This window comes from Manihot esculenta, chromosome 10, assembly GCF_001659605.2.
Source record: "Manihot esculenta cultivar AM560-2 chromosome 10, M.esculenta_v8, whole genome shotgun sequence".
In the NCBI taxonomy this organism is placed as follows: Eukaryota; Viridiplantae; Streptophyta; class Magnoliopsida; order Malpighiales; family Euphorbiaceae; genus Manihot; species Manihot esculenta.
In genome coordinates this window covers 30,907,649-31,051,827 of record NC_035170.2, presented here as the reverse complement: position 1 = coordinate 31,051,827, position 144,179 = coordinate 30,907,649, and the positions used below count along the sequence as shown (strand labels likewise).

The 144,179-nt window shown below is 41.1% G+C and overlaps 3 protein-coding genes across 6 annotated transcripts; all 3 read right to left on the bottom strand.

Annotated features, from left to right (window-relative positions):
• Positions 1 to 102,296: 102,296 nt before the first annotated feature.
• Positions 102,297 to 125,647, bottom strand: LOC110624742. Its single transcript, XM_043960748.1, has 15 exons — positions 122,242 to 125,647; positions 121,761 to 121,874; positions 121,505 to 121,612; positions 121,029 to 121,202; positions 118,144 to 118,824; positions 116,322 to 118,053; positions 116,055 to 116,139; positions 115,580 to 115,963; positions 115,325 to 115,401; positions 114,922 to 114,998; positions 114,112 to 114,797; positions 103,491 to 103,618; positions 103,263 to 103,335; positions 103,004 to 103,104; positions 102,297 to 102,923 (listed from the first exon to the last, which is right to left on the bottom strand). Exons 1-10 carry the CDS (start codon positions 125,518 to 125,520, stop codon positions 114,982 to 114,984), a joined length of 6,651 nt encoding a protein of 2,216 aa, XP_043816683.1. The 5' UTR covers positions 125,521 to 125,647; the 3' UTR covers positions 102,297 to 102,923; positions 103,004 to 103,104; positions 103,263 to 103,335; positions 103,491 to 103,618; positions 114,112 to 114,797; positions 114,922 to 114,981.
• A 3,830-nt stretch (positions 125,648 to 129,477) lies between these two features.
• LOC122721206 (putative disease resistance protein RGA3) lies at positions 129,478 to 141,649 on the bottom strand. 4 transcript variants are annotated; one of them, XM_043960589.1, is made up of 5 exons: positions 138,252 to 141,649; positions 137,988 to 138,061; positions 137,614 to 137,937; positions 129,797 to 129,990; positions 129,478 to 129,696 (listed from the first exon to the last, which is right to left on the bottom strand). In XM_043960589.1, the coding sequence occupies exon 1, from the start codon at positions 141,556 to 141,558 to the stop codon at positions 138,277 to 138,279; it is 3,282 nt and encodes a 1,093-aa protein (XP_043816524.1). In that variant the 5' UTR covers positions 141,559 to 141,649; the 3' UTR covers positions 129,478 to 129,696; positions 129,797 to 129,990; positions 137,614 to 137,937; positions 137,988 to 138,061; positions 138,252 to 138,276. The 4 variants fall into 4 exon arrangements, with proteins under 4 accessions (XP_043816524.1, XP_043816525.1, XP_043816526.1 ...); XM_043960590.1 differs by having other exon boundaries at positions 129,478 to 129,990; XM_043960592.1 differs by lacking the exons at positions 129,478 to 129,696; positions 129,797 to 129,990 and having other exon boundaries at positions 137,560 to 137,645; positions 137,727 to 137,937.
• Positions 129,958 to 133,909, bottom strand: LOC110624358 (putative disease resistance protein RGA4). Its single transcript, XM_043960747.1, has 4 exons — positions 133,462 to 133,909; positions 131,909 to 133,315; positions 130,649 to 131,807; positions 129,958 to 130,042 (listed from the first exon to the last, which is right to left on the bottom strand). The coding sequence occupies exons 1-4, from the start codon at positions 133,907 to 133,909 to the stop codon at positions 129,958 to 129,960; spliced, it is 3,099 nt and encodes a 1,032-aa protein (XP_043816682.1).
• Positions 141,650 to 144,179: the final 2,530 nt, after the last annotated feature.

The window sequence follows — 144,179 nt, the reverse complement described above, 5'->3', positions numbered from 1 at the left end:
AGGCTTGCTACGGGTTCCGGCGGCCTTAAGCCGACCTGAATCCTAGCGCCGGTAGCGGTCCGGATTTCCGGGGCGTTACAGAGTGGTATCAGAGCCCTAGGTTCATATGGTCGGACCTAGAGTGTCGGGCTCATAGATGTTATAGAAGGTCAAGCACAATAGGCAAAAATCATGTCCACTAGGATAGGATGTAGAGTCCTGTCTTGCTATGATTGTATGATATGCCATGATGATATGCTATGTGTGTAATGTAGCTGATAGGTTCATGTTTGCCGACATGAACCATTTAATGCTGATGTTTATGTGATGTTTACTGTTTCTCAGAAAACAGGATGAGAGGAACCCGTCGATCTGCACGATTGACTGGAATACCACCTCAGGACGAGGGCACTGATGCCCGTCCTTCAACATTGCCTAGGGCAATGTCAAGTAGGTCCAACAGGGACCGAGCAGTGAGAGACCCTAGAAGGTCTTTAGATCTGGGAAGAAGCAGATCAGTCAGAGGAACAGTGCAGGGAGGTATGTCAGAAGATATGGGGGATCAGATGGATGTTGATCAAAGGAGGGATGGCAGTTTGGGCGTCAGTATGTCAGAAGAGGGTATGGGGGAATCCCAAGGAGGCACTCAGGCCTCGGGATTTGTTCAGCCACCTCACTATCCGCCCTACACCCAAAATCCCGGGTATTCGATGGGAGGTACATCGGATTACCCTAGTTTTAACTCCTACCCCACACAGATGCCATACCCACCATACTACCCACCATATCCACAGTACCCAGTGTACCCACCTCCACCATACTATCCAAATCCAGCAAACCCCACTCCGGGGGATGCTGTACCTCCACCACCACCAGCACCTACATGCCCAGATACCCAGATACCTCAGCCTAGCTCATCTGGGGGAAGTAAGGCTAAAATGACAGATTACATGAAGTTGGGTGCTCCCCAGTTTGAGTCAGGTGATGACCCGTTTGTATATTTGGAGAAGGTCAAGATGATCACAGAGGAGATCGGAGCTGATGATAGTAGAGCCATTCAGATGGCTGGTTTCACCTTGAAATGCAAAAAGGCCCGTGAGTGGTTCAAAAACTATGTGAAGCCGAGGGTGGATAGCCTATCGTGGGAGGAGTTCGCTAATGAATTTGCAGGATGGGCTTTCCCTGATAGTTCAAGGGAATTGAAGATGATAGAATTCGAGCAGTTGAGGCAAACCGATGACATGAGTGTAGACGAGTATACTGACAGGTTTATGGAGTTGCTGCCTTTTGCTGGGCAAGACCTTAGCACAGACCAGAAGAAGTCGAGGAGGTATATCATGAAGCTCCATCCCAGGTATTCCTCCTTGGTACAGTCAGCAGATAGAGAGAGTTTTCACGCCATAGTAGACATGGCTAGGAGAATGGAGGCTAGTGCCATCGTTCAGGGGACAGTCAAACAGACAGTGGCACAAGCTTCTGGTTCTAAAACTCCGGGTGGGGGAAGGTTAGATCCCTCTACCTTGAGTGCAGCAGCTTCAGGCAGTAAGAGATGGGGTAAGCCCAAGGGTAAGAAGAATAAGTTCTGGAACAAGGTCAAGTCTAGTCTGGGATTTGGCAGAGGTTCTAGTTCTGGGGCAGATAATGCAGCTTGTGCGAAGTGTGGTAGGCCACACAGGGGTTTATGCCGGTATGGGACGACGACCTGCTACAGATGCGGGCAAGAGGGGCATATGTCATGGCAATGCCCTAAAGCAGTTCCTATGGCACAGACACAGCAGACAGCTTCAGGAAGTGTGGCACAGCCAGTAGCTCCAGCTGCTACACAGGCCAGTGGCAGAGGCAGAGGGAGAGGGTCAGCCTCTTCTTCAGCAGGGTTCAGAGGTGAAGGTCCATCAGCTCCAGCCAGGATCTTCACCATGACGCAGCAGGAGGCTAACACATCCAACACCGTGGTGTCAGGTAATCTCATCATTGGGTGTTCTGATGTGTATGCATTAATGGACCCGGGTGCATCTCACTCTTTTATTGCACCGAGAGCCGTTCAGAGGTTAGGATTGATGGTCTCTGAGTTAGAGTGTCCCCTATGGGTCAGTGGACCCAAGTGTGACTCGTCAGTTGCAGAGTCAGTCTGCCAGTGTAGTCCAGTTTTTATAGAGGGAAGATGCTTGTCCGCCGACCTTGTGGTTCTAGATTTGACAGACTTTGACGTCATTCTAGGGATGGATTGGCTATCTACCCATGGTGCTACCTTGGACTGCAGGGACAAAGTAGTTAAGTTCAGATGTCAGGATGGGTCAGAGGTCGTCTTCAGAGGAGACAAGAGGGGTACACCTAGAGGTCTAATTTCAGCTCTTCAGGCTCGTAGGTTGCTTAGGAGGGGATGTCAGGGGTTTCTAGCTCATGTGAGGGAGTTGGATAGTCATGTTAGAGAGCCCGCCTCAGTGCCTGTGGTGAGTGAGTTCTTAGATGTTTTCCCAGACGAGCTTCCAGGACTACCACCTGCAAGGGAGATAGAGTTTGAAATAGAGCTGATGCCTGGAACTAGGCCTATCTCTATCCCTCCCTACAGGATGGCACCAGCTGAGATGAAAGAGTTGAAGGAACAGTTGCAAGAACTGGTGGACAAGGGTTTCATCCGACCGAGTACCTCACCTTGGGGTGCTCCAGTACTCTTTGTGAAGAAAAAGGATGGATCCCTCAGGCTTTGTATCGACTACAGGCAGTTGAACAAAGTCACCATCAAGAATAAGTACCCATTGCCAAGGATCGACGATCTATTCGACCAGCTAGCAGGAGCGGGTTGTTTCTCCAAAATAGATCTGAGATCCGGGTACCATCAGTTGAGAATCAGAGAGGAGGACGTGCCAAAGACGGCCTTCAGGACCAGATATGGGCACTATGAGTTCCTTGTAATGCCGTTTGGGTTAACCAACGCCCCTGCAGCATTCATGGACCTCATGAACAGAATATTCAGACCATACCTGGATCACTTCGTTATTGTCTTCATAGATGATATCCTAGTGTATTCCAGGAATGCAGAGGAGCATGCCCATCATCTGAGGATAGTTTTGCAGACCTTGAGGGAACATGGCTTGTATGCCAAGTTCTCCAAGTGTGAGTTCTGGTTAAGGAGCATATCATTCTTGGGGCATATAGTGTCAGAGAATGGAATAGAGGTAGACCCCAAGAAAGTAGAGGCTGTGACTAACTGGCCCAGACCCACCTCAGTGACAGAGATCAGAAGTTTCTTGGGTTTGGCTGGTTATTACAGGAGGTTCGTACAGGACTTCTCCAAAATTGCAGCTCCTTTAACCAGATTGACCAGAAAGAATCAGAGGTTCGAGTGGACCGATCGATGTGAAGAAAGCTTTGAGGAGCTCAAGAAGAGGTTGACTTCAGCACCAGTGTTAGCTCTGCCAACCAGCAATGAGGACTTCACAGTATTCTGTGATGCATCCAGAGTAGGCCTGGGTTGTGTGTTGATGCAGAATGGTAGGGTGATCGCTTATGCTTCTAGACAGCTAAAGAGGCATGAGATGAATTACCCCACACACGATCTGGAGATGGCAGCGGTTATCTTTGCCCTCAAGATGTGGAGGCATTACCTCTATGGGGTAAAATGTGAGATCTTCACAGATCATAAGAGCCTGCAGCACATCTTGAGTCAGAGAGATTTGAACTTGAGGCAGAGGAGATGGGTAGAACTGCTCAGTGACTATGATTGTAAGATACAGTACCATCCGGGTAAGGCTAATGTAGTAGCTGATGCCTTAAGCCGGAAATCACTTGGCAGTCTATCCCACATCACGGCAGAGAGGAGACCGGTGGTGAAGGAATTTTATAAGCTCATTGAGGAGGGTCTACAGATGGAGTTGTCTGGTACAGGTGCTTTGATTGCACAGATGAAAGTAACCCCCGTGTTTCTGGAGCAGGTGGCTCAGAAACAGCACGAGGACCCAGAGTTAGTGAAAATTGCCAAGACTGTTCAGTCAGGCAAAGATAGTGAGTTCAGATTCGATGATAAGGGGATCCTCCGCTATGGGAACAGACTATGTGTACCAGATGACATCGGGCTTAAAAGGAGACATTATGAGAGAGGCTCATAATGCAAGATACAGCATTTACCCTGGAGCCACCAAGATGTATCAAGATCTGAAGAGAGTGTATTGGTGGCCAGCTATGAAGAGGGAAGTGGCACAATTCGTGTCAGCCTGCGAAATATGTCAGAGGGTGAAGCTGGAACATCAGAAGCCGGCTGGAATGCTTAACCCGCTACCTATTCCAGAATGGAAATGGGAGAACATAGCTATGGACTTTGTAGTGGGGTTACCGGCAACATCCAACAGACTAGACTCCATATGGGTGATTGTGGACAGACTCACCAAATCTGCTCACTTCATTCCAGTTAGGAGCAACTACTCTGTGGATAAGTTAGCGCAGGTTTATGTGGATGAAGTCGTCAGACTACATGGGGTCCCGGTATCTATAGTGTCCGATAGAGGGCCCCAGTTCACTTCCAGGTTTTGGCGGAGTCTGCAGAGTGCTATGGGTACCAGGTTAGATTTCAGTACTGCCTTCCACCCCCAGACTGATGGACAGTCAGAGAGGACCATCCAGACCATAGAAGATATGCTCAGAATGTGTGTGCTAGATTTTGGCGGTTCTTGGAAGCAACATCTACCTTTGGTGGAGTTTGCCTACAATAACAGCTATCATGCTAGCATAGGGATGGCTCCGTATGAAGCTTTGTATGGGAGGAAGTGCAGGTCACCCGTTTGCTGGGAAGAGGTTGGAGAGAGGTCCTTAGCAGGGCCTGAGCTTGTTGAGATCACCAGCAGGGTGGTGCCCATTATCAGAGAAAGGATAAAGACTGCCACCAGCAGGCAGAAAAGTTATGCAGACATCCGCAGGAAACAGGTAGAGTTTCAGGAGGGGGATCTAGTATTGCTCAAGGTGTCTCCGATGAAAGGGGTGGTTCGATTTGGTAAGAAGGGTAAGCTAGCTCCGCGGTACATTGGACCCTTTGAAGTCCTGCAAAGGATTGGGAATGTATCGTACAAGCTGGACTTGCCTGCTTCTATGGAGAGAATCCATCCGGTTTTCCATGTTTCCATGTTGAGGAAGTTCGTGTCAGATCCGGGCAAGGTTCTTAGCGAGCCTGATGTGGAGATCCAAGAGGATCTCACTTATGTTGAACAGCCAGTGCGGATTCTTGACACTCAGATCAGAAAGTTGAGGAACAAGGAAATCCCGATGGTGAAAGTCCTTTGGAACCACCACAATTTGGAAGAATGCACTTGGGAGACCCGGGAGTCCATGCTCCAGCAGTACCCCCACCTCTTCTAAGGTTAGTTGAGATGTGCTCCATGTGCTATATGTGTGTATGTTATGTTTGTTTCGCTATGCATGTACTAGTCGAGGAACATTCGGGGACGAATGTTCTTAAGGGGGGGAGAATGTAATACCCGGCTAGACTCCGGTATCGGAATTCCTACCGTCCGGTGGAATTTGGGTGTCGGAAACCTCTAGAAGGGTAAAAGCATGTTTTTATAAAATGTTTTCATGTATTTTAATGTTTTAAAGTATGATTTTAAATAAGTTTTTGCATGAAAATTCTTTAAGGAAAAACCCAGGTTCGGCCGCCGAAACTCACTTTCGGCCGCCGAACATGCATGGACTTTGGGAGGCACGTTAGGCCCCCGAAAGTCTAAGTGAGGGAAGTGCAGGTTCGGCCACCGAACCTTATGTTCGGCCGCCGAACATTGCATGGATGCGGAGGCACATTCGGCCCCCGAACGTGGCCTGGCCAGCCACTATAAAAGGGTCCCCTTGGTCCGCATGGGCGAGCTTTTTCTCTCCCATTGTCGGCCAAGGTGAGTCTCCACCGCTCCTCCCTCGATCTTGAGTGTTTCCTCTAGATCTTTCATGGTTTTAACAAGTTTATAACTTTGTTTTGAAGATTTGTGAGCTTTGAGCAAGTTTTGAGTGCTTGGAGGTTCAAAGAGCTTAATCTCTCCATCTCCAAGCTAGGATCGCTTTCCTCTCGTTTCTTCAAGAGGTAAGGGTCGATCTTGAACCCTTTTTATGTTTTAAACAAGTTTTAAGTAAGATCTATGGGTAGAAATGCATGTTAGGACATATGTTGAGTTTATGGGTTTTGATGATGTTTGAGCAATGTAGCTTGATTGTGTGTGAATGAAGTGTTGTAGATGGGGTATATGCATGTTTGAGACCCCTAGGAACTTGTATGTGTGTTTTGGTTGAGAAATATGCATGATCTATGGTTTTGGGAGGCAGGAGGTTCATTTGAACCAAGTTTCTGCCGTTTGGCAGAAACCAGGTTCGGCAGCCGAAGGGAGTTTCGGCCGCCGAACCCCTCTTGTGAAGGCAGCTTTCGGCTGCCGAAGGTGCCCCCGAAAAGAGACTTTCGTCTCTGTCTGGCACTTTCGGCCGCCGAAGGTGCCGCCGAACCTAGCTGAGTTTCGTCTCTGTCCAGGACTTTCGGCCGCCGAAGGTGCCGCCGAAGGTGCCCTGTTCAGCCGTTTCATGCATATTTTCTGTGATGTTTTCATGATGTTTTAGGGGGTTTTTGGGGGATATATTAGAGTTGTGTTTATATATGTTTGGTCCCTCATTGGAGTCCACCTGTGTAGGTTCGGACCCAAGGAACCGAGGACCCCAGCAGTGAGTGAGCTGCTTCAGTGTCTGGTCGGAGCTAGCCAGAGGTGAGTGGAAACAAGCTTAATGTTTTAAATCAAGCAATTAAATGTTTTGAGCATGTTTCATGCATCATGATGACATGTAATAGGCTGATTGCATTAGTTCACGAATATGTCGCATTGCATTTTATTTTGTGGTTGTGGGTGAATGCTGTATGATCCAATTAGTCCACGAGACTTAATATATGATATAACAGGAAGACCAGGACCCCATGCTACGGCCTGGCACGAGACTTTATGTATGTATGACAGGAAGACCAGGACCCCATGCTACGGCCTGGCACGAGGCTTTATATATGTTATGACAGGAAGACCAGGACCCCATGCTACGGCCTGGCACGAGGCTTTATATATGTTATGACAGGAAGACCAGGACCCCATGCTACGGCCTGGCACGAGACTTTATGTATGTTATGACAGGAAGACCAGGACCCCATGCTACGGCCTGGCACGAGACTATGTTGGGACTAATTGGTGACAGGTTCACCCTTGATGTGAATTGTTTGTGATATGATGCATTTCATGAAAGCATGAATTTTAATATAATGTTTTTAGTTTCTGCTCACTGGGCTTTTAGCTCACCCCTCTCCCCTAACCCCCAGGTTTGCAGGTACGGGAGTGATAGAGAAGAAAAGAAGAGAAAAGTCATATGTATGTAATAGCTAGAGTATGTGGACATGACAAATGATAAGAATGTAATGTAAAGTTTTGAACAGTTATGTTTATGTAACTATGTTATTGAGGATAGAGTTGTGCTTGACCCTAGTATTTGTTAATCCCTTGGTATGTACATGATCTTATTTTATGATGAATATGTGAACCAACTCAACACTGAATGTATATTGCCATAGAGGCTTTGATGAAATCCCACAGAGGGATTAATGTTTATGTATATGATGAATGTAGTGCATGCACAGGTTGAGTTTGGTGAATGAAGAAAAAGAAAAGTTTTTAATTCTTATGTATGTTTGTTGATCATGTATGGGATTAAACAGGTAAACAGGATGTATGTAGGCTTGCTACGGGTTCCGGCGGCCTTAAGCCGACCTGAATCCTAGCGCCGGTAGCGGTCCGGATTTCCGGGGCGTTACACACCCTACCCCAAGGGATGCTGCACCTCCTCCACCACCACCTGCACCTACTGTCCCAGAAACCCAAGCACCTAGACCTACCTCATCTGGAGGGAGCAAGGTCAAGATGACCGACTACATGAAGTTGGGTGCCCCACAGTTTGAAAGCGGTGATGACCCGTTTGTATACCTTGAGAGAGTCAAGGTGATAACAGATGAGATAGGGGCGGATGACAATAGAGCCATTCAGATGGCTGGGTTCACACTAAAATGCAAAAAGGCACGTGAATGGTTCAAGAACTATGTGCACCCGAGGGTGGACAGTATGTCTTGGGAGGAGTTTGCAAGCGAGTTTGCAGGATGGGCTTTCCCTGAAAGCTCCAGAGAGCTGAAGATGATTGAATTTGAATAGTTGAGGCAAACAGATGAAATGAGTGTAGATGAATACATTGACAGGTTCATGGAGTTGTTGCCATTTGCTGGGCAGAACCTTGACACAGACCAGAAGAAGTCAAGGAGGTATATCATGAGGCTCCATTCCAGGTATTCCTCCTTGATACAGTCAGCAGATAGAGAGAGTTTCCACGCCATAGTGGATATGGGCAGAAAGATGGAGGCTAGTGCTATCATTGAGGGAAAAGTCAAGCAGTCAGTGGCACAGCCTTCTGGTTCCAAGACCCCAGGTGGGGGAAGAGTGGACCCTTCATCCTTGAGTTCAAGCAGCAAGAAGTGGAGTAACACCACCAGGAAATCAAAGAAGAATAAGTTCTGGAGCAAGATCAAATCAGGTCTGGGATTAGGAAGTGGTTCGAGCTCTGGTGCAGATAACGCTGTTTGTGCAAAGTGTGGTAGGCAACACTGGGGAGTGTGCCAGTTTGGGACAACAGCCTGCTACAGATGTGGGCAAAAGGGACATATGTCACGGGAGTGTCCTAAGGCAGTTCATACGGCACAGCCCCAGCAGACAGCTTCAGGCAGTGTGGCACAGCCAGTAGCTCCAGCTGCTACACAGGCCAGTGGCAGAGGTAGAGGGAGAGGGTCAGCCTCTTCTTCAGCAGGGTTCAGAGGTGAGGGTCCGTCAGCTCCAGCAAGTGTGATAAGCGGTTGTCGAAGCCGTCAAAAATAAACCTATTATCGATCAACAAATAAATTTGTAGATAATGGCAATAGGGTCGAATCCACAGGGAATTGATACTTACTTATTTTCCTTGTCAAGACCAGGTAAAGAAACAAACAATAAAAGTAAAATGGGGGTTTTGAGGTTTGATAAACTAAACTAATATTGAAAGCAATAGAGAAAAGCAAATAATTAAAGTAGAGAAATTCAATAATGAGAAAGGCCTAGTTGAAGAGTTGGATCCACTTTAGTTGTTGGGATTGATCATTGAAACTTATATTCTCTTATTTAACTCAATAAATTAGTTATGGAGGTGGAAGACACTTCTCACCAACCATATCCCTCCTTAAGCATAGATTAATTAGGGAACGTCCTCTAATTAATCACTAATCAACAAGTTGCCAAGGAACGTCCTTGGGCCTTTGGCATCTAACAACTGTTAATTGCATTAAGAAATAGAGAGACCTAATTCTAGCTACCCAAACGTATGGTGATATTGCTAGATTATGCAATTTCCTAGGTTTTTACACCAAGGGTTACTTGTGTTTGAATAATTCTAGCAATTACGGACTAAAAATTATCCAAACTAACAAAGAATTACTTTGCAATCAAGAATCAAGTGGCCAATTTGATCAAAACAACAAAGCAACAATGAATTAAGCACAAAATTGCATAAATACTGATTAATAAAAGAATAACATAAAGGTTCAGATCTCCCAATCCATAAACAACCAAAGTTTCACCTTATTCTTCAACTAGAAAAAGGGTTTCAGCCACTCATGGCTGAAACTAACACAAAAATAAAAGAAAGAAAACAAGAAAAAGGAAGAAGAAGGGCTGGCACAAGGGCGCAGCTGCTGTGGTGCTTCTGTCGCAGGTATTCTTGATCCCAGGATGATCCAAAGATAATTGATCTGCTGGTTTGCATGCCCTTTTATAGCTGAAGAGGCTGCCCTAGGGTTTCCTTGTTGAGTTGGGACTCTTTTTTCCCAATTGGAGTTGAATTCTTGGAAGGTAATTGTATTTTGATGAGATTTGCCTTCCTAAATATGTGGGATTGAGTGCTGAAGTGTCTCTAGGGTTTGCTGAGCTGTCCACACGTGTTTGGGAGGGAAAACACTTCTTGAGCATTTGAATTTTGATTTTCTCGCAATTTACTGTCTGCTGGTTGCTGGTGCTGTTTGCCCGGGTTGTTTGGGCAAACAGCTCGGGCAAACAGTCTGTTTTCCCTATTACCTGCGCACTGCTTCTGCCCTGCTGTCTTGTTTGCCCAGTCTGTTTGGGCAAACAATCTGGTCAAACAGCAGATTATTCCTCTTCCATTTCAGCTTCAACTTTGGTTTGGGCAAACCATGCTTGTGTAGTTTTGCTCTATTTTGGGCAGATTTAAGGCCATTTTTGCCAAATTACCATTTTACTCCATTTTCTGCAAAATAAGGTTAAAACCACAAAATTAGGTAGAAAATGTGTAAATTAACATAAATATCAATATGGAAAATGGGTCTAAATTTGGCTCTATCAAAGTGTAACAGCCCGGAAACCGAACTGTCACCGGCACTAGGATCCAGGTTGGCTTAAGGCCGCCGGGACCCGTAGTAAGCCTGCTATACTGTCTGTGTACCTGTATAAACTCATACATGATCATACATTTTCTGCAAAAACTTAAAATTTCTTTTTCTTTCCCAAGGCTCTGCCTGTGCATGCACTATCTCTGAACTGAAACCCCTGCTAGAGCTCTAATCTTTGCTCTAGGCGGGCTAAACTAATCTGTGGCAAGCCTGGTTTTCAAACATATAAACATAATGTTTGTATAAAAAGATCATGTATAAACTAAAGGTGTACAACTCTGATATTAGTCAAGCACACTTCTATACATTGTATTACATAGCTATCTCTTTACATTTACATGTCCACTCTATGCTATTACATATGTCCTTTGCTTCTATGTACTCTGTGACTTCCCTTTTCTGGACTCTGAGAACTAATCCTGCAAAACTTAGATGAGGGGAGAGGGGTGAGCTACTAAAGCCCAGTGAGTAGAATAAAACATGCTCACATGAAATGCTTCATATCACAAGTAATCATCACATGGAAAAGACAGGATTGAAAAACCCATTCTACTCGGCCCGGCCCGAAGGCTCGCGGGACTTCAGTACATACATAAGCTGTAGGGTTATCAAATCCGTGCAATGTCCATCCCTTAACTCACATCTCAAATAAATGCATCATATTCGTGAACTAGTGCAATCACCCTACTACATAGGATCATGATGCATGAACGTGCTTTATAAGTTTAATAAAAGTTTAATGCATTTCTACTCACCTCTGAAAGACTGGGGGCAAACTCTGAACAACTATCTCTGCTGATCTCCTGGGTTCCTCTGGTCCAAACCTACACAGGTGGACTCACAATGAGGGACCATACTTACTCTAAAACATCTCTTATAAACTCCCCATAACCCCTCTAAAAGACCTTAAAACTATCACATAAAACATGCATAAGAAGGCTGGACAGGGCACTTTCGGCGGCAGGTTCGGCGGCCGAAAGTCCTGTCCAGAGACGAAACTCGCCTACTTTCGGCGGCCGAACCCTCTATCTTCGGCGGCCGAAAGTCCTTTTTCTATCCTTCGGGGGCACCTTTGGCAGCCGAAAGTCTCGTCCAGAGACGAAACTCAATCTTCGGCGGCACTTTCGGCGGCCGAACCTTGCCTCCAGAGACGAAAGTCCAAATTTTCGAAAGCAAGCTTTGGCAGCCGAAACTGCCTCCACAAGGGGTTCGGCGGCCGAACCTCTACTTCGGCGGCCGAACCTGGCTTAGCCACCAGGGCAGAGACTTGCTCTGCTTCATGCAAACTTCCCCCAAACTTATCTCAACATGCATATCAACTACTCACAACTAGCATATATACATATATATGCACAAAGGGGTTTAAAACTAACTTAAAACCCCAAACAAGCTTAACACATAACACTTAAACATGCTGAACATCTCAAGATCACCAAAACCCCCTCAAAACCTAAACATGCATACTACCCATTCAAACTTCATAAAACCTTTAAAAATCATCATAGAAGCTTAGGATCTTCACTTACCTCTTAAAGAACTCAAGGTTGGAGAATCCTAACGTGGAGATGTGGAGAAATCCTCTTCCAAAACTCCAAGCTTCAAAACTTAGCTCTTTTTGCTAAAAACCTTCAAAACATATATAAACTCTTAAAACCTTGGAAGTTTTGGTGAAAATCATCAAAAACAGGAAAGTCAACTTGGAGAGGGTTGGGACTCACCTTTGGCTGCGGGTGAAGGAGAAAATATCTCCTCTCACCGACCTGTGGCCCTCTTATAGGTGGCTGGCCAGACCACCTTCGGCAGCCGAACGTGCTCCCTAAACCATGCAAGGTTCGGCGGCCGAAAGTGACCTTCGGCGGCCGAACTTTTGCATTTCTCCCTTATGCTTTTCTTTCCAAAAACTCACTTCTTTAAACCATTTAAAAACATAAAAACATCTTAGAAAACTCATATATTACCCTTCTAGATGCTTCCGACACCGGAGATTCCACCGGACTACAGGAATTCCTATGCCGGGCTCTAGCCGGGTATTACATTCTCCCCCCCTTAAGAACATTCGTCCCCGAATGTTCCTCAAACGTATAAACACATAAAAGGGGAAACTAACCTCAAAACAGATATGGGTATTGCTGGAGCATAGACTCCCGTGTCTCCCAGGTGCACTCTTCTAAGTTATGGTGGTTCCATAGGACTTTCACCATTGGTATCTCCTTGTTTCTCAGCTTTCTGATCTGGGTGTCTAGGATCCGCACTGGCTGCTCTACATAGGTGAGATCTCCTAGGATCTCTACATCAGGCTCACTGAGAACCTTACCCGGATCTGACACAAACTTTCTCAGCATAGAAACATGGAACACCGGATGAATCCTCTCCATAGATGCAGGTAAATCCAGCTTATACGATACAGTCCCGATCTTCTGTAGAATCTCAAAGGGGCCTATGTACCGTGGAGCTAGCTTACCCTTCTTTCCAAAGCGAACCACTCCTTTCATTGGAGACACTTTTAGCAATACCATATCTCCCTCCTGGAACTCTATCTGTTTTCTACGGATGTCTGCATAGCTCTTCTGTCGGCTGACAGCTGTTCTGATCCTCTCTCTGATGATAGGCACTAACCTGCTGGTAATCTCCACTATCTCTGGCCCTGCAAGAGCCTTCTCTCCTACCTCTTCCCAGCAAACAGGTGTTCGGCACTTCCTTCCATACAGAGCTTCATAAGGAGCCATCCCTATACTAGCATGATGACTGTTATTGTAGGCAAACTCCACTAGAGGTAGATGCTGCCTCCAAGAACCGCCCAAGTCTAACACACACATCCTTAGCATATCTTCAATGGTCTGGATGGTCCTCTCTGACTGACCGTCTGTCTGTGGGTGGAAAGCAGTGCTGAAATCCAATCTGGTGCCCATCTCAGCTTGCAGACTCCGCCAAAACCGGGAGGTAAACTGAGGTCCTCTGTCTGATACTATTGAGACTGGGATTCCATGTAACCTTACTATCTCTTCTACATATATCTGTGCTAACTTGTCCACAGAGTAGTTACTCCTGACTGGAATGAAGTGAGCAGATTTAGTCAGTCTATCCACAATCACCCAGATGGAATCTACTCTGTTGGACGTCGCCGGTAACCCCACTACAAAATCCATAGCTATGTTCTCCCATTTCCATTCTGGAATCGGCAGTGGGTTAAGCATTCCAGCCGGCTTCTGGTGCTCTAGCTTCACCCTTTGGCAAACTTCACAGGCTGACACAAATTGTGCCACTTCTCTCTTCATAGCTGGCCACCAATACACTCTCTTCAGATCTTGGTACATTTTGGTGGCTCCAGGGTGAATACTATACCTCGTATTATGAGCTTCTCTCATAATATCTTCCTTCAGACTGCTATCATCTGGTACACATAATCTCTTTCCGTGCCGAAGGATCCCCTCACTATCAAATCTGAACTCTGTACTGTTGCCAGACTGAACAGTCCTGGCAATCTTCACTAACTCAGGATCCTCGTGCTGTTTCAGAGCCACTTGCTCTAGAAACACGGGTATAACTCTCATCTGTGCTATCAAAGCACCTGTACCAGATAATTCTAACTGCAATCCTTCATCTATAAGCCTGTAAAAGTCCTTCACCACCGGTCTTCTCATCGCTGTAATGTGGGATAAACTGCCTAATGACTTCCAGCTTAAGGCGTCAGCTACTACATTAGCCTTACCCGGATGATACTGAATCTTGCAATCATAGTCACTGAGCAATTCAACCCACCGTCTCTGCCTCAAGTTTAGCTCTCTCTGGCTCAAGATGTGCTGCAGGCTCTTATGATCCGTGAAGATCTCACACTTTACCCCATAGAGGTAATGCCTCCACATCTTAAGTGCAAAGATAACAGCTGCCATCTCTAGATCGTGTGTCGGGTAGTTCAGCTCGTGCTTCTTCAGCTGTCTAGAAGCATAAGCTATCACTCTGTCTTTCTGCATCAACACACAACCTAACCCCACTCGGGATGCATCACAGTACACTATGAAATCTTCATCACTAGTCGGCAGAGCTAACACCGGTGCTGAAGTTAGCCGTCTCTTTAGCTCTTCAAAACTCTCATCACATGCTTCTGACCATTCAAACTTCTGGTTCTTCCTGGTCAGTCTGGTCATAGGAGCAGCTATCTTCGAGAAGTCCTGAACGAACCTCCTATAGTAGCCTGCCAAACCCAGAAAACTCTTGATCTCTGTCACTGTAGTGGGTGTAGGCCAGTTGGCTACTGCCTCTACCTTCTTGGGGTCTACTGCTATACCTTCATATGATACTACATGCCCCAAAAAGGAAATGCTCCTCAGCCAGAACTCACACTTGGAGAACTTGGCATACAAGCCATGCTCTCTCAAGGTCTGCAAGACTATTCTCAGATGCTGGGCATGCTCATCTGCATCTTTGGAGTACACTAGGATATCATCTATGAAGACGATCACAAAGTGATCTAAGTACTCCCTAAAAACTCTGTTCATGAGATCCATGAATGCGGCAGGGGCATTAGTCAACCCAAACGGCATCACTAGGAACTCATAATGCCCATATCTGGTTCTAAAGGCTGTCTTGGGTACATCCTCTTCTCTGATCTTCAACTGGTGGTATCCGGATCTCAGATCTATCTTTGAAAAACAACCTGCTTCTGCTAGCTGGTCGAATAGATCATCAATCCTGGGTAAAGGATACTTATTCTTGGTAGTGACTTTGTTCAACTGTCTGTAGTCAATACAAAGTCTAAGAGATCCATCCTTCTTTCTGACAAATAGTACTGGAGCACCCCAAGGTGAGGTACTCGGGCGGATGAAACCCTTATCTACCAACTCCTGTAACTGCTCTTTTAACTCTCTTAGCTCTGCTGGTGCCATCCTGTAGGGAGGAATAGAGATCGGTCTGGTACCAGGTACTAACTCAATCTCAAACTCTATTTCCCTGTCAGGTGGTAAACCTGGAAGTTCTTCTGGAAACACATCTGGGAACTCCCTAACAACTGGTACTGTGGATGGTTCCCTAACCTGCTGATCTAGCTCTCTCACATGAGCTATGAACCCCTGACATCCTCTCCTCAACAACCTACGAGCCTGAAGGGCTGATATCAAACCCTTTGGTGTCCCCCTCCTATCACCTCTGAAAACATACTCTGACCCATCCTGGTCTCTAAAACTGACTACCTTGTCTCTACAGTTCAAGGTAGCATCATATGTAGATAACCAATCCATCCCTAGAATGACATCAAAATCAGTCAACTCTAGAACCACAAGGTCAGCTGGAAGGTATCTACTCTCTATGCATACTGGACTGAACCGACAGACTGACTCTGCCAATGATGGGTCACATCTGGGTCCACTAACCCAAAGAGGACACTCTAACTCTGAGACTATCAAACCCAATCTCTCTGCGGCTCTAGAAGAAATAAAAGAGTGAGAAGCACCGGGGTCCATTAAGACATACACCTCAGAACACCCAATGATGAGATTACCTGCCACCACGGTGTTCGACGTGTCTGCCTCCTGTTGAGTCATGGTGAAAATCCGTGCTGGGGCTGACGGACCTGCACCTCGGGAACCCATCCCTGCTGAAGAGGCTAACCCTCTTCCTCTTCCTCTACCACTGCTCTGGGGTATAACTGGAGCGACTGGCTGTGCCACACTCCCAGAAGTCATCTGCTGTGATGATGCCATAGAGGTCGTGTTAGGACACTGCCTTGCCATATGCCCTTCCTGCCCACATCTGTAGCAGGCTGTTGACCCTTTCAAACAAACTCCTCCATGCTGTCTTCCACAGTTTGGACATACTGGTCTCTCAGTGCCAGAACCTGAACCTCTACTCATTCCTAAACTGGATCTCATTCTGCCCCAAAATCTGCTCTTTTTCCCTTTGCCCTTCTCTCCTTTCCTGTCTCCCGAAGAAACTGCTCCAGGAGCTTTAGAACCTGAGGACTGTGCCACTTGCCTCTTAGCTGTCTCTTGAAAATTGGCACTAGCCTCCATCATCCTTGCTGCATCAACTATCGAGTGAAAACTCTCTTTATCAGCCGCCAGGATCAAAGAAGAATACCTGGGGTGTAGTCTCATAGCATATCTTCTAGCTTTCTTTTTGTCAGAGTCATATGCTTGGCCCGCATATTGGAACAAGTCCAAAAACTTATCAGTGTACTCATCTACACTCATTCCCTCTGACTGTCTCAACTGTTCAAATTCCACCATCTTCATCTCTCTGAAACTATCAGGAAAAGCCCACCCAGCAAATTCATTGGCGAACTCTTCCCATGTCATACTGTCTATCTTGGGGTCCACATAGTTTTTAAACCATTCTCTAGCTTTCTTACACTTCATTGTGAACCCTGCCATTTCAATGGCCCTATGATCATCAGCTCCTAACTCACTGGCTATCATTCTTACTGCGCTAAGATACTCAAAGGGATCATCTCCTGGGTTAAACTTCGGAGCATCCAACTTTAAGTACTCTGTCATTTTCACCTTACTTCCCCCTGAAGAACTGGGCTGCTGTGCTTCAGCAACAGGGGCTACTGGTTCAGGTGGTGGTGGTACTGTTGCTCTGGTTTCAGGGTGTGCTGGACTAGGATGAGAGGGTGGAGGTGGATACATATGATATGGTGGATAAAAGGAAGGATAGGGCATATAAGGCATGTAGGGTGGATATGGGGTAAAACTGGAGTAATCCGACGTACCTCCCATCGGATACCCGGGGCCCTGTGAGAAGGGTGCATAGCCATACCCTGAGGCCTGTGTGCCTCCCTGAGACTCCCTCATACCTTCTTCAGACCTTCCCATATTCATACTTTCCTCTCTATGCTGGTCAGCATCCACAGCCTCTCTTACTTCCTCTGTTCTTCTTCCTCTTTCTACTCTTCTTCTGCTCTCGCCAGAAGACCTTCTAGGGTCTTGTGACGTTCCCTCCCTGCTTGACCTATGCGTCCCTGCCCTTGGCAGTGCAGGAGGACGAGCAGCTGTACTCTCACTTACTGGTGGGACTCTAGCCAATCTCGCGGATCGACGAGTTCCTCGCATCTTATCTCTCTTAACTTTTTGAAAAACAACATATAACACATCAGCATACATATTGTCCATGTGGAAACACATGAACCTCAAACATACATCACATGTCATATAATGCTCATGCATGAATCATGGCATTTCACATCATCACCATATAGACAGGACTAACATCCTATCCTAGTGGACATGTTTCCTATTGTGCTTGACCAACTTAGACTCCTATGAGCCCATCTTACTCTATAGGTCCGATCATGTGAACCTAACTGCTCTGATACCACTCTGTAACAGCCCGGAAACCGAACTGTCACCGGCACTAGGATCCAGGTTGGCTTAAGGCCGCCGGGACCCGTAGTAAGCCTGCTATACTGTCTGTGTACCTGTATAAACTCATACATGATCATACATTTTCTGCAAAAACTTAAAATTTCTTTTTCTTTCCCAAGGCTCTGCCTGTGCATGCACTATCTCTGAACTGAAACCCCTGCTAGAGCTCTAATCTTTGCTCTAGGCGGGCTAAACTAATCTGTGGCAAGCCTGGTTTTCAAACATATAAACATAATGTTTGTATAAAAAGATCATGTATAAACTAAAGGTGTACAACTCTGATATTAGTCAAGCACACTTCTATACATTGTATTACATAGCTATCTCTTTACATTTACATGTCCACTCTATGCTATTACATATGTCCTTTGCTTCTATGTACTCTGTGACTTCCCTTTTCTGGACTCTGAGAACTAATCCTGCAAAACTTAGATGAGGGGAGAGGGGTGAGCTACTAAAGCCCAGTGAGTAGAATAAAACATGCTCACATGAAATGCTTCATATCACAAGTAATCATCACATGGAAAAGACAGGATTGAAAAACCCATTCTACTCGGCCCGGCCCGAAGGCTCGCGGGACTTCAGTTCATACATAAGGTATGCCCGGCCCGAAGGCTCGCGGGACTTCAGTACATACATAAGCTGTAGGGTTATCAAATCCGTGCAATGTCCATCCCTTAACTCACATCTCAAATAAATGCATCATATTCGTGAACTAGTGCAATCACCCTACTACATAGGATCATGATGCATGAACGTGCTTTATAAGTTTAATAAAAGTTTAATGCATTTCTACTCACCTCTGAAAGACTGGGGGCAAACTCTGAACAACTATCTCTGCTGATCTCCTGGGTTCCTCTGGTCCAAACCTACACAGGTGGACTCACAATGAGGGACCATACTTACTCTAAAACATCTCTTATAAACTCCCCATAACCCCTCTAAAAGACCTTAAAACTATCACATAAAACATGCATAAGAAGGCTGGACAGGGCACTTTCGGCGGCAGGTTCGGCGGCCGAAAGTCCTGTCCAGAGACGAAACTCGCCTACTTTCGGCGGCCGAACCCTCTATCTTCGGCGGCCGAAAGTCCTTTTTCTATCCTTCGGGGGCACCTTTGGCAGCTGAAAGTCTCGTCCAGAGACGAAACTCAATCTTCAGCGGCACTTTCGGCGGCCGAACCTTGCCTCCAGAGACGAAAGTCCAAATTTTCGGAAGCAAGCTTTGGCAGCCGAAACTGCCTCCACAAGGGGTTCGGCGGCTGAACCTCTACTTCGGCGGCCGAACCTGGCTTAGCCACCAGGGCAGAGACTTGCTCTGCTTCATGCAAACTTCCCCCAAACTTATCTCAACATGCATATCAACTACTCACAACTAGCATATATACATATATATGCACAAAGGGGTCTAAAACTAACTTAAAACCCCAAACAAGCTTAACACATAACACTTAAACATGCTGAACATCTCAAGATCACCAAAACCCCCTCAAAATCTAAACATGCATACTACCCATTCAAACTTCATAAAACCTTTAAAAATCATCATAGAAGCTTAGGATCTTCACTTACCTCTTAAAGAACTCAAGGTTGGAGAATCCTAACGTGGAGATGTGGAGAAATCCTCTTCCAAAACTCCAAGCTTCAAAACTTAGCTCTTTTTGCTAAAAACCTTCAAAACATATATAAACTCTTAAAACCTTGGAAGTTTTGGTGAAAATCATCAAAAACAGGAAAGTCAACTTGGAGAGGGTTGGGACTCACCTTTGGCTGCGGGTGAAGGAGAAAATATCTCCTCTCACCGACCTGTGGCCCTCTTATAGGTGGCTGGCCAGATCACCTTCGGCAGCCGAACGTGCTCCCTAAACCATGCAAGGTTCGGCGGCCGAAAGTGACCTTCGGCGGCCGAACTTTTGCATTTCTCCCTTATGCTTTTCTTTCCAAAAACTCACTTCTTTAAACCATTTAAAAACATAAAAACATCTTAGAAAACTCATATATTACCCTTCTAGATGCTTCCGACACCGGAGATTCCACCGGACTACAGGAATTCCTATGCCGGGCTCTAGCCGGGTATTACAGCAAGGATCTTCACCATGACACAGCAGGAGGCTAACACATCTAACACCGTGGTGTCATGTAATCTCATCATTGGATGTTCTGATGTGTATGCATTAATGGACCCGGGTGCATCTCATTCTTTTATTGCACCGAGAGCTGTTCAGAGGTTAGGGTTGATGGTCTCTGAGTTAGAGTGTCCCCTATGGGTCAGTGGACCCAAGTGTGACCCGTCAGTTGCAGAGTCAGTCTGCCAGTGTAGTCCAGTTTTTGTAGACAGAAGATGCTTGTCCGCCGACCTTGTGGTTCTAGATTTGACAGACTTTGACGTCATTCTAGGGATGGATTGGCTATCTACCCATGGTGCTACCTTGGACTGCAGGGACAAGGTAGTTAAGTTCAGATGTTAAGACAGGTCAGAGATCGTCTTCAGAGGAGACAAAAGGGGTACACCTAGAGGTCTGATATCAGCTCTTCAGGCTCGTAGGTTGCTTAGGAGGGGATGTCAGGGGTTTTTGGCTCATGTGAGAGAGCTAGACAGTCAGGTTAGAGAGCCCGCCTCAGTGCCAGTGGTCAGAGAGTTCTTAGATGTTTTCCCAGACGAGCTGCCAGGTTTACCACCTGCTAGGGAGATAGAGTTCGAGATAGAATTGATGCCTGGAACCAGACCGATCTCTATCCCTCCCTACAGGATGGCACCAGCTGAGTTGAAAGAGTTGAAAGAACAGTTGCAAGATCTGGTAGATAAGGGCTTCATCCGACCGAGTACCTCACCCTGGGGTGCTCCAGTGCTTTTTGTGAAAAAGAAGGATGGATCCCTCAGACTTTGTATCGACTACAGGCAGTTGAACAAGGTCACTACCAAGAACAAGTACCCATTGCCAAGGATCGACGATCTATTCGACCAGCTAGCAGGAGCGGGTTGTTTCTCCAAAATAGATCTGAGATCTGGGTACCATCAGCTGAGAATCAGAGAAGAGGATGTACCAAAGACAGCTTTCAGGACCAGATATGGGCACTATGAGTTCCTGGTAATGCCGTTCGGGTTAACCAACGCCCCTGCAGCATTCATGGACCTCATGAACAGAGTGTTTAGATAGTACCTGGATCACTTTGTTATTGTCTTCATAGATGATATCTTAGTGTATTCCAGGAATGCAGAGGAGCATGCCCATCATCTGAGGATAGTTCTGCAGACCTTGAGGGAACATGGCTTGTATGCCAAGTTCTCCAAGTGTGAGTTCTGGTTGAGGAGCATCTCATTCTTGGGGCATGTAGTGTCAGAGAACGGAATTGAAGTAGACCCCAAGAAGATAGAGGCTGTAACTAACTGGCCGAGACCCACCTCAGTGACAGAGATCAGAAGTTTCTTGGGTTTAGCTGGTTATTACAGGAGGTTCGTTCAGGACTTCTCAAAGATTGCAGCTCCTCTAACCAGATTGACCAGAAAGAATCAGAGGTTCGAGTGGACCGATCAGTGTGAAGAAAGCTTTGAGAAGCTCAAGAAGAGGTTGACTTCAGCACCAGTGTTAGCTCTGCCGACTAGCAATGAGGATTTCACAGTGTTCTGTGATGCATCCAGAGTAGGCTTGGGTTGTGTGTTGATGCAGAATGGAAGGGTGATCGCTTATGCTTCTAGACAGCTGAAGAGGCATGAGTTGAATTACCCCACACACGATCTTGAGATGGCAGCGGTTATCTTTGCACTCAAGATGTGGAGGCACTACCTCTATGGGGTAAAATGTGAGATCTTTACAGATCATAAGAACCTGCAGCACATCTTGAGCCAGAGAGAGCTGAATTTGAGACAGAGGAGATGGGTAGAACTGTTAAGTGACTATGATTGCAAGATTCAGTACCATCCGGGTAAGGCTAATGTAGTGGCTGACGCCTTAAGCCGGAAATCACTTGGCAGTCTATCCCACATCACGGCAGAGAGGAGACCGGTAGTGAAGGAGTTTTACAAGCTTATGAATGAAGGTCTACAGTTGGAGTTGTCTGGCACAGGTGCTTTGATTGCACAGATGAGAGTGGCACCCGTGTTTCTGGAGCAGGTGGCTCAGAAATAGCATGAGAACCCAGAGTTAGTGAAGATTGCCAGGACTGTTCAGTCAGGCAAAGATAGTGAGTTCAGATTCGACAGTAAGGGGATCCTCCGCTATGGGAGCAGACTATGTGTACCAGATGACATAGGGCTAAAGGGAGACATTATGAGAGAGGCTCATAATGCCAAGTACAGTGTTCACCCAGGAGCCACCAAGATGTATCAGGATCTAAAGAGAGTGTATTGGTGGCCAGCTATGAAGAGGGAAGTGGCACAGTTCGTGTCAGCCTGCGAAGTGTGTCAGAGGGTGAAGCTGGAACATCAGAAGCTGGCTGGAATGTTGAACCCACTGCCGATTCCAGAGTGAAAATGGGAGAATATAGCTATGGACTTCGTGGTGGGGTTACCAGCAGCGTCCAACAGACTAGACTCTATATGGGTGATTGTGGACAGACTCACTAAATCTGCTCACTTCATCCCTGTTAGGAGCAACTACTCTGTGGATAAGTTAGCGCAGGTTTATGTGGATGAAGTTGTCAGACTGCATGGGGTCCCGGTATCTATAGTGTCAGATAGAGGGCCCCAGTTCACCTCCAGGTTTTGGCGGAGTTTGCAGAACGCTATGGGTACCAGGTTGGATTTTAGCACGGCTTTCCATCCACAGACGGACGGACAGTCGGAGAGGACCATCCAGACAATAGAGGACATGCTCAGAATGTGTGTGCTGGATTTTGGCGGTTCTTGGAGGCAACATCTACCCTTGGTGGAGTTCGCCTACAATAACAGCTATCATGCTAGCATCAGGATGGCTCCATACGAAGCTTTATATGGGAGAAAGTGCAGGTCACCCATCTGTTGGGAAGAGGTTGGAGAAAAGGCCTTGGCAGGGCCTGAGCTAGTAGAGATCACCAGCAGGGTGGTACCCATCATTAGAGAAAGAATCAAGACTGCTACAAGCAGGCAGAAGAGTTATGCAGACATCCGCAGGAAACAGGTAGAGTTTCAGGAGGGGGATCTAGTATTGCTCAAAGTGTCTCCAATGAAAGGGGTGGTTCGGTTCGGGAAGAAAGGTAAGCTAGCTCCACGATACATCAGACCCTTCGAGATCTTGCAAAGGGTTGGGAATGTGTCGTACAAGCTGGATTTACCTGCTTCAATGCAAAGAATCCATCCGGTTTTCCATGTTTCCATGTTGAGGAAGTTTGTGTCAGATCCGAGCAAGGTTCTTAGTGAGCCTGAAGTAGAGATCCAAGAGGATCTCACATATGTAGAGCAGCCAGTGCGGATTCTTGACACTCAGATCAGAAAGTTGAGGAACAAGGAAATCCCGATGGTGAAAGTCCTTTGGAATCACCACAACATTGAGGAGTGCACTTGGGAGACACGGGAGTCCATGCTCCAGCAATATCCCCATCTCTTTTAAGGTTAGATCTTTACATGTTTATGTATGTATGTTATGTTGTTTTGCTATGCATGTACTAGTTGAGGAACATTCGGGGACGAATGTTCTTAAGGGGGGAGAATGTAATACCCGGCTAGACTCCGGTACCGGAATTCCTACCGTCCGGTGGAATTTGGGATGTCGGAAACCTCTAGAAGGGTAAATGCATGTTTTATGAAATGTTTTCATGTATTTTAATGGTTTTAAGTATGAAATTAAATGAGTTTTTGCATGAAAAGTCTTTGGAGGAAAACCCAGGTTCGGCCGCCGAAAGTCAAGTTCGGCCGCCGAACATGCATGCGTTTTGGAGGCACGTTAGGCCCTCGAAAGCATGAGTGAGGGAAGTCCAGGTTCGGCTGCCGAAACTCAAGTTCGGCCGCCGAACATGGCATGCATGCGGAGGCACTTTCGGCCCCCGAACGTGGCCTGGCCACCCACCTATAAAAGGGGCACTTAGCCGAAATGGGCGAGCTTTCTCCCATTTTCGGCCACAGCTAGCTTCCGACCTCCCTCTCCCCAAATCTTGTGTTCTTTCTCCAAATCTCCTCCATTTTTCTTGAGTTTTAACCTCACATTGCAAGTTTTGAGCATTTAAGACAAGTTTTGGAGCTTTGGAAACTCAGGAGCTCATTTGCTTGGATCTCCGAGTTTTGGTCGTCTCTCTCTCTCGATCTTCAAGAGGTAAGAGCCGATCTTAAGCTCAATGTATGCTTTAAATAAGTTTTAAGTTGTTTTATGGGGTAAAAATGCATGTTTTCGTTAGTTGAGCTATGTTAGGTTTTATGTGATTTATGGACAATGTATGTTGTTTATGTGTGTTTGAAGTGTTGTAGTTAGGGTATATGATAGTTTGAGACCCCTAGGTGTGATGTATGATATGTATGCATGTTTTAGAACAAGTTTATGCATGATTTGAGGTTTTGGGAGGCAAGAGGTTCGTTTGAGCCAAGTTTCTGCCCATTTGGGAGAAACCAGGTTCGGCAGCCGAAGGAACTTTCGGCCGCCGAACCCCCTTGTGGAGGCAGCATTCGGCTGCCGAAGCTTGCCCCCGAAAGAGGACTTTCGGATCTGTCTGGGACTTTCAGCCGCCGAAGGTGCCGCCGAAAGTGCCTGACTTTCGGATCTGTCTGGGACTTTCGGCCGTCGAAGGTGCCGCCGAAAGTGCCGCCGAAAGTGCCCTGTTCAGCCATTTCTTGCATGTTTTTATGTGCTTGTTTCATGATGTTTTAGGGGGCTTTTGGGGAGTAGTTTAGAGTTATGTTCATGTATGTTAGGTCCCTCATTTGAGTCCACCTGTATAGGTTCAGACCCGAGGAACCGAGTACCCCAGCAGTGAGTCAGCTGCTACAGAGTATTGTCAGAGCTAGCCAGAGGTGAGTGGAATAAACCTTAAGTTTTAAAATTAATGAAATATGAATTTTTGAGCATGATCCATGCATCATGAATGTCATGAGATATAATAGGTTGTTTGCATTAGTATTCACGAATATGTTGCATTGCATATTTGATGATGTTGTGGATGGATATTGAATGATCCTTTAGTCCTTGATATGTTATGATGAGACATGTTATGGTATGATTGCCGGTTGTACCCATTCTACGTCCCGGCCAGAGTAAGAGAAAGACCAGGTTGTACCCATTCTACGTCCCTGGCATATTGGAATGTTATGTATGTTATGTAAGAGAAAGTCCGGTTGTACGCATTCTACGTCCCGGCACTTTGGAATGTAGAGGACTAGAGGTGACAATACCATCCTTATGTGATTTGTTTGTGATGTGTTGCATTTCATGAAAGCATGAAATTTTAATATATGTTTTCTCTATTCTGCTCACTGGGCTTTGTAGCTCACCCCTCTCCCCTAACCCCAGATGTGCAGGTACAGGGTAGACCAGGAGGTTAGCTAGAGTTTGAAGTATATGATTATGTAATAGCTAGATTGTGGACATGACAATTGTACTATGATGTAATGTAAGAGATTACAGTATGTTATGTAATGAGGTATATTGAGGTTATAGTTGTGCTTGACCCTATGAGTATTGTTATCCCTTTTGATACATGATTTATAGATACGTTTATGATGTCCATGATAGTCCAAGCTCAATGTATGATGAGTTACCCCATTGGAGCATTTGATGAGGGCTCCAGTGGTGGTTTATGTTTATGATTATGTAATGAACAGGTTGAGCTTGGTTGATATATGAGTATGTTTACAGATTCTTTTGAGTTTGTTTGATCATGTGTGGGATTTACAGGTTTACATGTTACATGTCAGGCGTGCTACGGGTCCCGGCGGCCTTACGCCGACCTGGATTCTAGCGCCGATAGCGGTCCGGATTTTCGGGCTGTTACAGAGCGGATCTGCCAGGCTGTCTGGCGAGTATCATTCTGAATCGTGGGCTGGGCCGAAAGTTGGGCCGGACGCTAAGCCTGAGAGGGAAGCTTGGTCGAGCCCAGCCTTGAAGGTTGAATGAGCCAGGCTTGTTGTAATACCCGGCTAGACTCTGGTATCGAAATTCCTACCGTCCGGTGGAATCTCGGATGTCGGAAATCTCTAGAAGGGTAACAACATGTTTTTATAAAATGTTTTCATGTTTTTAATTGTTTTAAGTATGAAATAAAAATGAGTTTTTGCATGAAAAGTTTTTAGAGGAAAACTCAGGTTCGGCCGCCGAAAGCCAAGTTCGGCCACCGAACATGCATGTGATTAGGAGGCACGTTAGGCCCCTGAAAGCATGAGTGAGGGAAGTCCAGTTTCGGCCGCCGAAGCTCAAGTTCGGCCGCCGAACATTGCATGCATGCGGAGGCATTTTCGGCCCCCGAACGTGGCCTGGCCAGCCACTATAAAAGGGTCCCTTAGGTCCGCACGGGCGAGCTTTTTTTCTTTCCCGTTGTCGGCCAAGGTGAGTCTCCGCCGCTCCTCCCTCGATCTAGAGTGTTTTCCCTTAGATCTTTCAAGGTTTTCACTTATTTTAACTTTATTTTGAAGATTTGAGCTTTTGAGCAAAGTTTTTGGAGCTTTGGGGTTCAAGAACTCAATCTCCCCCATTTCCGAGCTAAGGTTGTTTTCCTCTCGATCTTCAAGAGGTAAGAGCCGATCTTGAGCTCATTATGTATTTTAAGTAAGTTTTATGCAAGAACTATGGGGTAGAATGCATGAGTAAGCTTAGGTTGAGTTTATGGGTTTTTGATGAACTTTGAGCAATGTATGTTGGTTTTTGTGTGTTTGGAATGTTGTAGTTGGGGTAAATGCTAGTTTGAGACCCCTAGGTATAATGAATGTGAAGTATGCATGTTGTAAAACTAGTTTATGCATGATTTGAGGCTTTGGGAGGCAAGAGGTTCGTTTGAACCAAGTTTCTGCCCATTTGGGAGAAACCAGGTTCGGCAGCCGAAGGGAGTTTCGGCCGCCGAACCCCCTTTGTGGAGGCAGCTTTCGGCTGCCGAAGTTGCCCCCGAAAAGAGACTTTCGTCTCTGTCTGGGACTTTCGGCCGCCGAAGGTGCCGCCGAAAGTGCCTGACTTTCGGTTCTGTCCAGGACTTTCGGCCGCCGAAGGTGCCGCCGAAAGTGCCCTGTTCAGCCATTTCATGCATATTTTTATGTGATGTTTTCATAATGTTGTAGGGGGTTTTTGGGGATATATATTAGAGTTATGTATATGGATGTTTGGTCCCTCATTTGAGTCCACCTGTGTAGGTTCGGACCTGAGGAACCGAGGACCTCAGCAGTGAGATAGCTGCTTCAGAGTCTTTAGAGCTTCAGCCAGAGGTGAGTAGGATAAACTCCTAAGTTTTAAATTAAAGAAATATAAGTTTTTGAGCATGTCCATGCATCATAAATACTATGTGATATTCTAGGTTGTATGCATTAGAAATCACGAATATGTTGCATTGCATAAATTGTTGATGATGCGGGTGGATGTTGGGTGATCCTTAGTCCCCGATATGATATGATGAGATATGATACAGTATGATATGGTATGGTGTTGAAGTCCAGGTTGTACCCATTCTACGTCCCTGGCACGATGTAAGAGAAAGTCCAGGTTGTACCCATTCTACGTCCCTGGCACAGTTGGACCATGTTATGATATGTTATGATCAAGGGAAAGTCCGGTTGACCCATTCTACGTCCCGGCACAGTTGGACCTTGTAGAGGACTAATGGTGACAACACCATCCTTGATGTGACTTGTTTGTGTTGTGTTGCATTCCATGATAGCATGAAATTATAATATATGTTTTTATTATTCTGCTCACTGGGCTCTTGTAGCTCACCCCTTTCCCCTAATTCCCCAGGGTTGCAGGTACGGGCTAGACAGAGGAGTCAAGAAGAGTAAAGTCATATGTTGTAATAGATAGATTGTGGACATGATAAAATTGTAATATGATGTAAGGTTATGTATAGTCATGTAATGTGTAATGATATTGAGGATTAGAGGTTGTGCTTGACTCTATGGGTATTGTTATCCCTTTTTAATACATGATCTCAAGATTTTTACGATGTTTAGGTAAACCAACTCAACACAGGTTATTTTACCCTTTGAGGAAATGATGAGATCCCACGGAGGGGTCAATGTTATGTTCATGTTTATGCACAGGTTGAGTTTGGTTGATGTATTGGAAAAGAAAAGTTTTTTTTTTTAAATTTTATGTATGTTGTTGATCATGTGCGGGATTTGACAGGTACAAGATGTATGTCAGGCTTGCTACGGGTCCCGGCGGCCTTATGTCGACCTGGATCCTAGCGCCGGTAACGGTCAAGATTTTCGGGCTGTTACAGAGTGGTATCAGAGCGCCTAGGTTCATATGGTCGGACCTAGAGTGTCGGGCTCATAGAGGTCATAAGAAGGTCAAGCACAATAGGAAAAGATCATGTCCACTAGGATAGGATGTAGAGTCCTGTCTTTTAATGATAATGTGAGATGCCATGACATTGTGCATGTGCATAAATGATATGCTTTGTTTGCCATGTATGCTATGAGGGTTCATGTGCTTCCACATGAACCATATGATGCTGATGTTTATATGTTGTGTGCTGTGTTTCAGAAACAGGATGAGAGGAACTCGTCGATCTGCACGATTGACTGGAGTACCACCAGAGGATGAGGGCATGAGCGCTCGTCCCCCAGCATTGCCTAGGGCAATGTCTAGCAGGTCTAGCAGGGAAAGGACAGTAAGAGACCCTAGAAGGTCTTTGGATCTGGGAAGAAGCAGATCAGTAAGGGGGACGGTTCAGGGAGGTATGTCAGAGGATGTGGGAGATGACATGGATGTTGATCAGAGGAGGGATGGCAGTCTGGGTGTTAGTATGTCAGAAGAGGGTATGGGAGAGTCCCAAGGAGGCACTCAGGCCTCGGGATTTGTTCAGCCACCTCACTACCCACCATACACCCAAAATCCCGGGTATTCGATGGGAGGTACATCGGATTTCCCTAGCTTCACCCCCTATCCCACACACATGCCATACCCACCATACTACCCACCGTACCCACAGTACCCAATGTACCCACCCCCACCATACTATCCAAATCCAGCAAATCCTACCCCAGGGGATGCTGCACCTCCTCCACCACCAGCAGCACCTACTGTCCAAACAAACACAGACCCCAAACCTAGCTCATCTGGAGGGAGCAAGGTGAAGATGACTGACTATATGAAGTTGGGTGCTCCCCAGTTTGAGTCAGGTGATGACCCGTTTGTATATTTGGAGAGGGTCAAGATGATAACCGATGAAATTGGAGCTGATGACAGTAGAGCCATACAGATGGCTGGTTTCACTTTGAAATGCAAGAAGGCCCGTGAGTGGTTCAAGAGTTATGTGAAACCGAGGGTAGATAGCCTATCATGGGAGGAGTTTGCTAACGAATTTGCAGGATGGGCTTTCCCTGATAGCTCAAGGGAACAGAAGATGATAGAATTCGAACAGTTGAGGCAGACCGAGGAGATGAGCATAGACGAGTACACAGACAGATTTTTGGAACTGTTGCCATTTGCTGGACAGAATCTGGATACAGATCAGAAGAAGTCAAGGAGGTATATCATGAAGCTTCATTCCAGGTATTCCTCCTTGATACAGTCAGCAGATAGAGAGAGTTTCCATGCCATAGTGGATATGGCTCGGAGAATGGAGGCTAGTGCAATCATCGAAGGGAAGGTGAAGCAGTCAGTGGCACAGTCTTCTGGTTCCAAGACCCCAGGAGGGGGAAGGTTAGATCCCTCATCCTTGAGTGCATCAGCTTCAGGCAGTAAGAGGTGGAGTAACACCACCAGGAAGCCAAAGAAGAACAAGTTCTGGAACAAGATCAAGTCAGGTCTGGGACTAGGGAGTGGCTCGAGTTCAGGTGCAGATAATGCAGTGTGCAAGAAGTGTGGGAGACCGCACAAGGGAGTATGCCTGGTTGGGATATCAGCCTGTTTCAGATGTGGGCAGGAGGGACACATGGCACGAGAGTGTCCTAGAGCAGCTCAGATGACACAGTCCCATCAGACAACTTCCGGTAGTGTGGCACAACCAGCAGCTCCAGCCATGACACAGGTCAGTGGCAGAGGCAGAGGAGAGGGGCAGCCTCTTCTTCAGCGGGTTTCAGGGGTGAAGGTCCATCAGCACCAGCACGGATCTTCACGATGACACAGCAGGAGGCAGACGCATCTAACACCGTGGTGGCAGGTAACTTAGTCATTGGGTGTTCTGATGTGTATGCATTGATGGACCCTGGTGCATCTCATTCTTTTATTGCTCCGAGGGCCGTTGAGAGGTTGGGATTGATGGTATCTGGGTTAGAGTGCCCTCTATGGGTCAGTGGACCCAAGTGTGACCCATCAGTGGCAGAGTCAGTCTGCCAGAGTAGTCCAGTTTTTGTTGAGGGAAGATGCATGTCCGCCGACCTTGTGGTTCTGGAGTTGACAGACTTTGATGTCATTCTAGGGATGGACTGGTTATCTACCCATGGTGCTACCTTGGACTGCAGGGACAAGGTAGTCAGGTTCAGAGATCAGGATGGGTCAGAGGTCGTCTTCAGAGGAGACAGGAGGGGTACACCTAGAGGTTTGATCTCAGCTCTCCAGGCTCGTAGGTTGCTTAGGAAGGGATGTCAGGGGTATCTGGCTCATGTGAGGGAGCTGGGCAGTCAGATCAGAGAACCCGCCTCAGTGCCAGTAGTTAGAGAGTTTTTAGATGTGTTCCCAGACGAGCTTCCAGGATTACCACCTGCTAGAGAGATAGAGTTTGAAATAGAGCTGATACCTGGAACTAGGCCTATCTCTATTCCTCCCTACAGGATGGCACCAGCTGAGTTGAAAGAGCTAAAGGAACAGTTGCAAGAGCTGGTGGACAAGGGTTTCATCCGACCGAGTACCTCACCTTGGGGTGCTCCAGTGTTATTTGTGAAAAAGAAGGATGGATCCCTTAGACTTTGTATCGACTACAGGCAGTTGAACAAAGTCACCACCAAGAACAAGTACCCGTTGCCAAGGATCGATGATCTATTTGACCAGCTAGCAGGAGCGAGTTGTTTCTCCAAAATAGATCTAAGATCCGGGTACCATCAACTAAGGATAAGAGAAGAAGATGTGCCAAAGACGGCCTTCAGGACCAGATATGGGCATTTTGAGTTCCTTGTGATGCCGTTCGGGTTAACCAACGCCCTTGCAGCATTTATGGATCTCATAAACAGAGTGTTTAGACAGTACCTGGATCACTTTGTTATTGTCTTCATAGATGATATCTTAGTGTATTCCAGGAATGCAGAGGAGCATGCCCATCATCTGAGGATAGTACTGCAGACCTTGAGGGAACATGGCTTGTATGCCAAGTTCTCCAAGTGTGAGTTCTGGTTGAGGAGCATCTCATTCTTGGGGCATGTAGTGTCAGAAAACGGAATTGAGGTAGACCCCAAGAAGATAGAGGCTGTGACTAACTGGCCTAGACCCACCTCAGTGACAGAGATCAGAAGTTTCTTGGGTTTGGCTGGTTACTACAGGAGGTTTGTTCAAGACTTCTCAAAGATTGCAGCTCCTCTAACCAGATTGACCAGGAAGAATCAGAGGTTCGTGTGGACGGACCAATGTGAGGAAAGCTTTGAAGAGCTAAAGAAAAGATTAACTTCAGCACCAGTGTTAGCTCTGCCAACTAGCAATGAGGATTTCACAGTATTCTGTGATGCATCCAGAGTAGGCTTGGGTTGTGTGTTGATGCAGAATGGTAAGGTGATCGCTTATGCTTCCAGACAGTTAAAGAGGCATGAGATGAATTACCCCACACACGATCTTGAAATGGCAGCGGTGATCTTTGCACTCAAGATGTGGACGCACTACCTCTATGGGGTGAAATGTGAGATCTTTACTGATCATAAGAGCCTGCAGCACATCTTGAGCCAGAGAGAGCTGAATTTGAGACAGAGGAGATGGGTAGAACTGTTGAGTGACTATGATTGCAAGATCCAGTACCATCCGGGTAAGGCTAATGTAGTAGCTGATGCCTTAAGCCGGAAATCACTTGGCAGTCTATCCCACATCACGATAGAGAGGAGACCAGTAGTGAAGGAGTTTTATAAGCTCGTGAATGAAGGTCTACGGTTGGAGTTGTCTGGTACAGGTGCTTTGATTGCACAGATGAGAGTGGCACCCGTGTTTCTGGAGCAGGTGGCTCAGAAACAGCATGAGGACCCAGAGCTAGTGAAGATTGCCAGGACTGTTCAGTTAGGCAAAGACAGTGAGTTCAGATTTGACAGCAAGGGGATCCTCCGCTATGGGAGCAGATTATGTGTACCAGATGACATAGGGCTAAAGGGAGACATTATGAGAGAAGCTCATAATGCAAGGTACAGCATTCACCCTGGAGCCACCAAGATGTATCAAGATTTAAAGAAAGTTTATTGGTGGCCAGCTATGAAGAGAGAAGTGGCACAGTTCGTGTCAGCCTGCGAAGTGTGTCAGAGGGTGAAGCTAGAACATCAGAAGCCAGCTGGAATGCTCAACCCACTGCCTATTCCAGAGTGGAAATGGGAGAATATAGCTATGGACTTCGTAGTGGGATTGCCGGCGACGTCCAATAGATTGGACTCCATATGGGTGATTGTGGACAGACTCACCAAATCTGCTCACTTCATCCCTGTCAGGAGTGGCTACTCTGTGGACAAGTTGGCGCAGGTATATGTGGATGAGGTTGTCAGGCTGCATGGGGTTCCTGTTTCAATAGTGTCTGATAGAGGGCCCCAGTTTACCTCCAGGTTTTGGCGGAGTCTGCAGGATGCTATGGGTACCAGGCTAGATTTCAGTACTGCCTTCCATCCCCAGACTGATGGACAGTCAGAGAGGACCATCCAGACAATAGAAGATATGCTCAGAATGTGTGTGCTAGATTTTGGCGGTTCTTGGAGGCAACATCTACCCTTGGTGGAGTTCGCCTACAATAACTGCTATCATGCTAGCATCGGGATGGCTCCATATGAAGCTTTGTATGGGAGGAAGTGCAGATCACCCATCTGTTAGGAAGAAGTTGGAGAGAGGTCCTTAGCGGGACCTGAGCTAGTAGAGATCACCAGCAGGGTGGTGCCCATGATCAGAGAAAGGATCAAGACAGCCATGAGTCGACAGAAGAGTTATGCAGACATCCGCAGGAAACAGGTAGAGTTCCAGGAAGGGGATCTAGTGTTGCTCAAGGTGTCTCCAATGAAAGGGGTGGTTCGGTTCGGGAAGAAAGGTAAGCTAGCTCCACGATACATCGGACCCTTCGAGATCTTGAAAAAGGTCGGGAATGTGTCGTACAAGCTGGAGTTACTTGCTTCAATGCAAAGAATCCATCCGGTTTTCCACGTTTCCATGTTGAGGAAGTTTGTGTCAGATCCGGGCAAGGTTCTTAGTGAGCCTGATGTAGAGATCCAAGAGGATCTCACCTATGTAGAGCAGCCAGTGCGGATTCTTGACACTCTGATCAGAAAGCTAAGGAACAAGGAAATCCCGATGGTGAAAGTCCTTTGGAATCACCACAATATCGAGGAGTGTACCTGGGAGACACGGGAGTCCATGCTCCAGCAATATCCCCATCTCTTTTAGAGGTTAGTGTTTACGTGATTATGTGATACATATGTATGTTTTGATGGTTTGATATGCATGTGCTAGTTGAGGAACATTCGGGGACGAATGTTCTTAAGGGGGGGAGAATGTAATACCCGGCTAGACTCTGGTATCGAAATTCCTACCGTCCGGTGGAATCTCGGATGTCGGAAATCTCTAGAAGGGTAACAACATGTTTTTATAAAATGTTTTCATGTTTTAATTGTTTTAAGTATGAAATAAAAATGAGTTTTTGCATGAAAAGTTTTTAGAGGAAAACTCAGGTTCGGCCGCCGAAAGCCAAGTTCGGCCGCCGAACATGCATGTGATTAGGAGGCACGTTAGGCCCCTGAAAGCATGAGTGAGGGAAGTCCAGTTTCGGCCGCCGAAGCTCAAGTTCGGCCGCCGAACATGGCATGCATGCGGAGGCATTTTCGGCCCCCGAATGTGGCCTGGCCAGCCACTATAAAAGGGTCTCTTAGGTCCGCACGGGCGAGCTTTTTTTCTTCCCCGTTGTCGGCCAAGGTGAGTCTCCGCCGCTCCTCCCTCGATCTAGAGTGTTTTCCCTTAGATCTTTCATGGTTTTCACTTATTTTAACTTTATTTTGAAGATTTGAGCTTTTGAGCAAAGTTTTTGGAGCTTTGGGGTTCAAGAACTCAATCTCCCCCATTTCCGAGCTAAGGTTGTTTTCCTCTCGATCTTCAAAAGGTAAGAGCCGATCTTGAGCTCATTATGTATTTTAAGTAAGTTTTATGCAAGAACTATGGGGTAGAATGCATGAGTAAGCTTAGGTTGAGTTTATGGGTTTTTGATGAACTTTGAGCAATGTATGTTGGTTTTTGTGTGTTTGGAATGTTGTAGTTGGGGTATATGCTAGTTTGAGACCCCTAGGTATAATGAATGTGAAGTATGCATGTTGTAAAACTAGTTTATGCATGATTTGAGGCTTTGGGAGGCAAGAGGTTCGTTTGAACCAAGTTTCTGCCCATTTGGGAGAAACCAGGTTCGGCAGCCGAAGGGAGTTTCGGCCGCCGAACCCCCTTTGTGGAGGCAGCTTTCGGCTGCCGAAGTTGCCTCCGAAAAGAGACTTTCGTCTCTGTCTGGGACTTTCGGCCGCCGAAGGTGCCGCCGAAAGTGCCTGACTTTCGGTTCTGTCCAGGACTTTCGGCCGCCGAAGGTGCCGCCGAAAGTGCCCTGTTTAGCCATTTCATGCATATTTTTATGTGATGTTTTCATAATGTTGTAGGGGGTTTTTGGGGATATATATTAGAGTTATGTATATGGATGTTTGGTCCCTCATTTGAGTCCACCTGTGTAGGTTCGGACTTGAGGAACCGAGGACCTCAGCAGTGAGATAGCTGCTTCAGAGTCTTTAGAGCTTCAGCCAGAGGTGAGTAGGATAAACTCCTAAGTTTTAAATTAAAGAAATATAAGTTTTTGAGCATGTCCATGCATCATAAATACTATGTGATATTCTAGGTTGTATGCATTAGAAATCACGAATATGTTGCATTGCATAAATTGTTGATGATGCGGGTGGATGTTGGGTGATCCTTAGTCCCCGATATGATATGATGAGATATGATACAGTATGATATGGTATGGTGTTGAAGTCCAGGTTGTACCCATTCTACGTCCCTGGCACGATGTAAGAGAAAGTCCAGGTTGTACCCATTCTACGTCCCTGGCACAGTTGGACCATGTTATGATATGTTATGATCAAGGGAAAGTCCGGTTGACCCATTCTACGTCCCGGCACAGTTGGAACTTGTAGAGGACTAATGGTGACAACACCATCCTTGATGTGACTTGTTTGTGTTGTGTTGCATTCCATGATAGCATGAAATTATAATATATGTTTTTATTATTCTGCTCACTGGGCTCTTGTAGCTCACCCCTTTCCCCTAATTCCCCAGGGTTGCAGGTACGGGCTAGACAGAGGAGTCAAGAAGAGTAAAGTCATATGTTGTAATAGATAGATTGTGGACATGATAAAATTGTAATATGATGTAAGGTTATGTATAGTCATGTAATGTGTAATGATATTGAGGATTAGAGGTTGTGCTTGACTCTATGGGTATTGTTATCCCTTTTTAATACATGATCTCAAGATTTTTACGATGTTTAGGTAAACCAACTCAACACAGGTTATTTTACCCTTTGAGGAAATGATGAGATCCCACGGAGGGGTCAATGTTATGTTCATGTTTATGCACAGGTTGAGTTTGGTTGATGTATTGGAAAAGAAAAGTTTTTTTTTTTAAATTTTATGTATGTTGTTGATCATGTGCGGGATTTGACAGGTACAAGATGTATGTCAGGCTTGCTACGGGTCCCGGCGGCCTTATGTCGACCTGGATCCTAGCGCCGGTAACGGTCAGGATTTCCGGGCTGTTACACTTGTTTTGCATACCAGGTGCGTGGGCCTCTACTTTATGGGCCTTTGGCTGTGGTCAAAGCCCTGGATCGAGGTGAAGAAAATCCAGCGGTCATCAATTGCCCCTTCACCTCCTCGGTAGTTATTGCTTTCAACTACCGAGGGGGTGAATATCAAGAACCATTATGACCGTGCCTGTTCGTGTTCAGATGCCTTCATAACACCCTTTCATCTTTCTGTCGTTGCGCAGTTTCTGAATCCTATCTGCTCTTTCCCCTTTCTGGCTTTTATCTACTCTCCGTGTTCTCTGCTATCTTTGCTTTTCTGTCATCATTATCTGGACATGTCCTTTCTTTCCTTTTCCATGAATATCTGACATCATTAGCTTAAAGTCTAGCATAACTCTGTCCTGTGCTAAGGCCTCAGGCTCCGGGTATATATCTGTAATACCCGGCTTGCTCAGGCATCGGAATTCCTATTGTAATACCCGGCTCATTCAGGCATCGGAAATTCCTACCGTCCGGTGGAATCTCGGATGTCGGACCCTTTGCCAAGGGATAAGCAAGGGTTTAGCAAAGGTTTTCAAAAGGCTTTTTACATGTTTTATGGTTTTAAATGGAAAAGAAATGAGTTTTTAAGAGAAAAGACCAAGGAGGCATTCACCAGGTTCGGCCGCCGAAAGTCAAGTTCGGCCGCCGAACATGGAAAGGTTTCGGGAGTGCTTTTGGCCTCCGAAAGCCTTGTTTGAACGAGCTCAGGTTCGGCCGCCGAATCTCAAGTTCGGCCGCCGAACATGCATGAGTTTAGGGGGCACGTTAGGCTGCTGAAGGTCTTTGACCAGGCCACCTATAAAGAGCCCTCAGATCGGAAATGGGTGAGTTTTCTCCCATTCTCGAGCTCAGGTGAGTTCTTATGCTCTTTTGGTCGTTTTCATGTTTTCTCTAACCATTCTTCAAGTTTTTTCACGAGTTCTCCCTTTTTTGAAGTTTTGAAGCTTAAAAAGGAGTTTTGGGAGTTTTGAGGCTTTTGGAGCTTGAATCCTCCACACCCCCGAGTTAGGGATCACACCACCCCTCGATCTTCAAGAGGTAAGTGTAGATCCTTGCTTCCTTAGTGTTTTTATGAAGTTTAAGTAAGTTTTATAGAGTTTGATGGGTGAGTATGGGTAGAAAGGCATGTTTAAGGTTTATGTGGGTTTTGTGCCCAATGTATGTCATATGTATGTTTATGTGATGTTATGTTGATAGTTTAAGCTAGTTTATGCATGTGGGAGAGTGTATGCATGATTGGGAAAGAGCAAGTGAGGTTATGTGTAGCTTTGGTGGTTTTGGCTTATGTGGGTCATAAGCTTTTTAAGTATGCTTTGGGATGTTCTTTGTTGGAGTTTAAGTGGTTTTAAGCTCCTATATGCTTGTTATGTGGTCTATGCATGTTTTAGAAGTTTTGAGTTGGTTTGTGGCTAGGCAGAATCGGACCTGTCGTCCAGAGGGGACCAGGTTCGGCCGCCGAAAGGAGTTTCGGCCGCCGAACCTGCATGGGAGGCAGCCTTTCGGCTGCCGAACGTGCCCCCGAAGGAGAGACTTTCGTTTCTGTCCAGGGGTTTCGGCCGCCGAACCTGCCGCCGAACTTACCCGAGTTTCGTCTCTGGAAGGGACTTTCGGCCGCCGAAGGTGCCGCCGAAAGTGCCCTGTCCAGCCGTTTCTTGGGTGTTTTCCATGCATGTTTAAGTGATGTTTAGAGGGGCTTTTGGGGAGTTTCTTATGAGTTGTTAGAATGTGTTTGGCACCTCATTCGAGTCCACCTGTGTAGGATCGGACCCGAGAGACCGAGGAGGCCAGTAGTGCTAGCAGTTGCAGAGTCAGTCAGCGTCTGCCAGGAGGTGAGTAGGACTAACTTAATCTTTTATGCACAAAATCTAATGCCTAAAGCATGTTCATGCATCATGATTATATGTAGTAGGTTGATTGCACTAGTTTCACGAATATGACGCATTGCATTATTTGATGTTGATGGAGGAAGGGTGGACCGAGGCGACTTCAATAGCCCATATCTGTCACGAGTCTTGTCTTAGTCCTTTGAGAGCCGGACAAGTACATGTAGGAAAGTCCATGTGAGCTCTCTGTGGACCAGACACCATGTCATGTATGTTACAGGCCTTTGTGAGCTCCTATGGGGGAGCCGGGCACCGACAGAGGGATTTTTGATGTCATGTCCATCCTCTGAGAGGAAAGATGCATGCAAAAAGACAGACTCTCAGAAACCAGGGTCCGTGGGGAATAGATATTGCATGAGCCCCGAGACGGACAAGATTATGTGATTTCTCTGTGTTATGATGCATTTCATGAAAGCATGTAATTAATGAACTGTTTTCTCTGTTTCTACTCACTGGGCTTTTTAGCTCATCCCTTTCCCCTAATCCCAGTTTTGCAGGCTTGAGAGAGTTCAGAGGCAGCAGGGTAAAGTCAAGTCGTATGTATATGTAATAGTTTATGTTTATGTTACAGTTTAGTAGTTTTAGAAGTGGACATGTATTATAAGTTGATGTAATATAACTTGATGTTATGTATATCAAGATTATGAGATAATGTATGTAATTGATAGTAGAGTTTATGTTTATGGAGTAGAGTGTGCTTGGCCCTATAGACTGGTTAATCCCTGTTGATGCATGGTTATGTAATGTTTTATGTTGAGTTGAGAACCAGGCTTGATGTACGTAATGTTGACCCAGCTAGGGCATTTGATGAGGGCTCTAGCATGGGAAAGTTTATGTTCACAGCTATGATGTAGCATACAGGTCGAGCTTGGTGTATGTTCAGTTTTCAGTTTTTATGTTTAAGTTTTGATCATGTATGGGATTTGACCAGGTGATAGTATGTATGTTTGGCTTGCTACGGGTCCTGGCGGCCTTAAGCCGATCTGAATCCTAGCGCCGGTGGCGGTTCGGGCCGTTACAGTAGGGTACCGGTTTCCGGGCTGTTACACCTGTAGTCCGTGGAAATTTCGGATCTCAGAGTTGCCTGTAAGGGTTGAAGCAAAGGTTTTCTAAAAGGTTTTTATACGTTTTAAGTGTTTTTATGGCTTTTAAGTAAAATGGTTTTGAGTTTTGAAGAAAAGGCTAAGGAGGCAAAAAATTGCAGGTTCGGCCGCCGAAGGTGATATTCGGCCACCGAAAGTGCTAGAGGTTCGGCTTCCGAAAGAAAAGTTCGGCTTCCGAACGTTGCATGGTTTCGCCTGCATGTTTGGCCGCCAAACGTGATTGACCAACTCCTCTATAAAAGCCCCTTAGGTCGGTTCAAGAGGAGAGTTTTCTCCATCTTCCCATCCAAGGTGAGCTTATGTCCTCTTTGGCATGATTTCTTAGTTTTTCCAAGTTTTTTTCAAAGTTATAGTAAGCTTGTAACTTGGTTTTGAAGGTTTTGAGAAAAAGAGCTAGTTTTGGAGTTTGAAGCTTGCAAAGCTTGGTTCTCCACGTTTTGAAGTTGAGGTCACACCAACTCAAGAGGTAAGGGTTGATCTCTATGTTTTATAGTGTTTTAAGCATGTTTTATGGATAGTTTTAGGAGTTTTATGGGGAGAAGGGTTTAGATGTGCATGGTTGTGCATGAGAGGGTTTTATGGACCCTTTGTGCACTATGTGTTTATATGTTGTTGATGTTAGAGTTTAAGGGTGTTTTAGGCCCCTTTGGGTATGTTTAGAGGTTTATGCATGCTTATATGAGGTTATATGCATGTTGAGTATGTGATGAAGGGTTAGGGAGATGAGTTTGTGCATGAACTGGGTTCTTGAAGAACTCAGGTTCGGCCGCCGAAGTGAGTTTCGGCCGCCGAATGCCTTGTGGAGGTGGCTTCGGCTGCCGAAGGCTGCTTCCGGAAGCTGGACTTTCGGATCTGTCATGCACATTCGGCTGCCGAAGGTGCACCCGAAGGAGTAGAAATAGGACTTTCGGCCGCCGAAAGTAGAGGTTCGGCCGCCGAAAGTAGGTGAGTTTCGTCTCTGGAGGAGACTTTCGGCCGCCGAAAGTGCCGCCGAAGGTGCTCTGTTTTGCCTTCCTTTGCATGATTTTCCATGCATGTTTATGAGGCTTTAGGAGGATTTTGGGAAGGTGTATTAGAGTTATGTTAGAGATGTTTGGCACCTCATAAGAGTCCTTTGGTGTAGGATTTGATCAGAGAAGAGGAGTTTAGCTCCAGTACAGAGTTGGCCCAAGTTAGTGGAGCAGAGGTTTCAGGTGAGTGGGACTAACTAACTATGCATGATTTGAAATGATGTTTAAACGATAATAATGGTAAGAGCATGAGACACGCATCATGAATGCCATGTGATAATAGGTTGTTGCATTAGAATCCACGAAGGTGCTGCACTGCATAATATGATGTTCATGTGGATGAATGTTGAATGATCCTGTAGCCCTCAATATGTTATGAAATGTCATGATATGATATGAATGAAGTAAAGAGTCAAGCATGACAAGTATGATGAGTATGACCAGGGAGGCCTAACCGCCCCTGTTATTGAGTCTGTATTAGTTAGGAGGCCTAATCGCCCTGACAAAACCGTTTTCAGAAATCAGTCAGGAGGCCTAATCGCCCTGATAAAACCGTTTTCAGAAAATTAAGTCCTGGAAAAGGCCTAATCGCCCCAGGCACTGTGCATGTTTAAGTTTTATGTACTAGTCAGATATGCGGAGGGCTATAGGTGACGACTTCATCCTTGATGTGTATTAATTGTATGATGATGCATGGCATGAGAGCATATGTTTTTATGAACTGTTTTTTTTATGGTTCCTACTCACTGGGCTTTAGAAGCTCATCCCTCTCCCCTAATCCCAGTTTTGCAGGGCCAGTAGTAGTGATGGAAGGTTAGAGTACATTCAGAATAAGCTATGGGACGGAACAGAGTCTAAGCATGGGTTGCCATGTTTGGTTGTAATAGCATAGCCTAGTGTACAGTAACATGTACAGGATATGTAAGAAGGATGTAAAGTTTTAGTGATGTTATGTATGTATGTTTGTTTAGAAGCTTAGTAATGGACATGATTGGATGTGATAATGAGATTATGGAGTTGATGTATAGAGTTGTGCTTTGCCAAGTTTTGTTTAATCCCTATTAGTAGCACATGATCACGAAAGTTTTCTTTAAAAGATGAATGTTTTTATGATGTATGAAATGTTTTCAAGAGATGTTTATAGTAGCCAAGTCTAATGAGAAAAAGTATGCATGAGATAGCTTGGTGAAAAGAAAGAAAAGTTTTAGTTCCAGCTCCTCAGGGTAAGCTTGGGGAATGGAGAAGTACCAGATTTTATAAAAGGTTGATCATGTGTGGGATTAGACTAGATGTATAGAGAGTATGTCAGGCTTACTACGGGTCCCGGCGGCCTTAAGCCGATCTGGATCCTAGTGCCGAACAGTTTGGAGCCGTTACAGAAGGGTACCGGTTTTCGGGCTGTTACAGATTGGTATCAGAGCATAGGGCCTCATAAGTACGGTGTGTTGAGCAAGGTCTCTCACATCGGAAAGAGGTTGTTTTAGTAAGGCAAGCACAATAAGAAAGATTAAGAGTAAGATCATGTCCACTAAGATAGGATAAGGAGTCCTGTCTTGCTTGATGATGTGTAATGCCATGTTTGAGGCATGTGCATTTTAGATGTATTATGAATGTTAACTGATCCCTGATTCCTCAATATGCTATGTTATGATATGAGATGAGTTGAGAGACCATAAATGGCTTTTGGCACAGTTGGTCATGGCATGTATGCTAGGTTGAGGATTGTTGGTGACGGATGCATTCATAATACATATGTTTTATAGGAGAGGTTATGTGATGCCATGTTTGATTGCATGTGTGCCTGTGTGTTTCAGAAAGAGCTGAGATGCAAGGTGGTAATCGATCTACAGAGTCAGATCCATCTGAATGGGACGGTATGGATACCTTTTCCCATGAGTTGCCAGAGGTAAGAGCAAGTAGAGAGGAGATAGCAGGAGACCTAGGAAGGTCTGTTGAGGTTAGCAGAGAAGGAATGGTGCAGAGGAGGGATGTAGGTTTGCAGGTGAGCATGGATGAAGAAAGTAAGGGAAAGTCAAAAGATGATGCTTGGACCAAGGAGTCCAAGAACTCAAGTACAGGAGAAGTTGATCCCTCTACTCTGAGCACAGCCGCCACAAGAGGTAAGAAGAAGACTAGAGGTTTGAGAAGATCAAAGAGGAGTAAGTTTTGGCAAAGGCTGAAGGCTAGTCTGGATGCCTCAGGTTCAGGCCCTATAAGATGTAAAAGATGTGGAAGATCACACGGAGGAGTGTGTCTAGCGGGGACAACTGCTTGCTACCGGTGCGGACAGGAAGAGCACTTTGCACGTGAGTGTCCTACTAAGCTTAATAGGGCACGGTCACCACGAACAACTTCAGGAGGAGTAGCACAGCCAGCAGTTCCAGCTTTGGATCCAGTTAGCGGTCAAGATGGAGAGAGAGGTGTACCCCCTTCTTTGGTAGGTTTTCCTGGAGAGGATCCATCAACACCGATTCGGATCTTCACCTGGGCTCAGCAGACGACTGACACATCAGACAGAGCGGGGTCAGGTATGTTCACTTTGGATACACTAATGTGTGAAGTTGTGAACCTTGATGTGTTGGTAGTTGTTCTAGGAGCTTTTGAGAAGTGAAGTTGATAGTTTATGGGCGTAGAATGTTCTCTTTGGGACATTAGACCCGGGTAGGATTCATCTGTGACCGAAGTTCCACTCAGTGTCATTTAAGAATAGATGCCTTCCACTCGACTTTGAGGTCCGAGACTTGAGTGTCTGGATGTCAATCGGGAAATGGATTGGTTTTCTTCTTGTGATACTGGTGCTATCTGTGTCTGCAGCTCAAGGTAGCCAGGAACGGAGTTCAGAATGAATCTGAGATAGGATCCAGAGAGAACTGAATAGGATGCCTAGAAGTTTGAAGTCAGATGGCAGGTTCACAGGATGTTTAAGAATGGATGTTAAAAGGTTAATGTTCAAGTTGAAAGGTTAGTAGACAGGTTTGAGAGCTAGTTTTAGTACCATAGACAGTGAGAATAGTTAGAGATGTAAGAGTTATAGGTGTATGAGTAATGCAGTGAAACAGCTAGTAGACAACGGTTTATCTGACCTAGTACCTCACCCTGGAGCGTTCCAGTGTTGTGCGGGAAAAGCAGGATAGATCAGAGAATCAGGTTCAGGTAGTAAAAGGTTAAAGCAAGGCTTAGATTAGTACAGAGGAAGAGGAGAGCAAAGAAGAATAAGAGTAAAAGTAGAAAGAAGGAAGGTAGAAGAGAAAAGTAAGAATAGAGAACTAAGAAGGGAAAGAATAGAAAAGGAGGAAAGAAGTATAGCAGAAAAGAAGAGAAAGGAAGAGTAGAAAAGAAGGCAGAAAGAAGAAAAAGAAGAAAGAGGAAAGGAAAAGAAGTAGAAGCAGAGAAGGAAAGAAAGGATAGAAAAAAAAAAAGCAGAAGAAAAGAGTAAGAGCAGAGAAACAAGGAAGAAGAGAAGAAGATCAGAGAAGCGCAGCAGAAGGCCATGAAGTTCAGAAGCAAGTTTAAAATTTTAAGTTTTGCATGGTTGCTTGCTTATGTGTTATGTGTTGTTTTAAACATTCGAGGACGAATGTTTTTATAAGGCGGGTAGAATGTAATACCCGGCTTGCTCAGGCATCGGAATTCCTGTAGTCCGGGGAAATTTCGGATCTCAGAGTTGCCTGTAAGGGTTGAAGCAAAGGTTTTCTAAAAGGTTTTTATACGTTTTAAGTGTTTTTATAGTTTTTAAGTAAAATGGTTTTGAGTTTTGAAGAAAAGGCTAAGGAGGCAAAAAATTGCAGGTTCGGCCGCCGAAGGTGATATTCGGCCTCCGAAAGTGCTAGAGGTTCGGCTTCCGAAAGAAAAGTTCGGCTTCCGAACGTTGCATGGTTTCGCCTGCATGTTTGGCCGCCGAACGTGGTTGACCAACTCCTCTATAAAAGCCCCTTAGGTCGGTTCAAGAGGAGAGTTTTCTCCCTCTTCCCATCCAAGGTGAGCTTATGTCCTCTTTGGCATGATTTCTTAGTTTTTCCAAGTTTTTTTCAAAGTTATAGTAAGCTTGTAACTTGGTTTTGAAGGTTTTGAGAAAAAGAGCTAGTTTTGGAGTTTGAAGCTTGCAAAGCTTGGTTCTCCACGTTTTGAAGTTGAGGTCACACCAACTCAAGAGGTAAGGGTTGATCTCTATGTTTTATAGTGTTTTAAGCATGTTTTATGGATAGTTTTAGGAGTTTTATGGGGAGAAGGGTTTAGATGTGCATGGTTGTGCATGAGAGGGTTTTATGGACCCTTTGTGCACTATGTGTTTATATGTTGTTGATGTTAGAGTTTAAGGGTGTTTTAGGCCCCTTTGGGTATGTTTAGAGGTTTATGCATGCTTATATGAGGTTATATGCATGTTGAGTATGTGATGAAGGGTTAGGGAGATGAGTTTGTGCATGAACTGGGTTCTTGAAGAACTCAGGTTCGGCCGCCGAAGTGAGTTTCGGCCGCCGAATGCCTTGTGGAGGTGGCTTCGGCTGCCGAAGGCTGCTTCCGGAAGCTGGACTTTCGGATCTGTCATGCACATTCGGCTGCCGAAGGTGCACCCGAAGGAGTAGAAATAGGACTTTCGGCCGCCGAAAGTAGAGGTTCGGCCGCCGAAAGTAGGTGAGTTTCGTCTCTAGAAGAGACTTTCGGCCGCCGAAAGTGCCGCCGAAGGTGCTCTGTTTTGCCTTCCTTTGCATGATTTTCCATGCATGTTTATGAGGCTTTAGGAGGATTTTGGGAAGGTGTATTAGAGTTATGTTAGAGATGTTTGGCACCTCATAAGAGTCCTTTGGTGTAGGATTTGATCAGAGAAGAGGTGTTTAGCTCCAGTACAGAGTTGGCCCAAGTTAGTGGAGCAGAGGTTTCAGGTGAGTGGGACTAACTAACTATGCATGATTTGAAATGATGTTTAAACGATAATAATGGTAAGAGCATGAGACACGCATCATGAATGCCATGTGATAATAGGTTGTTGCATTAGAATCCACGAAGGTGCTGCACTGCATAATATGATGTTCATGTGAATGAATGTTGAATGATCCTGTAGCCCTCAATATGTTATGAAATGTCATGATATGATATGAATGAAGTAAAGAGTCAAGCATGACAAGTATGATGAGTATGACCAGGGAGGCCTGACTGCCCCTGTTATTGAGTCTGTATTAGTCAGGAGGCCTAATCGCCCTGACAAAACCGTTTTCAGAAATCAGTCAGGAGGCCTAATCGCCCTGACAAAACCGTTTTCAGAAAATTAAGTCCTGGAAGAGGCCTAATCGCCCCAGGCACTGTGCATGTTTAAGTTTTATGTACTAGTCAGATATGCGGAGGGCTATAGGTGACGACTTCATCCTTGATGTGTATTAATTGTATGATGATGCATGGCATGAGAGCATATGTTTTTATGAACTATTTTTTTTACGGTTCCTACTCACTGGGCTGTAGAAGCTCATCCCTCTCCCCTAATCCCAGTTTTGCAGGGCCAGTAGTAGTGATGGAAGGTCAGAGTACATTCAGAATAAGCTATGGGACGGAACAGAGTCTAAACATGGGTTGCCATGTTTGGTTGTAATAGCATAGCCTAGTGTACAGTAACATGTACAGGATATGTAAGAAGGATGTAAAGTTTTAGTGATGTTATGTATGTATGTTTGTTTAGAAGCTTAGTAATGGACATGATTGGATGTGATAATGAGATTATGGAGTTGATGTATAGAGTTGTGCTTTGCCAAGTTTTGTTTAATCCCTATTAGTAGCACATGATCACGAAAGTTTTCTTTAAAAGATGAATGTTTTTATGATGTATGAAATGTTTTCAAGAGATGTTTATAGTAGCCAAGTCTAATGAGAAAAAGTATGCATGAGATAGCTTGGTGAAAAGAAAGAAAAGTTTTAGTTCCAGCTCCTCAGGGTAAGCTTGGGGAATGGAAAAGTACCAGATTTTATAAAAGGTTGATCATGTGTGGGATTAGACTAGATGTATAGAGAGTATGTCAGGCTTACTACGGGTCTCGGCGGCCTTAAGCCGATCTGGATCCTAGTGCCGAACAGTTTGGAGCCGTTACAGAAGGGTACCGGTTTCCGGGCTGTTACAATATCAGTGCCAATTCTTCTTCAATCTCAAGCCCTCTGTTGGAGCAAGGGATCCTTTCTTTCCAGTTCTCTATCTGTTTCCTTCTTCCAGCTGGGTTCTCCTGTTTTATCTGCAAAGGATCCATTTGACGCCTTCTTCAAATGGCTGGAGGTGAGCTTGAGTTTGCCTTGCTTTGTTGTCCTAGAGGTTTGCTTTAATCTTGCTTTTATCATCTTGATAGAAAATAATTCTGGCTTATCCCTGTTTTGGAACTTTTTGCAGTACCTGAGATAAAAATGGGTCAGCTCAAAATTCTTGAAAATTTGAGGTTACCTCTAGGGAGTCTGAACGTTGCTTTGGAGGTTCTTCTTGTAGGGCGGTCGATGGGTGGGACCATTCGGCAAGTTGCTGAAACTACTTCACCTAGGTCGTCTGGCCGACCTCCTCCTCTACTTGTTGTTCGGGCTCCAAAGAGGTTATGGACTATTGAGGAGTTTGCTCTAACTTTGCCTTCCTTCGAGAGGGAAAAGGAAGTTTCTTCGATGCCCCTGTTATCTGCTTTTGATATAAATGGAAGTGGCGAAAGTGATCAGCTTATTGTTCCCTTTGGAATGAAGTATTTGTATTATGCGAGACTGAGATCTGCTGCACTCAGTCAAGCTTCCAGCGATGCCTTCGAATATGTGCTCTGCGATCTTCCTGAAGCCGTAACTAGGAAGCCCATGTTTTCATGGTACATACGAACAAGCTCGGATATTATATCCTGTTCGTATGTACCGTGAATCACACTTGGGCAATCAGGGTGCCGACCTATAGGGGAACAGTGAGAAATAGTTATGGGAATCAACTTGTTCAGTTCCCCTATAATAGCGAGACAGATCTTGGTCTTTCTGCCAAACTCACATTCCGAGCTGCGAGAATTCCTCCGAACTGAAGACTAGAGTAGTGGGGTAGGTGATAACGATGTACACGTAGATGGTGAAGTATCCGGACATGTAAATCCTTTAAGGATAGTCTTCCATTCTGTAATGTAGGCCTAGGCCTTTATAACATGCTGTATATATACTTCATCGGGAAGCTGCTCTAGCTCTTCTTTGGACAACCGACTAAGCAGGTCTGCCTCCTCGTTTTCATCTCGAGGTATCCTCTGAAATCTAATACTGACTCCTCGACTCGTGAGTTCGGCTTCCAAAGTTTTTACTTTATCGAGATAATTCTGCATGACGGGGTCTCTGGCCTGATATACTCCCGTCACCTGGTTGATCACCAGCTGAGAGTCACTATTCACCTCGAGGTCGGTTACCCCTACTTCCAAAGCTACCAACATTCCATTCACCAAGGCTTCATATTCGGCCATATTATTAGAAGCCTTGAATTCTAGCCGTAAGGCATAACATACTTTAAAGCCCTCCGGCCCCTTAAGCATTATCCCAGCGCCACTGCCCTCAGAGCCTGATGCTCCGTCTACATATGTAATACCCGGCTAGATCAGGCATCGGAATTTCTACCGTCCGGTGGGATTCAAGGATGTCAGAAGTTTCTAGAAGGGTAGAGTGAAGGTTTTCTAAAAGGTTTTTAAGTGTTTTCAAGGTTTTGAATAGAATAGGATTGAGTTTTGAAGAGAAAAGGCCATGGAGACAAAGGCCAGGTTCGGCCGCCGAAGGTGATGTTCGGCCGCCGAAAGTGCCCAATGTTCGGCCCCCGAAGGTAAGTTCGGCCCCCGAACATTGCATGGTTTTGCATGCAGTTTCGGCAGCCGAAGCTGAGTTGGACAGTCAGCTATTGTGCACTCCTTAGTCGGTGAATTGGACATGTGTTGCTTCCAAATCACAGACAGAGGGTTATGCCACGTTCTCCATGAGTCAGCCTCATGTTTTAATCACCCCATGCACAGGTGTGAGGGTGTTAAGTGGTTTTGAAAGTTTTTGAGAGAAAAAGAGAGTTTTGATGGTTTGGTGAAGGAGAAGAGGGGTTGATCTATAGCTTTGAGTTCAGGTTGTTTAGCTTCTGGATTCAAGAGGTAAGTGAAGGTTTTAAACTTGTTTTAATGGTTTATAACAGCTTTTAAAGAGATTAAGGGTAGAGTTGCATATATAGGTTTTAAAGGTTAGTTTATGTGTTTTGATTGATAAAGCATGATTATGTGTTATATGTGCTGTTTTGTTGGGGTTAATAGGTAGTTTTGGACCCCTTTGTGCATATACATGAGTATATGTGAGTTGAGGAGTAGAGTTATGCATGTGTTGAAGGTTTGGAAGGCTTGGAAGGCATGTTGGCGCGCGAAGCTGAGTTTTTGGATGAACTCAGGTTCGGCAGCCGAAGGAGGAGTTCGGCCACCAAACATGCCCAAGGTTCGGATCTGTTCAGGACATTCGGCCGCCGAACCTGCCGCCGAATGTGTTCCGTCCAGCTTTTCTTTTGCATGCTTTATGTGATTGTTTTGAGAGGTTTCAGAGGGGATTATAGGGGATTGTTTAAGAGTTTATCAGAGTATGTTTGACACCTCATTCGAGTCCATTTGTGTAGGATTGGACCCGAGAGATCAAGGAGGTCATCAGAGTTAGAGGTTGCAGAGTCAGTTCAGTTATCTGCTAGAGGAGCAGAGGTGAGTAGAACTAAACTTAATCTTTTTATTAAAGAACAGAATGTTTGAGCATAGTTCATGCATCATGAATGCTATGATTTATATAGGGTGATTTCATTAGAATCACGAATTTGATGCATTGCATTATTCATTGATAGTGAGGATTGGACCAAGGCGACATCAATAGCCCGTCGAGGGAGTTTTGAGGTCATGTCTAATCCAAGATGTGGAATGTTTGAGTGGTGATGCATTTTCATATAAAGTGCGTATGAATGAACTGTTTTCAGTGTTTCTACTCACTGGGCTTTATAGCTCATCCCTTTCCCTTAATCCCAGTTTTGCAGGTTCAGAGTAGCTGGGAAGGGCAGAAGCATCAGAGTATTGTTAGAGAATTGTATGTGTAATAGTATAGTGTGGACATGATGTATATTAAAGAGATATTTGTAAAAGATGTAATAGATAGTCAGTTGAGTTGTATATGAGTTAGAATGTGCTTTTGCCTAGTATGTTAAATCCTTTGTATATACATGTATCCTGTTTTAAAGTTTCTTGATGAGAAATGAGTCAAACCAGACTTAATAGATGTTGTGTTTCGAAAACCCAGTGAATTATAACTGTGAGGGAAGACAGGGTATAATTCCCTTGACCCAAGACCAGTGCAGAGGAAAGACCAGGTTTGATTCCTGTGATCCATAGAGAGGCCAATAGAGAAGACCAGGTTTGATTCCTGTGACTCTATGGTAGCCAAGTTAACTTATGATATGCTGACCCTACAGGGTGGGTTCTATGTTTCAGCGCATAGTGCATGGAGGTTACTTGGTAGAGTATCACTGGTGTATTACAGACAGCCCTGAGGGCTAGTTCAGATTAGTATGTCTGAGCATTTGGTTCATATGATTGGACCTATAGTACAGTGTTTTAAAGGTTAAGTCTGGTAGTTTTAAAGAAAAGTTTTAAAGAATAGTAGTCCAGTTGGATCATGTATGGGATTCTAACAGGTACACAGAGTTCAGGATAGGCTTACTACGGGTCTAGGCGGCCTTAAGCTGATCTGGATCCTAGTGCCATAACAACTCGGGCTGTTACTGAGGGGTACCGGTTTCTGGGGCGTTACAACATACAGCTTCCAGCTAAATTCTTGGGAAGGCTCTCCCTCTCCCTCCTTTCTTGGTATCTCTGAGAATGATCCTTCCTTCTCTTCATTGAATGCGCACTCTGCTATGAAGTCAGCCAGCGCCTGAGATTTTATAGCCGTCCGAGGTCGGTATTCTAGACAGTAAGGGTTGATTTCCACGGACCATGCTAACATCCGCCCTGAAGTTTCCGGCCTGCGTAGAATCTTCTTTAAGGGTTGGTCTGTCATCACAACTCCTTGGTGGCCTTCTAAATAAACTTTGAATTTCCGGACTGCTAGCAATAGGGCATAGGCTAATTTTTCAATGTTCGAATATCTGACCTCAGTATCTCTGAGTACCTTGCTGACGTAGAAAACAGGTTTCTGCTCCCCCTCTTCCACCCTTACTAACACTGCGCTGACTGCTTGTTCTGAGGCCGCCAAGTATATCAGAAGTTCTTCTCCTTATCCTGGACTGCCATGAGCACTTCGGCTCTGGAGGCGTTGAGGGGAGTTGGCTTCTCAGGAACCCAAGGAGGGAGCACTCTTGGTTCAAGAACCCGAGGAGGAGGGGGAGGCCTTTGATCCCTTCTCTCCTAGGCCTGCTTGTACGGCTCAGGCCTCTTCCCATGTTTCTTCTCGTGTCTCTCCGGCCTCCTCTCCTCCGGGGCTTTCTCTTTTCCTGCCATCCCTTTGGCAAATCTACTCGTTACCAAGGCATCATCCTGCCTTATATACTTCTCCGCTCTCTTCATCAACTCAGCCAACGAGGTCGGAGGTTTCCTGCTTAGAGAGCCAAAGAACTCGGCAGAGGTTGTTCCCTTTTGCATGGCCTCTACCGCCCTTCCTTCATCAAGCTCGGGAATCTGCAGGGCCTCCATGTTGAAACGGGCGACATACTCTCTGAGTGATTCTCCCGCTTTCTGTCTCACTGTTTCCAGATAGCTCATCTTCCTATCTGCTGGCACCCCGGCTATGAATCGACTGATATAACGGGTGGCGAGATCTCCAAAACTTTTAATGCTTCCGGCCTCCAGACTATTGAACCACGCCCGTGCTAGTCCCGAGAGCGTCGTTGGGAACACCTTACACATTAAGGCATCTGACAGAGTTTGCAACTCCATGAAGGTCTTATAGTTCATGACGTGCTCCCTCGGGTTACCAGCTCCGTCATAGGCTGCCGTTGACGGCATCATGAACTTCTTAGGGACAGTCTCTTGCTGCACCACCTTTGAGAAAGGGGAAGAAGTAGGCAAGGAGGTTAGGCTCTGGTCTTTCTTACCTAGCTCGGCTAAGAGCTGCTCTTTCAACCTTTTCAACTGTTGGTCCATCTTCTCGTCTTCTGAACTGGATTTTTTCTCTAAGATGTATTCCTCCTCCTCCGTTTCAGTTCCCGTCTCCATGGTTGTTTCGGCGGCATAGTTATCCGCCTCCTCATTTTCTATCATCTCTCTTGCCCTCCTCCCATGGATTCGGGCTTCCGGTTCTTCCTCTTCCCCGGCTCTTCTTTCTCTTTCCCCGGTATCACGGCTGCTAGTTTGGAGGCGGTCAGAGGTAGGTCGGGGCTCATTGGTTCTGGGCTCCTCTACCACTGGGAGTGCATTTACTGGGGTGCTAAGGCCCCTCTGTTTCATTATCTGCCCCAACCAGTGGGCGGTACTCTGTAACTGGAGGGCCATGGTTTGAATGTCCTGGTTAGACAGGGTCATAGTGGGAGTATTCCCTGCCAAGCTTGGCGAGGGATTAAGGGGAACAGGCGTTTGGTTATTCAAGGTTGTAGGACTAGAAAAGGAAAACTGCTGCCCATCTTGGGCAGAGCTCAGGTCATTTGCGACGTTAAGGTTATTTTCTTGGTGGTTTGCCATCGTGGATCTCAGTGGGTTTTGAAAGTGAAAACTCCGGTGATGAAAAGATCTCCTTCGTTTCCCACAGACGGCGCCAATTGATGATCTGAGATCCAATAGAATAGTGTTTTACAAGGGTTTTTGTATTGAAGAATAAAACTTAAACTTTCTGGGGAGGGGACTCCCCCTTTTATCTCTTTCGTCTTGCATGTTGGTGACGTGTAAAGGCCTCCCTACGATTGGGACACGCGTCTCTGACATACAGATTCGGGCGTACGAGGGTATCAGCCGTCTGCTCCATGCGTAACGGCCTCTGATTCTCTTCGTGCATACGCTCGAGCGGATCTGCCAGGCTGTCTGGCGAGTATCATTCTGAATCATGGGCTGGGCCGAAAGTTGGGCCGGACGCTAAGTCTGAGAGGGAAGCTTGGCCGAGCCCGACCTTGAATGTTGAATGAGCCAGGCTTGTTTTGCATACCAGGTGCGTGAACCTCTACTTTATGGGCCTTTGGCTGTGGTCAAGACCCTGGACCGGGGTGAAGAAAATCCAGCGGTCATCAATTGCCTGATAATAAATATTTTAATAAAATATTAAAATATATCCGCTGAGATAAAAAATATATGATAATAAATATTAAAATTTTTAATTTTATTTATTACAATTGAGATTTATAGCGCATAAATTGGTATTTAATTATTATTTTGAATTTAAAATTTTTAAACAAATATTTTATTTTTCTTAACAAGTGAAGTAAATTTATACTAAAAAAATATTATTTTATAAAATAATGTTATACAATAATAATATAAAAAAATTTAATACCCACGCTTAATTTAATTATAAAACTATAAGCAAGTCATCGCTGGTCAACTCCTACATACCCTTCTATTCATATTCACCAGTCTTTACTAGGGGTGTAAATGAGCCAAGCCGTTCGTGAGCTATTCGAGGTTCGATTCGATAAAAGCTCGACCGAGCTCGACTCGATTTCTAAACGAGCCAAGCTCGAGCTTAATTTTTAGGCTCGTTTAGTAAACGAGCCAAGCTTGAGCTCCATAGTATTCGGTTCGTTAAGGCTCGTGAGCTCGACTCGTTTCTGAGTTCATGAGCAGGCTCGCGAATAGGCTCGTGAACAGTCTCGTTAAGTAAACTGAAATTACTATCATAAGAGAAATAAACTAAACCCTGCATATACTTTCATGAGCCAAATCTGAATTTTTTAAAATTCATCTCTATATAGTTTAGTTACACTCTTAAACTTGCATATATTTAGATCATTAAGATTTAAAAACTCATTTTTATAAGTTTACATGCTAATTTGTAGATATACTTATTTATCTAAAATTATTTTAATTTTAAACTTATTAGTTTTAAACTAAAACTCATTATACATTTAAATAAATTAAATTATTCGTGAACTATTTGAGACTCAGCTCGATAAAAGCTCGACTCAGCTCGATAAAAGCTCGACTCGTCTAAGCTCGTTTGCTAAACGAGCCAAGCTTGAGCTTCTTAATACTCGGCTCGAGTTCGATATGAGTAAAGCTCGAATTCGGCTCGAGCTCGAAAAAATTTTAACGAACCAAGCTTGAGCTCTTCAAAACTCGGCTCGGCTCGGTTCGTTTACACCCCTAGTCTTTACTCATCCATAGCCAGCGGGCCCCATCTCTCTTGTTAGTCGTATCTTGAGTTGTTGAGATTTGAATCTAATAAATGAGTAAAATGGATGAAATCTAATTCATTAATATTTTTAATTTAAAAAAATAATAAAAATATTTTTATATTTTTAATAAAAATAAATGTATGAAAAGTTTAAAGTATAAAAAATTTGATTATAGAGATATTTAAATGATTAATTTCAAAAATATTAAAATAAATTAAATAATTATATTTAAATCTAAGAATTAAAGTTTAATTAATTTATTTAAAAAGATAATAATATTTTTAATAATAAGAGATGAATGATAAAATATTTAATTTGAATGGATGAATTATAGAGAAATTTAAATTTTTTATGATAAGAATATAAAAATTGATTTGATAATTATATTAAAAATTAAAATATAAATTATTATATATAATATAAAAATTATAAAAAATATGTATATAATTTTAACAAATAAAATTAGATAAAAAAGGTGAGATAAAATTTTTAAAATCTAATTTTACATTCAAATAAAACCTCTTATTTAGTTATTAGATATTGCTATTATTAACAAGTTAGTCCTTACATTTTTAAAAATTTATTAAAATATTTTTATCTTTTTTCATATCTATTAAAATGTCCTTATTATTTTTTCCGTCAATTAAATACTCCTTATTTTTTCTGTACTTATCGTTTTTTTCTGTTAACGAAATAGTCCCTCCGCATTGTTTCTTTCCGTCAACGAAATCATTCCTCCCTATATTTTTTAGAAATCTATTAAAACGTCATTATTTTTTCTCATATCTATTAAAATGTTCTTATCATTTCTTTTCATAAACGAAATAGTTCATATATTTTCTTACATCTATTAAAATGTTCTTATTATTTATTATCATTTATTTCCGTCAATGAAATAGTCCCTCCTTCTTCTCCTCCTCAAAAAAGAAAAAAATGATGATGATGAAAGAAAATAAGAAGAAGAAAAAGAAGAAAAAAAATGAGAAGAAGGAGAAGGTGAAGAAGGAGAAGAAGAAGCAGAAGAAGAAGCCTCCTCCTCCTTCTCCTTAAAAAAGAAAAAAAAAAAAAAGAAAAAGACGATGATGATGCAAAACTAGATATCAAAGTAGTTCTGATAATTCAATAATATTATTACTTCAATTCAAAGGAGAAGAAGAAAAAGAAGAGTAAGAAAAAGCGAAAAAAGGAGGAAAAATCGATGAATAAGAAGGAGGAGGAAAAAAAGGAATAATTTAATATTTTATTATATTTTTAACAGAAAAAATAGTCGTAAATACTATTTTATTGACAGAAATAAAAGATATTAACGTTTTAATAGATTTCTAAAAATACAGAAACTGACTTATTAATAATAGTAATATTCAGAGACTAAATTATAAATCTCTCTAATTTTAATCTTTTTATTTTCTTATAAATATGTAATTTTCATTGTACATTTTATATAAAACACATTTTCACAATCTCTATTTTATATATTTTTTTATACATCTCTCCCATCCATTTTCAAATTACTCGTATTTTAATTTTTTTATTAATTTCTTTAATATTTAACATAAAAGCATAGTTACACTACTCTCAATATTTAATTTAATCCTCTTATAAAATTAAAATTAAAAGATGAGTCATCTAAATATTTTGAACATATCATCCTATTATTTCTTAATAATAAAATATATTTATACTATAATTATTATGAAACCATCTATATATTATTGTCTGAGTGATATATTAAATTTTATTATTTAAAAAATTGACATTTAGAAATATTGTGATAAAATAGATAATTATCTCATTTCACCGCTATCATCCTGTTATATTATTATTAAAATTTAATAAATTTATTTTTTTAAATATAATTTTTTAAATAAAATTTATTATTAAATATTAATAATATATGTTAATAAATATTAAAATTTTTAATTTTATTTGTTACAATTGAGATTTATAGTGCATAAATTTATATTTAATTATTATTTTGAATTAAAAATTTTTAAACAAATATTTTATTTTTCTTAACAGTGAAGTAAATTTATACTAAAAAATATTATTTTATAAAATAATATTGTATAATAATAATATAAAAAATTTTAATACCCACGCTTAATTTAATTATAAAACTATAAGCAATAATTGAGTCATCGCCGGTCAACTCTTACATACCCTTCTATTCAGTATTCACCAGCCTTTACTCATCCATAGCCAGCGGGCCCCATCTCTCTTGTTAGTCGTATCTGGAGTTCTTGAGATTTGAATATAATATATTATGTGGGTTTTTTTTTATATAAAAAATTTATTAATTTTAAAAAATATATCAATTAATAAATTAAAAAATAAATATTTAAAATAATTTAATAAATATAATAATGTAGATAAATTTTTTTATATGGCATAAATTACAATTTTATATCTAAATTTTAAATATAATTAATAAATTAATCTTATATTTTTAAAACTAAAATTTAAAAAAAATTTTTATATTCAAATTTTTTAAACATTATATATACTAATTAAAAGCTACTTTATTATCAAATTTCTAAAAATATAATTTTTTTCTCTAAGAATACTGCGTAAAGTCTATTATTTATAAATATATAATACCATTTAAAAATTATTAAATTTATAAATATTTTTAAAATTTTTGAAATTATTTAATATTAAAATATTTTAATGAATAAAAATTAAATAGTAAAAATATTAAAAATTAGTTGAATGTGATAATTTAGATAAAATTTAATGAGAATTTAAATATTTTTTTAAATAAAAAATAAAAAATAAATTTAACTATTTAAATTTTAATAAATGAGTAAAATAGATGAAATCTAATTCATTAATATTTTTAATTTAATAAAAATAATAAAAATATTTTTATATTTTAATAAAAATAAATATATATAAAATTTAATTATAGAGATATTTAAATGTTTAATTTTAAAAATATTAAAATAAATTAAATAATTATACTTAAATCTAAGAATTAAAGTTTAATTTATTTATTTAAAAAGATAATAATATTTTTAATAATAAGAGATGAATGATAGAATATTTAATTTGGATGGATGAATTATAGAGAAGTTTAAATTTTTTATGTTAAGAATATAAAAATTAATTTGATAGTTATATTAAAAATTAAAATATAAATTATTATATATAATATAAAAATTATAAAAAAATATGTATATAATATGAGTTTGGATACGATACCAGTTTAATACGATTTTAGGGCTGTAAATGAGCCAAGCTATTTGTGAGCTACTCGAGACTCGACTCGATAAAAGCTCAACCGAGTTCGGCTCGTTTTTTAAACGAGCCAAGCTCGAACTCAATTTTGAGGCTCGTAACTTAAACGAGCCGAGCTTGAGCTCCATAGTATTCGGCTCGTTAAGGCTCCGGGATGACCTTGGGGCCTCGCCGGTTGTTTGTGCTCCAAGAGATCTTACGAGATCCTGGCTATTTTTGTTCCGGGGTGACCTCGGGGCCTCGCCGGCTGTTTGTGTTCCAGGAGATCTCACGAGATCCTGGTTGTTTTTATTCCGGGGTGACTTCGGGGCCCCGCCGGCTGTTTGTGCTTCAGGAGATCTCACGAGATCCTGGTTGTTTTTGTTCCGGGGTGACCTCGGGGCCCCGCCGGCTGTTTGTGCTCCAGGAGATCTCACGAGATCCTGGTTGTTTTTGTTCCGGGGTGACCTCGGGGCCCCGCCGGCTGTTTGTGCTCTAGGAGATCTCACGAGATCCTGGTCGTTTTTGTTCCGGGGTGACCTCGGGGCCCCGCCGGCTGTTTGTCTTCTCAGTTTGGTTCATGGTGTTAAGAAATCTAGGGGATCCTGTACACCTACCTCCCTGGGGTCCTGTTCCTCTAAAGGGTCTCTCCGAGCCCTGTTCTTTCTTTGTCATGGAGGAGTATTATTCATAAAGATAATCTTATTGTGTAAACAATTTGTTTCCTTCATATTTATCAGAATACAATGTTTTTCTTTACAACTATATCAGGGGAAATACCTCTTTAGGTGTTGAATATTCCAAGCGTGGGGCTCATGGTTCCCTTGCATATCTTCAATCCGGTATACTCCTGGCCGGACTACTTTTGTTACCCTGAACGGGCCCTCCCAGGTCGGTGCTAGCTTACCAGCTGCCGCCCTTTTTCCTGTGGCTTCCAGGTTTCTTAAGGCCAGGTCTCCCACTTTCAAGCTTCTTTCTCTGACCTTTTGGTTGTAGTATCGTGCTGCCCGTTGTTGATAGGCGGTAGTTCGGATTTGAGCTTCTTCTCTGATTTCCTCAAGGGAATCCATGTTGCTTCTTAGCTTTTCGTCGTTAGTGCTCTCACTAGCAAATTGGACTCGAAGAGTAGGAATCTGCAACTCAACTGGGACTATGGCCTCTGTACCATAGGCAAGTGCAAAAGGCGTTTCTTTAGTGGGTGCTCTAGGGGTGGTTCGGAGTGCCCACAGGATGCTGTTGAGCTCTTCTGCCCAATTTGCCTTTGCCCCATCTAGCCGCTTTTTTAATCGTTCACGCAAGCGTCCTTCCCCAGAGAGTTCACACAAGCGTCCTTCCTCTCACGGAATCATCATCATTTCATCAACATAAAATTATGCAATGCATCATCCTCGTGGAGTCTAATGCAAACAACCTAAACATAATCATGATGCATGAAACGTGATAAAAATATTTGATATTCCATATTAAAATAGTTAAGTTTAGTTCCACTCACCTTTGGCTGACTCTGATCTAACTTTGCAGGTTCTGCACTATGCTCACTGCTGCTCTCTCTGGTTCCTCTGGTCTGTTCCTACATAGGTGGACTTATATGAGGTACCAAACTAACATAAGAACGACTCTAAGAAACTCCCCAAAACCCCTCTAAGAGATCCTAAAACAATCACATAAAACATGCAAAAGAAGGTTGGACAGGGCACCTTCGGCGGCAGGTTTGACGGCCGAAAGTCCTGTCCAGAGACGAAACTCATGCACTTTCGGCGGCCGAATCTCTTCCTTCGGCGGCCGAAAGTCCTCTTTCTCTCCTTCGGGTGCACCTTCGACATCCGAAAGTCTCGTCCAGAGATGAAACTCAACCTTCGGCAGCACTTTCGGCGGCCTAACCTTGCCTCCAGAGACGAAAGTCTAGAATTTCGGAAGCAAGCTTTGGCAGCCGAAACTGCCTCAACAAGGGGTTCGGCGGCCGAACCTTTCTTCGCGGCCGAACCTGGCCTTGCCCGAAGGGCAGAGACTTGCTCTGCTTCATGCAAACTTTCCCCAACTCCTCTCAACATGCATACCAACTTCTCACAACTAGCATATACTCAAGTATATGCACAAAGGGGTCTAAAACTAACCTATAACCCCAAACAAACTTAGCACATAACACTTAAACATACTTAAACACAACATCTCCACATAAACCTTATCTAACCTAATCATGCATACTACCCATAAAACTTCCATAAAACCTTCAAAAAAAGGAAGTTCAGTATCTTCACTTACCTCTCCCAAACAAGAGATCAGACGATCCTGACGTGGAGTTATGGAGATTCAAGCTTCCAAAACTTCAAACTTCCAAACTTTGCTCTTTTTGCTCAAAACCTTCAAAACATGCATAAGCTCTTAAAAACTTTGAAAGATTTAGTGAAAATCATGAAAACCATGAAAGTCAACTTGGAGAGGGTTTGGCTCACCTCTGGCTGCTGGTGAAGGAGAAAATATCCTCCTTTTCACCGACCTTTGGCCCTTTTATAGGTGGCTGGCCAGACCACCTTCGGCAGCCGAACGTGACGCCTAAACCATGCAAGGTTCGGCGGTCGAAAGTGACCTTCGGCGGCCGAACATGTGCATTTCTCCCAAATTGCTTTTCTTTCAAAAACTCACTTATTTAACACTTTAAAACATAAAAACAACTTAAAACATCTTAGAAAACATATGTACTACCCTTCTAGAGGGTTCCGACACCCGAGATTCCACCGGACTACAGGAATTCCGAGGCCGGACTCTAGCCGGGTATTACATCATGTAATAAAAAGGGATTACAATAACTATGGTCAAGCACACTTCTAAACCTCAATATCATTACATTACACATCCATACATCATTATACAATTTGTCATGTCCACATTCTAACTATTACATACATAAGACTTCATTACTCTTCTTGACTTCTCTGTCTAGCCCGTACGTGCAATCCTGGGGGATTAGGGAAAGGGGTGAGCTACAAGAGCCCAGTGAGCAGAATAATAGAAAACAATATTTAAAATCTCATGCCATCATGTAATGCAACACATCACAGCAAATCACATCTCGGATGGTATTGTCACCAATAGTCCTCTACATTCCAAAGTGCCGGGACGTAGAATGGGTACAACCGGTCTTTCTCTTAACATAACATATCATAACATTCCAATGTGCCAGGGACGTAGAATGGGTACAACCTGGACTTTCTCTTACATAGTGCCAGGGACGTAGAATGGGTACAACCTGGACTTCCATACCATATCATGCCGTAACATCATCATATCATATGAGGACTAAAGGATCATTCAATAACGAATCCACATCAACATCATAAATGCAATGCAACATATTCGTGATTTCTAATGCAAACAACCTAATTCATCACATGGCATTCATGATGCATGAACATGCTCAACTGTATAATTCATTTGCTTTAAAACATAAAGGTTTATTCTACTCACCTCTGGCTGAAGCTCTACTGACTCAGAAGCAGCTGAACTCACTGCTGGGGTCCTCGGTTCCTCGGGTCCGAACCTACACAGGTGGACTCAAATGAGGGACCAAACAACTAGAACATAACTCTAAAAACATCCCCCAAAAACCCCCTAAAACACCTTAAACAATCATGCAAAAACATGCAAAGGAAGGCTGAACAGGGCAGGTTCGGCGGCACCTTCGGCGGCCGAACGTCCCTCCAGAGCCGAAACCCAGGCAGGTTCGGCGGCACCTTCGGCGGCCGAAAGTCCCAGACAGAGACGAAAGTCTCTTTTCGGGGGCAACTTCGGTAGCCGAAAGGCCTGCCTCCCCAGCCATGTTCGGCTGCCGAAAGTCCTTCGGCTGCCGAACCTGGTTTCTGCCAAAGGGCAGAAACTTGGCTCCTCTATGCACATACGCCTCCCAAACTTTCCAAACATGCATATAACTCATTCAAATCATGCAAACAAGCTCCTAGGGGTCTCAAACTACCTTAGACCCCAACTACAACACATCAAACATACATTTACAAGCCACATTGTTCAAAGTTCATCAAAAACCCATAAACTCAACCTAAGCTTACTCATGCATTCTACCCCATAGATCTTGCATAAAACTTACTTAAAACATGCAATGAGCTTAGGATCGGCTCTTACCTCTTGAAGATCGAGAGAGAGACGACCTCAACTCGGAGGTGGGAGAGATTTGAGTTCTTGAACCTCAAAGCTCCAAAACTTGCTCAAAACTTGAAAATCTTCAAAACAAGATGAAAACTTGTAAGAATCGTGAAAGATTTGAAGGAAAGAACTCAAAGATGGTGAGGAACGGCGGAAGGGCTCACCTTGGCCGAAAATGGGGAGAAAGCTCGCCCATTTCGGCTAAGGGGCTCTTTTATAGTGGCTGGCCAGGCCACATTCGGGAGCCGAACGTGCCTCCGCATGCATGCCATGTTCGGCGGCCGAACTTGAGGTTCGGCGGCCGAACCTAGGCTTCCCTCACTTATGCTTTCGGGGGCCTAAGGCTCACCCAAAATGCATGCATGTTCGGTGGCCGAACTTTGTGTTTCGGCGACCGAACCTGAGTTGTCCTCCAAAATTGTTTTCATGCAAAAACTCATTTCCTTTTCATTTAAAATCATGAAAACCATTAAAACATTTCATAAAACATGATTTACCCCTTCTAGAGGTCTCCGACATCCGAGATTCCACCGGACGGTAGGAATTCCGATACCGGAGTCTAGCCCGGATCTGGGTGTCTAGGATCCGTACTGGCTGCTCAACATAGGTGAAATCCTCTTGGATCTCCACATCAGGCTCACTAAGAACCTTGCCCGGATCTGACACGAACTTTCTCAACATGGAAACATGGAAAACCGGATGGATTCTTTCCATTGAAGCAGGTAAATCCAGCTTGTACGACACATTCCCAATCTTCTGCAAGATTTCAAAGGGTCCGATGTATCGTGGGGCTAGTTTACCTTTCTTCCCAAAGCGAACCACTCCTTTCATTGGAGACACCTTGAGCAATACCAGATCCCCCTCCTGAAACTCTACCTGTCTTTTGCGGATGTCTGCATAACTCTTCTGTCTGCTTGCAGCAGTCTTGATCCTTTCTCTGATTATGGGTACCACTCAGGCCCTGCCAAGGCCTTCTCTCCAACTTCCTCTCAGCAAACAGGTGACCTGCACTTCCTTCCGTACAAAGCTTCATATGGAGCCATCCCGATGCTAGCATGATGGCTGTTATTGTAGGCAAACTCCACCAAAGGTAGATGCTGCCTCCAAGAACCGCCAAAGTCCAGCACACACATTCTAACCATATTGATCAAGCATAATTTAGCCACATTTTTATCATATCTCTTACTGTTTATTTACACATTTTTCTAGCTTAATTTGTGTTTTTGTCATGTTTTTACAGAAAAGGAAGAAATTGAAAAGTTGGAGAAAAAGTGAAGAAAAAGCTGGAAAAGGGATTGGGTCAAAGTGATTTGCCCAAATCACTTGCATGAACTGGCCAAGTCATTCGCAGAGTCAGAGGCGAAAACTGGACTGAATCCCAGAGAGCGATTGGGGCAGATTGGGCAAGTGACTTGCCCAAGTCACTCGCAGAAACTGCCCAAGTCACCTTGACAGCAGAAGTTGACAGCAGAGGCGGGAAAAGAGCAGAAAATCCAAATTCAAAGAAAAGAAGTCCAAGTCCACTTCAAACACCACAAGATCAGTCCCAAGAGCCACGCCCTTCACTTAGAGAGTTCCATTCTCAATCAAATACAAAATCCAAAGAGGAATCAAAGACTACAAAGAAGACCAAATCAAATTGAGATTCCAAAACCCTAATCAAATTGGAATTGGGATTCTCCAGCTATATAAGGGCAACATCCAAACCAGCATCCTATCATCATCATCTTTCAGCATCTGCCATCATCGGAAATTCTCCAGCAACACAGCAGAAACTTTCTTTCTTTCTTTTCTTCTTTATTGATTGTATTTTAGTCACCATGAGTGGCTAAATTCATTCTTCTCTAGTTGAAGTTAAGAATATTCAGATTTGTGATGAATTGGGAGGTTTAATACTCCATTGTTGAACTCTTGTTTGTTTCAATATTTATGCAATCTGATCTTTTTTTATAATTATTACTTTGCTTTTAGAATCAATAAGGGCCCATTGCTTTTAAATTGCTTAAGTGATAAATTGTTTGAATGATTTAGGTCCGTAATTGCTTAAATTGTTTGAACATAAATATAATCAGTTGCATAACCTAGCCTTGACCACGCGGTTGGCAAGGATAGAATTAGGTTTCTCTAAGTCTTAATGCGATCAACGGTTGTTCGATGCTAAATGCCCCAAGGACGTTCCTTGGCAACTTGTTGATCAGTGTTTGATTAGCGAACGTTTCCTAATCAAACTAGAACTAAGGAGGAATTTGGATTGTGAGAAGCGTCTTCCACAACCAAAACTAATTTATTGAAATCAAATAGGAGTCTTTAATAATCAATGATCAATTCTGAACAAACTGAATTAGACTCACACTTCAGCTAGAATCTCTTTCTCATTGGAATTCCTTTTCAATTAAATTATTGTTCTCTTTTGCTTTTAGATTTTAACTCATCAAAACAAACCCCCATCTTTTACTTATTTGTTATTACTTGCCTTAGTCATTATTAGGAAGATACTTGGTGTCAATTCCCTGTGGTTCGACCCTATTGCCACTATCTGCAAATTTATTTGTTGATTGATAATAGGTTATTTTTGACGGCTTCGACAACCGCCTATCAAAAATTGGCGCCGTTGCCGGGGAATTGATTAAAACTAACGTATTTTCCCTTTATGACCAGGTCTGGCCGTAAAGACACACTTCTTTACGACCCTGAGATTGAAAAAACTACCAAGAGCTTAAGGAAGCAAGCAAATTTGAGGAACCAAGCCTCAAGACCATCTTCATCAACCACACCATCCCACAAACCACCTACTGCCCCTGCTAAAGAAATCTCTGCACCAGCAGAAACTTCCACCACCGCACCTGCTGATTTTGCACCAGAAACTGAATTTCTGGTTATGGCAGAAAATCCAGCAATGGCGGCACCACCTGCTGCACATATACAAGCTGAAAATCAAGTCAGAAACGTGCCCATCCAAGCACCTCAGCCACGGGAAAGAACCCTTGGAGAGTTAGCTGAACCAGCAGGAGACCTAGCACCTTTGTGCATTGCATATCCCCCATTGACAGCACCTTTTGAGCTTAAAACAGGGCTGATCCATCTCCTTCCCAAATTCAGAGGCCTAGAAAATGAAGATCCTCATAAGCATTTGAAGGCATTCCATGTTGTGTGCTCAACCATGAGACCCCAAGGCATTCCAGAAGACGATATCAAGCTTAGAGCCTTCCCTTTTTCCCTTGAAGACTATGCCAAAGAGTGGCTATTCTACTTGCCACCCGGATCCATCACATCATGGGCTGATATGGTAAGAGCATTCTTGAGAAAATTCTTTCCAACCTCAAAAGCCATAGGCATCCGTCGAGAAATAAGTGGCATAAAGCAAAAGCACTCTGAAGGCTTGTATGAGTATTGGGAAAGGTTCAAAAAGTTGTGCACAAGCTGCCCTCGGCATGATATTTCTGACCAATCTCTCATTGAGTACTTCTATGGAGGATTGCTACCCTCAGAGAGAAAATTTATTGACGCAGCATGTGGAGGAACAATTGAAAAGAAATCACCTCGAGAGATGAGGGACTTAATTTCCTCCATGGCTGCAGCTTCTCAACAATTTGGAGACCAAGAGCTGCCAACAAGGAATGTAAATGAGGTGAGTAATTCCATTTTATCATCCCAACTTTCTGAACTCACCAATGCTGTCCGTAGCCTTGTTGTGAGTCAAACCCAACAAGTTCAGCAGATTCAGCAGCCCAAGCCATGTGGAATATGTGCCAACAACCACCCAACTGATCTATGTCCTTCCCTTCAAGAGGAGGACCAGCAAGTCAATGCTGTTGGAGGCTTCAATGGGCAAAGGAGGTATGATCCCTATGCAAATACTTATAATCCAGGTTGGAGGGACCATCCAAATTTTAGCTATGCAAGGGGAAATCAATATCCAAGCTATCAGCAAAGGAATCAAGCTCAAGCTGCGCCTCAGAACTCCAAAGTACCTCTTGAAGAGATTGTGCAAAATCTAGCAAATACTGTGCAAAGTCTTGAGAAGCAGGTGAGTCAAATGGCCTCCTCAATGAGCAAATATGAGTCTCAAGGGAAGCTACCCTCCAAAACTGAGATAAATCCAAGACAATATGTTAGTGCCATCACATTGAGGAGTGGAAAGGAGTTGCAAGACAATAGGTCTGAAAACTTGCAAAAACAGGCCATGAAGGAAAATCTGCCAGAAAGTGATCAGGGCAGTTTCTGCGATCGATCTGCCCAAGTCATCTGCGATAATCTGCCCCAATCACCCGATCAGGGCAGTTTCTGCGATCGATCTGCCCAAGTCACCTGCGGTAATCTGCCCCAATCACCAGAGCAGGCAGAACTCGATCTGCCCAAATCAACAGATGAGGCAGAATCCAGTAAGAAGCAGAAACAGCCACCAGCAGAAAAATTTAAGGTACCTCCTCCCTTCCCCAAAAGATTTGCAAGGTCTCAGAAAGAAAAAGAGGAGAAAGAAATACTTGAGACATTTCGCAAGGTGCAAATCAACATTCCCCTACTTGATGCTGTAAAGCAAATTCCAAGGTATGCTAAGTTCCTCAAGGAGCTATGCACCAACCGAAGGAAACTTGCTGAATGTGAAAAGGTGAGTGTGGGGGAGTGTGTCTCAGCTGTTATTCAAAGAAAACTTCCAGTCAAATGCAAGGACAGAGGAATGTTCGCTGTTTCATGCAAGATAGGCAACGTGGGGATAAAGAAGGCCATGTGCGACCTTGGGGCATCAATCAATGTTATGCCACTTTCCATTTTTAACTTGTTGAATGCAGGTACACTCAAGGGCACCAGCATTGTGATCCAATTGGCTGACCGATCCATCGTCCATCCCAAGGGAGTGCTTGAAGATGTGTTGGTGCAAGTGGACCAACTAGTCTTCCCAGCTGATTTTTACATCATTGACATGGAGGAAGACAAGAGCAATACCACCTCTGACATCCTACTTGGAAGGCCATTCTTGAGCACAGCAAGAACCAAAATTGATGTGCATGATGGCACATTAACCATGGAGTTTGAAGGGGAGATTATCAAATTCAATGTTTATGAAGCTATGAAATTCCCTAAAGATGTTTCTCCTGTTTATGGCCTTGATGTCATTGATGACTTGAGCCAAGAAATCTTTGATTTTGATTTAGAGGAAACACTCCATGCTGATTTGTGCATATATGAAGAGATGGACAGAAACTGCTCAGAGACAGACCAGATAGTTATGTGGGCAGATTCTGTGAGTGATTTGCCCAAATCACCCAGGCAATCTGCCCAAATCAACCAGCAGACAGAAATGACAGAAGGTGATTTGCCCAAATCACCCAGGCAATCTGCCCAAATCAGTGAGCAGACAAACATGACAGAAGGCGATCTGCCCAAATCATCAGTGCAAGCAGAATTCAATTTGCCCAAATCACCAATGCAGACAGGCACGATAGGCAGACGATTTGCCCAAATCATCAGCGATGATCTGCCCAAATCAATCAGCAGACAGCAGGCAGAGTCCCAGATAGCAACTGCACCAGATCTGAAGCCCTTGCCCAGCCACCTCAAATATGCATACTTGGAGGCTGGAAATACACTTCCAGTAATTATTTCCAACCAGCTCAGCCAAGAAGAAGAAGAAAAGCTCCTTAATGTGTTAAGGAAGCACAAAAAAGCAATTGGGTGGACTTTGGAGGACATAAAAGGCACCTCAAGACCATTCGGTGGAGGCTCAAGACAGGATGCAGCACATGGAAAGCATGTTGCAGTTGCTGGTTCAACATTTTCTGCCCACAGACCATGACAGCCAGTGATTTGGCTGGGTGATTTGCCCAAATCACCTGCCCAAATCACCCACATCCCAGGCAGTCCCTTTCCTTCTCCTTATTAATTTTTTCATATTTATGTTTAAACATTGAGGACAATGTTTGGAATAGGTGTGGGGGTACTGTTAGGTTCTTTATGCATTGATTTCATCATCTTTTGCTTTCTACTTGTGTCTTTTTGCTTCTTTTTGCATCTTTTTGCCCCATAAACACATTTATGCATTGATTTCATCATCTTTTGCTTTCTACTTGTGTCTTTTTGCTTCTTTTTGCATCTTTTTGCCCCATAAACACACACCAAAATTTTTTCTTTTTGCACACACACACACAGAATTTTGACTTAGCTTTTGCTCTACTCAGCATAGATAACAAGGCTAAAAGAGCTTCCTATCTCATGACCCCATTGATTATCCAACCCTTTAAACCTAAATTGAACCATGCACAGTGTGTAGCCTTTACTTAGGAAGTTTTTCTTCTTGAATTGAGTTCTTGAAACTGTTGTGGCCAATAGGAAAGGAAAATAAAATACATGCAATAAAAGTTAGTGTAATTCTCTTTGAGTTGATTTGCCCAAATTGATATAAAAAGGAAAAAAGAAAAAGGAGCTTGATTGACTAAGTTGTTTGTTGCTTGAGGACAAGCAAAAAGCTAGGTGTGGGGGTATTTGATCAAGCATAATTTAGCCACATTTTTATCATATCTCTTACTGTTTATTTACACATTTTTCTAGCTTAATTTGTGTTTTTGTCATGTTTTTACAGAAAAGGAAGAAATTGAAAAGTTGGAGAAAAAGTGAAGAAAAAGCTGGAAAAGGGATTGGGTCAAAGTGATTTGCCCAAATCACTTGCATGAACTGGCCAAGTCATTCGCAGAGTCAGAGGCGAAAACTGGACTGAATCCCAGAGAGCGATTGGGGCAGATTGGGCAAGTGACTTGCCCAAGTCACTCGCAGAAACTGCCCAAGTCACCTTGACAGCAGAAGTTGACAGCAGAGGCGGGAAAAGAGCAGAAAATCCAAATTCAAAGAAAAGAAGTCCAAGTCCACTTCAAACACCACAAGATCAGTCCCAAGAGCCACGCCCTTCACTTAGAGAGTTCCATTCTCAATCAAATACAAAATCCAAAGAGGAATCAAAGACTACAAAGAAGACCAAATCAAATTGAGATTCCAAAACCCTAATCAAATTGGAATTGGGATTCTCCAGCTATATAAGGGCAACATCCAAACCAGCATCCTATCATCATCATCTTTCAGCATCTGCCATCATCGGAAATTCTCCAGCAACACAGCAGAAACTTTCTTTCTTTCTTTTCTTCTTTATTGATTGTATTTTAGTCACCATGAGTGGCTAAATTCATTCTTCTCTAGTTGAAGTTAAGAATATTCAGATTTGTGATGAATTGGGAGGTTTAATACTCCATTGTTGAACTCTTGTTTGTTTCAATATTTATGCAATCTGATCTTTTTTTATAATTATTACTTTGCTTTTAGAATCAATAAGGGCCCATTGCTTTTAAATTGCTTAAGTGATAAATTGTTTGAATGATTTAGGTCCGTAATTGCTTAAATTGTTTGAACATAAATATAATCAGTTGCATAACCTAGCCTTGACCACGCGGTTGGCAAGGATAGAATTAGGTTTCTCTAAGTCTTAATGCGATCAACGGTTGTTCGATGCTAAATGCCCCAAGGACGTTCCTTGGCAACTTGTTGATCAGTGTTTGATTAGCGAACGTTTCCTAATCAAACTAGAACTAAGGAGGAATTTGGATTGTGAGAAGCGTCTTCCACAACCAAAACTAATTTATTGAAATCAAATAGGAGTCTTTAATAATCAATGATCAATTCTGAACAAACTGAATTAGACTCACACTTCAGCTAGAATCTCTTTCTCATTGGAATTCCTTTTCAATTAAATTATTGTTCTCTTTTGCTTTTAGATTTTAACTCATCAAAACAAACCCCCATCTTTTACTTATTTGTTATTACTTGCCTTAGTCATTATTAGGAAGATACTTGGTGTTAATTCCCTGTGGTTCGACCCTATTGCCACTATCTGCAAATTTATTTGTTGATTGATAATAGGTTATTTTTGACGGCTTCGACAACCGCCTACTGCCCCTGCTGAAGAAATTTCTGCACCAGCAGAAACTTCCACCACCGCACCTGCTGATTTTGCACTAGAAACTGAATCTCTGATTATGGCAGAAAACCCAGCAATGGCAGCACCACCTGCTGCACATGTAGAAGCTGAAAATCAAGCAGGAAACGTGCCCATCCAAGCACCTCAGCAACGGGAGAGAACCCTTGGAGAGTTAGCTGAACCAACAGGAGATCAAGCACCTTTATGCATTGAATATCCCCTATTGACAGCACCATTCGAGCTAAGGACAGGGCTGATTCATCTCCTACCTAAATTCAGAGGCCTAGAAAATGAAGACCCTCACAAGCATTTAAAGGCATTCCATGTTGTGTGCTCAACCATGAGACCCCAAGGCATTCCAGAAGACGATATCAAGCTTAGAGCCTTCCCTTTTCCCTTGAAGACTATGCCAAGGAGTGGCTATTCTACTTGCCACCCGGATCCATCACATCATGGGCTGATATGGTAAGAGCATTCTTGAGAAAATTCTTTCCAACCTCAAAAGCCATAGGCATCCGTCGAGAAATAAGTGGCATAAAGCAAAAGCACTCTGAAGGCTTGTATGAGTATTGGGAAAGGTTCAAAAAGTTGTGCACAAGCTGCCCTCGGCATGATATTTCTGACCAATCTCTCATTGAGTACTTCTATGGAGGATTGCTACCCTCAGAGAGAAAATTTATTGACGCAGCATGTGGAGGAACAATTGAAAAGAAATCACCTCGAGAGATGAGGGACTTAATTTCCTCCATGGCTGCAGCTTCTCAACAATTTGGAGACCAAGAGCTGCCAACAAGGAATGTAAATGAGGTGAGTAATTCCATTTTATCATCCCAACTTTCTGAACTCACCAATGCTGTCCGTAGCCTTGTTGTGAGTCAAACCCAACAAGTTCAGCAGATTCAGCAGCCCAAGCCATGTGGAATATGTGCCAACAACCACCCAACTGATCTATGTCCTTCCCTTCAAGAGGAGGACCAGCAAGTCAATGCTGTTGGAGGCTTCAATGGGCAAAGGAGGTATGATCCCTATGCAAATACTTATAATCCAGGTTGGAGGGACCATCCAAATTTTAGCTATGCAAGGGGAAATCAATATCCAAGCTATCAGCAAAGGAATCAAGCTCAAGCTGCGCCTCAGAACTCCAAAGTACCTCTTGAAGAGATTGTGCAAAATCTAGCAAATACTGTGCAAAGTCTTGAGAAGCAGGTGAGTCAAATGGCCTCCTCAATGAGCAAATATGAGTCTCAAGGGAAGCTACCCTCCCAAACTGAGATAAATCCAAGACAATATGTTAGTGCCATCACATTGAGGAGTGGAAAGGAGTTGCAAGACAATAGGTCTGAAAACTTGTAAAAACAGGCCATGAAGGAAAATCTGCCAGAAAGTGATCAGGGCAGTTTCTGCGATCGATCTGCCCAAGTCATCTGCGGTAATCTGCCCCAATCACCCGATCAGGGCAGTTTCTGCGATCGATCTGCCCAAGTCACCTGCGGTAATCTGCCCCAATCACCAGAGCAGGCAGAACTCGATCTGCCCAAATCAACAGATGAGGCAGAATCCAGTAAGAAGCAGAAACAGCCACCAGCAGAAAAATTTAAGGTACCTCCTCCCTTCCCCAAAAGATTTGCAAGGTCTCAGAAAGAAAAAGAGGAGAAAGAAATACTTGAGACATTTCGCAAGGTGCAAATCAACATTCCCCTACTTGATGCTGTAAAGCAAATTCCAAGGTATGCTAAGTTCCTCAAGGAGCTATGCACCAACCGAAGGAAACTTGCTGAATGTGAAAAGGTGAGTGTGGGGGAGTGTGTCTCAGCTGTTATTCAAAGAAAACTTCCAGTCAAATGCAAGGACAGAGGAATGTTCGCTGTTTCATGCAAGATAGGCAACGTGGGGATAAAGAAGGCCATGTGCGACCTTGGGGCATCAATCAATGTTATGCCACTTTCCATTTTTAACTTGTTGAATGCAGGTACACTCAAGGGCACCAGCATTGTGATCCAATTGGCTGACCGATCCATCGTCCATCCCAAGGGAGTGCTTGAAGATGTGTTGGTGCAAGTGGACCAACTAGTCTTCCCAGCTGATTTTTACATCATTGACATGGAGGAAGACAAGAGCAATACCACCTCTGACATCCTACTTGGAAGGCCATTCTTGAGCACAGCAAGAACCAAAATTGATGTGCATGATGGCACATTAACCATGGAGTTTGAAGGGGAGATTATCAAATTCAATGTTTATGAAGCTATGAAATTCCCTAAAGATGTTTCTCCTGTTTATGGCCTTGATGTCATTGATGACTTGAGCCAAGAAATCTTTGATTTTGATTTAGAGGAAACACTCCATGCTGATTTGTGCATATATGAAGAGATGGACAGAAACTGCTCAGAGACAGACCAGATAGTTATGTGGGCAGATTCTGTGAGTGATTTGCCCAAATCACCCAGGCAATCTGCCCAAATCAACCAGCAGACAGAAATGACAGAAGGTGATTTGCCCAAATCACCCAGGCAATCTGCCCAAATCAGTGAGCAGACAAACATGACAGAAGGCGATCTGCCCAAAGTCCAGCACACACATTCTAACCATATCCTCGATAGTCTGGATGGTCCTTTCGGACTGTCCGTCCATCTGGGGGTGGAAGGCAATACTGAAATCCAACCTAGTACCCACGGCATTCTGCAGACTCCGCCAAAACCTGGAGGTGAACTGGGGCCCTCTATCCGACACTATTGAAACAGGAACCCCATGCAGTCTGACGATCTCATCGACATACACCTGCGCCAACTTGTCCACAGAATAGCCACTCCTGACAGGGATGAAGTGAGCAGATTTTGTGAGTCTGTCCACAATCACCCATATGGAGTCTAATCTGTTGGACGTCGCCGGTAACCCCACTACGAAGTCCATAGCTATATTCTCCCATTTCCACTCTGGAATAGGTAGCGGGTTAAGCATTCCAGCCGGCTTCTGATGTTCCAGCTTCACCCTCTGACACACTTCGCAGGCTGACACAAACTGTGCCACTTCTTTCTTCATCGTTGGCCACCAATAAACTTTCTTCAGATCTTGATACATCTTGGTGGCTCTGGGGTGAATGCTGTATCTTGCATTATGAGCCTCTCTCATAATGTCTCCTTTTAGCCCTATGTCATCTGGTACACACAATCGACTCCCATAGCGGAGGATCCCCTTACTGTCAAATCTGAACTCACTATCCTTGCCTGACTGAACAGTCCTGGCAATCTTCACTAATTCTGGGTCCTCATGCTGTTTCTGAGCCACTTGCTCCAGAAACACAGGTGTCACTCTCATCTGGGCCACTAAAGCACCTGTACCAGACAACTCCAACTGAAGACCTTCCTCAAAAAGCTTGTAAAACTCCTTCACCACTGGTCTCCTCTCTGCCGTGATGTGGGATAGACTGCCTAGTGACTTTCGGCTTAGGGCGTCTGCCACGACATTCGCCTTACCCGGATGATACTGAATCTTGCAATCGTAGTCACTCAGCAGCTCTACCCATCTCCTCTGTCTCAGATTCAAATCTCTTTGACTCAGGATGTACTGCAGGCTTTTATGATCTGTAAAGATCTCACATTTTACTCCATAGAGGTAGTGCCTCCACATCTTGAGTGCAAAGATTACCGCTGCCATCTCAAGGTCATGTGTGGGGTAATTCAACTCATGCTTCTTCAGCTGCCTATAAGCATAAGCAATCACCCTCTCATTCTGCATCAGTACACAACCCAGTCCCACACGGGACGCATCACAAAAGACTGTAAAGTCCTCATCACTAGATGGTAGAGCTAAAACTGGCGCTGAAGTCAACCTCCTCTTAAGCTCTTCAAAACTCTCTTCGCACTGGTCGGTCCACAGAAACTTCTGATTCTTCCTGGTTAACCTGGTCAGAGGAGCTGCAATCTTTGAGAAGTCCTGAACGAACCTCCTGTAGTAACCTGCCAAACCCAAGAAACTTCTAATCTCTGTCACTAAAGTGGGTCTAGGCCAGTTAGCCACAACTTCTACCTTCTTGGGGTCCACCTCAATCCCATTCTCTGACACTACATGCCCCAAGAACGAAATGCTCCTCAGCCAGAACTCACACTTAGAGAACTTGGCATACAAGCCATGTTCCCTCAAGGTCTGTAGAACCAACCTTAGATGATGGGCATGCTCCTCTGCATTCCTGGAATACACTAAGATATCATCTATAAAGACAATAACGAAGTGATCCAGGTACTGGCTAAACACTCTGTTCATGAGATCCATGAATGCTGCAGGGGCGTTGGTTAACCCGAACGGCATTACAAGGAACTCAAAATGCCCATATCTAGTCCTGAAAGCTGTCTTTGGCACATCATCTTCTCTGATCCTCAACTGATGGTACCCTGATCTCAGATCTATTTTGGAGAAACAACCCGCTCCTGCTAGCTGGTCGAATAGATCGTCGATCCTTGGCAATGGGTATTTATTCTTGGTAGTGACTTTGTTCAACTGCCTGTAGTCGATACAAAGCCTAAGGGATCCATCCTTCTTTCTCACAAACAAGACTGGTGCACCCCAAGGTGAGGTGCTCGGTCGGATGAAGCCCTTTTCTACCAGCTCTTGCAACTGTTCCTTCAATTCTTTCAACTCAGCTGGAGCCATCCTGTAGGGAGGGATAGAGATCGGTCGGGTTCCAGGCATCAGTTCTATCTCGAACTCTATCTCCCTAGCAGGTGGTAAACCTGGCAGCTCGTCTGGGAAGACGTCTAGAAACTCTCTAATCACTGGCACCGAGGCGGGCTCTCTAACCTGACTGCTAAGCTCTCTCACATGAGCCAAATACCCCTGACATCCCTTCCTAAGCAACCTACGAGCCTGAAGAGCTGATATCAGACCTCTAGGTGTACCCCTCCTGTCTCCCCTGAAGACAACCTCTGACCCATCCTGACCTCTGAACCTGACTACCTTGTCCCTGCAGTCCAAGGTAGCACTATGGGTAGATAACCAGTCCATCCCTAGAATGACGTCAAAATCTGTCAAGTCTAGAACCACAAGGTCGGCGAACAAGCATCTTCCCTCAACAAACACAGGACTACACTGGCAGACTGACTCTGCCACTGATGGATCACACTTGGGTCCACTGACCCAGAGAGGACACTCTAACTCAGAGATCATCAACCCCAACCTCTGGACGGCTCTCGGAGCAATAAAAGAATGAGATGCACCAAGGTCCATCAAGGCATACACATCTGAACAACCAATGACTAAGTTACCTGCCACCACGGTGTTAGATGCATCTGCCTCCTGTTGAGTCATTGTGAAGATCCGTGCTGGAGCTGATGGACCTTCACCTCTGAAACCCGCTGAAGAAGAGGCTGCTCCTCTCCCTCTACCTCTGCCACTGGCCTGAGTCATGGCTGGAGCTGCTGGCTGCACTACACTGCCTGAAGCTGTCTGCTGGGACTGTGCCACCGGGGCTGCTCTTGGACATTCTTAAGATATATGCCCCTCCTGACCACATCTGTAACAGGCTGTCGTCCTGAGCTGACATACTCCCCTGTGTGGCTTACCACACCTTGCACAAACTGCATTATCCGCACTAGAGCTTGAGCCACTCCCTAGTCCCAGACTGGACTTAACCTTATTCCAGAACTTATTCTTTTTGGGCTTCCTAGTGGTGTTATTCCACTTTTTGCTACCTGAAGCTGCTGCACTAAAAGAAGAAGAGCCTGGGGTCTTAGAACCAGAAGGCTGTGCCACTGACTGCTTAACTGTTCCCTGAACGATGGCACTGGCCTCCATTTTCTGGGCCATATCCACTATGGCATGGAAGCTCTCCCTATCTGCTGACTGGATCAAGGAGGAATATCTGGAGTGGAGTTTCATGATATACCTCCTTGACCTTTTCTGATCCGTGTCAAGATTTTGCCCTGCAAATGGCAACAGCTCCAAGAATCTGTCTATGAACTCCTCTACACTCATATCATCAGTCTGCCTCAACTGTTCAAACTCTATCATCTTCAGCTCCCTTGAACTATCTGGGAAAGCCCATCCTGCAAACTCGTTTGCAAACTCTTCCCAAGACATGCTGTCCACCCTCGGGTTCACATAATTCTTGAACTACTCCCGTGCCTTCTTGCACTTAAGCGTGAACCCAGCCATCTGAATGGCTCTACTGTCATCAGCCCCAATCTCATCTGTGATCACCTTAACCCTTTCAAGATACACAAATGGGTCATCCCCTTTTTCATACTGAGGAGCACCCAATTTCATGTAGTCAGTCATCTTGACCTTACTCCCACTGGCTGAGCTCGGTCTAAAAGGTTGGGTAGCTGGGGCTGCTGGTTCTGTAGGTGGCGGAGGTGGTGCAACATTTTCTGAGGTAGGGTTTGCTGGATTGGGATAGTAGGGTGGGGGTGGATACATTGGGTATTGTGAATATGGTGGGTAGTAGGGTGGGTATGGCATCTGTGCGGGATAAGGGGTGAAGCTAGGGTAATCCGATGTACCTCCCATCGAATACCCGGGATTTTGTGAGAAGTGTGGGTAGTGGGGTGGCTGAACAAATCCCGAGGCATGAGTGCCTCCTTGGGACTCTCCCATTCCCTCTTCTGACATGCTAACTCCCAGACTGCCATCCCTCCTCTGCTCTACATCCATATCATCCCCCATATCTTCTGATATTCCTCCCTGAACTGTTCCTCTTACTGATCTGCTCCTACCCAGATCCAGAGACCTTCTAGGGTCTCTTACTGTTCTTTCTCTGTTAGACCTACTAGACATTGCCCTAGGCAATGTAGGAGGACGGGCGCTCGTGCCCTCATCCTCAGGTGGCACTCCAGTCAATCTTGCTGATCGACGAGTTCCCCTCATCCTGTTTTCTGAAAGGCAGCACATAACAAGCAAACATTAGCATCATATGGTTCATGTGGGCACACATGAACCATCATCACATACATCACATATCATTAATGCACATGCATATAATCATGGCATTTCACATCATCATACAAGACAGGACTCCACATCCTATCCTAGTGGACATGATCTTCCTATTGTGCTTGACCTTCTATAACATCTATGAGCCCGACACTCTAGGTCCGACCATATGAACCTAGGGCTCTGATACCATTCTGTAACGACCCGAAAATCGGACCGCTACCGGCGCTAGGATCCGGGTCGACTTAAGGCCGCCGGGACCCGTAGCAAGACTGACATGCAACTTGTAAACCTGTTTAATCCCATACATGATCAACAACATACATAAAAATTAAAACTTTTCTTTCATACTTTCTATCATACACCAAACTCAACCTGTGCATGCACTCAACATAATCATAATCATAAACTTGACCCCTCAGTGGGATCTCATCAATGCCCCCAATGGGTGGCATAACATGTGTTGAGTTGGCTAAACATAGTCATCAATAAACATCTAGGATCATGTAATAAAAAGGGATTACAATAACTATGGTTAAGCACACTTCTAAACCTCAATATCATTACATTACACATCCATACATCATTATACAATTTGTCATGTCCACATTCTAACTATTACATACATAAGACTTCATTACTCTTCTTGACTTCTCTGTCTAGCCCGTACCTGCAATCCTAGGGGATTAGGGAAAGGGGTGAGCTACAAGAGCCCAGTGAGCAGAATAATAGAAAACAATATTTAAAATCTCATGCCATCATGTAATGCAACACATCACAGCAAATCACATCTCGGATGGTATTGTCACCAATAGTCCTCTACATTCCAAAGTGCCGGGACGTAGAATGGGTACAACCGGTCTTTCTCTTAACATAACATATCATAACATTCCAATGTGCCAGGGACGTAGAATGGGTACAACCTGGACTTTCTCTTACATAGTGCCAGGGACATAGAATGGGTACAACCTGGACTTCCATACCATATCATGCCGTAACATCATCATATCATATGAGGACTAAAGGATCATTCAACAACCAATCCACATCAACATCATAAATGCAATGCAACATATTCGTGATTTCTAATGCAAACAACCTAATTCATCACATGGCATTCATAATGCATGAACATGCTCAACTGTATAATTCATTTGCTTTAAAACATAAAGGTTTATTCTACTCACCTCTGGCTGAAGCTCTACTGACTCAGAAGCAGCTGAACTCACTGCTGGGGTCCTCGGTTCCTCGGGTCCGAACCTACACAGGTGGACTCAAATGAGGGACCAAACAACTAGAACATAACTCTAAAAACATCCCCCAAAAACCCCCTAAAACACCTTAAACAATCATGCAAAAACATGCAAAGGAAGGCTGAACAGGGCAGGTTCGGCGGCACCTTCGGCGGCCGAAATTCCCAGACAGAGACGAAAGTCTCTTTTCGGGGGCAATTTCGGCAGCCAAAAGGCCTGCCTCCCCAGCCATGTTCGGCGGCCGAAAGTCCTTCAGCTACCGAACCTGGTTTCTGCCAAAGGGCAAAAACTTGGCTCCTCTATGCACATACGCCTCCCAAACTTTCCAAACATGCATATAACTCATTCAAATCATGCAAACAAGCTCCTAGGGGTCTCAAACTACCTTAGACCCCAACTACAACACATCAAACATACATTTACAAGCCACATTGTTCAAAGTTCATCAAAAACCCATAAACTCAACCTAAGCTTACTCATGCATTCTACCCCATAGATCTTGCATAAAACTTACTTAAAACATGCAATGAGCTTAAGATCGGCTCTTACCTCTTGAAGATCGAGAGAGAGACGACCTCAACTCGGAGGTGGGAGAGATTTGAGTTCTTGAACCTCAAAGCTCCAAAACTTGCTCAAAACTTGAAAATCTTCAAAACAAGATGAAAACTTGTAAGAATCGTGAAAGATTTGAAGGAAAGAACTCAAAGATGGTGAGGAACGGCGGAAGGGCTCACCTTGGCCGAAAATGGGGAGAAAGCTCGCCCATTTCGGCTAAGGGGCTCTTTTATAGTGGCTGGCCAGGCCACATTCGGGAGCCGAACGTGCCTCCGCATGCATGCCATGTTCGACGGCCGAACTTGAGGTTCGGCGGCCGAACCTGGGCTTCCCTCACTTATGCTTTCGGGGGCCTAAGGTGTAATACCCAGCTAGAGTCCGGCATCGGAATTCCTGTAGTTCGGTGGAATCTCGGGTGTCGGAGCCCTCTGGAAGGGTACTACATATGTTTTCTAAGATGTTTTAAGTGTTTTTATGTTTTAAAGTGTTAAAAGGATTAAGTTTTTGCAAGAAAAGCAATAAGGGAGAAATGCACATGTTCGGCCGCCGAAGGTCACTTTCGGCCGCCGAACCTTGCATGGTTTAGGCGTCACGTTCGGCTGCCGAAGGTGGTCTGGCCAGCCACCTATAAAAGGGCCAAAGATAGGTGAAAAGGAGGATATTTTCTCCTTCACCAGCAGCCAGAGGTGAGCCAAACCCTCTCCAAAGTTGACTTTCATGTTTTCCATGATTTTCACCAAATCTTTCCAAGTTTTTAAGGGTTTATGTTTGTTTTGAAGGTTTTTAGCAAAAAGAACTAAGTTTGGAAGCTTGGAGTTTTGGAAGAGGATTTCTTCATATCTCCACGTTAGGATCCTTCATCCTCAAGTTCTCTAAGAGGTAAGTGAAGATCCTGAGCTTCATTAACGATTTTTAAAGATTTTATGAAGTTTGGATGGGTAGTATGGATGTTTAGGTTTAGGAGAGGTTTTTGGTGATCTTTGATGTTTAAGCATGTTTATGTGTTATGTGCTATGTTTGTTTGGGGTTTTAGGTTAGTTTTAGACCCCTTTGTGCATATATTTGAGTATATGCTAGTTGTGAGAAGTTGGTATGCATGTTGAGAGGAGTTGGGGGAAGTTTGCATGAAGCAGAGCAAGTCTCTGCCCTTCGAGCAAGGCCAGGTTCGGCCGCCGAAGGAAGGTTCGGCCGCCGAACGCCTTGTGGAGGCAGTTTCGGCTGCCAAAGCTTGCTTCCGAAAATTTGGACTTTTGTCTCTGGAGGCAAGGTTCGGCCGCCGAAAGTGCTGCCGAAGGTTGAGTTTCGTCTCTGGACGAGACTTTCGGATGCCGAAGGTGCACCCGAAGGAGTGTAAGAGGACTTTCGGCCGCCGAAGGAAGAGGTTCGGCCGCCGAAAGTGCATGAGTTTCGTCTCTGGACGGGACTTTCGGCCGCCGAACTTGCCGCCGAAAATGCCCTGTCCAGCCTTCTTTTGCATGCTCTATGTGATTGTTTTAGGATCTCTTAGAGGGGTTTTGGGGAGTTTCTTAGAGTTGTTCTTGTGTTAGTTTGGTACCTCATATAAGTCCACCTGTGTAGGAACGGACCAGAGGAACCAGAGAGAGCAGCAGTGAGCACTGCTTCAGAACCTGCAGAGTTAGATCAGAGTCAGCCAAAGGTGAGTGGAACTAAACTTAAATGTTTTAATATGGAATATCAAATGTTATATCAAATGTTTTTATCATGTTTCATGCATCATGACTACGTTATAGGTTGATTGCATTAGATGACACGAAGATGACGCATTGCATATTTTATTGTGAATGTGGGTAAATGCTGGATGATCCAATAGTCCCTGGCAGGAAGTCCAGCGAGCCTTTGACTACGCCGCTGGCATAATGTAATGAAAGTCCAGTGAGCCTTTGACTACGCCGCTGGCACTAAAGAGGACGCCAAGACCAGGTGCCTAACAAGCCCTGGGGCAGTGTAAGTTATGATATGATAACAGGAAGTCCAATGAGCCTTTGACTACGCCCTGGCAAAAGAAATGACGATGGGACTACTTGGTGACAGGTTTACCCTTGATGTGAATTGTTTGTGCTATGATGCATTCCATGAAGGCATGTTTTATCACCTGTTTTATAGTTCTGCTCACTGGGCTAGTATAGCTCATCCCTCTCCCTTAACCCCAATTTTGCAGGTTCAGAGTCCAGAGAGAAGTTAGCTGGGTATAAAAGAGCTGAAGGACATGTAATAGTTAGGGTGGACATGTAAATGTAAAGTGATAGTAAAGGATGTACAGTGTATAGAATTGTGCTGACCAATGTATAAAAAGTTATCTTTTTACATACATGATCTTTTATTAAAATGTTTTATGATATGTATATGAAAACCAGGCTTAACCTATAACGAGTTCAGCCCACCTAGAGCTATGATGAGGGCTCTAGTAGGGGTATACAGCATAGAGACAGAGTATGCACAGGTTAAGCCTTGGAAAAAGAAGAAAGTTTTAAATTTTTACAGAAAATGTATGATCATGTATGAGTTCTTACAGGTACACAGAGTTCACAGTAGGCTTGCTACGGGTCCCGGCGGCCTTAAGCCGATCTGGATCCTAGTGCCGGTAATAGTTCGGTTTCCGGGCTGTTACAGAGTGGTATCAGAGCACAAGGTTCGTATGATCGGACCTATAGAGAAAGATGGGCTCTTTGAGGTTTAGTTGGTCAAGCACAATAGGAAGACATGTCCACTAGGATAGGATGTTAGTCCTGTCTACTTGATGATGATGTGAAATGCCATGATTCATGCATGTGCATTATATGATATGTGATGTATGCTTGAGGTTCATGTGTTTCCACATGGACTATATGTATGCTGATGTGTTATGTGATGTTTTTCAGAGAGAGTAAGATGCGAGGAACTCGTCGATCCGCGAGATTGACTGGAGTCCCACAGGAAAGTGAGGGTACAGCTGCTCGTCCTCCTGCATTGCCAAGGGCGAGGAGACACAGGTCAAGCAGTGAGGGAACGTCACGAAACCCTAGAAGGTCTTCTGACGAGAGCAGAAGGGGAGTAGCCAGAGGAGGAAGATCAGAGGAAGTAAGAGGAGCTAGGGAGGTTGAACAGAGCAGAGATGAAAGCATGAGTGTGGGAAGGTCAGAGGAAGGTATGGGGGAGTCCCAGGGAGGCGCACAGGCCTCGAGGTTTGGTCATCCACCCTTTTCACAGGACCCCGGGTATCCGATGGGAGGCACGTCGGATTACTCTAGCTTTGCCCCATACCCACCATATATGCCTTACATGCCTTATCCTCCCTTTTATCCGCCTTTGTAATACCCGGCTTGCTCAGGCATCGGAATTCCTGTAGTCCGGAGAAATTTCGGATGTCAGAGTTGCCTGTAAGGGTTTAAGCAAAGGTTTTCTAAAAGGTTTTTATACGTTTGAAGTGTTTTTATGGTTTTTAAATAAAATGGTTTTGAGTTTTGAAGAAAGGGCTAAGGAGGCAAAAATGCAGGTTCGGCCGCCGAAGGTGATATTCGGCCGCCGAAAGTGCTAGAAGTTCGGCTTCCGAAAGAAAAGTTCGGCTTCCGAACGTTGCATGGTTTCGCCTGCATGTTTGGCCGCTGAACGTGGTTGACCAACTCCTCTATAAAAGCCCCTTAGGTCGGTTCAAGAGGAGAGTTTTCTCCCTCTTCCCATCCAAGGTGAGCTTATGTTCTCCTTGGCATGATTTCTTAGTTGTTCCAAGTTTTTTTAAAGTTATAGTAAGCTTGTAACTTGGTTTTGAAGGTTTTGAGAAAAAAAGAGCTAGTTTTGGAGTTTGAAGCTTGCAAAGCTTGGTTCTCCACGTTTTGAAGTTGAGGTTACACCAACTCAAGAGGATTTGATCAGAGAAGAGGTGTTTAGCTCCAGAACAGAGTTGGCCCAAGTTAGTGGAGCAGAGGTTTCAGGTGAGTGGGACTAACTATGCATGTTTTTAGAATTAAAGAAATGTTTTAGCATGATTCATGCATCATAATTGCCATGTTTATGTTAGGATGTTAGATAGTGGTATGAACATGAGACATGCATCATGAATGCCATGGAATATTAGGTTGTTGCATTAGAATTCACGAAGATGCTGCATTGCATAATTTGATGAATATGCGGATGAATGTCGAGTGATCCTGTAGCCCTCAGTATAGTATGCTATGATATGATATGAATGATGCAAGAGTCAAGCATGATGAGTATGGACAGGGAGGCCTAACCGCCCCTGTTATTGAGTTTGTATGTATAGTCAGAGGAGGCCTAATCGCCCTGACAAAATGTTTTCAGAAACTAGTCAGAAGAGGCCTAATCGCCCTGACAAAACCGTTTTCAGAAAATTAAGTCCTGGAAGAGGCCTAATCGCCCCAGGCACTGTGCATGTTTAAGCTTTATGTACTAGTCAGTTATGTGGAGGGCTATAGGTGACGATTTCATCCTTGATGTGTATTAATTGTGTTATGATGCATGGCATGAGCGCATATGTTTTTATGAACTGTTTTTACGGTTCCTACTCACTGGGCTTCCGTAGCTCATTCCTCTCCCCTTATCCCAGTTGTTGCAGGGCCAGAATTGTTAAGAGTAAGCTATGGAAAGTCAAAGATGGTAAAGATGAGATTAATGAAGAAGAGGTGTAATAGTATAGTTTTGATATATGAACATGTATAGGTATGAATGGAGCTTGATGTATATGATTATGTAAAGTAAGTGTATGAGATGTTAATGTTATGTTAGGTGGTACATGTTAAGCAAGATGATGTAAAGTTCAAGAGAGGGTATGTTATGTGATATATGCATGTATAGTATAGTTATGGACATGATGATGTATGGACATGAGATATATGAATGTATAGAGCAAGGGTGTTGTAAAGAGATAAAGTAAAGCTAAAAAGAGTACAAGACATATGGTTTAGAAATGTGCTTTGCCTAATGTATAGAGTTGTGTTTTGCCTATAGTTGGCTAATCCTAGTAGTATACATGATCATGAGTTTTGAAATGAATGTTTCTACGATGCATGAAATGTTTTACAGATAAATTTTTATGACCAAGCTTATTAAGTACGAGCATGCATGAGTTAAGCTTGGAAAAAGGAAAGAAAAGTTTTAGTTACAGTCCCTCGGGGTAAGCCTGGGGTACTTTAAAAGTATAAAGTTTTATGAAAAGATTGATCATGTATAGGATTAGACCAGATGTATAGAAGGAATGTCAGGCTTACTACGGGTCCCGGCGGCCTTAAGCCGATCTGGATCCTAGTGCCGAACAGTTTGGAGCCGTTACAGAAGGGTACTGGTTTCCGGGCTGTTACAGTTGGTATCAGAGCATAGGGCCTCATAAGTACGGTGTGTTGAGCAAGGTCTCTCACATCGGAAAGAGGTTGTTTTAGTAAGGCAAGCACAATAAGAAAGATTAAGAGTAAGATCATGTCCACTAAGATAGGATAAGGAGTCCTGTCTTGCTTGATGATGTGTAATGCCATGTTTGAGGCATGTGCATTTTAGATGTATTATGAATGTTAACTGATCCCTGATTCCTCAATATGCTATGTTATGATATGAGATGAGTTGAGAGACCAGAAATGGCTTTTGGCACAGTTGGTCATGGCATGTATGCTAGGTTGAGGATTGTTGGTGACGGATGCATTCATAATACATATGTTTTATAGGAGAGGTTATGTGATGCCATGTTTGATTGCATGTGTGCCTGTGTGTTTCAGAAAGAGTTGAGATGCAAGGTGGTAATCGATCTACAGAGTCAGATCCATCTGAATGGGACGGTATGGATACCTTTTCCCCTGAGTTGCCAGAGGTAAGAGCAAGTAGAGAGGAGATAGCAGGAGACCTAGGAAGGTCTGTTGAGGTTAGCAGAGAAGGAATGGTGCAGAGGAGGGATGTAGGTTTGCAGGTGAGCATGGATGAAGAAAATAAGGGAAAGTCAGAAGATGATGCTTGGACCAAGGAGTCCAAGAACTCAAGTACAGGAGAAGTTGATCCCTCTACTCTGAGCACAGCCGCCACAAGAGGTAAGAAGAAGACTAGAGGTTTGAGAAGATCAAAGAGGAGTAAGTTTTGGCAGAGGCTGAAGGCTAGTCCGGATGCCTCAGGTTCAGGCCCTATAAGATGTAAAAGATGTGGAAGATCACACGGAGGAGTGTGTCTAGCGGGGACAACTGCTTGCTACCGGTGTGGACAAGAAGGGCACTTTGTACGTGAGTGTCCTACTAAGTTTAACAGAGCACGGTCACCACGAACAGTTTCAGGAGGAGCAGCTCAGCCAGTAGTTCCAGCTTTGGATCAAGTTAGCGGTCAAGATGGAGAGAGAGGTGTACCCCCTTCTTTGGTAGGTTTTCCTGGAGAGGATCCATCAGCACCGATTCGGATCTTCACCTGGGCTCAGCAGACGACTGACACATCAGACAGAGCGGGGTCAGGTATGTTCGCTTTGGATACACTGATGTGTGAAGTTGTGAACCTTGATGTGTTGGTAGTTGTTCTAGGAGCTTTTGAGAGATGAAGTTGATAGTTTCTGGGCGTAGAACGTTCTCTTTGGAACATTAGACCCGGGTAGGATTCATCTGTGACCGAAGTTCCACTCAGTGTCATTTAAGAATAGATGCCTTCCACTCGACTTTGAGGTCCGAGACTTGAGTGTCTGGATGTCAATCGGGGAATGGATTGGTTTTCTTCTTGTGATACTGGTGCTATCTGTGTCTGCAGCTCAAGGTAGCCAGGAACGGAGTTCAGAATGAATCTGAGATAGGATCCAGAGAGGACTGAATAGGATGCCTAGAAGTTTGAAGTCAGATGGCAGGTTCACAGGATGTTTAAGAATGGATGTTAAAAAGTTAAGGTCCAAGTTGAAAGGTTAGCAGACAGGTTTGAGAGCTAGTTTTAGTACCATAGACAGTGAGAATAGTTAGAGATGTAAGAGTTATAAGAGAGGTGTATGAGTAATGCAGTGAAACAGCTAGTAGACGACGGTTTATCTGACCTAGTACCTCACCCTGGAGTGTTCCAGTGTTGTGCGGGAAAAGCAGGATAGATCAGAGATTCAGGTTTAGGTAGTAAAAAGGTTAAAGTAAGGCTTAGATTAGTACAAAGGAAGAGGAGAGCAAAGAAGAATAAGAGTAAAAGTAGAAAGAAAGGAAGAGTAGAAAAGAAGGCAAAAAGAAAAAAAAGAAGAAAGAGGAAAGAAAAAGAAGTAGAAGCAGAGAAGGAAAGAAAGGATAGAAAAAAAAAACAGAAGAAAAGAGTAAGAGCAGAGAAAGAAGGAAAAAGAGAAGAAGATCAGAGAAGCGCAGCAGAAGGCCATGAAGTTCAGAAGCAAGTTTAAAATTTTAAGTTTTGTATGGTTGCTTGCTTATGTGTTATGTGTTGTTTTAAACATTCGAGGATGAATGTTTTTATAAGGGGGGTAGAATGTAATACCCGGCTTGCTCAGGCATCGGAATTCCTGTAGTCCGGAGAAATTTCGGATGTCAGAGTTGCCTATAAGGGTTTAAGCAAAGGTTTTCTAAAAGGTTTTTATATGTAACGACCCAGAAACCGGACCGCTACCGGCGCTAGGATCCAGGTCGGCTTAAGGCCGCCGAGACCCGTAGCAAGCCTAACATACATACTGTAACCTGTAATATCCCATACATGATCAACAAACATACTTAAAAAAAAAATTAAAACTTTTCTTTCCATACATTCTCTCAAACACCAACTCAACCTGCACATGCACTGAAACATGATCATAGCTATACATTGATCCCTCTGTGGGATCTCATCAATGCCCAAATGGGCTACATTCATATGTTGAGTTGGTTTACATCTGAATCATAAAACCTCTAAGATCATGTAATAAAAGGGATAAACAAACCCATAGTGTCAAGCACAACTTCTAAACCTCAACATCATATTACATAACATTACATCATCTTACAATACATCATATACATATCAATTGTCATGTCCACTAACTAACTAGTACATAACTTGACTTCACTCTTGCTGACCTCCTGGTCTACCCTGTATCTGCAAGCCTGGGGGTTAAGGGAGAGGGGTGAGCTATATAGCCCAGTGAGCAGAATAGTAAAAACATTCAATTATATTTCATGCTTTCATGGAATGCAACACAGCACAAACAAATCACATCAAGGATGAACTTGTCACCAATAGCCCTCTACATAGTCCAACTGTGCCAGGGGCGTAGAATGGGCCTCACTGGTCTTTCTCTTACATAACATAACATAACAGTCCAACTATGCCAGGGGCGTAGAATGGGCCTCACTGGTCTTTCTCTTTCCTCGTGCCAGGGGCGTAGAATGGGCCTCACTAGTCTTTCATACCGTATCATCATCATATCTCATATCATGGTGAGGGCTAAGGATCATTCAACATTCATCCACATCAACAATATATAATGCAATGCAACATAGTCGTGAATACTAATGCAAACATCCTAAGATATCACATGGCATTCATGATGCATGGATCATGCTCAAAATTCATATTCCTTAATTTAAAACATAAGGTTTATTCCACTCACCTCTGGCTAGCTCTGACTATACTCTGTAGCAGCTGGCTCACTGCTGGGGTCCTCGGCTCCTCGGGTCCGAACCTACACAGGTGGACTCAAATGAGGGACCTAACATACATGAACATAACTCTAATCTACTCCCCAAAAACCCCCTAAAACATCATGAAACATCACATAAAAACATGCATGAAATGGCTGAACAGGGCACTTTCGGCGACACCTTCGGCGGCCGAAAGTCCCAGACAGATCCGAAAGTCTTCTTTCGGGGGCAGGCTTCGGCAGCCGAAACTGCCTCCACAAGAGGGTTCGGCGGCCGAAACTTCCTTCGGCTGCCGAACCTGGTTTCTGCCCGAAGGGCAGAAACTTTGCTCTTATGCACATTTCGCCTCCCATAACCACAAATCATGCATAAACTTGCTCTAAAACATGCATACTTCACATACATTACACCTAGGGGTCTCAAACTATCATATACCCTATCTACAACACTTCAAACAACACATAAACAAGCTACATTGTTCATCAAAGCATCAAAACCCAAAAACTCATCAATAAGCCTAATCATGCATCTCTACCCATAAAACAACTTAAAGCTTGTTTAAAACACATAATAAGGGTGGATCCGAGCTTACCTCTTGAAGAAACGAGAGGAAAGGCGATCCTAGCTTGGAGATGGAGAGATTGAGCTCTTTGAACCTCCAAGTACCCAAAACTTGCTCTTTACTCACGAATCTTCAAAACAGAAGTTAAAACCCGTGAAAACCATGAAAGATCTAAAGAAAACACTCAAGATCGAGGGAGGGGCGACGGAGACTCACCTTGGCCGACAACGGGGGAGAAAAAGCTCGCCCGTGCGGACCTAAGGGACCCTTTTATAGTGGCTGGCCAAACCACGTTCGGGGGCCGAATGTGCCTCCGCATGCATGCCATGTTCGGTGGCCGAACTTGACTTTCGGCGGCCGAACCTGGACTTCCCTCAACTATGCTTTCGGGGGCCTAACGAGCCTCCAAAACACCTGCATGTTCGGCGGCCGAACTTGACTTTCGGCGGCCGAACCTGGGTTTTCCTCCAAAGACTTTTCATGCAAAAACTCATTTAATTTCATACTTAAAATCATTAAAACACATGAAAACATTTCATAAAACATGTTTTTACCCCTTCTAGAGGTTTCCGACATCCGAGATTCCACCGGACGGTAGGAATTCCGATACCGTAGTCTAGCCGGGTATTACATTATACGTTTGAAGTGTTTTTATGGTTTTTAAGTAAAATGGTTTTGAGTTTTGAAGAAAGGGCTAAGGAGGCAAAAATGCAGGTTCGGCCGCCGAAGGTGATATTCGGCCGCCGAAAGTGCTAGAGGTTCGGCTTCCGAAAGAAAAGTTCGGCTTCCGAACGTTGCATGGTTTCGCCTGCATGTTTGGTCGCCGAACGTGGTTGACCAACTCCTCTATAAAAGCCCCTTAGGTCGGTTCAAGAGGAGAGTTTTCTCCCTCTTCCCATCCAAGGTGAGCTTATGTCCTCCTTGGCATGATTTCTTAGTTGTTCCAAGTTTTTTTAAAGTTATAGTAAGCTTGTAACTTGGTTTTGAAGGTTTTGAGAAAAAAAGAGCTAGTTTTGGAGTTTGAAGCTTGCAAAGCTTGGTTCTCCACGTTTTGAAGTTGAGGTCACACCAACTCAAGAGGATTTGATCAGAGAAGAGGTGTTTAGCTCCAGAACAGAGTTGGCCCAAGTTAGTGGAGCAGAGGTTTCAGGTGAGTGGGACTAACTATGCATGTTTTTAGAATTAAAGAAATGTTTTAGCATGATTCATGCATCATAATTGCCATGTTTATGTTAGGATGTTAGATAGTGGTATGAACATGAGACATGCATCATGAATGCCATGGAATATTAGGTTGTTGCATTAGAATTCACGAAGATGCTGCATTGCATAATTTGATGAATATGCGGATGAATGTCGAGTGATCCTGTAGCCCTCAGTATAGTATGCTATGATATGATATGAATGATGCAAGAGTCAAGCATGATGAGTATGGACAAGGAGGCCTAACCGCCCCTGTTATTGAGTTTGTATGTATAGTCAGAGGAGGCCTAATCGCCCTGACAAAATGTTTTCAGAAACTAGTCAGAAGAGGCCTAATCGCCCTGACAAAACCGTTTTCAGAAAATTAAGTCCTGGAAGAGGCCTAATCGCCCCAGGCACTGTGCATGTTTAAGCTTTATGTACTAGTCAGTTATGTGGAGGGCTATAGGTGACGATTTCATCCTTGATGTGTATTAATTGTGTTATGATGCATGGCATGAGCGCATATGTTTTTATGAACTATTTTTACGGTTCCTACTCACTGGGCTTCAGTAGCTCATTCCTCTCCCCTTATCCCAGTTGTTGCAGGGCCAGAGTTGTTAAGAGTAAGCTATGGAAAGTCAAAGATGGTAAAGATGAGATTAATAAAGAAGAGGTGTAATAGTATAGTTTTGATATATGAACATGTATAGGTATGAATGGAGCTTGATGTATATGATTATGTAAAGTAAGTGTATGAGATGTTAATGTTATGTTAGGTGGTACATGTTAAGCAAGATGATGTAAAGTTCAAGAGAGGGTATGTTATGTGATATATGCATGTATAGTATAGTTGTGGACATGATGATGTATGGACATGAGATATATGAATGTATAGAGCAAGGGTGTTGTAAAGAGATAAAGTAAAGCTAAAAAGAGTACAAGACATATGGTTTAGAAATGTGCTTTGCCTAATGTATAGAGTTGTGTTTTGCCTATAGTTGGCTAATCCTAGTAGTATACATGATCATGAGTTTTGAAATGAATGTTTCTACGATGCATGAAATGTTTTACAGATAAATTTTTATGACCAAGCTTATTAAGTACGAGCATGCATGAGTTAAGCTTGGAAAAAGGAAAGAAAAGTTTTAGTTACAGTCCCTCGGGGTAAGCCTGGGGTACTTTAAAAGTATAAAGTTTTATGAAAAGATTGATCATGTATAGGATTAGACCAGATGTATAGAAGGAATGTCAGGCTTACTATGGGTCCCGGCGGCCTTAAGCCGATCTGGATCCTAGTGCCGAACAGTTTGGAGCCGTTACAGAAGGGTACCGGTTTCCGGGCTGTTATAGTTATCCCATGTATCCACCCCCACCATATCCAACAAGTTCACCACAACCAGAACCTAGAGAAACAGTACCTCCACCACCTCCACCTGAACCAGTAGCCCCGGTTGTTGAGGCACAGCAGCCTAGTACCTCAGAGGAGAGTAAGGTGAAGATGATGGAGTACTTAAAGTTGGATGCTCCTTAAAGTTGGATGCTCCTAAGTTCAACACGGGAGATGATCCTTTTGAGTATCTCAGCGCAGTCAGGATGATCACAAGTGAGTTGGGAGCTGATGATCATAGGGCCATTGAGATGGCAGGGTTCACATTGAAGTGTAAGAAGGCCAGAGAGTGGTTCAAGAACTATGTGGACCCCAGAATAGACAGTATGTCCTGGGAAGAGTTCGCCAATGAATTTGCTGGGTGGGCTTTTCCTGACAGTTCCAGGGAAATGAAGGTTGTAGAGTTCGAGCAGTTAAGGCAGACAGAGGAGATGTCAGTGGATGAATATACAGATAAGTTCCTGGAATTGTTACCCTATGTGGGTCAGGCGTACGATACAGATCAGAAGAAGGCAAGGAGATATGCCACGAGACTTCATCCCAGGTATTTCTCCTTGATTCTTCCAGCAGAGAAGGAGAGCTTCCACTCTATCGTGGATGCAGCTAGGAAGATGGAGGCGAGTGCCATTTTACAGGGAACAGTAAAACAGCCTAGGGCACAGTCTTCTGGTTCTAAGCCAGTTACCTCCACACAAAGTACAGCCGGTGCAAGTAAGCAGAGATGGGACAGGAAAAGAGGAAAAAGGGGAAAGTTCTGGAACAAGATTAAATCTGGTCTGGGAATGAGTAGTGGCTCCAGCTCTGGCAAGAATAGTCAAGTATGCAAGAAATGTGGTAGACTACACAGAGGAGTCTGTCTGATGGGAACTACAGCCTGCTATAGATGTGGGCAGGAAGGACATATTGCACGAGAATGTCCTCAAGCGACTATGGTTGCACCATCCCAGCAGGTGACTTCGGGCAGTGTAGCACAGCCAGCAGCTTCAGCCGTACCACAGAGCAGTGGCAGAGGCAGAGGAAGAGGGGCAGCCTCTTCATCAGGGATGGGTTCCCGAGGTGCAGGTCCGTCAGCCCCAGCACGGATTTTCACCATGACTCAACAGGAGGCGGACACTTCAAACACAGTGGTGTCAGGTAATCTCATCATTGGGTGTTCTGAGGTGTATGCTTTAATGGACCCCGGTGCTTCTCACTCTTTTATTGCTTCTAGAGCCGCAGAGAGGTTGGGTTTAATAGTCACTGAGTTAGAGTGTCCTCTTTGGGTTAGTGGACCCAGATGTGACCCATCATTGGCAGAGTCAGTCTGTCGGTTAAGTCCAGTATGCATAGAGGGTAGATACCTTCCAGCCGACCTAGTGGTCCTAGAGTTGACAGATTTTGATGTCATTCTAGGGATGGACTGGTTATCTACGTTTGATGCTACCTTGAACTGCAGAGACAAGGTAGTGAGTTTCCGAGACCAGGATGGGTCAGAGTGTGTCTTCAGAGGAGATAGGAGGGGGACACCTAAGGGTTTGATATCAGCCCTTCAGGCTCGTAGGTTGTTAAGGAGGGGTTGTCAGGGGTTCATAGCTCATGTGAGAGAGCTAGATAAGCAGGTTGGGGAACCATCCACAGTACCAGTGGTTAGAGAATTCCCAGATGTGTTTTCTGAAGAGCTTCCAGGACTACCACCTGATAGGAAAATAGAGTTCGAGATTGAATTGATGCCTGGTACGAGACCGATCTGTATTCCTCCCTACAGGATGGCGCCAGCAGAGTTGAAAGAGTTAAAAGAGCAGTTACAGGAGTTGGTAGACAAGGGTTTCATCCGCCCGAGTACCTCACCTTGGGGTGCTCCAGTATTGTTTGTCAAAAGAAGGATGGATCTCTTAGACTTTGTATCGACTACAGGCAGTTGAACAAAGTCACTACCAAGAACAAGTATCCTCTACCCAGGATCGATGATCTATTCGACCAGCTGGCAGGAGCAGGTTTCTCTAAGATAGATCTGAGATCTGGATACCATCAGTTGAAGATCAGGGAAGAGGATGTACCCAAGACAGCATTCAGAACCAGATATGGGCATTATGAGTTCCTAGTAATGCCGTTTGGGTTGACTAACGCCCCTGCAGCATTTATGGATCTCATGAACAGGGTTTTTAGGGAGTACCTGGATCGCTTTGTGATCGTCTTTATAGATGATATTCTAGTGTACTCCAGAGATGCAGAAGAGCATGCCCATCATCTGAGGATAGTCCTGCAGACTTTGAGAGAGCATGGCTTGTATGCCAAGTTCTCCAAGTGTGAGTTCTGGCTGAGGAGCATTTCCTTTTTGGGACATGTAGTATCAGATGAAGGTATAGCAGTGGATCCCAAGAAGGTAGAAGCAGTAGCCAACTGGCCTACACCCACTACAGTGACAGAGATCAAGAGTTTTCTGGGTTTGGCAGGTTACTATCGGAGGTTCGTTCAGGACTTCTCGAAGATAGCTGCTCCTATGACCAGACTGACCAGGAAGAACCAGAAGTTTGTGTGGTCAGAAGAGTGTGAGGAGAGTTTTGAAGAGTTGAAGAGACGGTTAACTCAACACCGGTGTTAGCTCTGCCGACTAGTGATGAAGACTTCACAGTGTACTGTGATGCATCCCGAGTGGGATTAGGTTGTGTGTTGATGCAGAAAGACAGAGTGATAGCTTATGCTTCAAGACAGCTGAAGAAGCACGAGCTAAACTATCTGACACACGATCTGGAAATGACAGCTGTTATCTTTGCACTTAAGATGTGGAGGCATTACCTCTATGGGGTAAAATGTGAGATCTTCACGGATCATAAGAGCCTGCAGCACATCTTGAGTCAGAGAGAGCTAAACTTGAGGCAGAGACGATGGGTTGAATTGCTCAGTGATTATGATTGTAAGATCCAGTATCATCCGGGAAAGGCTAATGTGGTAGCTGATGCCTTAAGCCGGAAGTCACTAGGCAGTTTATCTCACCTTATAGCGACGAGAAGACCGGTGGTGAAGGACTTTTACAGGCTTTTAGAAGAAGGGTTGCAGTTGGAGTTATCTGGTACAGGTGCCTTGATAGCACAGATGAGAGTTACACCCGTGTTTCTAGAGCAAGTGGCTCTGAAACAGCACGAGGACCCTGAGTTAGTGAAGATTGCCAGGACTGTTCAGTCTGGCAACAGTGCAGAGTTCAGATTTGACAGTGAGGGGATTCTTCGGCACGGGAAGAGGTTATGTGTACCAGATGACAGTGGTTTGAAGGAAGACATTATGAGGGAAGCTCATAATGCAAGATATAGCGTTCACCCTGGAGCCACCAAGATGTACCAAGATCTGAAGAGAGTGTATTGGTGGCCAGCCATGAAGAGAGAAGTGGCACAGTATGTGTCCGCCTGCGAGGTTTGTCAAAGGGTGAAGCTAGAGCATCAGAAACCGGCTGGAATGCTTAACCCACTGCCGATTCCAGAGTGGAAATGGGAGAACATAGCTATGGATTTTGTAGTGGGGTTACCGACGACATCCAACAGGCTAGACTCCATTTGGGTGATTGTGGATAGACTGACTAAATCTGCTCACTTCATTCCAGTTAGGAGTAACTACTCTGTGGACAAGCTAGCGCAGGTATATGTGGAAGAGATAGTGAGGCTGCATGGAGTTCCAGTCTCAATAGTATCAGACAGAGGACCACAGTTTACCTCCCGATTTTGGCGGAGTCTGCAAGCTGAGATGGGCACAAGGTTTGATTTCAGCACTGCTTTTCATCCACAGACAGATGGACAGTCAGAGAGGATCATCCAGACCATTGAAGACATGTTAAGGATGTGTGTGTTAGACTTTGGCGGTTCTTGGAGGCAGCATCTACCCCTGGTGGAGTTTGCCTACAATAACAGCCATCATGCTAGCATAGGGATGGCCCCTTATGAAGCTCTGTATGGAAGGAAGTGCCGAACACCTGTTTGCTGGGAAGAGGTAAGAGAGAAGGCTCTTGCAGGGCCAGAGATTGTAGAGATTACCAGCAGGTTGGTGCCTATCATCAGAGAGAGGATCAAGACAGCTGTCAGCAGACAGAAAAGTTATGCAGACATCCGTAGGAAGCAGATAGAGTTTCAGGAGGGTGATATGGTATTGCTAAAAGTGTCTCCGATGAAAGGAGTGGTTCGTTTTGGAAAGAAGGGTAAACTAGCTCCACGATACATTGGTCCTTTTGAGATCTTGCAGAAGATCGGGAATGTGTCGTACAAGCTGGATTTGCCTGCATCTATGGAGAGAATTCACCCGATGTTTCATGTTTCTATGTTAAGGAAGTTTGTGTCAGATCCGAGTAAGGTTCGTAGTGAGCCTGATGTAGAGATCCTAGGAGATCTCACCTATGTGGAACAGCCAGTACGGATTCTGGACACACAGATCAGGAAGCTGAGGAACAAAGAGATACCGATGGTGAAAGTCTTGTGGAACCACCATAACCTAGAAGAGTGCACCTGGGAGACACGGGATTCTATGCTCCAGCAATACCCATATCTGTTCTAAGGTTAGTTTTCCCCTTTTCTATGTGCTTGTGTGTTTATATGTTTGAGGAACATTCGGGGACGAATGTTCTTAAGGGGGGAGAATGTAATACCCAGCTAGAGTCCGGCATCGAAATTTCTGTAGTTCGGTGGAATCTCAGGTGTCGGAGCCCTCTGGAAGGGTACTACATATGTTTTCTAAGATGTTTTAAGTGTTTTTATGTTTTAAAGTGTTAAAAGGATTAAGTTTTTGCAAGAAAAGCAATAAGGGAGAAATGCACATGTTCAGCCGCCGAAGGTCACTTTTGGCCGCCGAACCTTGCATGGTTTAGGCATCACATTCGGCTGCCGAAGGTGGTCTGGCCAGCCACCTATAAAAGGGCCAAAGGTCGGTGAAAAGGAGGATATTTTCTCCTTCACCAGCAGCCAGAGGTGAGCCAAACCCTCTCCAAAGTTGACTTCATGTTTTCCATGATTTTCACCAAATCTTTCCAAGTTTTTAAGGGTTTATGTTTGTTTTGAAGGTTTTTAGCAAAAAGAACTAAGTTTGGAAGCTTGGAGTTTTGGAAGAGGATTTCTTCATATCTCCACGTTAGGATCCTTCATCCTCAAGTTCTCTAAGAGGTAAGTGAAGATCCTGAGCTTCTTTAACGATTTTTAAAGGTTTTATGAAGTTTGGATGGGTAGTATGCATGTTTAGGTTTAGGAGAGGTTTTTGGTGATCTTTGATGTTTAAGCATGTTTATGTGTTATGTGCTATGTTTGTTTGGGGTTTTAGGTTAGTTTTAGACCCCTTTGTGCATATATTTGAGTATATGCTAGTTGTGAGAAGTTGGTATGCATGTTGAGAGGAGTTGGGGGAAGTTTGCATGAAGCAGAGCAAGTCTCTGCCCTTCGAGCAAGGCCAGGTTCGGCCGCCGAAGGAAGGTTCGGCCGCCGAACCCCTTATGGAGGCAGTTTCGGCTGCCAAAGCTTGCTTCCGAAAATTTAGACTTTCGTCTCTGGAGGCAAGGTTCGGCCGCCGAAAGTGCTGCCGAAGGTTGAGTTTCGTCTCTGGACGAGACTTTCGGATGCCGAAGGTGCACCCGAAGGAGTGTAAGAGGACTTTCGGCTGCCGAAGGAAGAGGTTCGACCGCCGAAAGTGCATGAGTTTCGTCTCTGGACGGGACTTTCGGCTTCCGAACTTGCCGCCGAAAGTGCCCTGTCCAGCCTTCTTTTGCATGCTCTATGTGATTGTTTTAGGATCTCTTAGAGGGGTTTTGGGGAGTTTCTTAGAGTTGTTCTTGTATTAGTTTGGTACCTCATATAAGTCCACCTGTGTAGGAACGGACCAGAGGAACCAGAGAGAGCAGCAGTGAGCACTGCTTCAGAACCTGCAGAGTTAGATCAGAGTCAGCCAAAGGTGAGTGGAACTAAACTTAAATGTTTTAATATGGAATATCAAATGTTTTTATCATGTTTCATGCATCATGACTACGTTATAGGTTGATTGCATTAGATGACACGAAGATGACGCATTGCATATTTTATTGTGAATGTGGGTAAATGCTGGATGATCCAATAGTCCCTGGCAGGAAGTCCAGCGAGCCTTTGACTACGCCGCTGGCATAATGTAATGAAAGTCCAGTGAGCTTTTGACTACGCCGCTGGCACTAAAGAGGACGCCAAGACCAGGTGCCTAACAAGCCCTGGGGCAGTGTAAGTTATGATATGATAACAGGAAGTCCAGTGAGCCTTTGACTACGCCCTGGCAAAAGAAATGACGATGGGACTACTTGGTGACAGGTTTATCCTTGATGTGAATTGTTTGTGCTATGATGCATTCCATGAAGGCATGTTTTATCACCTGTTTTATAGTTCTGCTCACTGGGCTAGTATAGCTCATCCCTCTCCCTTAACCCCAGTTTTGCAAGTTTAGAGTCCAGAGAGAAGTTAGCAGGGTACAAAAGAGCTGAAGGACATGTAATAGTTAGGGTGGACATGTAAATGTAAAGTGATAGTAAAGGATGTACAGTGTATAGAATTGTGCTGACCAATGTATAAAATGTTATCTTTTTACATACATGATCTTTTATTAAAATGTTTTATGATATGTATATGAAAACCAGGCTTAACCTATAACGAGTTCAGCCCACCTAGAGCTATGATGAGGGCTCTAGTAGGGGTATACAGCATAGAGACAGAGTATGCACAGGTTAAGCCTTGGAAAAAGAAGAAAGTTTTAAATTTTTACAGAAAATGTATGATCATGTATGAGTTCTTACAGGTACACAGAGTTCACAGTAGGCTTGCTACGGGTCCCGGCGGCCTTAAGCCGATCTGGATCCTAGCGCCGGTAATAGTTCGGTTTCCGGGCTGTTACATAAGGCTCACCCGAAATGCATGCATGTTCGGCGGCCGAACTTTGTGTTTCGGCGGCCGAACCTGAGTTTTCCTCCAAAGTTGTTTTCATGCAAAAACTCATTTCCTTTTCATTTAAAATCATGAAAACCATTAAAACATTTCATAAAACATGATTTACCCCTTCTAGAGGTCTCCGACATCCGAGATTCCACCGGACGGTAGGAATTCCGATACCGGAGTCTAGCCGGGTATTACAACGTAAGGCGTAACATACCTTAAAATCCTCTGGCCCCTTAAGCATTATTCCAGCACCACTGCCCTCAGTGCCTGATGCTCCGTCTACATACAACTTCCAGTTAAATTCTGGATGAGGCTCCCCCTCACGTTCCTTTCCTGCTATTCCTGAGGATGATCCTCTCTGCTCCCCGTTGAATGTGCATTCTGCTATGAAGTCAGCCAAGGCTTGAGATTTTATAGCTGTCCTAGGTCGATACTCTAGACAGTAAGGGCTGATCTCTACGGACCAAGCCAACATCCGACCTGAAGTTTTCGGCCTGCGTAGAAACTTCTTTAAGGGTTGGTCTGTCATCACAACTCCTTAGTGGCCTTCCAAATAAACTTTGAATTTCTGGACTGCTAGCAATAGGGCGTAAGCCATTTTTTCAATGTTCGAATATCTGACCTCGATATCTCTGAGTACCTTGCTGACGTAAAAAATGTGTTTCTGCTCCCCTTCTTCCACCCTTACTAACACTGCGCTGACTGCTTGTTCTGAGGCTGCCAAGTATATCAGAAGTTCTTCTCCTTTCATAGGACTACTGAGCACGTGGGGCGAGCTGAGATATCCCTTAAGCTCTGCGAAGGCTTTTCGGCAGTCTTCTGTCCATTCAAAGTTTGGCACCTTCCTCAATTTTTTGAAAAATGGTAAGCATTTTTCTGCTGACCTTGACATGAATCGGTTGAGTGCTACTACTCTTCCGGTTAGTCTTTGGACGTCCCTTACACAGGTCGGCTCTGGCATTTTCAATATGGCTTCTACCTTCTCCGGGTTAGGCTCGATGCCTTTTCCGCTCCCCATGAATCCCAAGAATTTTCCTCCTCTAATAAAGAAAGCACATTTTGCTGGGTTCAACTTCATTCTGTACTGGTTTAATACCCCGAATACCTCCCTCAATTCTGCTATGTGCTGCTGGAAATTTGGGCTTTTGACCACCATATCATCTACATAAACTTCTACATTTCTGCCAATCTGGTTTTTGAAGATTTTATTCATCAATCTTTGGTAAGTTGCCCCGGCATTCCTCAATCCGAATGGCATAGCTCTGTAGCAATAAGTTCCATCTTCAATTATAAACGAGGTCTTTTCCTCATCCGACCTTTCCATTGGAATTTGATGATAACCAGACATAGCATCCGAAGAAGACATATAATCGAAACCGGCCGTAGAGTCGACCATTTTATTAATATCAGGAAGTGGATAACAATCTTTAGGGCAGGCCTTATTTAGGTCAGTAAAATCTATGCACATCCTATATTTGCCATTGGCTTTTTTGACTAATACAGGATTTGCTAGCCACTGCGGGTACATAACTTCCCTAATAAAGCCTGCCTCCTCGAGTTTCTGCACCTCCTCCCTGGTGGCCTGCTGCTTCTCTCTTCCTACTACTCTCTTCTTCTGCTTTACTGGCTTGGCTTCGGGGAGTACATTCAGTTTGTGTGTCATTACCTTAGGGTCAATTCCAGGCATGTCGGAGGGCTTCCAGGCGAAACTAGACGCATGACCTCGGATCAGGGCCATGACCTCAGCTTTTTGTTCTTCAGTGAGGCCGGCGTTGAGACTGAAGACCTTTTCTGCCACTGCTTCTGATAAAGGGAAGATCTCCAGCTCCCCCACCGGTTCTGTCCTGGCCTCTGTTTTCTCATCCCGAACCTCTAGAACTTTCGAATCAAGAGCTTTTCCAGTGGAGCTCGGTTCTGCTACTGTGGCTAAGTATACTGCTCTTGCCTCCTTCTGGCTGCCCCGGACTATTCCCACTCCTTCTTCTGTTGGAAATTTAAGCGCCAAATATCTGATACTGGTGACAGCTTCGAAGTTGAACAGCGCAGGCCTCCCCAGGATCACATTATAGCTCAACGGAAGTTTGACCACTAAAAATACCTCGTGGTGAGTGCGAGTCCTGGGTGCTTCACCTAAGGTGAGAGCCAGTTTCACCTTCCCTTCTACGAGCACCGGTACTCCTCCTATCCCCTTGATTGGTGCCTGGTCTCGGACCAACTGTTCTTCCGGAATTCCCATCTGCTGAAAGACCCGATATGGTAGCAAGTTGACTTTACTCCCGTCATCCACTAAGACCTTCTTTACCCGATAATTATGAATGACGGCTTCAATGACGAGCGCGTCATCATGGGGCATCTGAATACCCTGAGCATCTTCTGAAGAGAAGGTAATGGTCATGGGAGAGTGGTCAACGATTTGCATGACCTCAGTACTGCTGCTCTCTCCCTCCCGATTTCTCTTCTTCCCTCGGCGGCCCATCCGACCTCCCGTTCCTCCAACAATCATGTTGATGGTCCCACTGGATCCATCGTTCACTGGTCCAGTTCCTGTTCTCCTCGGCATCTGAATCGCCGGACTGGATTGAGGCCTTTGTCCCTCTGATTTCTTCACAAAGTTCTTGAAATGCCCTCTCTTTATCAACCTCTCGATCTCTGCTATCAACTGGAAGCAGTTGTTGGTATCGTGGCCATGCGTCCGATGATATTGACAATATTTGTCAGGGTTCCGTTGGTCTGCTTCCGACTTCATAGGTTTGGGCCACTAGAGGAACTCCTTATCTTGGACAGCCATGAGCACCTCGGCTCTGGACGCATTTAATGGAGTCGGCTTCTCAGGGACCCAAGGGGGAAGCAATCTTGGCTCATGGGCCCGTGGAGGGGGAGGCCTTTGATCCCTTCACTCCCAGGCCTGCTTGTACGGCTTGGGCCTCTTGCCGTGTTTCTTTTCATGTCTCTCCGGCCTCCTTTCTTCTGAGGCTTTTTCTTTTCCTGTCATCCCTTTGGCAAATCGGCTTGTTACTAAGGCGTCATCCTGCCTTATATACTTCTCCGCTCTCTTCATCAGCTCGGCCAGGGAGGTCGGAGGCTTCCTGCTTAAGGAACCGAAGAACTCGGCAGAGGTCGTTCCCTTTTGCATGGCCTCTACCGCCCTTCCTTCATCGAGTTCGGGAATCTGCAGGGCCTCCGTATTGAAATGAGCGACATACTCTCTGAGTGATTCGCCCCCTCTCTGTCTTACTGTCTCCAAGTAGCTCGTCTTCCTCTCTGCTGGCACCCCGGCTATGAATCGACTGATGAAGCGAGTGGCTAAGTCTCCGAAACTTCTGATACTTCCGGCCTCAAGGCTGTTGAACCACGCCCGCGCTGGTCCCGAGAGCGTCGTTGGAAACACTTTACACATTAAGGCATCTGACAGAGTTTGCAACTCCATGAAGGTCTTATAGTTCATGACGTGCTCCCTCGGGTTACCAGCTCCGTCATAGGCCGCCATTGATGGCATCATAAACTTCTTAGGGACAGTCTCTTGCTGCACCCACTTTGAGAAAGGGGAAGAAGTAGGCAAAGAGGTTTGGCTTTGGTCTTTCTTACCTAGCTCGGCTAAGAGCTGTTCTCTCAATCTCTTCAACTTTTGGTCCATCTTCTCGTCTTCCGGGCTGGGTTTTTTCTCTAGGTGGTACTCCTCCTCCTCTGCTTCAGTTCCCGTCCACCCGGTTGTTTCGGCTGAATAGTTATCTACCTCCTCATTTTCTATCATCTCTCTCGCCCTCCTCGCATGGATTCAGGCCTCCGGTTCTTCCTCTTCCCCGGCTCTTCTCCCTTTTTCTCCAGTATCGCGGCTGCTAGTTTGAAGACGGTCAGGTGCAGGTCGGGGGTCATTGGTCTGAGGTTCCTCTACAACCGGGAGTGTATTTACTGGGGTGCTGAGGCCTCTCTGTTGCATTATCTACCCCAACCAGTGGGCGGTATTTTGTAACTGGAAAGTCATGTTTTGAAGATCCTGGTTAGACAGGGTAACAGTGGGGGTATTCCCTGCCAAACTTGGCGAGAGATTAAGGGGAACAGGCGTTTGGTTGTTTAATGTCGTAGGACTAGAAAAGGAGAATTGTTGCCCCTCTTGGACAGAGCTTAGGTCATTTGGGACGTTAAGGTTACTCTCCTGGTGATTAGCCATCGTGGATCTCAGTGGGTTTTGTTAAGAGTGAAAACTCCGGTGATGAAAAGATCTCCATCGTTTTCCCACAGACGGCGCCAATTGATGATTTGAGATCCAATAGAATAGGGTTTTACAAGGGTTTGTGTATTGAAGAATAAAACTTGGCCTATCTCTCTAAAGGGGTATCCCTTTTATCCTTTTCTTTCTGCTTGCTGGTGACGTATAACAGCTCTTCCCTGATTGGACCACGCGTCTCTGCCATACAGATATGGGCGTACGAGGATATCAGGCGCCTGCTCCATGCGTAACGGCCTCTGATTCTCCCCCGTGCATACACTCGAGCAGATCTGCCACGCTGTACAACGAGTCTCGTTCTGGATTATGGGCTGGGCCGAGAGCTGGGCTGAACGCTGAACCCAGGAGAAGAAGGAATCCGTGGGGAGGTTATACGGGCTGGGCCGATCTCGATGAGGAAGAATCTAGTGGAGTCTGGCCTCAATGGTCTGATGATCCGGGCCTGTTTTATTTGAGAGGGCGTACGGGCCTTCCTTTCATGAGCTGTGGCCGTAATCTAGGCCCAGGATTGGGGGTAGGGAAATCCAGCGGTCATCATTAATCAACTATAAAGTCATGCATCAACAAATTTTATTGTATTAAATAAATTAAAAATTTTAGTATTTATTATCATGTATTATTAATTTTCAATAATAAATTTTATTCAAATAATTATATTTTTTAAAAAATAAAATTTACTAAATTTTAATAATGATGAATAACGATTATAACAGTGGTGCTAGCGATAGAAAAAAGAGAATCATGTGAATCAAAGAATTCTAACATTTAAATTACTCTCATCCAATTTCTATCTATCCAAAATTATTCAGTTGACCAGAAAGATTGTAAACCATATATCTCATGCTAAGAAAACAATAAAAAAAAAAAAAAATTAAACACTAATCATTGGAAAATAAATAAAATAAAATTGTGTGGAGAATTAAGATCGTTCCAATGGATTTTACATAGGATAGACATATGAGGATTACATTTTTATAGAAAGAAAAGAGATTAAAATTACTACAATTATTATATAATAAACTATAATAATTTAAATTTAATAATTTGACGGTTAAAAAATTGTAATTTTAATTGTATTAAAAACCTATTTTACTTTTTATTATATAGTTTTTTAATAAATTATTTAAATAAAATAAAATTTTAGTTTGATAATATTTTATACAGGTAATTCTAATAATTTTTGAATTGTTTTATATTTTATCATAATTAATATTTTTTTATAATAATTTTAGTTAACTATATATATTTATTCTATATAATTATTCACATCATATAAATAAAAATATATAACATTTATTAATTAGATTATAATAGATATAATTTTAAAAAGTTATAAAATTAATAAATTAATACTATTATGAAATAGTAAAAAAAAATTTCATAATATTTTATTATAGACTTATTTATATATTTATCTCACAATATAAATAAGTCACTATATCTATAATAATTTTGGTCTTTGATATTTTATAAAATGAGTAAATAAGTCATTATATCTATAATGTTTTTTTAAGAAGAGAAGTTAGTATTAGGCATTAAATTGGACGCTGATATTGCAATGGACTGAGACAGAATCTTGATTATTGGTTGAAGGAAAGGATGAGCTTCTGAAACTGATAATCAATGGAGCATTGAATTTAAAGGGACAACTTGCAAACAGTGAGTTAAAGTCCCAAAAAGAGATAAGCATACTGAAAACTGCAAGTTCAAGATTGCATCAATTTGGTAGAAAATCAGCCAATTTCAGTCAAAGTATCACATACAAAATTACAAAATTATAGCCAATTTCAGTCAATGAATTATAGTACTAACACGTCAAAGCAGAAGAGCCTCCTTCTTCTTCCAATAAATTATGGCCGTGCTCAAGCCAATCTATCTGACAATTTGGGACGTACAGCAGTATCGTGTCTGCATGTTTCAGACAAATCGGGGGCAAGGCAACCTTTGAGATTAGGGCAACATGCAAGTGCAAGAATCTTGAAAGATGGGAAGAATGTGATTGCTGATGCAGATGAAAAGATAAAAGAATTATCCTTGTCTAGTATATACTTCAGAGAATCAAATTGACTCAGATAGAGAGATTCCAGGGAAGGAAGACGGTGCAACGGCGGCCAGCTCCTTGTTTGGTGGGAATGGTTTCCTACATCGGCAAAGTCTATGGTGAGATTGGAAAATCCCCTTTCAAATTATTGGAATTGGGGAGTCCACTGAATTTCTTCATTATTAAAGTTTAGGTTTCAATATGCAAATAAATATAATTAGCAAATTCAATTTTGGTTATATAAAAGCTAAAACATAGAAAATTTGCAGCATGCTTTATACTTTATTTTTGGATGAATGATTATATTTACAGGTGTAAAGAAAATACAATACATTAAAAAAGAAAATCTGAAATTTACAGTTCATTGGCACATGTAAACATTAGCTAAACCAAGCCTTCAGAATCCAAATAATCTATTGAACTTCTAGCCAGCTAGATGACATCTAGCCAATGAACGAGCGGCTGAATTAAAATGTTCAGCTTTGGCTCCTCAGAATCTCCATGAAATTCCCTCATAATGAATGCATGTGTAACTTCAGCAAGACTAGCAAGTGATGAAATGGTAAGAATTCAGGGACAACCATCTCCCTTTCTAGTCCAGAAATGCTTCCAATAGTTTCTGGAAGGGGAAGACTTGAAGAATCAGAAAAAGAACCATCTCTCCACCATGATTCTTCTAATCAGAGGGATATGAAACAACAAAGCCTGACAGCTTCCAATTCTGAGGCATTAATTGCAGAGCGGTAATGAGCTGAAGCCCTTCTGGGGTTTTGGTGTGGCCTTGGAGAGCTTCCAATGAGGAGGAGTTCAACTAAATGGAACTCCAAGAATGAATGTCTGCTCCAAGTCAACATATCAGAAAAAGCATGCGATTCTTTGAGCCTATAAAATAAAAGCCGAGGCATATAAGAAAATGAAGAGGAAAGTACTTAAGGAGAGAGAGGAAGTTTGGATTCTTTTACCATCATGTTTCTATAAGAAGCATTCTGCTTTCTCAGTGGCAGTTCGCCATAAGTGAATAGCCCAGGACTTCTGATGGATGCACATCTCTATAATGATGACACTTGTGAAAAAGAAAAAAAAAGGAGCTCTTCAATTTGCTATCGTAAGAGATATTTGTCCACTCGGTGAAAAACTAAATCAATGGATATTTCATTACAGAATGCTGATTGTAACTTAAGCATAATGCTGGTGAGGAAAAGTTATAAAATGGTATTATACCTTTCAAAAATGTAAGAATTTCTGCTTCGTTCCCCCAGAGGGAGTTGTTGAGGTTCCAGTATCTGTTGAATGCCTACAAGGATTAGCACATGGATAGAGAGAGTATAAGCTTTCTGCTTTCCCATTGGTAGTTCCCACAAGTGAAATAGCTCACTACTTTTTATGGATGCTCACTAATGAAGACACTTGTGAAAAGAACAAGAAAAGAGCAGCTCTTAGATTTGCAACCTTAAACGATGTCTGTCCACTCAATGAAAGATTAAAAAAGTTAAGGATTCTTCCTCCCACACAACCAATGCATATTCTTTCAAAGCGAACTGAATTTGTAAGTATCATTACCATCTTCACCTGTAAATCTGTCAAAGAGTATTAGTTCTCTTCCAAAATCTTCTATATTGTTTTTAAACCACTATTCACAAGGTCATATGATATTTGTAATACCCGGCTAGAGACCGGCATCGGAATTCCTGTAGTCCGGTGGAATCTCGGGTGTCGGAACCCTCTAGAAGGGTAGTACATATGTTTTCTAAGATGTTTTAAGATGTTTTAATGTTTTAGAGAGTTAAAAGGATTGAGTTTTGAAAGAAAAGCAATTTGGGAGAAATGCACATGTTCGGCCGCCGAAGGTCACTTTCGGCCGCCGAACCTTGCATGGTTTAGGCGTCACGTTCGGCTGCTGAAGGTGGTCTGGCCAGCCACCTATAAAAGGGCCAAAGGTCGGTGATGGGGAGATATTTTCTCCTTCACCAGCAGCCAGAGGTGAGCCAAACCCTCTCCATGTTGACTTTTATGTTTTTCATGATTTTCATTAAATCTTTCAAGGTTTTGAAGAGTTTATGCATGTTTTGAAGGTTTTGAGCAAAATAACCAAGTTTTGAAGTTTGGAGCTTGGAGAGTAGATTTCTTCACAACTCCACGTTAGGATCCTTCATCCTCAAGTTCTTTAAGAGGTAAGTGAAGATCCTGAGCTTCTTTGATGATTTTTAAAGGTTTTATGGAAGTTTTATGGGTAGTATGCATGATTAGGTTAGATGAGGTTTATGTGGAGATGTTGTGTTTAAGTATGTTTAAGTGTTATGTGCTAAGTTTGTTTGGGGTTATAGGTTAGTTTTAGACCCCTTTGTGCATATACTTGAGTATATGCTAGTTGAGAGAAGTTGGTATGCATGTTGAGAGGAGTTGGGGAGAAGTTTGCATGAAGCAGAGCAAGTCTCTGCCCTTCGGGCAAGGCCAGGTTTGGCCGCCGAAGAGAGGTTCGGCCGCCGAACCCCTTGTGGAGGCAGTTTCGGCTGCCAAAGCTTGCTTCCGAAAATTTGGACTTTCGTCTCTGGAGGCAAGGTTCGGCCGCCGAAAGTGCCGCCGAAAGTTGAGTTTCGTCTCTGGACGAGACTTTCGGATGCCGAAGGAGGGTAAAGGGACTTTCGGCCGCCGAAAGTAGAGGTTCGGCCGCCGAAAGTGCATGAGTTTCGTCTCTGGACTGGACTTTCGGCCGCCGAACCTGCCGTCGAAAGTGCCCCGTCCAGCCTTATTTTGCATGCTTTATGTGGTTGTTTTAGGATCTTTTAGAGGGGTTTTGGGGAGTTTCTTAGAGTCGTTCTTATGTTAATTTGGTACCTCATATAAGTCCACCTGTGTAGGAACGGACCAGAGGAACCAGAGAGAGCAGCAGTGAGCACTGCTTCAGAACCTGCAGAGTTAGATTAGAGTCAGCCAAAGGTGAGTGGAACTAAACTTAACTATTTTAATATGGAAAATCACATACTTTTATCATGTTTCATGCATCATGATGATGTTATAGGTTGTTTGCATTAGAATTCACGAAGATGATGCATTGCATTATTCTGTGCTGATGAAATGATGATGATTCCGTGAGAGGAAGGACGCTTGCGTGAACTCTCTGGGGAAGAACGCTTGCGTGAACCCATACGGATGATGTAACAGACGTTGATATAACTGTGTTATGATGCATTCCATGAAAGCATAATTTTATCACTTGTTTTATAGTTCTGCTCACTGGGCTAGTATAGCTCATCCCTCTCCCTTAACCCCAGTTTTGCAGGTTCAGAGTCCAGAGCGAGGTTAGCAGGGTATAGAAGATCTGAAGATTATGTAATAGCTAGAATGGACATGTAATTGTAAAGAGATAATGATGATGTATAGTGTATAGATTGTGCTTGACTAGTAAGAAATGATGATATTCTGTTGTGTACATGATCACTTTTATAAAAATGTTTCATGGTATGCATGTGAAAACCAGGCTTAACACATGATGAGTTTAGCCCGCCTAGAGCTATGATGAGGGCTCTAGTAGGGGTTTATGGTGTAAAGTATAGTATGCACAGGTTAAGCCTTGGAAAAAGGAAGAAAAGATTTTAATTTTTACAGAAGATGTATGATCATGTATGAGTTTTCACAGGTACACAGAGGTCACAGTAGGCTTGCTACGGGTCCCGGCAGCCTTAAGCCGATCTGGATCCTAGCGCCGGTAATAGTTCGGTTTCCGGGCTGTTACAGAGTGGTATCAGAGCACGAGGTTCGTATGATCGGACCTATAGAGAAAGATGGGCTCTTTGAAGTTTAGTTGGTCAAGCACAATAGGAAAACATGTCCACTAGGATAGGATGTCAGTCCTGTCTACTTGATGATGATGTGAAATGCCATGATTCATGCATGTGCATTATATGATATGTGATGTATGCTTGAGGTTCATGTGTTTCACATGGACTATATGTGCTGATGTGTTATGTTATGTGTTGTTTTCAGAGAGTAAGATGCGAGGAACTCGTCGATCCACAAGATTGACTAGAGTCCCACCTGAAAGTGAGGGTACAGCTGCTCGTCCTCCTGCATTGCCAAGGGCAAGGAGACACAGGTCAAGCAGTGAGGGAACGTCACGAGACCCTAGAAGGTCTTCTGACGAGAGCAGAAGAGGAGTAGCTAGAGGAGGAAGATCAGAGGAAGTAAGAGAAGCTAGAGGTGTTGAACAGAGCAGAGATGCAAGCATGAGTGTGGGAAGGACGGAGGAAGGTATGGGGGAGTCCCAAGGAGGCGCACAGGCCTCAGGATATGGCTATCCACCCTTTTCACAGGACCCCGGGTATCCGATGGGAGGTACGTCGGATTACTCTAGCTTTGCCCCATATCCACCCTATATGCCTTACATGCCTTATCCTCCCTTTTATCCACCTTATTCCATGTACCCACCCCCACAATATCCAACAAGTTCAGCACAACCTGAACCAAGAGAAGCAGTACCTCCACCACCTCCACCACCTGAACCAGTAGCTCCAGTGGTTGTTGAAGCACAGCAGCCTAGTACCTCGGAGGGGAGTAAGGTGAAGATGACGGAGTATTTGAAGTTGGATGCTCCTAAGTTCAACACGGGAGATGATCCTTTTGAGTATCTAAGTGCGGTCAGGATGATCACAAGTGAGTTGGGAGCTGATGATCACAGGGCCATTGAAATGGCAGGGTTCACATTGAAGTGTAAGAAGGCCAGAGAATGGTTCAAGAGCTATGTGGACTCCAGAATAGACAACATGTCTTGGGAAGAGTTCGCCAATGAATTTGCTGGGTGGGCTTTTCCTGACAGTTCCAGGGAGATGAAGGTTGTAGAGTTCGAGCAGTTAAGGCAGACAGAGGAGATGTCAGTGGATGAATATACAGATAAGTTCCTGGAATTGTTACCCTATGTGGGTCAGGCATATGATACGGATCAGAAGAAGGCAAGGAGATATGCCACAAGACTCCACCCTAGGTATTTCTCCTTGATCCTTCCAGCAGAGAAGGAGAGCTTCCACTCTATTGTGGATGCAGCCAGGAAGATGGAGGCAAGTGCCATTTTACAGGGAACAGTTAAACAGCCTAAGGCACAGTCTTCAGGTTCCAAGTTGGAATCCTCCTCTCAGAGTACAACAGCTATGAGCAGCAAGAAGGGGATGAAGGCAAGAGGTAAAAGAGGAAAGTTCTGGAACAAGATTAGATCTGGTCTGGGAATGGGTAGCGGCACCAGCTCTGGCACGAGTAGTCAAGTATGTAAGAAGTGTGGAAAGCTACACAGAGGGGTTTGTCTGATGGGGACTACAGCCTGCTACAGATGTGGGCAAGAAGGACATATGGCACGGGAATATCCTCAGGCGACTTTGGTTGCACCGTCCCAGCAGATGACTTCGGGCAGTGTAGCACAGCCAGCAGCTTCAGCCATACCATAGAGCAGTGGCAGAGGCAGAGGAAGAGGGGCAGCCTCTTCATCAGGGATGGGTTCCCGAGGTGCAGGTCCGTCAGCCCCAGCACGGATTTTCACCATGACTCAACAGGAGGCAGACACGTCGAACACTGTGGTGTCAGGTAATCTCATCATTGGGTGTTCAGAGGTGTATGCTTTAATGGACCCCGGTGCTTCTCACTCTTTCATTGCTTCTAGAGCCGCAGAGAGGTTGGGTTTGATAGTCTCAGAGTTAGAGTGTCCTCTTTGGGTTAGTGGACCCAGATGTGACCCATCATTGGCAGAGTCAGTCTGTCAGTTCAGTCCAGTATGTATAGAGGGTAGATACCTTCCAGCCGACCTAGTGGTTCTAGAGTTGACAGATTTTGATGTCATTCTAGGGATGGATTGGTTATCTACGTTTGATGCTACCTTGAACTGCAGAGACAAGGTAGTGAGTTTCAGAGACCAGGATGGGTCAGAATGTGTCTTCAGAGGAGATAGGAGGGGGACACCTAAGGGTTTGATATCAGCCCTTCAGGCTCGCAGGTTGTTGAGGAGAGGATGTCAGGGGTTCATAGCTCATGTAAGAGAGCTAGACAAGCAAGTTAGGGAACCATCCACAGTACCAGTTGTTAGAGAATTCCCAGATGTGTTTCCTGAAGAGCTTCCAGGACTACCACCTGATAGGGAAATAGAGTTCGAGATTGAATTGATGCCTGGTACTAGGGATGTAAACGGGTAGGGTACCCGCGAAATTAAGATTACCCAAATCCGAACCCGATTATATATAAAATTTCTGAACCCGTTCCAAATCCGTTTAGTATTTTAATTTTATTACTCGTACCCGTTCCAAATCCGTTTAACAATACCCGCAAAATACCCGAACCCGACCGAACCCGATTTTTTTTAATTCAATTCAATGATAAAAAATCAAAAGCAAAATCCATCCAGTATCAAAGTAGTAGGGAAGTAAACGGATAAAAAATCAAAAGCAAAATCCATTCAGTATCAAAGCAGTGAACTGTTTCAGGAGAAGAGAAAGCAACGCATAATCAAATAGCAAACCTGAAGAGAGTTTCAGTCAAAGGAGATGTCGCTGATGCCGATTAGGGAGAGGCAAGTGCAATCGGAAGAGAGAAGGAGATGTCGTCGATGCCGACCGAGGAGAGAGAAGAGTTGTCTCGGAAGTGGGAGATGTCGCCACTGGAGTGAAAATATTTATCGTCGACTGGGATGTCGCTGGGAGATGTCACCGACTAGAGAGAGAAGGAGATAACGCTCTGACTGGAGAGAAGATTTATCATCGCTGGGAGAGAAAGGAGGCGTTGCCGATTTGAGCTGTCGACAGTCATCGTCAGTGAAATGGGGAGAGAGGGAAGGGAAACAGGGAGAGAGACGCCGACAGAGAGGAGAGAGAGAGAGCAATATGTAAAATGAAAAATGGGATGAGGGATTAGGGTTAGGTTAGTTTTGTTAGTATAGTTAATCGGGTTCGGGTAACGGGTATCCGATTACCTAATTCCGAACCCTACCCGAATCCGAAACGGGTAAAATTTTTCAAACCCGAACCCGCCCAAATCCGTTTTATAAAAACTCAAATCCGTCCTAATAGGATTTGGGCGGATCGGGTACCCGCGAAAACCCGCCCGCCTGACATCCCTACCTGGTACAAGACCGATCTCTATTCCTCCCTACAGGATGGCGCCAGCAGAGCTGAGAGAGTTGAAAGAACAGTTACAGGAGGTGGTAGACAAGGGTTTCATCCGCCCGAGTACCTCACCTTGGGGTGCTCCAGTACTGTTTGTCAGGAAGAAGGATGGATCTCTTAGACTTTGTATCGACTACAGGCAGTTGAACAAAGTCACTACCAAGAACAAGTATCCTCTACCCAGGATTGATGATCTATTCGACCAGCTGGCAGGAGCAGGTTGTTTCTCTAAGATAGATCTGAGATCCGGATACCATCAGTTGAAGATTAGGGAAAAGGATGTACCCAAGACAGCGTTCAGGACCAGATATGGGCATTATGAGTTCCTAGTGATGCCGTTTGGGTTGACTAACGCCCCTGCAGCATTCATAGATCTCATGAATAGAGTCTTCAGGGAGTACCTGGATCACTTTGTGATCGTCTTTATAGATGATATTCTAGTGTACTCCAGAGATGCAGAAGAGCATGCCCATCATCTGAGGATAGTCTTGCAGACTTTGAGAGAGCATGGCTTGTATGCCAAGTTCTCCAAGTGTGAGTTCTGGCTGAGGAGCATTTCCTTTTTGGGACATGTAGTATCAGATGAAGGTATAGCAGTGGATCCCAAGAAGGTAGAAGCAGTAGCCAACTGGCCTACACCCACTACAGTTACCGAGATCAAGAGTTTTTTGGGTTTGGCAGGCTATTATAGGAGGTTCGTTCAGGACTTCTCGAAGATAGCTGCTCCTATGACCAGACTGACCAGGAAGAATCAGAAGTACGTGTGGTCTGAGGAATGTGATGAAAGTTTTGAAGAGTTGAAGAGACGGTTGACTTCAGCACCGGTGTTAGCTCTGCCGATCAGTGATGAAGACTTCACAGTGTATTGTGATGCATCCCGAGTGGGATTAGGTTGTGTGTTGATGCAGAGAGACAGAGTGATAGCTTATGCTTCAAGACAGTTGAAGAAGCACGAGTTGAACTACCCGACACACGATCTGAAAATGGCAGTTGTTATCTTTGCACTTAAGATATGGAGGCATTACCTCTATGGGGTAAAATGTGAGATCTTTACAGATCATAAGAGTTTGCAACACATCTTGAGTCAAAGAGAGCTAAATTTGAGGCAGAGACGGTGGGTTGAATTGCTCAGTGATTATGATTGCAAGATCCAGTATCATCCGGGAAAAGCTAATGTTGTAGCTGATGTCTTAAGCCGGAAGTCACTAGGCAGTTTATCTCACATTACAGCGACGAGAAGACCGGTGGTGAAGGACTTTTACAGGCTTATAGATGAAGAGCTGCAGTTGGAGTTATCTGGTACGGGTGCTTTGATAGCACAGATGAGAGTTACACCCGTGTTTCTAGAGCAAGTGGCTCTGAAACAGCACGAGGACCCTGAGTTAGTGAAGATTGCCAGGACTGTTCAGTCTGGCAACAGTACGGAGTTCAGATTTGACAGTGAGGGGATTCTTCGGTACGGGAAGAGGTTATGTATACCAGATGACAGCAGTCTGAAGGAAGACATTATGAGGGAAGCTCATAATGCGAGGTATAATGTTCACCCTGGAGCCACCAAGATGTATCAAGACTTGAAGAGAGTGTATTGGTGGCCAGCTATGAAAAGAGAAGTGGCACAGTATGTGTCCGCCTGCGAAGTTTGTCAAAGGGTGAAGCTAGAACACCAGAAGCCGGCTGAAATGCTTAACCCACTGCCGATTCCAGAGTGGAAATGGGAGAACATAGCTATGGATTTTGTAGTGGGGTTACCGGCGACGTCCAACAGATTAGATTCCATCTGGGTGATAGTGGATAGACTGACTAAATCTGCTCACTTCATTCCAGTCAGGAGTAACTACTCTGTGGACAAGCTAGCGCAGGTGTATGTAGAAGAGATAGTGAGGCTGCATGGAGTTCCAGTCTCAATAGTATCAGACAGAGGACCACAGTTTATCTCCCGGTTTTGGCGGAGTCTGCAAGCTGAGATGGGCACCATATTAGATTTCAGCACTGCTTTCCATCCACAGACAGACGGTCAGTCAGAGAGGACCATCCAGACCATTGAAGACATGTTGAGAATGTGTGTGTTAGACTTTAGCGGTTCTTGGAGGCAGCATCTACCTCTGGTGGAGTTTGCCTACAATAACAGCCATCATGCTAGCATAGGGATGGCCCCTTATGAAGCTCTGTATGGAAGGAAGTGCCGAACACCTGTTTGCTGGGAAGAGGTAGGAGAGAAGGCTCTTGCAGGGCCAGAGTTAGTAGAAGTTACCAGCAGGTTGGTGCCTGTTATCAGAGAACGGATCAGGACAGCTGTTAGTAGACAGAAGAGCTATGCAGACGTCCGTAGGAAGCAGATAGAGTTCCAGGAGGGAGATATGGTATTGCTAAAGGTGTCTCCGATGAAAGGAGTGGTTCGCTTTGGGAAGAAGGGTAAACTAGCTCCACGATACATTGGTCCCTTTGAGATCCTGCAGAAGATCGGGAATGTGTCGTATAAGCTGGATTTGCCTGCATCTATGGAGAGAATTCACCCGGTGTTTCATGTTTCTATGTTGAGGAAGTTTGTGTCAGATCCGAGTAAGGTTCTCAGTGAGCCTGATGTAGAGATCCTAGGAGATCTCACCTATGTGGAACAGCCAGTACGGATTCTGGACACACAGATCAGAAAGCTGAGGAACAAAGAGACACCGATGGTGAAAGTCTTGTGGAACCACCATAATCTAGAGGAGTGCACCTGGGAGACACGGGAGTCTATGCTCCAGCAATACCCATATTTGTTTTAAGGTTAGTTTTCCCCTTTTCTATGTGCTTATGTGTTTAAATGTTTGAGGAACATTCGGGGACGAATGTTCTTAAGGGGGGGAGAATGTAATACCCGGCTAGAGACCGGCATCGGAATTCCTGTAGTCCAGTGGAATCTCGGGTGTCGGAACCCTCTAGAAGGGTAGTACATATGTTTTCTAAGATGTTTTAAGATGTTTTAATGTTTTAGAGAGTTAAAAGGATTGAGTTTTGAAAGAAAAGCAATTTGGGAGAAATGCACATGTTCGGCCGCCGAAGGTCACTTTCGGCCGCCGAACCTTGCATGGTTTAGGCGTCACGTTCGGCTGCCGAAGGTGGTCTGGCCAGCCACCTATAAAAGGGCCAAAGGTCGGTGATGGGGAGATATTTTCTCCTTCACCAGCAGCCAGAGGTGAGCCAAACCCTCTCCATGTTGACTTTTATGTTTTTCATGATTTTCATTAAATCTTTCAAGGTTTTGAAGAGTTTATGCATGTTTTGAAGGTTTTGAGCAAAATAACCAAGTTTTGAAGTTTGGAGCTTGGAGAGTAGATTTCTTCACAACTCCACGTTAGGATCCTTCATCCTCAGGTTCTTTAAGAGGTAAGTGAAGATCCTGAGCTTCTTTGATGATTTTTAAAGGTTTTATGGAAGTTTTATGGGTAGTATGCATGATTAGGTTAGATGAGGTTTATGTGGAGATGTTGTGTTTAAGTATGTTTAAGTGTTATGTGCTAAGTTTGTTTGGGGTTATAGGTTAGTTTTAGACCCCTTTGTGCATATACTTGAGTATATGCTAGTTGAGAGAAGTTGGTATGCATGTTGAGAGGAGTTGGGGAGAAGTTTGCATGAAGCAGAGCAAGTCTCTGTCCTTCGGGCAAGGCCAGGTTCGGCCGCCGAAGAGAGGTTCGGCCGCCGAACCCCTTGTGGAGGCAGTTTCGGCTGCCAAAGCTTGCTTCCGAAAATTTGGACTTTCGTCTCTGGAGGCAAGGTTCGGCCGCCGAAAGTTGAGTTTCGTCTCTGGACGAGACTTTCGGATGCCGAAGGTGCACCCGAAGGAGGGTAAAGGGACTTTCGGCCGCCGAAAGTAGAGGTTCGGCCGCCGAAAGTGCATGAGTTTCGTCTCTGGACGGGACTTTCGGCCGCCGAACCTGCCGCCGAAAGTGCCCTGTCCAGCCTTCTTTTGCATGCTTTATGTGGTTGTTTTAGGATCTTTTAGAGGGGTTTTGGGGAGTTTCTTAGAGTCGTTCTTATGTTAATTTGGTACCTCATATAAGTCCACCTGTGTAGGAACGGACCAGAGGAACCAGAGAGAGCAGCAGTGAGCACTGCTTCAGAACCTGCAGAGTTAGATCAGAGTCAGCCAAAGGTGAGTGGAACTAAACTTAACTATTTTAATATGGAAAATCACATACTTTTATCATGTTTCATGCATCATGATGATGTTATAGGTTGTTTGCATTAGAATTCACGAAGATGATGCATTGCATTATTCTGTGCTGATGAAATGATGATGATTCCGTGAGAGGAAGGACGCTTGCGTGAACTCTCTGGGGAAGAACGCTTGCGTGAACCCATACGGATGATGTAACAGACGTTGATATAACTGTGTTATGATGCATTCCATGAAAGCATAATTTTATCACTTGTTTTATAGTTCTGCTCACTGGGCTAGTATAGCTCATCCCTCTCCCTTAACCCCAGTTTTGCAGGTTCAGAGTCCAGAGCGAGGTTAGCAGGGTATAGAAGATCTGAAGATTATGTAATAGCTAGAATGGACATGTAATTGTAAAGAGATAATGATGATGTATAGTGTATAGATTGTGCTTGACTAGTAAGAAATGATGCTATTCTGTTGTGTACATGATCACTTTTATAAAAATGTTTCATGGTATGCATATGAAAACCAGGCTTAACACATGATGAGTTTAGCCCGCCTAGAGCTATGATGAGGGCTCTAGTAGGGGTTTATGGTGTAAAGTATAGTATGCACAGGTTAAGCCTTCGAAAAAGGAAGAAAAGATTTTAATTTTTACAGATGTATGATTATGTATGAGTTTTCACAGGTACACAGAGGTCACAGTAGGCTTGCTACGGGTCCCGACGGCCTTAAGCCGATCTGGATCCTAGCGCCAGTAATAGTTCGGTTTCCGAGCTGTTACAATATTTACCATTACCTATTCTGAAGCCATTTTTTGTCACGACAGCAGAACATTTCTCCACGGCTGAGCCAAAAGCTGCCTACTCTGAAAGAAGAACAAGTGAATTCACAGCATCGATTATTCCCTCCACTCCTACTCTAAGACACTTGGCATCCATCTCACTTTCAAAGAATCTAGGAATTCATGGAGCCACTATTTTATTCTCAAACAATTCAGGAGAGACCAAACCAGAAGATGCTTTGATAACTTTCAAAACATTCAAATTATTATAAAACAACAAATTAAACATGAGATCCAACCTTTGCTTAAAATCAATTGCATGCTTGGTAGCCTGCAAGGATTAACACATGAACATATTGCAATTAAATTCAGAAAATTCACTATCAGGATAGAACAATGATTGCAAATATACCAGGTATTAACATCCTTCCAGCCCTGCTTATATCACAGAACCTCACTTGTTGACTCTTGAAAGATACCAGTCCTTGAGGCTCCAGGATCTGCTGCTCTGATCCTAGACCTTGCTTCGAGTGGCTTGCTTCTCCATTCTCAAAGGAGTAGTGATGATGCAACGTAAGTTGCAGAGCAATTGACGTTTAGATACAGAATGCAAATTCCGATTGCTTCCAAAAGTGCAAAATTAATTGAAATGTCTATTCCAAGAGTTAATTCAAGTTATCCACATCCCTCCAGTCCTGCGTATAAGACAAAATAAAAAAGTTCATTGCTAAATTACGGCAATATTAAAAGAATAATAAAATATGGCAAAAATTTTTTAAAAAATATACAATCCCAAAATTCTGGTAAAGAGATAAGAACCTGTATAATAGTCAATGAGTCAATTACAACATCCAGAAATCATCTGTCACACCACAAAACTCATTTGCTTCTATTGCCTGCGGACATAATTCGTGTTCAGAATTTGAAGAATCACAATGCTCGGAGTTGTATAATCAATCAAAGTTCTATTAGCCATTCAGAAAATTAATTAGTGGGAAACAATTGAAATACCTCAAAAAACAAGTAAATCTAAAATATGAGACAAAATGGAACTTTCAACAAACATCTTCAACCAGACAATTTTACTACATAATTGAGGATAAAATATTCTTCAGATGTTAAAGGGTAGCAAGAAGGTGAAACTGTGAGAAAAATATAGCTCATAAGTGTGATTTACTGATAGAAATAACGTAGTATTTGATTTTGAAGTTTTGTTATCGACCTGTCATCATAAGAGCCATTCTAAAATTTGAAAAAGGTTGGTGGTGTAAAAGAGCAACATATATTCCAGCATCTCTGCATATAGAATCAGAAAAGTAAGTTAACTTTGATAGATAAGATGAAGACAGAACAAAGTAGCCTAATGGATAGAAGTATTTGTTTGAAAAAATTAGGTAGCTAAGGAGATGAAGCGAAGAAAGTCCTAACCTGTGAAAGCAGAGGACCTTCTTCTTACAATAAATACCGGCCCTCCTTTTGAATATCATTTCCATTTATATGGATATTTGGGATGTGAGAAATGTTGGGCCAATCTGCAGCCATATCGTGTCCGCATCTTTCAGACAAATGGGGGCAATGGCGAACACTCAATTGTTGTAAAGTAGTTATTAGATGCATTCCTCTTGGTAGCGATTCCAGTTTAGGGCAGTCAAGGATATATAGATTTTCGAGTGCTGTGAGGTTGCCTATCCAGTCAGGCAAAGCCCTCAAATTAGAACATTCGTAGATATTGAGACGTAGCAAGGTGGTAACATATTGAAGCTCCCTTGGTAGAGACACCAGATTTGGAAGATTATAGAGAGAGAGATCTCGGACACTAACAAGATATCTCCATTTGAATATGCCACGCTCATCCTCATCACTAATTTCCATTCAGTTGCTAAGCAATAGTTCCTCAAGGAAGCTGAGGTTCTGCATCCACTCTCCAGGTAGAGATGCTAGATTCTCAATACCCTGTAACCACAAAGTCTTTAATTTGGAAAAAGGAGAAGTAACTGAAGGAGAGGTTGATGGTACTCCAGAAGCCGTTGCAGACATCTGCAATGTATAATGCAATGGTCTTATGTGGGCATAGGCAAGATCAAGCTCCATGTCTAGTGATGGAAACATTGGCATCAAAGTCAGGTTAGGGCAATTTTTGATGGTTAATTTAGAAAGACAAGGAAATTGAGGCACCATCTTTGCTTCCATAAATGTTCTCTACCACCCTTTCAGATTACGGCAAAATTTGACTCTAAGAATCTTTAGAGATGGAAAGAATGTTGCTGCTGATGCAGATAAAGAAGAGAACAAATTTTCTTCATCTGATATGTACTCCAGAGAATCGAAATAGCTAAGATTGAGAATTTCCAGATAAGGCAGATTGTCCAATGGCGGCAAATGCTCACATTTTGGACATTTATATAAAGTAATATTGACGAGACTTGTGATAGAAGAAAGCCAATTTGAAAACCTCACACCTTCATAGCACACAACATCCAATTCTTTCAAGTTCGGGTGAGGGTGTAGGTTATCCAGCAACAACTCACTATTTCCACTATTGCTATCTACCTCGCCATCCCACCTTAATCTTAGGCAGAAAAGGTGTTTCTTTTCTTTGAGATTTACTAGGTTGGACTCCAAAGCTGCATTTTTCACATTTTCTAGTCCTTCAATGGAGATTTCACCTCTTAGCCGGTTTAAGCTATTCAACTCATTCAATGAGGAACATCTCCTTCCTTGATCACTTCCCACAACAAAATTTAACAAAGTCTGCAGATTTGTTAATCTCCCCAACCCCAATGGCATGAATTCAAGCCCACCACAACCTTTATTAATAAGTTGTCTGAGACAAATCAACTTCCTCATGTCTGTAGGTAATTCTTTAAGACCCCAACATTCCCATAGTATTAGAGTTTGCAAATTATACAAGCCGCAAATGCAGTTTGGAAGTGAACTGATTTCAGTATTTCTAAACAATTCAAGGTACCTCAGGTGTTTCAACTTTCCAATTGAATCTGGCAATCCATTGATATTCCATCCAAAACTCAAAGCACGTATGCTCCTACAATTTGAAAAGAGACTATCTAAATTCAACCTTAATCCATCACCAGAATATGGATAATACAGTGTCCTCAGTCCTTTATTTTTTAGCTGCGTAAAGCATTCCTCAAAAGACAAATTTCCAGAAAACACATGTTGGACTCTATTAGGAATATGTTTAGCATTATCATTACCTACAAAACAACTATCCCCTGCTATTGACTGAGCAAGGTCATGCATTTTATAACAATACTCATCCTTTTGGAAAAATGACCTAAATAACAATTCATTGAAGTATCCTTCCCCAATCTCCTCTGCATTTTCATTTTCACTTTGACCCCGAGACTGAACATAGCCTTGTGCCATCCACAACTGAATTAATCTATCCTTAACGAACGCATAATCTTTTGGAAACATTGCGCAGTCTGCAAAACACTGCTTTAAATGGTATGGTAAGACATCATAACTCAATTCCAACACTTGACTAATATCACCATCACTCTCGAAGACCTTCCACAACTCATTTTCTAGGACAGACAACCATTCACTTGCACTATTTCTTACTTGCATTATGCCTCCTATAGCTCTAATTGCAAGTGGAACTCCTTTGCATTTCTTTGCAATTTCTTTCCCAATTTCTATTAGATTTGAATTCACTCTTCCTGTTCCCTCTCTAAATGCTAGCTTCTCAAATAGATCCCATGATTGATCTTCAGTTAGACCCTGTAAAGGGTATGGAGAGTCTACACCCATAGCTAAAGCAACCCTCTTACTACGAGTAGTTACTAAAATTCTACTCCCTGTGGCACCAACCATCAAATATTTCCTCAATTGACTCCAAATCCTATCGTTTACATTCCACACATCATCCAACACCAGCAAGTACTTTTTGCCTTCTAAACATTGTCTAAGGCGAATTTGTAACGGTTCCTAAGACAAGTTGTCAACTTCATTATTGCCTGCACTTTTAAGGATAAGTTTAACTAGCGTTTCAACATTTGACTCCTCAGAAACACATACCCATAACTTCAAATCAAAATAATTCACCACTTTCTCATCATTAAACACTAATTGGGCAAGTGCAGTCTTTCCTAAGCCACCAAACCCTACAATTGCAACTACAGAAATATTGCTTTGATTGACTGGACACATCAATGATTCTATGACCTTCTCCTTATCTTCATCTCTTCCTATAATTTCTGATTTCAATACAAAGGAGTCTGTCTCCCTCCAACTATTCTTTATTCCCATACATACTCCAGCTTCCTTCCTAATTATAAAGCCAAAGTCAGACATTTCTTTGGCGATTTCATCCAGCCTCTCTCTAATATCTTTAATACTATGACCCATCTTGAAACGAAATGCAATTTGATTGGATGAAGAAAAGAAGTCGCATACCTTCCTAACTATTCTTCCCTCACCTTGAACCTTTCTTCGCAACCCTTCAGTTGCTACGTCATCCAGCAAATCATCTGCATCATAAACAACCTCTTTAAGCCTCCTTATCCAGTCCTTCACTGCACGACTTTCCTCTTGTTTCTCCTCAGCATCTGCAAGTATTGCTTTGATGGTGGAGAGAGTGGTTTGAAGCTTCCTAAGATCATTTTTAAAGCCATACACCAAATTAATTTCTTCAGAAGCAATTGAGGCCAACTTTGTTAATAAGTTTTCCGCAATGCTAAATGGGATTTGTTCAGCCATCTATAGAAGGATAACGACTGAAAATAGGGCAAGATGAAAAGAAAGAAAGTAAAGGGAAAACTTGTGGGTTTGTGAGAGATGATGCAATCCATAATTAATGAGCCAATATATAAGGTGTGGAAGAGAGCATTACATTCTCTAAGGAGAAGAAGCCAAGTAGTTTTCCCCAGTTTTTATGCAAAACAAAAGGTAGAAGCAATCAATAAGATCAATAGAGCATTACATTCTCTAAGGAGAAGAAGCAAAGTAGTTAGTTTTCCCCAGTTTTTATGCAAAACAAAAGGTAGAAGGAATGAATATGTAGAAAGAAGTTATCATTTGCCTATCTGTGGAGTTATTTCCTAGAGAAATTAAATGTTAAACTAAAGTTATGTTATATACATAAGTTCCTTGACAATTTTTCTTCCTGAATTTCAAGAAGCATTTTGATATGATTTGTTTTATAAGATCATGACAATTTTTTATCTTAATTATTTATTAGTGTGACTCAAATTCAAAACATCATAGGCTTCAAGATGATTCATATATCCCTTAGCGAAAACTTATTGGCATTTAATTTTCTTAGATGTGCAAGTATTTTATCTTTTTGTAAAAGAGATAACACATATAAGAAGCAATGGAAAGCTTGTTCTTTCTTTTCCTTATGTTCTTCCTTATAGGTGGGATCGGATGAGTTGGAGGGCAAGAATACTTGGGGAGCTTTTATTCCAGTATAAAACAAAAGGAAGCATTAGAAAAAATATGAATTGAGGTCGACGCAGAAGGTTGAGAGCCGCATGAGAGCTGCTGATTTGGAATGAAATTGTATTTTGGTCTTTGACATTTTATAAAATGAGTAAATAAGTCATTATATTTATAATAAATTTTTTATCAAGACCCATTAGTATTAGGCATTAAATTGGACGCTGATATTGCAATGAAAATTCTGAAAACTGCAAGTTCAAGATTGCATCATTTTGGTAGAAAATCAGAAAGAAAATGAATTACAGCCAATTTCAGTCAAAATATCATATACAAAATTACAAAATTATAGCCAATTTCAGTCAATGAATTATAGTACTAACAGGTCAAAGCAGAAGAGCCTCCTCCTTCCAATAAATTATGGCCGTGCTCGTGCCAATCTATCGTGTCTGCATCTTTCAGACAAATTGGGGGCAAGGCAACCTTTGAGATTAGGGCAACATGCAAGTGCAAGAATCTTAAAAGATGGGAAGAATGTGATCGCTGATGCTGATGAAAAAGATATAAGAATTACCCTTGTCTAATATATACACCAGAGAATCAAATTGACTAAGAGAGATTTCAGGGAAGGGAGATGGCCGCATTGTTTGGTGGGAATGGTTTCCTACATCGGCAAAATAGAGAAATTGAGAAGGATATATAATTAGCTAGTCGGAAATTATTAAATTATTTAAATTATTTTTGTTTTGAAATCAGGATTGGGTCTAGATTAAATGTGTGAGTGCTTAAATTAACTATTTTTAATAAGTATAAAATGGATAAAAAAAATTATTTATATCAATTTTAGCATACTGTTATAGTATTACACTAGCATTTATTTAAAAAATAACATACAAAGAACCAATTAACATAATTAAAAACATTTATAATTGTGATGGCTACGTTTTGAACGACTGATATTACCTAAAGAAGTTTTATAATACATAAAATAATTTTTTATTTTAAAGTTTAGGTTTCAATATGCAAATAAATATAATTAGCAAATTCAATTTTGGTTAATATAAAAGCTAAAACATAGAAAATTTGCAGCATGCTTTATAATTTATTTTTGGATGAATGATTATATTTAGAGGTGTAAAGAAAATACAATACATTAAAAAAGAAAATCTGAAATTTACAGTAGCTAAACCAAGCCTTCAGAATTGAACTTCTAGCCAGCTAGATGACATCTAGCCAATGAACGATTGGCGGAATTAAAATGTTCAGCTTTGGCTCTACAGAATCTCCATGAAATTCCCTCATAATAAATGCATGTGTAACTTCACCAAGACTAGCAAGTGATGAAATGGTAAGAATTCAGGGACAACCATCTCCCTTCCTAGTCCAGAAATGCTTCAAATAGTTCCAGGATCTGTTAATTGCCTACAAGGATTAGCACATGGATAGAGAGAGTATAAGCTTTCTGCTTTCTCATTGGTAGTTGCCACAAGTGAAATAGCTCACTACTTTTTATGGATGCTCACTAATGAAGACACTTGTGAAAAGAACAAGAAAAGAGCAGCTCTTAGATTTGCAACCTTAAACGATGTCTGTCCACTCGATGAAAGATTAAAAAAGTCAAGGATTCTTCCTCCCACACAACCAATGCATATTCTTTCAAAGCGAACTGAATTTGCAAGTATCATTAGCATCTTCACCTGTAAATCTGTCAAAGAGTATTAGTTCTATTCCAAAATATTCTAAATTGTTTTTAAACCACTATTCACAAGGTCATATGATATTCACCATTGCCTATTCTGAAGCCATTTTATGTCACGACAGCAGAACATTTCTCCACGGCTGAGCCAAAAGCTGCCTACTCTGAAAGAAGAACAAGTGAATTCACAGCACCGATTATTCCCTCCACTCCTCCTCTAAGACACTTGGCATCCATCTCACTTTCAAAGAATCTAGGAATTCATGGAGCCACTATTTTATTCTCATACAATTTAGGAGAGACCAAACCAGAAGATGCTTTGATAACTTTCAAAACATTCAAATTATTATAAAACAACAAATTAAACGTGAGATCCAACCTTTGCTTAAAATCAATTGCATGCTTGGTAGCCTGCAAGGATTAACACATGAACATATTGCAATTAAATTCAGAAAATTCACTATCAGGATAGAACAATGATTGCAAATATACCAGGTATTAAAATCCTTCCAACCCTGCTTATATCACAGAACCACACTTGTTGACTCTTGAAAGATACCAGTCCTTGAGGCTCCAGGATCTGCTGCTCTGATCCTAGACCTTGCTTTGAGTGGCTTGCTTCTCCATTCTCAAAGGAGTAGCGACGATGCAACGTAAGTTGCAGAGCAATTGACTTTTAGATACAGAATGCAAATTCCCATTGCTTCCAATGTGATTTACTGATAGAAATAACATAGTCTTTGATTTTTTAGTTTTGTTATCCACCTGTCATCATAAGAGCCATTCTAAAATTTGAAAAAGGTTGGCGGCATATAAGAGCAACATATATTCCAGCATCTCTGCATATAGAATCAGAAAAGTAAGTTAACTTAAATTAAGGTGAAGACAGAATGGAGTAGCCTACTGGATAGAAGTATTTGTTTGAAAAAAATTAGGTGATTTCATTTAAAATAAAATATATATATATATATAAAAAAATAAAAAAAAGGGATGAAGCGAAGAAAGTCCTAACCTGTGAAAGCAGAGGATCCTTCTTCTTACAGTAAATACCGGCCCTCCTTTTGAATATCATTTCCATTTATGCGGATATTTGGGATGTGAGAAATGTTGGGCCAATCTGCAGCCGTATCGTGTCCGCATCTTTCAGACAAATGGGCGCAACGGCGAACACTAAATTGTTGTAAAGTAGTTATTTGATGCATTCCTCTTGGTAGCGATTCCAGTTTAGGGCAGCCATCGATATGTAGATTTTCGAGTGCTGTGAGGTTGCCTATCCAGTCAGGCAAAGCCCTCAAATTAGAACAGTCGTAGATAGTGAGACGTTGCAAGGTGGTAACATATTGAAGCTCCCTTGGTAGAGACACCAGATTTGAAAGATTATAGAGAGAGAGATCTCGGAGACTAACAAGATATCTCCATTTGAATATGCCACGCTCATCCTCATCACTAATTTCCATGCAGTTGCTAAGAAATAGTTCCTCAAGGAAGCTGAGGTTCTGCATCCACTCTCCAGGTAGAGATGCTAGATTCTCAAAACCCTGCAACCACAAAGTCTTTAATTTGGAAAAAGGAGAAGTAACTAAAGAAGAGGTTGATGGTACTCCAGAAGCCGTTGCAGACATCTGCAATGTATAATGCAATGGTCTTATGTGGGCATAGGCAAGATGAAGCTCCATGTCTAGTGATGGAAACGTTGGCATCACAGTCAGGTTACGGCAATTCGCGATGGTTAATTTAGAAAGACAAGGAAATTGAGGCACCATCTTTGCTTCCATACATGTTCTCCACCACCCTTTCAAATTAGGGCAAACTTCGAGTTTAAGAATCTTTAGAGATGGAAAGAATGTTATTGTTGATGCAGATAAAGAAGAGAATAAATTATCTTCATCTGATATGTACTCCAGAGAATCGAAATAGCTAAGATTGAGAATTTCCAGATAAGGCAGATTGTCCAATGGCGGCAAATGCTCACATTTTGGACATTTATATAAAGTAATATTGACGAGATTTGTGATAGAAGAAAGCCAATTTGAAAACCTCACACCTTTATAGCACACAACATTCAATTCTTTCAAGTTCGGGTGAGGGTGTAGGTTATCCAACAACAACTCACTATTCCCACTATTGCTATCTCCCTTGCCAACCCACCTTAATCTTAAGCAGAGAAGGTATTTCTTTTCCTTGAGATTTACTCGGCTGGACTCCAAAGCTGCATTTTTCACATTTTCTAGTCCTTTAATGCAGATTTCACCTCGTAGCCGGTTTAAGCTATTCAACTCATTCAATGAGGAACATCTCCTTCCTTGATCACTTCCCACAACAAAAGTTGACAAAGTCTGCAGATTTGTCAATCTCCCCAACCCCAATGGCATGAATTCAAGGCTACTACAACCCTTATTAATAAGTTGTCCGAGACAAATCAATTTCCTCATGTCTGTAGGTAATTCTTTAAGAACCCGACATTCCCAGAGTATTAGAGTTTGCAAATTATACAAGCTGCAAATGCAGTCTGGAAGTGAACTGATTTTAGTATTTCTAAACAATTCAAGGTACCTCAGGTGTTTCAACTTTCCAATTGAATCTGGCAATCCATTGATATCACTTTCAAATCTCAAAGCACGTATGCTCCTACAATTTAAAAAAATATTATCTAAATTCAAGCTCAATCCATCACCAAAATATGGATAATACAGTGTCCTCAGTCCTTTATTTTTTAGCTGCCTGAAGCATTCCTCAAAAGACAAATTTCCAGAGAACACATGTTGGACTCTATCAGGAATATGTTTAGTATTATCACCAACTGCAAAACAACTATCCCCTGCTATTGACTGTGCAAGGTCATGGATAAGGTCATGCATTTTATAACAATACTCATCCTTTTGGAAAAATGACCTAAATAACAATTCATTGAAGTATCCTTCCCCAATCTCCTCTGCATTTTCATTTTCACTTTGACCCTGAGACTGAACATAGCCTTGTGCCATCCACAACTGAATTAATCTATCCTTACCAAAATGATAATCTTTTGGAAACATTGCGCAGTATGCAAAACACTGCTTTAAATGGTACGGTAAGACATCATAACTCAATTTCAACACTTGACTAATATCACCATCACTCTCGAAGACCTTCCACAACTCATTTTCTAGGACAGACAACCATTCACTTTCACTACTTCTTAGTTGCATTATGCCTCCTATAGCTTTAATTGCAAGTGGAACTCCTCTGCATTTCTTTGCCATTTCTTTTCCAATTTCTATTAGATTTGAATTCACTCTTCCTGTTTCCTCTGTAAATGCTAGCTTCTCAAATAGCTCCCATGATTGATCTTCAGTTAGACCCTGTAAAGGGTATGGAGAGTCTACACCCATAGCTAAAGCAACCCCCTTACTACGACTAGTTACTAAAATTCTACTCCCTATGGCACCAACCATCAAATATTTCCTCAAGTGACTCCAAATCCTATTGTTTACATTCCACACATCATCCAACACCAACAAGTACTTTTTGCCTTCTAAACATTGTCTAAGGCGAATCTGTAACTGTTCCAAAGACAAGTTGGGCACTTCATTATTGCTTGCACTTTTAAGGATGAGTTTAACTAGTGTTTCAACATTTGACTCCTCAGAAACACATACCCATAACTTCAAATCAAAATAATTCACCACTTTCTCATCATTAAACACTAATTGGGCAAGTGCAGTCTTTCCTAAGCCACCAAACCCTATAATTGCAACTACAGAAATATTGGTTTGATTGACTGGACACATCAATGATTCTATGATCCTCTCCTTATCATCATCTCTTCCTATAATTTCTGATTTCAATACAAAGGAGTCCGTCTCCCTCCAACTATTCTTCATTCCCATAGATACTCCAACTTCCTTCCTAATTATAAAGCCAAAGTCGGACATTTCTTTGGCCACTTCATCTAACCTCTCTCTAATATCTTTAATTCTATGACCCATCTTGAAACGAAATGCAATTTGATTTGAGGAAGAAAAGAAGTCGCATACCTTCCTAACCATTCTTCCCTCACCTTCAACCTTCCTTCTCAAACCTTCAGTTGCAAAATCATCGAACAAGTCATCTGCATCATAGACAACCTCTCTAAGCCTCCTTACCCAGTTCTTCACTGCAAGGCTCTCCTCTTGCTTCTCCTCAGCATCCACAAGTATTGCTTTGATGGTGGAGAGAGTAGTTTGAAGCTTCCTAAGATCCTTTTTGAAGCCATACACCAAACTAACTTCTTCAGAAGCAATTGAGGCCAACTTTGTTAGTAAGTTTTCCGCAATGCTGAATGGGATTTGTTCAGCCATCGATAGAAAGAAAAGAACTGAAAATGGGCAAGATGAAAATGAAGAAATTAAAGGAAAATTTCAGGATTTGTGAGAGATGATGCAGTCCATAATTAATGATCCAGTATATATAAAGGTGTGGAAGAAAGCATTACATTCTTCAAGTAGTAAAAGCAAACTATTTTGATTCCTTAAGGTAGAAGCAATGAATAACATATAAAGTTATGCTTTGCCTATTGGAGTAATGACACGTGTACCATAACTTATATCTATCAAGATAATAATAGAGTTGATATAATTTTAAAATAAAATTAATTTAATATAATTTAAAAATTATAGTGGATAAACTTTATCACATTTTTTAATTTAAGTTAAATAAAAAAGTCAATTAAATTTAAGAAATAAAATAATCTATCTAATATAAAAATAACAAAAATATTTATATAAATTTGAGTGTAGTTCTTCAGACATTGAATTATATTATAAAATTATATAAAATAAATTAATATTTAATTAAATAATTTATCTTTCAATTTATACATTGTGAAAGTTTAATTCTCAATAAATAGTGCTAAAATTTAATAATATTATAAATATTTATTTTTAAATAACTTTATACGTAAAAGTCGATTAATTTGAAATAAAAAAATTATTAATTTATTTTACAAAATTCGATTAACCATGTTAAATTTATATAAACTCATTACGATTAATAATATAATTTTAACATATATAACATTAAATTTGAATAAAAACAAATTAGATTTTAAATTTAAATACAAAACAATATATTCAATTTAAAGTTGTTAAATATTAAAACAATATGTTTTGGATAGTTTTCTATGAAATGTTATTTGAATTATAATATAAATAATTAAAGAATTCAAATAGAAAATATTAAGATATTAAAATTTATGTAAACTCTATAATTAATAAAAATTAAATTAAATTAATTTGAATTTTTTAAAAATTTAAAACTATTCTAATAAAATTATTATTTTTTATTAATTTTAATCCACATACAATTTTGATTAAAATTATCTATCAAAATAATTATTAATAGTTATAAGGACTACTTATTATCGAATAATTTAATATTAATTAAAATTTTATTTTATATTATTTTTTATAATTATGTAATATTTAAATGTGTTATTTCAATAATATTTATTTTAAAATTTTAATATTTTTTCTCAAAAATCAATTTTTATATTTTAAATTAATTTAAATAATAAATTTATTAATAGTTAAATAATAAAAATATAAAATATATATATATATATATATATATATATATATATATATATATATATATATTATATAAATTACATGTAATTTGCTCTCTCTCTTATCACTTTTATTTCATTATTATATTTTATTTTTTACAAATACATATAATTTTGTAATAATTTTCAATAATTAAGCAAAAATTAAAGTAATTTTAAATTATATTTTATTTAATAAATGAAAAAAATAGTATTTCTAAGAAATGCAATCTAATGTTATAAAAAATAAAAAAAAATTAAATAGATAAAAATTATATATGTTACAATCATATTATATATTATAATATAATAAGTATTTTTTTGATTGTAAAAATATGTGATCTTTACATTATTTTTTATTAATTAAAATAAAATACAATATATTATTATGAAATTTAATATATAATATAAATATATATAGATTATAATATCACACTTTAAATTAATTAATAAATAGTATATTAATAAATATTAAATTTAAAATTTTTATTAATATATAAAATAAAATCTATAAAAAATTAAAATAAAGTATAGCTTAATTTTAGTATATTAAATACTTTCATAAATATAAAATTTATCACTGTCATCCCATTTCATTTTTTTATTATTTTTTAATTAATTATATTTTATTGGATAAAATAATTTAAAATATAAAATTTTAGCACTTCTGATATTTATAAATATTTTATTTTTAAATTAAAATTTGCATCAATATTACATAAAATATCTACAAAATTAAATTAATCTAATAATAAAAAAAATTCATAAAACCAAAAGGAAAATTTATATAGTATATAACACACAATATCATGAATTTATATTTTAATTGAATTTTGCTAATTATTATTTTATGGGAATTCAATCACATTTAAATAAATAATAATTATCTGATATTAAATTTATTATTTAATAATAGTTGTAATTTAATATATTAAAAAATTTAATTTTAGATAGTATAAAAATTACTCAATTTAAAATTAAAATCTATTTTTTTTAAAGAAAAAGTTCATTTCGCATCAAATTAAAAGCTTTCATTTTTTTTAGACGATTTAATTTTTTTTAACAATTTTAATTATAATAAAAAATTAACTAAAATAATTTACATATAAATTTAATTATAATATTTTTAAACGCAAATTTATAATTATAATTGAATTAAAAATTATAATAAAATTATATCCATTAAGAAATTTAAAGTTAAAATAAAAAAATTCATATAATTAAAATAAATTTATAATTTAAATTTGTAAAATAAAAATAATAAAAATTTTATCGATTAATTTGATGAAGTTTAAATTTAAATAAAAAACTCTCTTAATCAAATATAATTTAAATGTTAAAAGATATTCTCAATTAATTTGAAATTAAATAGAATATTAATATAATTAAATTAAAATTTTTTAAATAATAAAAATATTATAATTATCAAATATTAGTAGGAGTATTTTGAAAAATCTCATTATTTTCAATCTTCCTACTTTTTAATATATATATATATATATAATATAGATAAAGAAATCATAATTCAACATAAAAAATATCGACTTATATCTAAGTAACACACAGAAAAAGCAACGTATATTTTCTGTTTTTTTCTTTTTTCCTCTATTTAAAATTAAAAATTCAGTTAATTTATTTTTAATAATTTTTTATTTAAAATAAAGGAATTCGATTTTTTAAATTAAAAAATATTTATTTTAAAAAAATTTTAAAAAAAATTATTTAAATTTTTTATTTCAAAATAAATCTTATCTGAATGAAGTGGAAGACGATAAGCTTTTATTCCAAAATAATCGAAAGCACAATTTCAATCCATCTGTATTAAGTGTGATTTAATTTATTTATTTATATATATATATATATATATATATATATATATATATTTGAAAAATCCCTTCAAAAATCTTATTTTAATAGAAATTATGACGAATCAAATATTTTTAAGTATTTTGAAAAAATTTTAATAAAATGAATTTGAATAATTGAGTTAAATATAAAATTAAATATAAAAATTGATATTTCTAATGGTTTCGGATTGAATTTTTTTTATAAGATATCAATTATTTAAATTTATTTGTATAAATAATTAATTTAATATAAAATATATGTTTTATAATAATATTTACAAAATTTGTTATATGTTTTCATTTAAAAATTATATTTTTAAATAAAAAATATTTTTATACAAATTATTAATTAAAATATATAAAAAAAATTTTATTTAAATAATAATAATTGAATTTATAATGAATTTGAATAATTTAAAATATTTTTTTTTATTGAATTTAAGATGGATTCGAATAGAATTATTTTTTAGTGAGTATTTTACTCATACACATTCAAGAAGGAGAAAAATTGCTATTACTACTTAATTTATGTTAGATATGGAATTGGACAGGCCAGTAACATTCAAGAGAGAGAGTGTTAATATGGAGGAAAGTAAAAGGAAAAAGAGGAAGAAAGTGAGGTTTTTTTGAAGGGTGTTTTTAACATTTAAAATATTTTTATTTTATTTTTAAAATATTTTAGAACAGAAAACTTTCAATTTGAACATAATAAAATTTAAAAACTAAAATATAATTTATCCGATCTCAAATTTAATTTGAATGTATTTCCTGAAAACCTTACATTCTATTTTCTAATGCGGCTTGCAGCATGGAACTACACGATTCGGTCCATGAAAAATTCTAAAATTCAAGCCATACAGTCAAGATAGCAAATGAACAAGTTGCTGAATTAATTAAAATGTCGGCTTTTTGCAGTATTTACAATTAATCCACTTCTCAACGAAATTCCCTCATAATTGAACCCTCTGATCCATTTTTCATGATGTTGTGTATGTGTAACTTCAGCAAGAGCAGCAAGTGATGAAATTGTAAGAATTCAGAGACAATCATTTGCCATTCTAGCCCAAAAGTGCTCCGAATAATTCCTGGAAGGAGAAGACTTGAAAAATTTTATAAAAGGACCAGGAAATTCACTTCCTTAACAATGTAAACTAGACTACTCCCACTTTGATTGATGTTACTCACCACTGATTCTCCAAATCAGAGGTAAAGACATCAAAGTATTACAGCTTCCAATTCAGAGCAATCCTTCACGGCTGAGCCAAAAGCTGCCTATCTGAAAGAAGATCCAGTGAATTCATATCCCCTCTGCTCCTTCTTTAAGACATTTGGCATCCATCTTGTTCTCAAAGAATCTGGGAATTCATGGCTTCCACTATCTTATTCTCAAATAATTCAGGAGAGACCGAATCAGAAAATTCAGAAAATTCACTATCAGGATAGAATAATGATTGCAAATGAATGTTCCAAGGGTTGTATTAACATCCTTCCAGATCTGCTCATACTACAGAACCGCACTTGTTACAGTTGATCACTTTCAACTGAGTTTACATAGAAATTGAAAAGAATTAAGCAAATAAATCTCCAGTGTCAAACTATCAAAAGAAGAACACTGGAGAGTTTAAAAGTTAATTGTGTATTGAAGTTGAATGGATTGCTTGCCAGTAAAGTTGAAATTTCATACCTTCTTAACGATGGAAAAGGGTACTGCATTGAAGATTTATCATCTTTGCTCCTTCCTCAAACAGATAAAACTTCTTCTTTCCAGCACAACCAAATGACCAATGACAAAGCAGGTTCTTTCAAAAGCAAAGTCTTGTAAGTATTCCCTGCAGACCATCTGTCGCGGTATGCACATAGAATCAGAACTGTAAGTTATTAAATTTGAAAGATAAAATGAAGACACAATAGAATAACCTATGGATAAAAGTATTTATTTAGAAAAATTACGTGATTTTATTAAAATACAATGAAGGGATGAAGTGAAGAAAGTCCTAACCTGTGAAGGCAGAGGATCCTTCTTCTTATAATAAATACCGGCCCTCCCTTTGAATATCATTTCCATTTATCTGGATATTTGGGATGTGAGAAATGTTGGGCCAATCTGCAGCCATATCATGTGCGCATCTTTCAGACAAATGGGGGCAACGGGTAACACTCAACTTGTGTAAAGTGGTGATTTGACGCATTCCTCTTGGTAGCGATTTCAATTTAGAGCAGTAGTGGATATTTAAATTTTCGAGTGCTGTGAGGTTGCCTATCCAGTTAGGCAAAGCCCTCAAATTAGAACATTCGTGGATAGAGAGACGTTGCAAGGTGGTAACATATTGAAGCTCCCTTGGTAGAGACACCAGATTTGAAAGATTATAGAGAGAGAGATCTCGAAGACTAACAAGATATCTCCATTTGAATATGCCACGCTCATCCTCATCACTAATTTCCATGCAGTAGCTAAGAAATAGTTTCTCAAGGAAGCTGAGGTTCTGCATCCACTCTCCAGGTAGAGATGCTAGATTCTCAATACCCTGTAACCACAGAGTCTTTAATTTGGAAAAAGGAGAAGTAACTGAAGAAGAGGTTGATGGTACTGCAGAAGCCGTTGCAGACATCTGCAATGTATAATGCAATGGTCTTATGTGGGCATAGGAAAGATGAAGCTCCATGTCTAGTGATGGAAACATTGGCATCAAAGTGAGGTTAGGGCAATTCGCGATGGTTAATTTAGAAAGACAAGGAAATTGAGGCACCATCTTTGCTTCCATACGTGTTCTCCACCACCTTTTCACATTAGGGCAAACATCGAGTTTAAGAATCTTTAGAGATGGAAAGAATGTTGCTGCTGATGTAGATAAAGAAGAGAATAAATTATATTCATCGGATATGTACTCCAGAGAATCGAAATAGCTAAGATTGAGAATTTCCAGATAAGGCAGATTGTCCAATGGCGGCAAATGCTCACATTTCGGACATTTATATAAAGTAATATTGACGAGATTTGTGATAGAAGAAAGCCAATTTGAAAACCTCACACCTTCATAGCACACAACGTTCAATTCTTTCAAGTTCGGGTGAGGGTGTAGGTTATCCAACAACAACTCACTATTTCCACTATTGCTATCTCCTCTGCCATCCCACCTTAATCTTAAGCACTGAAGGTGTTTCTTTTCCTTGAAATTTACTAGGCTGGACTCCAAAGCTGCATTTTTCACATTTTCTAGTCCTTTAATGGAGATTTCACCTCTTAGCCGGTTTAAGCTTTCAACTCATTCAATGAGGAACATCTCCTTCCTTGATCACTTCCCACAACAAAAGTTGACAAAGTCTGCAGATTTGTTAATCTCCCCAACCCCAATGGCATGAATTCAAGCCTACTACAACCAATATTAATAAGTTGTCTGAGACAAATCAATCTCCTCATGTCTGTAGGTAATTCTTTAAGACCCCAACATTCCCAGAGTATTAGAGTTTGCAAATTATACAAGCTGCAAATGCAGTTTGGAAGTGAACTGATTTTAGAACTAGAAAATTCAAGATACCTCAGGTATTTCAACTTTCCAATTGAATCTGGCAATCCATAGATATTCCTTCCAAAACTCAAAGCACGTATGCTCCTACAATTTGAAAAGATACTATCTAAATTCAACCTTAATCCATCACAAAAACATGGACAAAACAGTGTCCTCAATCCTTTATTTTTTAGCTGCCTGAAGCATTCCTCAAAAGACAAATTTCCAGAAAACACATGTTGGACTCTATCAGGAAATTTAGTATTATCATTAGCTACAAAACAACTATCCCCTGCTATTGACTGTGCAAGGTCATGGATAAGGTCATGCATTTTATAACAATAATTATACTCTTGGAAAAATGACCTAAATAACAATTCATTGAAGTATCCTTCCCCAATCTCCTCTGCATTTTCATTTTCATTTTGACCCCGAGACTGAACATAGCCTTGTGCCATCCACAACTGAATTAATCTATCCTTACGAAACTCATAGTCTTTTGGAAACATTGTGCAGTATGCAAAACACTGCTTTAAATGGTACGGTAAGACATCATAACTCAATTTCAACACTTGACTAATATCACCATCACTCTCGAAGACCTTCCACAACTCATTTTCTAGGACAGACAACCATTCACTTTCACTACTTCTTAGTTGCATTATGCCTCCTATAGCTCTAATTGCAAGTGGAACTCCTTTGCACTTCTTTGCAATTTCTTTCCCAATTTCTATTAGATTTGAATTCACTCTTCCTGTTCCCTCTCTAAATGCTAGCTTCTCAAATAGATCCCATGATTGATCTTCTGTTAGACCCTGTAAAGCATACGGAGAGTCTACACCCATAGCTAAAGCAACCCTCTTACTGCGAGTAGTTACTAAAATTCTACTCCCTATGGCACCAACCATCAAATATTTCCTCAATTGACTCCAAATCCTATTGTTCACGTTCCACACATCATCCAACACCAACAAGTACTTTTTGCCTTCTAAACATTGTCTAAGGCGAATTTGTAACCGTTCCAAAGACAAGTTGGGCACTTCATTATTGCCTGCACTTTTAAGGATGAGTTTAACCAGTGTTTCAACATTTGACTCCTCAGAAACACATACCCATAACTTCAAATCAAAATAATTCACTACTTTCTCATCATTAAACACTAATTGGGCAAGTGCAGTCTTTCCTAAGCCACCAAACCCTACAATTGCAACTACAGAAATATTGCTTTGATTGACTGACACATCAATGATTCTATGATCTTCTCCTTATCTTCATCTCTTCCTATAATTTCTGATTTCAATACAAAGGAGTCTGTCTCCCTCCAACTATTATTAATCCCCATACATACTCCAACTTCCTTCCTAATTATAAAGCCAAAGTCAGATATTTCTTTGGCGATTTCATCTAGCCTCTCTCTAATATCTTTAATATTATGACCCATCTTGAAACGAAATGCAATTTGATTTGAGGAAGAAAAGAAGTCGCATACCTTCCTAACCATTCTTCCCTCACCTTCAACCTTCCTTCTCAAACCTTCAGTTGCTACATCATCGAACAAGTCATCTGCATCATAGACAACCTCTCTAAGCCTCCTTACCCAGTTCTTTACTGCAAGGCTCTCCTCTTGCTTCTCCTCAGCATCCACAAGTATTGCTTTGATGGTGGAGAGAGTAATTTGAAGCTTCCTAAGATCCTTTTTGAAGCCATGCACCAAAGTAACTTCTTCAGAAGCAATTGAGGCCAACTTTGTTAGTAAGTTTTCTGCAATGCTGAATGGGATTTGTTCAGCCATCTATAGAAGGATAACGACTGAAAATTGGGCAAGATGAAAACAAAGAAAGTAAAGGGAAAACTTGTGGATTTGTGAGAGATGACCCATCCATAATTAATGAGCCAATATATAAGGTGTCGAAGAGAGCATTACATTCACTAAGGAGAAGAAGCAAAGTAGGTTTCCCCAGTTTTTATGCAAAACAAAAGGTAGAAGCAATGAATAAGATCAATAGAGCATTACATTCTCTAAGGAGAAGAAGCAAAATAGGTTTTCCCACTTTTTTTGCAAAACAAAAGGTAGAAGCAATGAATATGTAGAAAAAAGTTATCCTTTGCCTATCTGTGGAGTTATTTCCTAGAGAAACTAATTATTAAACTAAAATTAAGTAATGTTATAAGTTCTTAGACAATTTTTCTTCCTTAATTTCAAGAAGCATTTGATACGATTTGTGTTATAAGATCATGGAATTTTTTATCTTAATTATTTATTAGTGAGACTCAAAATTCAAAATATCATAGGCTTGAAGATGATTCCAATATCCCTTACCTAAAACTTATTAGCATTTCATATTCTAAGATGTGCAAGATATTTTATCTTTTAATAAAAGAGATAACACATATAAGAAGCAACCTATAGTTTGTTCTTTCTTTTCTTTTCTTTTCTTTTATTTTCTTTTCTAGGTGGGATTGGGATGAGTTGGTGGGCAAGAATACCAAGGTGCTTTTATTCCATTATAAAAGGAAAGAACGTATTAGAAAAAAATTAGTCGTTTATCCGTGCTTTGTGTGTGGATATTACAATATTTTAATTATTAGTATCTAAAATAATATAAAATTATTTTATAAAATAATATATTTTTTTATAAATTCACTCTGATTATTAAAAGTAGTAAAATATTTTTTTTTATATTTAGATTTTAAATTTTAAATTATTAATTTATACTATAATATATTATTTTATCTATTGAAATTCAAAATAGTATAAAAAAAATATTAGTTAAATATGCCATCTATATTATAAAACAAAGCAAATAGCCGTAGAAAATAATTAGAAATCCAATAAATAGGTATGATTTCTAATTTTAGAATAAAAATTTTAAATATTAATTAAGTACAAAATTATATATCAACAAATTTTACTGTATCAAATAAATTAAAAATTTTAGTACTTACGGTATGTATTATTAATTTTCAATAATAGATTTTATTTAAACAACCTTTCAATTTTTAATAACAGATTTTATTTAAACAATCTTTCATTATCACTTTGTGAAAAATCATATTATATTTTTAAGAAAATAAAATTTATTAAATTTTAATAGTGATGGATAGCGATCCGTGCCGGTGATAAAGGATTGAAAATTATTTGAATAAAAAAATTATAACATTTAAATAACTCTCATCTAACTTTTATCTATTCTAAATGATTAAATTGGTTAGAATAAATTGTGCAGCTATATATCTCATGCCAAGAGAATAATAATAATAAAAATTTTTAAAATAATTTGAAAATAAAGAATGATAGAATTATGTGGAGAATTAAGATTGTTCTAGTGAGTTTTACGTTCGATAGATGTATGAAGGTTCCATTTTTGTAGAAAATGGAAAGATTAAAAGTATCACAATTATTAATATAATAAATTTTAATAATTTGACTGTTAAAAATTTATAATTTTGATTGTATTAAAAACAGTATTTTACTTTTTATTATATTTTATTTTTTAATAAATTATTTCAATAGAATAAAGTTTTAGCTTGATAATATTTTATGCTGTTAATTTTATTAATTTTTGAATTGTTTTATGTTTTATCATAATTAATATTTTTTATAATAATTTTACTTAATTATATATATTTATTTTATATAATTATTGACATCACATCAATAAAAATATATAACATTTATTAATTAGATTATAATAGATATAATTTTAAAAAATTATCAAATTAATAAATTAATACTATTGTGAGATAGTAAAAAACTTTTTCATAATATTTTATAATATATTTGTATTCACAATAATAATAAAAAATTCATAATATTTTGTTATGGACTTATATATATATTTATATATTTTTTTTACAGTGATTTATTTTATTGTCTAAATATCTTTATATATATATATAGTTACCCCATTTTTATAAATATATTTTTAATATTTTATTTATTATTGAAATAAAAATGTATTTTTAATAATAAAATACAATAAAAATTTTATTATAATATAATAAAATATTATATTAAAAATAGTAGAAAATTAAATTAATAAAAGAGAAAAAGTCACAGATGAATAGTGATGATAAAAATAATAAGTTTTATTTAATATATATATATATATATATATATATTCATTATTATTTTATATAAAAATAAAATTAAAAATATTAAAGAATTATAAATTATATCGTATGATATAAGTAATCTCACATATTAAAATAATTTATTTTATTGTGATTAATATATTATATTAAAAAAGCTATAAAAAATTAAAAAATTAAAAAATTACACGCTAATAGTAATGATAAAAATTAAAAAATTATATATTAATAATAACGATAAAATTTTAAAAGTTAATCATATATAAATTATAATAATAAAAATAATATATTATATTTATTATAAATATATTAATTAATAATATTGTTAAATATAAAAAATAATTTAAAAATAAAAATAAAATATATTAAATGTGTTATTCGATACAAATAGACAATTTTCATGATGACCTCGGCATATGCCACGTATCAATCCCTTTTAACTTATCTTAGATCTTAACTTATTTTAGATCCCAGTATATTATATATATATATATAAAGATATATAGATAAAGATATGAATTGAGGTGGAGGCAAACTGTTGAGAGGCGCATGAGAGCTGCTGATTTTGAATGAAAGTATATTAGTATTAGGCATTAAATTGGACGCTGATATTGCAATGGACTGAGACAGAATCTTGATTATTGGTTCAAGGAAAGGATGAGCTTCTGAAACTCATAATCAATGGAGCATTGAATTTAAAGGGACAACTTGTAAATGATTATATTTAGAGGTGTAAAGAAAATACAATACATTAAAAAAGAAAATCTGAAATTTACACTTCATTGGCACATCTAAACATTAGCTAAACCAAGCCTTCAGAATTGAACTTCTAGCCAGCTAGATGACATCTAGCCAATGAACGAGCAGCTGAATTAAAATGTTCAGCTTTGGCTCTACAGAATCTCCATGAAATTCCCTCATAATGAATGCATGTGTAACTTCAGCAAGACTAGCAAGTGATGAAATGGTAAGAATTCAGGGACAACCATCTCCCTTCCTAGTTCCAGGATCTGTTGATTGCCTACAAGGATTAGCACATGGATAGAGAGAGTATAAGCTTTCTGCTTTCTCATTGGTAGTTGCCACAAGTGAAATAGCTCACTACTTTTTATGGATGCTCACTAATGAAGACACTTGTGAAAAGAACAAGAAAAGAGCAGCTCTTAGATTTGCAACCTTAAACGATGTCTGTCCACTCAATGAAAGATTAAAACCGTTAAGGATTCTTCCTCCCACACAACCAATGCATATTCTTTCAAAGCGAACTGAATTTGTAAGTATCATTACCATCTTCACCTGTAAATCTGTCAAAGAGTATTAGTAGAGACCAAACCAGAAGATGCTTTGATAACTTTCAAAACATTCAAATTATTATAAAACAACAAATTAAACATGAGATCCAACCTTTGCTTAAAATCAATTGCATGCTTGGTAGCCTGCAAGGATTAACACATGAACATATTGCAATTAAATTCAGAAAATTCACTATCAGGATAGAACAATGATTGCAAATATACCAGGTATTAAAATCCTTCCAACCCTGCTTATATCACAGAACCACACTTGTTGACTCTTGAAAGATACCAGTCCTTGAGGCTCCAGGATCTGCTGCTCTGATCCTAGACCTTGCTTTGAGTGGCTTGCTTCTCCATTCTCAAAGGAGTAGCGACGATGCAACGTAAGTTGCAGAGCAATTGACTTTTAGATAGAGAATGCAAATTCCCATTGCTTCCAAAAATGCAAAATTAATTCAAATGTCTATTCAAGAGTTAATTCACCTGTCATCATAAGAGCCATTCTAAAATTTGAAAAAGGTTGGCGGTATATAAGAGCAACATATATTACAGCATCTCTGCATATAGAATCAGAAAAGCAAGTTAACTTAAATTAAGGTGAAGACAGAATGGAGTAGCCTACTGGATAGAAGTATTTGTTTGAAAAAATTAGGTGATTTCATTTAAAATAATATATATATATATATATATATATATATATATATATATAAAAAAAAACAGAAGGGATGAAGCGAAGAAATTCCTAACCTGTGAAAGCAGAGGATCCTTCTTCTTACAGTAAATACCGGCCCTCCTTTTGAATATCATTTCCATTTATGCGGATATTTGGGATGTGAGAAATGTTGGGCCAATCTGCAGCCGTATCGTGTCCGCATCTTTCAGACAAATGGGCGCAACGGCGAACACTAAATTGTTGTAAAGTAGTTATTTGATGCATTCCTCTTGGTACCGATTCCAGTTTAGGGCAGCCATCGATATGTAGATTTTCGAGTGCTGTGAGGTTGCCTATCCAGTCAGGCAAAGCCCTCAAATTAGAACAGTCGTAGATAGTGAGACGTTGCAAGGTGGTAACATATTGAAGCTCCCTTGGTAGAGACACCAGATTTGAAAGATTATAGAGAGAGAGATCTCGGAGACTAACAAGATATCTCCATTTGAATATGCCACGCTCATCCTCATCACTAATTTCCATGCAGTTGCTAAGAAATAGTTCCTCAAGGAAGCTGAGGTTCTGCATCCACTCTCCAGGTAGAGATGCTAGATTCTCAAAACCCTGTAACCACAAAGTCTTTAATTTGGAAAAAGGAGAAGTAACTAAAGAAGAGGTTGATGGTACTCCAGAAGCCGTTGCAGACATCTGCAATGTATAATGCAATGGTCTTATGTGGGCATAGGCAAGATGAAGCTCCATGTCTAGTGATGGAAACGTTGGCATCACAGTCAGGTTACGGCAATTCGCGATGGTTAATTTAGAAAGACAAGGAAATTGAGGCACCATCTTTGCTTCCATACATGTTCTCCACCACCCTTTCAAATTAGGGCAAACTTCGAGTTTAAGAATCTTTAGAGATGGAAAGAATGTTATTGTTGATGCAGATAAAGAAGAGAATAAATTATCTTCATCTGATATGTACTCCAGAGAATCGAAATAGCTAAGATTGAGAATTTCCAGATAAGGAAGATTGTCCAATGGCGGCAAATGCTCACATTTTGGACATTTATATAAAGTAATATTGACGAGATTTCTGATAGAAGAAAGCCAATTTGAAAACCTCACACCTTTATAGCACACAACATTCAATTCTTTCAAGTTCGGGTGAGGGTGTAGGTTATCCAACAACAACTCACTATTCCCACTATTGCTATCTCCCTTGCCAACCCACCTTAATCTTAAGCAGAGAAGGTATTTCTTTTCCTTGAGATTTACTCGGCTGGACTCCAAAGCTGCATTTTTCACATTTTCTAGTCCTTTAATGGAGATTTCACCTCGTAGCCGGTTTAAGCTATTCAACTCATTCAATGAGGAACATCTCCTTCCTTGATCACTTCCCACAACAAAAGTTGACAAAGTCTGCAGATTTGTCAATCTCCCCAACCCCAATGGCATGAATTCAAGGCTACTACAACCCTTATTAATAAGTTGTCCGAGACAAATCAATTTCCTCATGTCTGTAGGTAATTCTTTAAGAACCCGACATTCCCAGAGTATTAGAGTTTGCAAATTATACAAGCTGCAAATGCAGTTTGGAAGTGAACTGATTTTAGTATTTCTAAACAATTCAAGGTACCTCAGGTGTTTCAACTTTCCAATTGAATCTGGCAATCCATTGATATCACTTTCAAATCTCAAAGCACGTATGCTCCTACAATTTAAAAAAATATTATCTAAATTCAAGCTCAATCCATCACCAAAATATGGATAATACAGTGTCCTCAGTCCTTTATTTGTTAGCTGCCTGAAGCATTCCTCAAAAGACAAATTTTCAGAGAACACATGTTGGACTCTATCAGGAATATGTTTAGTATTATCACCAACTGCAAAACAACTATCCCCTGCTATTGACTGTGCAAGGTCATGGATAAGGTCATGCATTTTATAACAATACTCATCCTTTTGGAAAAATGACCTAAATAACAATTCATTGAAGTATCCTTCCCCAATCTCCTCTGCATTTTCATTTTCACTTTGACCCTGAGACTGAACATAGCCTTGTGCCATCCACAACTGAATTAATCTATCCTTACCAAAATGATAATCTTTTGGAAACATTGCGCAGTATGCAAAACACTGCTTTAAATGGTACGGTAAGACATCATAACTCAATTTCAACACTTGACTAATATCACCATCACTCTCGAAGACCTTCCACAACTCATTTTCTAGGACAGACAACCATTCACTTTCACTACTTCTTAGTTGCATTATGCCTCCTAAAGCTTTAATTGCAAGTGGAACTCCTTTGCATTTCTTTGCCATTTCTTTTCCAATTTCTATTAGATTTGAATTCACTCTTCCTGTTCCCTCTCTAAATGTTAGCTTCTCAAATAGCTCCCATGATTGATCTTCAGTAAGACCCTGTAAAGCATATGGAGAGTCTACACCCATAGCTAAAGCAACCCTCTTACTACGACTAGTTACTAAAATTCTACTCCCAATGGCACCAACCATCAAATATTTCCTCAAGTGACTCCAAATCCTATTGTTTACATTCCACACATCATCCAACACCAACAAGTACTTTTTGCCTTCTAAACATTGTCTAAGGCGAATCTGTAACTGTTCCAAAGACAAGTTGGGCACTTCATTATTGCTTGCACTTTTAAGGATGAGTTTAACTAGTGTTTCAACATTTGACTCCTCAGAGACACATACCCATAGCTTCAAATCAAAATAATTTACCACTTTCTCATCATTAAACACTAATTGGGCAAGTGCAGTCTTTCCTAAGCCACCAAACCCAACAATCACAACTACAGAAATATTGGTTTGATTGACTGGACACATCAATGATTCTATGATCCTCTCCTTATCATCATCTCTTCCTATAATTTCTGATTTCAATACAAAGGAGTCCGTCTCCCTCCAACTATTCTTTATTCCCATAGTTACTCCAACTTCCTTCCTAATTATAAAGCCAAAGTCGGACATTTCTTTGGCCACTTCATCTAACCTCTCTCTAATATCTTTAATTCTATGACCCATCTTGAAACGAAATGCAATTTGATTTGAGGAAGAAAAGAAGTCGCATACCTTCCTAACCATTCTTCCCTCACCTTCAACCTTCCTTCTCAAACCTTCAGTTGCAACATCATCGAACAAGTCATCTGCATCATAGACAACCTCTCTAAGCCTCCTTACCCAGTTCTTCACTGCAAGGCTCTCCTCTTGCTTCTCCTCAGCATCCACAAGTATTGCTTTGATGGTGGAGAGAGTAGTTTGAAGCTTCCTAAGATCCTTTTTGAAGCCATGCACCAAACTAACTTCTTCAGAAGCAATTGAGGCCAACTTTGTTAGTAAGTTTTCTGCAATGCTGAATGGGATTTGTTCAGCCATCGATAGAAAGAAAAAAACTGAAAATGGGCAAGATGAAAATGAAGAAATTAAAGGAAAATTTCAGGATTTGTGAGAGATGATGCAGTCCATAATTAATGACCCAATATATAAAAGGTGTGGAAGAAAGCATTACTTTCTCCAAGTAGAAAAGCAGAGTCTTTTGATTCCTTAAGGTAGAAGCAATCAATAATATATACAAGTTATGCTTTGCCTATTGGAGTAATGACACGTGTACCATGATTTATACTTATCAACATAATCATAGAGTTGATATAATTTTAAAATAAAATTAATTTAATATAATTTAGAAATTATAAAAATTATAGTCGATAAACTTTATGACATTTTTTAATTTAATTTAAATAAAAAGTCAATTAAATTTAAGAAATAAAATAATCTATCTAATATAAAAATAACAAAATATTTATATAAATTTGAGTGTAGTTCTTCAGACATTTAATTATATTATAAAATTATAGAAATAAATTAATATTTAATTAAATAATTTATCTTTCAATTTATACATTGTGAAAGTTTAATTCACAATAAATAGTGCTAAATTTAATAATATTATAAATTTTTATTTTTAAATAACTTTATACGTAAGAGTCAATTAATTTAAAATAAAAAAAGTATTAATTTATTTTACAAAATTCGATTAACAATGTTAAATTTATATAAACTCATTTACGATTAATAATATAATTTTAATATATATATAACATTAAATTTGAATAAAAAATAAATTAGATTTTAAATTTAAATACAAAACAATATATTCAATTTAAAGTTGTTAAATATTAAAACAATATGTTTTGGATAGTTTTCTATGAAATGTTATTTGAATTATAATAAAAATAATTAAAGAATTCAAATAGAAAATATTAAGATATTAAAATTTATGTAAACTCTGTAATTAATTTAATTAAAAAATTTAAATTAAATTAATTTGAATTTTTTTAAAATTTTAAACTATTCTAATAAAATTATTATTTTTTATTAATTTTAATTCACATAGAATTTTAGTTTAAATTATCTATCAAAATAATTATTAATAATTAGAAGAACTACTTATTATCGAATAATTTAATATTAATTAAAATTTTATTTTATATTTTTATAATTATTTAATATTTAAATGTGTTATTTCAATAATATTTATTTTAAAATTTTAACTTTTTTCTCAAAAATTAATTTTTATATTTTAAATTAATTTAAATAATAAATTTATTAATAGTTAAAAAATATAAATTATATATATAAATTATATAAATTACATGTGATTTGCTCTCTCTCTTATCACTTTTATTTCATTATCATATTTTATTTTTTAAAAATACATATAATTTTATAATAATTTTCAATAATTAAGCAAAAAAATAAAAGAATTTTTAATTATATTTTATTTAATAAATGAAAAAAAATATATTTCTAAAAATGCAATCTAATTTTTAAAAAAATAAAAATAAATTAAATAGATAAAAAAATTATATATGTTACAATCATATTATATATTATAATATAATAAATATTTTTTTGATAGTAAAAATATGTGATTTTTACATTATTTTTTATTAATTAAAATAAAATACAATATATTATTATGAAATATAATATATAATATAAATATATATAGATTATAATATCACACTTTAAATTAATTAATAAATATTAAATTTAAAATTTTTATTAATATATAAAATAAAATCTATAAAAATTAAAATAAACTATAGCTTAATTTTAGTATATTAACCAAAATAATTTAAATAATTTCATAAATATAAAAGTTATCACTGTCATCCCATTTGATTTTTTTATTATTTTTTAATTAATTATATTTTATTAGATAAAATAATTTTAAAAATAAAATTTATAAATATTTTATTTTTAAATTAAAATTTGCATTAATATTGCATAGAATATCTAAAAATTAAATTAAATATAAATATACATAAAATTAACCTAATAATAAAAAAAATTCATAAAACCAAAGAGAAAATTTATCATTTTATGAGAACTATTGAGCATCCACTATAACACAATTTATATTTTAATTAAATTTTATTAATTATTATTTTATGAAAACTCAACCACATTCAAATAAATAATAATTATTTGGTATTAAATTTATTATCTAATAATAATCATAATTTAATATATTAAAATTTTAATTTGAAATATTATAAAAATTACACAATTTAAAATTAAAATCTATTTTTTTAAAGAAAAAATTAAGTTTACATTAAATTAAAAACTTTTATTTTTTTAGATGATTTAATTTTTTTTAAAATAAAAATTAAAAATTAAAATGATAAAATTTAAAATCTTTTAAATTTATTTAAATATACTTTTCATTAGATTAGATGTGAGTTGAACGATTTAATTTATTTAACAATTTTAATTATAATAAAAAATTAACTAAAACAATTCACATATAAATTTAATTGTAATATTTTTAAACACAAATCTATAATTATAATTAAATTAAAAATCATAATAAAATTATATCCATTAAGAAATTTAAAATTTAAAATTAAAATAAAAAAATTCATATGGTTAAAATAATTTTTTAATTTATAATTTAAATTTGTAAAATAAAAATAATAAAAGTCTTATCGATT

Bases quoted from the DNA above. Each gene is read 5' to 3' on its own strand.
- LOC110624742 (XM_043960748.1), bottom strand. From the start codon at position 125,520: ATGGCTGAACAAATCCCATTCAGCATTGCGGAAAACTTACTAACAAAG. The intron at 121,613-121,760 runs GTATCTTTCAAG...TAATCCTTGCAG, and splicing joins TCCTGGAGCCTCAAGGACTG to GCTACCAAGCATGCAATTGA. The intron at 115,402-115,579 runs AAAGGAGGGCCG...TGATTCTATATG, and splicing joins ATAAATGGAAATGATATTCA to CAGAGATGCTGGAATATATG.
- LOC110624358 (XM_043960747.1), bottom strand. From the start codon at position 133,909: ATGGCTGAACAAATCCCATTCAGCATTGCAGAAAACTTACTAACAAAG. The intron at 131,808-131,908 runs GTGATCAAGGAA...TGAAAAATGCAG, and splicing joins GTCAACTTTTGTTGTGGGAA to CTTTGGAGTCCAGCCTAGTA. The intron at 130,043-130,648 runs GTATTTATTATA...CTATCCTGATAG, and splicing joins GATATTCAAAGGGAGGGCCG to TGAATTTTCTGAATTTTCTG.
- LOC122721206 (XM_043960590.1), bottom strand. From the start codon at position 141,558: ATGGCTGAACAAATCCCATTCAGCATTGCAGAAAACTTACTAACAAAG.